This window comes from Panthera leo, chromosome C1 (genome assembly GCF_018350215.1).
Source record: "Panthera leo isolate Ple1 chromosome C1, P.leo_Ple1_pat1.1, whole genome shotgun sequence".
Lineage (NCBI taxonomy): Eukaryota > Metazoa > Chordata > Mammalia > Carnivora > Felidae > Panthera > Panthera leo.
In genome coordinates this window covers 129,101,423-129,245,601 of record NC_056686.1, presented here as the reverse complement: position 1 = coordinate 129,245,601, position 144,179 = coordinate 129,101,423, and the positions used below count along the sequence as shown (strand labels likewise).

Here is a 144,179-nt window from a genome sequence, read left to right as displayed (position 1 = left end):
AGGCCTAGAAGTTAAAAACAACATTTCTCAGGATACTTGGGTTGCTCAATCCATTAAGCATCTGACTCTTGATTTCAGCTCAGGTCATGCTCTGGAGGTTCCTGAGTTCGAACCTCATGCTGTCAGGCTCTGCATGGACAGTGCAGAGCTTACTTGGGATTCTCTCTCTTCCTCCTTTGTGCCCCTTCCCTGCTCTTTCTCTCTCAGAATAAATAAATAAACTTTTACAAAAAGACATTTCTCAGATGACCTTGCATCTGATGATTGTGGGTATGATTTGGACTTTGCTAAACACATACGTTTATGAGAGACTTGAGTATGGAATTGGGTGTAGTTGCGACAGAGGAGGCATAGTTTAGCAGTGGACAGCTGGAGGGGCTGCCTCCATGCAGGAAAGGTAGTTTTGTAATTATGGTGGAAGCAGTGTCTCCTTGTCAGCAGGTTCTCCCTTGTCAGCACTTCTTTCTTGGAAGTTCCACTGGTTAGTTCCCTTAGTCCTTCCAGTGATTCTGCAAACCATTTAATAATCAGCTGTAAATCCTACCTTAAACTCACTGGACTCATAAGATCTTGCTTTGTCTCTTTAAGTCAGGTGCCAAGGACAGTTAGGATCTCAGAGAGGTGGAAACAGGTGTTCAAGGTGATGTTCAGATGTTAAAAAATTCTGTGTGGATTATACAGAGTGTCTCCAGACAGACTGCAGGAGAAGTAGACTGAGGAGCTGATCTTTGGACCAATTTGGTGAAGGTACTTGTATGTCATGCTAAGGACATTATTCTTTTATTCTTTTTTTTTTTTTTTTTTTTTTTTTAAATAAAGGCAGACTGCCACATGCAGCACCTCATTTGGACATGTCTGGAGTCTTGGAAGCTTGACTACCCTACGTTCTTCTACAAATGGACCTTGAGAGCTCGTTTGGAGTTTCTAGCAGGGGAGCGCAGCTACTTGTATACCCTTAACCGAAGAACAGTCCTCCTTTATCGGGGAAGGTCATCCTCTTCGACCGAGCACGCACCTTCAGGAGGGACACACATGGAGTGGTGAGGGAGGAAGGGGAAATCTGCCTATAGCCAGCCAGATCAGCCGAATCAACCCTGGCAATCAAGGGGGTGACAGATGTTGCAGCCAGATCGCCCTCACATCCCATTATGCTTTTATTCTGTAGCTGAGACCCAACATATTTTTGTGCATGTTCTGAATATCAACCTGGATAAAGAAGAGTGACAAACAACCCCAGAATGTTAGGGGCTTAGAACAAGGGAATGCTTATTTCTCGCTTATTCTTCCTTCATGTCTGATACAATTAGACACCAATTCAGTTCCACTTGACTTTACTCTAGGACCTACTAATAGTGCACCTTCTTTCTACCTGGAAGATTGCAGGTCTTTTGGCAAAGGGAGAGAGAAGTTAGAAAACCACATGTGGGGGGCGCCTGGGTGGCTCAGTCGGTTAAGCATCTGCCTTCAGCTCAGGTCATGATCTCACACTCCGTGAGTTCAAGCCCTGCGTCAAGCTCTGTGCTGATAGCTCAGAGCCTGGAGCCTGCTTTGGATTCTGTGTCTCCTTCACTCTCTACCCCTCCCCTGCTCATGCTCTGTCTCTCTCTGTCTCAAAAATAAATAAAAACATTAAAAAAAATTTTTTTAAAGAAAACCACATGTGGTTTGCATCATGGGTAAACCTGAAGGACATGATGCCAAGTGAAATAAGCCAAACAGAGAAAGACAAACACTGTATGCTCTCCCTCAGATGTGGAATCTAAAAAAGTGGAACTTGTAGCAACAGAGAGTAGAACAATGGTTGGCAGGAGCTAGGAGGAGGAGAAAAAGGAGACATGTTGGTTAAAGGGTAGATTTTCAGTTATAAGATGAATAAGTTCTGGGGATCTGACTGTAGTTAACAATACTGTATTATACATTTCAAAGTTGCTAAGAGAGTAAATCTTAAGTGTTCTCACCATACACACATGTGCATGCACGCGCATGTGCACACACACACACACACACACACACACACACACACACAATGGTAACTAAAAAGAAAGAAAGAAAAGTGCATGCAGGCTCTTACAGCCTCTGCCTGGATATGTTACAGGACATTCCCATTCCCATTTGGTTAGCCAAAACAACTCACACAGCCAACCCTGATACCCTCGTTCCTCCTCCCAAACAGAGTGATTAGCAGAAACATTTTTTAACAATAATACAATTTGCCATACTCTAGAAGGCTTGCAGAGAGGAGATTGTACTGAGCACTCATTGGCCAGCATATATTCTGTTGTGGTGGCACCAGAATGGAGTGGGTGACACGACAGGCAAGGTCTTTGGCTTCATGGAGTTTTTAGGCTAATACTTATGATGTGTCATATGTGTTACAAATTTTTCATTATCTCATTTAATCCTTATACTATTATTATCCCTCATTTATAGATTAGTAAACTGAGGCTTCCCGAAGTAAAATAATTTGCCCAAGTCCAGACAGAATGTGGCCGACCAGATCTGAACGCAGGCAGTGTGAGCCCAAACTCCATGTGCTTACCCTCCATGGTATGTCATCACTCAGCTGCAGTAGTCAGAAGGAAGTGTGGTGGAGACCAGGGCGATGGGGAAGAGGTAAGGGCGTTCTGAGCAGATAGCAAGTAGTAGATATGAGTAGTGAGTGAGAGGAGTCTCAGATGAGTGAGGACACTTGGCAGATGAGTGAGTGGTTTAACTCTTCCTAAATGTAAGTAAGTCAGAAGGAGCTGATTTGTGAGAAAAGATGGTAAGCATGGTTTTCAGACCATTAGGTTTTGAGACATCCATGAGGCATCTAAATAAATTTTAGAAAAACTAGTTCGGAATCCAAAAAGGAAGTGAGGAATAGAAACACAGGGACATGGTCGTGTAAGGTTTTCATTGATGTTATGAAAGAGGAGAGATTGTATCCTAGGTGCAGATTAATTTAAATGGTTAAATAGCCAATTTCAAACTGCTACAAATCAGAGTAAGTCAATGGATTTTTTTTTTCTGGAGCATGGGGGAGATTTTTCAGGTGTGGCTCAATTTGGAAGTTACCTTCTTCCAAAAGTCTCTCAGGGTCAGGCGCTAGATCAGACACTGCAGAGTATGTGTTAGAGAAAAATAAACCTCCTTATGTTTCATAGTTACATGGATCTTTGCTGCAACTGAGAGGAATCAAAATGAGGAAGGTATGAAGAGTTCACATATATTCTATACTTCATGTCAGAATTAGAAAATTCTCTACATCTGGAATATCAGAAGTAAATACTTGAGTCCATAAAAGTGTGAAATATGGACCAGAGTGGATGCCAAAAATAATCACCAAATATTGAGTGAGACTTAGGGTCTGACAGGAAGGAAAGGGAGCAATTCCTCTGAACCACCCCAATGAAGCCTTTCCCCAATGCCCTGTTTGGATAAATGTGAGTTATTTCAGAAGGAACTGAGGGCACAGTGTTTTAAAGTTGGAAACGTGTCATAATGCAGTTCTTTGCAGTTTCTGTGTTCTGCTCCATAAACCATAATTTATCTTTGTGGCCTACTTTTTTGTTTTGGAAAGAACCCTTTTCAGTCCTGCAAATGTAAGGTAAGTACCCAAATACTGCCCTCAGGGAAACCTTGCATGTAGCAAATAAATATGTAAATATTTAAAACTGAAATACTAAGTAAACTGCATAGCAATGTAAACTGGAAGTTTTAGCAAAGTGTATCCCTGAGTTGTCAAATTCTTCACACTAAAATGATAGATTGTCCTGTGCTTGAATATGTGGCTTTCTCAAATGTGCAAATTCTCAACTAAACAATTATTTATGGGGTGCCTGGGTGGCTCGGTTGGTTAAGCATCAGGCTCTTGATTTTGGCTCAGGTCATGATGTCACGGTTTGTGCCCTGAGTAGGGCTCTGCGCGGAAAGTGAGGAGCCTGCTCGGATTTTCTTCCTCCCTCTCTCTCTGCCCCTACCCCAATTTCACACACATGCGTGCACACACACACACACACACACACACACACACACACATTCTCTCTCTCTTTCTCTCAAAATAAATAAGCTAAAAAAAAAAGAAAGAAAGATAATATAACATCTGATTCAGTGGATCTGGCCTCATGTTTAAAAATAAAAACAAAAGAAGGCACCTGGGTGGCTCAGTTGGTTAAGCGGTTGAGCGACTGATTTTGGTTCAGGTCATGATCTAGCAGTTCATGAGTTTGAGCCCCACGTGGGGTTCTGTGCTGACAGCTCAGAGCTTGGAACATGCTTCAGATTCTGTGTCTCCCTCTCTTTTCCCCTTCTCTGCTTTCTCTTTCTCTCTCTTTCTCTCTCTCTCTCCCTTTCTCTCAAAAATAAATAAACATTAAAAATTAAAAAAAAAAAAAAAAACCACAACTATTTATAAGAAATAAGCACCAAGACCAGGCTGTTTCAAGAGATAACATGGACCTGTTCTCTGTTCTTGGTGCTGGAGAAAACTGGTGCTACTGGCATGGGATTCCTGGTCTCCACAGGTGTGCTACACGGCTCAATGAACCAGACTGGGAAAAGAAGTGTGGGCCAGATCTCATCCTGAGAGGAAGGGAGTGATCTGCCTTCTCTAAGAGGACTAAATCATCTGACTGTCAAGTATCCTTCCAAAAGGCTAGTCTCAGGGCATGAACAAGGGGAGGGAAGTCCTCTCTCTCTCTCTCTCTGTTGGATTACAAGTACTTTGAAATTGGGGAAGAGGATGGTGAGGCCAAAATTCCAGGGAAGTGGGGATTTGGGTACATTCTGGGGAGGGGGCATGTTGAGTGGTCTCTTCCCTAGGGCTGCAGGTCAGGACCTAAGTGATGAGGACCCACTCAAAGGACATTTCAGTTAGACCAAATCTCTGGAAGCTAAGATTAGTTCTTCTGGATGGAGTTGTTAAGTTCCAGTCTGTGTTGTGCTTCTGTTCTTCAGTTTACAGCCAAGTCCCATCATGCTGTGTGTCTCACTCAAGCTGGGAGGGCTGTAAGAGCACTGTGGGTTCTCCTAAGGCCACTGGGGATCTTAAGCAGTGGTCTCCATCAGAGGAGAGCTGTGGCCAGCAGAGTAGCCATCACATGAGGGTAACAGCAACAGAGCCCCCTAGGAAGGATCGTGCTTTTTTCTAATTCATGCAAAGATGCACATTAGTGTGAGCTAGTGGAAACCCTGCCTTCTTTGCTGGGGAGAACCTCTATCCCTCATCTTGCCCAAAGATCCCTCCCGGGACTCTTCTAATTTCCCACCAGGAAAGCAGTCAACAAACCTCTCCTATGTCTCCAACTTGTCCTTTCTATCCAGGGAAGCCAAAAGGACTCTGGGCTTGATACTAAATTCCCCAGGGGGTACCCTCTGGCACAGCCTGCCTATTCTAACCAATGACGCCTAATCACTCTCTTCCCCTTACTGTGAATGCCAACCAAACACCCCATAAGGAATATGTCTGAAAATGCTATCTTTTGAACAACACTTCAAATGGCAAAATAAAATTACAGACCCACAACTCCTGATCTTGAAAGGACTGTAGATGTCTTTTCTAGTTCTTCGTTCTCTTTATGTTCTAAATCAGTGTTTTTCTTTCTGTTGGTTCCTCGATTTTGCCTACAATAACTTGGCACAAAGTACCTGGACTCTTTTGTTACACCCATACATTTCAAGCCAAGCTATTAATGTTGTGTCATAGAACAAAGCATCCTGAACAGAAACAGCTCAAATGGAACACTTAAGTTATCTTCCAGGTAGCAGGATTGTATTTGAAATCTGAGGTTTATTTACGTTAAAATTGCTAAGTGAAAAATTACTTGAATTTTTCTACCCATGTGAACCAATGGGCTTGCTTTTTGCCTCCAGGTTCTTATGTGCATCTCTCTGTGTGCTTAACAGACTTCAGCCCCAAAAAGCAAACAGGAAAGCAAAAGGGGAGAAACCTTGGTTGAAGATGAGAAAACAGCTCATTTGTACCCTATTTGGGTGCCTTCTTATTATTTGTCTTTGAATGTGTCAATTCAGTCTCCTATTGTTCATTTGCCCTTATGTAAAAGTAGTATTAGTAAAAAGGTATAAAAACAGTAATCTGAAAAGTTCTTGAAATTATAAAGAGCTTGCTAATGAAAAATAGTAATTCTTTCTTCGTATGGTCTACTTACTACAGTTCCTGGGAACACTTGCGCTAGCAGGAATCTGGACTTTATTTTAAATGAATTTCCATAGGATCCTAAAAGCACTTGGCCTTTCTTTATGTTACTTGGTATAAATGTGGAAAAAAATATGTGCAGCCAATAAATATTTAAATTTCATGTCATATTTTCCTTTTGATGTTTATGATAATTCCTGGGAGAAAATATTTACACAGTGTTTTAATCCTGCATTCCCAGAAGACAGAGCCTGAGGCAAAACATGTATGCTAATATTTATCAGAGAATATAATCCCCAGGTGGCAGGAATAGGGAGAAGGGAGTGAAGCAGGTAAGTGTCACCAAGCTGACTGCCACATGCTGGATCTCAAAGGACACTTATTTATGAAGACTTGTAAATGACTGAGACTCTGGAAGGCCCACTGTCTCGGGGAGAAAGGGAGAAGAGTGTATCGCTTCTCCACTTGCATTTCTCATTGGCCAAAAGCTTGCCTCCCAGGTTTGCATCAACTCCCCCACACCTGAAGGTTGTGCCTGCCTCAGTAGTCCAAGCATCTCTGACTGCAGTCAGGGCTGAGCACTGTCAGGCTGCACCTGACTGTGAAGTCAGGCTGTGCTGCAGCAGCCCCTGGCCAAGCAAGCATCCAAAGCCCCAGTGGAGGGTCAGGCTGCATGCAAGGGTCTTAAATGGTGCCTAAGTAGTGGCAGCTCAGGACAGACTTAATATTTACTTTAGGGATTATTTTATTCTGCAAAATGTAATTCATTTGTATTTACTTTCTCTTTCACTTTTCATAAGAATATAGTCAACGGTTGCCACCAAAATGGCACACCTATTAATTCTTACATGTCCTAGGGAAAGAATACCCAAAAACCATACAGCTTCTGGAGTATTTATAAATATTGCAAAGCTTCATGGAAATGCTTTTGGGGGAACATATTTGAAAACTGAGTTTTCCCAGGGCTGCTAGGTAGCTCAGTTGGTTGAGCATCCAACTCTTGAATTCGATTCAGATCATGATGTCAGGCTCCATACTGAGCATGGATCTTGCTTGAGACTCTCTCTCTGTCTCTCTCTCTGTCTCTCTCTCTCTCCCCCTCTGCCCCCTCCCCCACTCACATGCTCTCTCCTTCTCTCTCCCTCTTTCTTTCTAAAATAAAAGAGAAAGGAAGAAAGAAAGAAAGAAAGAAAGAAAGAAAGAAAGAAAGAAAGAAAGAAAGAAAAAGAAAGAAAGAAAGAAAGAAAGGAGGGAGGGAGGGTGGGAGGGAGGAAAAAACCTGAGTTTTCCCTGTGTTATGCTCTGCAACCACAAGTCTTACATGCCCTTGGTTAGGAAAGGTGACCTGCTAGAGAGTGCTAACCAGGAGATTCCAGGGATTTCTTAGCCACTTAAGCAGTCTCAGATTTCTAGCACTGGCTCTAAGGCAAACCATGAGGGTAGGCTTTCCTTTTCTACTTTCACATTTTTCTTTGAGAACAATTCTTCCACCTTCCTAGTCAGTCGCAACTCCAGATTCCCCTCACTCTCATGCTGCTCCAGGCAGAACTCAATTCCCACCCAGTCTTGAGTTTCCAGATGCTGCGTCCATGTTCATGGGCAGTGCACTTCTCTCTTATTCATTCATTTAACAAATATACTATCAAGCATCTATTCTGTGCCAGGCATTCTTTTAGGCCCTGGAGACACAGTGATGAACACAGACAACTCCTTAGCTCCTGTGGTATACTACGTTCTAATGGAGGAAGCAGTTAATAAGCAGGTAAACTAATAAAAAAAATGTTTTATTAGTGATAAGTATATAAGAGAAATAAAACAGGGTGATGAAACAGTCTTGTAGGCTCTGAGAATCTAACTCTGGCCTAATTTGTTCATGACTGGCTACTGTTATAACGTGTTACTACAACTATAAGAGAACTGCACTGTGAATGCCTTTAGGCATCATAGGAGTCTCCTATCTTCAGTGTCTCTTGAAGTGCCCATTAGCCACTGAATGCCAGTGAGAGACAAGGTCTTAGTCCAACAAATATGTGTTCTTGAGGAAGAATAGATGACCATTTGAGGTACAAGAAGCCTTCTTCCAACACGCCCTCCCCAGGTAACATGATGCCTGGAGGTTCTGCCCAGGAATGTTCCCTGGGAGGTGTCCTGTAATGAAAGTTCAGTGGCTTTGAAAGAAGAATTTGGCCTGTCCACTTTCACCAGGAGTTGTTTCTTTTATTATTAGACCTAGATTAATATAATTGGAATAAAGTGTCACAACCAAGTTCCAAATTAGCTCAATTTTTAGACAGTGATTTTTTTACCCAATGTACTCCTCACACTCTCAAAGGAAAGAGAAAAGACAGAAGAAAAGGCCAAGCAATATATACAAAGTAGGGTTTTAGTAGGCTTTCTGCTTTTATTATATCCACACATTATTGGTCAGAATAGGCAAGTTCATGTTGCGCTAAGAAATTATCTCAAAATCTCAGTAGTTTACTATAACAGAGGTTTCTTTCTTGCTTACACAAAGCCTACTGTGGCTCCATATAACTCTTTAAAGCAACTTTCCTCCATGTGTGATTCAGTGACCCAAGATGGGCATCTCAACATGAGTGCAAATCAGGCAATGTGGCAGCTTGTCTATGCCTTGGCCTGGAAATGACACACATCATTCCCAGCCACAGCCAATTAGCCAGAACCAATCATGTAACCCTGCCTACCTGTGAGGATGCTGGGAAAAGTGGACAGCAACTGGAATGTTTGCAAAACACTTCTCTCTCTCCCATACCAGTCAGGAAGGGTATCAAGGAAAGAACACAGAATGAAAGGGGCACTCATGGGCCCAGGGAGCCTGGTCTCTGTGGCCTGACACTTCTGCCAGTGCCAACATAGGGAGATTTTGATACAATTTTACACAACAGGTAGAATTAGTTAGAAAGGACTCCTGGAGATGTATTTCATTTTCCTTCAAATTCTGCCACTACCACCTGTTATCTGTGGCTATGGTTAAAACAACCTCTCCTAGAAGTTGTCATTTCCAAGACAGCTTACCCAAAATATCAATGTTACCTCAAAACAGTTTAAAATACTTTCATGACAAGTTCTGGAAATAGGGCCAAAAACACGTTTGCAAATAACCTATTTCAGTCATTTTGTGAGATAATATGAATGTCAGCACTTTGATTTTTATCTTATTTTACATTTTGCTCAAATTCAGAGAGACTGGACATCATTATTTAATATTTTCCTTGGAAAACAGGAGCCTGGCATCTTCCCAGTTTTCACAGATTCTGCTGTGATAGGAATAGGCTCTGCAAATTACAAAAGACCCTCCTCAGGGGCCTATTCCTGTGGCTGAGGGAAGAGAAAGAAACTGTATACATGGGCGTGTGTGTGTGTGTGTGTGTGAATGTGGACAGTTAGCATCAAAGTTTCTTCTCTTTTGTCAATTCTCCCAGCAAATTAGGATGGTAAGACTTAATTGTAAACTTCTGGAAAAGGAAGTAGATTGGAGTAATGGAAGAGATGGAGGAAAGTATGACCATTCTCAAGCTAATGCCTATCAAAGTATGGCAGATCATTTCTTCCCCATTCTTAGGCACTCTTAGATGTCATTCATTCATTCATTCATTCAACAAATATTAAGGACCAGTGTTAATCTTTAATTGAGGAATAAAAAGCACTGAGGAATCAATGGTAAGTAAAATGATCACCTTGCTTGCTCAAGAAGCTCAGTCTAGATAGGAGACAAGTAGTATACAGATAATCTCCTAAAAATATATATACAACTTGCTAGTCATAGGCCTATGTTTGTTTGCTATCAGAACTATTTTTTGCTCTTCCCCTGATCTGCTGCATTTCCTTTGCCTTCTGGTTTCCTGAGAAGTTCAGCCAACAGAAGACACTGTCAAGATTGAAGGGTTATAGAAGGGGGAAAGCCACAGGATATATCTCTTCTCTCACTATGTCTCCCTTGGACAGTCCAGTCTGTGGCTCTAACTTCCATTATGCGGCTTCTCCCCTCAGATTCCAGCACCCATCAGGCATCCCCAACTTCTGGGTTCTGATAATATTCTTTCTCCCCATAATCCCTCCAGCCCCAGGGATGGCAATGGTTTTCACCAACAGTTGCTTCCCACAAGTACAGCATCTTTATAATGAGTTCCTTTAATTAATCTTCCTCTAACATGTGTTTCCTTCCTGGGCAATCACATAATAAAAAAAACTGTGATGAGGGCCGAAAAGACAAATATGTTGTGCCTAGAAAGTATATAATGAGGACCCTGTTGTAATATTAATGATCAGAGGAAGCTTTTCTGAGGAAGTGACATTTGTGCTGAGATATAAAGGCTAAATCAAAGTTAAATAGGCAAATTATGTGGTCAAGAGGGTCCCTAGACAAGGGAACAGTGTGGACAAAGGCTCCAAGTCAGAGGAGCTGAGAGCTGTGAAGAAGTGGAAGTAAGGATGGTGGTACCTAAGTAGGGGGGTGAGGAGGGAAAGGGTCAGAGAACAGGGCAGCAGAGTCAGGAACAGTTGGGATCATGTAGGCTCCATGGGCCATGTTAAGGCCTTCAATAGCTATCATGAAGACAATGGGAAGAAAGTGAAAGGCTTTAAGCAAAAGAATAAGATGATATACATTTTTAAATGCTTACTCTCTCTATAAAGCAAAGCAGTAGTAGAAATAGGTGAGAATGGATATGAAGAGACCAGTTAGGATGTACCGCTATAGCTCAAGCAAAAGATGACAGTAGCTCCAGTAAAGGATAGTATTAGAAACGGAGACAAGTGGATAGACTCAAGAGATATTTAGGAGATAAATCGATAAGATTTGGTGATTGATTTGTTGGGGGGTGGTGATGGAAAGAGGGATGTCAAGGATCACTTCTGCAGTTCAGCTTACACAGGTGGGTGGATGGATAGTGGTGCCACTCGCCAACACAGGAAACATGAGAAGCAATGAGTTGTGTGTGCATGTATGGGGTAAGGAGGAGATAGATCATAGGTTCAATTTTGTTCACATTGAATTTAAAGTGCTTTAGTGGTACCCAAATGCATTTATCTCTGGTAGGCAGCTGGATAGATGGGGACAGAGCTCTGTGGCAGGTTGGATTTTTGTTCCTAATTCTTCACTATCCTGTAATAGAATTTTACACCCACACCCTTTGCCATGTAATTTTACAGTGACTCTCACCAGTGGGAGGAGCATTTTTCCCCATTGATCTTTGCTTAGGCCATGTAACTTTCTTTGATCAGTAGAATAGTAGCAAATGAGATGTAAACAGAGACTTTAAATACGCTTTCACGTTTGGCTTGTCCTTTTGTGCTTTTTTGATCTTCTGTGAGAAGAGTATGTTTTAGGTAGCCATTGGCCCCCAAGCCTAAGTCTCAGAATGAAGACATGTGGAGTCGACCTAAACACAACTTAAAGCCTGGGTCCAGCTTGGCCCAGCTGAGCACTCCCTTGCTAAGTTACTTGAAACTGTTATGCATCAAAAACCAAGGAGTATTTCCAAAGGGAAGTACCAGACAAGAGACTTAAATTCGAGTCATTAACCTGTAAATGATAATTATAATCATGGTATAGATGAGACCTCCCAGGGATCACATCCATTATAAAATATTTGGACACATCCACTTAGATTAAGTAGATGGACAAAGTTTCTCTAACCATCCTTCTTTCTCTGGCTCAAGTAGTCCATCTCATCTTACTATCTTCAGCCCCTCCTTTTATGGCACTCCAATCAGGCCTGATAATCAGGTACTGAGGCTCCAAAGCTGTGGTCCCTGTATTTACATACAAACTCTTCATTCTCTATTCATCTTTTGACTAGTACAGCTATGATGCATTCTGACTTGGCATATCACTGAGTGGCAAGGGCTTATGCCTCTCAAACAATTTGCTTTTCATATAGGACCTTCAATGCTTTGGGCCAGAGTCAATCAGAATACCAGGCTATGTGGAGTTGACTTTTTCTCCAAGGGAAGCCTCCATCTACGTCATCAAGGTGACTGCCTACAACCATTAATGTAGAATACCACTCAACTTTCTCCGAATACCAGTGGGAAGATTGAAGCAGGATCCTTTCTGAACGCTTGGTATAGATTTCTGGACAAGGGGAAGAGAAGACACATATTTGTGTTATGCAAGCCACTGCACTGGTTTGTTCAGATGAGGAGTTTACATGGTTGCTCCAGCTTAGAATAGCTCATACTCTCGTCTCTTTCTTTCTCTCTTTCTCATTTCTTTTCTCTCTCTCTTGTTTCTTTTCTCTCTTTCTCATTTCTTTTTTCTCTCTCTTGTTTCTTTTCTCTCTTTCTCTACCCATGCTCTGTTCATTAATCAAAACTCTCTTTAGATTTGAATAAAGGAAACACAATAAAATTCTTAGATAAGTTTCTTGTCCTGTTCTGTGAAAATCCTCAACTTATTCACTACCATAATGGAAGTTTGTATTCATTTTCTTCCATTCCCCTGTTTCTCTCTGAAGAAATTCTTCATTACATTTGTAATCTATGTCTCTCTATTCAATAATTGATGCCTTTCATCTTTCTGAGGACCGTTACTAATAAAAATTTTCCTCTTATCCATTTTAAATCAACCTGAAATGGTGCTGAAGTTTTTCAATACTTTTGATGCAAAGATCAGGAAAGACCTATGATATTCACAACTTCTTCACTGAGTGTTTAAAGGGCACCAGGCAGGTATTGGAGAGACTGGCTTGCAGCCCCAGCTCTTGAACTAGGAGCTTTGTCACCATAGGTAGTATTGTCCTTATCTTCAAAATGGAGATAATATGTTATTTGCCAGAAGTGACTATTGACTTAATTAAACTAAATAAAAAATTTTAATATGGTAAACATTGGGAGCTGTAGCTGTTATGAGTGTAATTGAGCAAAAGAAAAAACTCAACTCACAGTAACTTTAGGAATTGAGTATATTTTTCTGATAGAACAAGTCTAGGCTTGGTTCAAAGATCAGTAGTCTCTTTCCCCTTTATCTGGAGAGCATAAACTTTCCCAGAATGTACACCTAACAGACTTGCATTTATTTCTCATGGGCTAAAAGTAGGCCATATGGCCTCACCTAGCTCAAGGAAGACTAAAAAATAGAGTGTTTGGAGGTCAGCAAGTGGAAAGAAAAAAGTTGGAAATATTGGGGGGGGGGGGCAGTCATTTACAATCACCCACCACAGAAAGCTTTGAGTTAAGGTCACATTAACCAATACACCTACAATCTGGTACCAATTCCAAAGCATAGATTTCTTCCCCCACATCAAGTAATTCTCTGACACCAGCTGGGTTCCTATAACTCAATTCTGACACCATCTACCTGGAGATAGCATAAGATCCCACAGGTTAAGGGATTAGTCCTACAAGGCTTTTCCCTACCCCCCACCCCCACACTTCAGATGCTAATCATGAATCCAAACCTGGGTTGTCCATGTACTTCTGACTGACTGACTACAGACTGGACCCCTTCTTTGGGTTTGATTAATTTTCTAGAGTGGCTCACAGAACTCAGAAACATTCTATTTACTAGATTCCTGACTTATTACAAAAGGATATAATTCAGGTACATCCAGATGGAAGCCATAGATGTATAGGGTAAGGTATGTGAGGGGCCATGCTCTCTGCAAGTGTGCCACTCTCCCTAAACCTCCACATGTTCACCAACCTGGGACCTCTCCAAACCCCATCCTTTTGGATTTGTATGAGGCTTCATTATGTAGACACAATTGATTAAATCATTAGCCAGTAGCAGATGATTCAGTCTCATGCCTCTCTCTTCTCCCCAGAGGTCAGCCGGCTGGAATTGAAAGTTCTAACCCTCCAGTCACATGGTTGGCTCCTCCACAGCCAGCTTCCATTCTTATGTGCTTTGCAAAAGTCACCTGATTCACATAAACTCAGGTGTTGTTGAAAGGAGTTTGTGATGAATATTAAGACACCTTTATCGTTCTTATTATTTAGAAACTTCCAAGGGTTTTAGGAACTCTGTGCCAGGAATGGGGACAAAGACCAAATATATATTTCTTATTATAAATCACAATACCACACTCCTAAAATCTCCCATTTGAGAAGCTGAAGTGCTTCCACAGGTACAAAAAGTCTGTTTGCTCAGAGAGAGGAAAAACTAGAAAGAGGAAGTTATATCTGTCCTAAGAACCAAATGCACACAGTGCCTCTCCCTCGGGCTGTGCTTCCCCTAGATCTAGGTTATAGGCCCAAAGCAATCAGATGACTCAGTTGGCTTCATAAATAGAATATCTCAACAATAGAATGTTCTTCTCTGGCTAAGAGATGCTTAACCCAGTGACTAAAAAGTGTAGGCTCTAGAGACAGATGGGCATAGATTGAATTCTGACCTTGCCCTTATCTAGCTATTGATCTTGGGTAAGTTAATGCTTAAAACCTTCATGTTACTCATTAGAAAATGAAAATAACAGTTCTGCTTAATTCCTTTTATCACTATGAAGATTAAATGGAAAGCACTAAATACAATAGCTTCTGTATTCTAGCCCCTCAGTAAAGAGTAACTCTTATCAGTAGTAACACTTTTCAAATTTACAGATTTCTCAACTTTATTTTAAAGAACCAAGTTAACTATAAAAGTTATGCCAAATAATGATCTCTTTTTCCTTTCCTCTACATCTAAAATTGAACTACAGATTCTCTTGCTGGAATCCACCCTAGATTTTTAGTAACCGTTAGTGTTTAAATAACAAACTCTTCCGTGCATTTACCAAGGCCTGTGAAGAAAACTATGCCGTTCCTGATCAGTTTGGTGATCAGTTCAGATAATATATCTAGTAAGCTTATTAGTTGCCTGCAGTAGTATCTTGCCAAATTCAATTTGCAAAGACAACAGCTTTATAGCCATTTCTTTTAATCTTGTTTGTAATATTGCCCATTAGATAGAAGACGTACCATGCCAGATCTTGTTTATTTCAAAGCAAATTATAGGAGGTGACTATTGTGCACTAAGAGAAAAGAGTCCAATATTTCACCAGCAGGGCCACAAAATCACACATCTGCTTTTTGACAAGCTGACAGATCTCAAGAATTGAAACTTGATGAATCTTAATGCTGTCTGTCACATACTACAATGTTCTTCAATTATTTCTTTGTGAAAGAATGACTAATGATAATTCCTACTAGAGGATCATTTGCATATTCAAGCTCCATGTTTTGCAGAGAAAAGAATGCTGATTTGTTAAGAGGGCAAACTCCTTCCCTCCAGATTGAAATACTTCTTTTCTAATACAGCTACATTAAGCTTGCTGTTAAAACCCAGGGAGAGATAAAATTCAGGAGCTGAGTCCAATCTATTTTATTTCTAAGAAAAAAAACAGTATCTTTTTTTCATATTTTGGACTAGATTTCTTGAAAATGTGCTCTGCAGCTGCCATTGTTCATAGGGAAAAAATTATCTGGATACAATTGGCCTAATCAACTCTTAATCTGAGAGCATAAGTGGATGATTAAACCTAGTGTTACCCACACAAGCAGCTGCTGACACCAGGGTCCTTTGGAAAATGCTGCTCCTGACTTAAATGCCAGGTAGGTGGCACTGAAGACTTCAGACACTGGGGCTCAGAGACAAGCTGAGCCATTGCATCTGGTGGAATCAGCTGCAGAGCAAAAGACTGTTCTCTTGCCCAGATGAGTGAGTGCTAAGGTAGCTGTCCTTCCAACAGCATGAGCAGCTGCTGGCCAAGGTTGCCTCTTTCCAAAAGGTGGAGTTGGAAAGAATCAACCAAGGCCGTGCCAGTTTGATTTGTCAGACAGTTTGATACCGAGAACATATCAGGAGGACTGGCTGCTACCATGAGATTGTACATGGTTCTTCCCAATTGCAGAGGAAACAGTAATATGACACAAGGTTAGAGGAAGCAGCAGCATCCTCTTGTTGGCCACATTCTACTTTGGCATAAAGCCAAACCTGCCTTGGGTTGTCAATAAAGTCCAACAAAGTTGGAAGTAGTGAGTGGTACATGAAGGATGATAGGCAGTGTCCAAATGAACTAAGAGGACAGGGTATTTCTGGTAGGAAGAATCTCCTGAGTCCAGCCTACAGGCTAGAAAACACCATGACACTTGTATCAGTTTTATAGGTCAGCTGTAGCAAAACAACAGCAAACGCAGTGACTTAAAACAACAGGAATTTGAAATCAATTTGAAGTCTGAAATCAAGGTGTCATCAGAGCCATGCTTACCTCTGAAGCCTGTTGGGAAGAATCCTTTCTTGCCTTTTCCAGCTTCTGGTGGTTGCTGGTATTCCTTGGCTTCTCTCTGCCTCTGTCATTGCATGGCCTTCCTCACCGAGTCTCTTGCAATCTTCTTACAAGGACACCTGTCATTGGATTTAGGATGTACCCTAATTCAGTATGACCTCCTCGTCTTACATGGATAACATCTACAAAGATCTTATTGCCAAATAAAGACACACTAGTATGTACCAGGTATTGGGACCTCAACATATCTTTTTTGGAGGGACAATTCAACCCACAACATTGACACATGAAGAACGATTAGGAAGCATCTAAGGGAATGTAAAGGAGAGGGTATTTCTGGTGGAAAGAATATCATGAGTCAGACTTGAAACACCATGATGATCCTGCAGGAAAACAAGTAAGGCAGTAGTCAGAGCTACCTTCCCTCACTCTTAACTCCCAGCAGATATGATCTCCCATGCTGAGACCTCTGGCACTTAGAGCTACTCGTTTCTTGCATATGTAGAGAGGTCACTAATAGAATTCCAATGCACCAGCTCGCCCTTGACATCTGTAGGGCTCAGGATAAGAATATAAACAGAGACCCACATCACATATGTCTAATTATTTCAGTTATATTTCATGCAACAAATTATTAAATAAAATGTGTTCTTCTCCTATTTTGAAAAATATACCATCATACTACAAAATTTTAAAAGAAATTGAGAAGCTATAGCTTTGATTTAACAGAAAGTTGGCAAAATGTCAAAGATGATCCACCTGGGTGTTCTGTTGAAGGACTGGTGATGTTAGGATGAGTAATAAAATAAAGACATACATAATCCATAAATTATCATATATTTATCCCATAAAATTTATTTTTCTTGCCTTAATTTCAGAAAATGTACTAATTATGTTGTTGTTATCAAGGTTTTCACATAATTTGTGTTTTATTGACAGGATTGCCCAATTAGACCAAATTCCTTGAGTGATTATTGTTCTTAGGTAGCTTCTATGAATTTTAATTTTGAGAAACTGCTCTGCTGAGGCAAGAGCAACTGATATTTTCAACAAATTGCTTAAAACAATGCCTAGACTTGGACATAAACTATGAATTTTAAAGATCATGTTGAAACATAATTCATCTACATATAAAAATTTATCATTAACATTAAAAATGCTATATTTTTAATTTCATTAATAAAATTTTTGTCACTTATATGTCACAGAGTTAGCCATTATTTAAAGCAATATCTAGAGCCATTTCACATTTCTTTAGTTATTTCAAATATTTCAATTTTGGGATGTTTACAAAGAAAACTAAAAATAGTATGTTGTAAGATTAAGTCGGATATCTATTTAAGCAAGACCCTGTCTTAATCTGTAATAGCCAGAGAACAATTCTCTCTCTCTCTCTTTTTTTTAAGATTTTATTTTTAAGTAATCTCTACACCCAACATGGAGCTTGAACTCAGAACCCCAAGATCAAGAGTCACATGCTCTATCAACTGAACCAGCCAGGAGCCCCCAGAGAACATTCCTCTTAAACATTAGTTTCAGGATTATTTATTTGCATATATTATTTGTTTCTCCTTAAAGACATTTTTGTTTCTAACTTCTAATTCATTTTTTTTGTATTTTATTGACATGTAACTTTTGCTGTGTAACTCACATGTGGTTTCTTTTCTTTTAATTATAAAAATATATTCTGGGTATTTTAGGCCAAGATGGTGGAACAACATGGAAGCCTTTTTTGTGTCTCGCATCCATGAAATACAGCCAGACCAACATAAACCATCCTGCACACCTAGAAAACTGATCTGAGGATTAACACAACAGTCTACACAACTGAACCATAGAACTCAGCAGGTACGTGGCATGGAGGGGTGAACTGGGAGAGAGAGAAGCTGTGGAGGGCAGGGAGCTGTTTCTGCTTGTGGAGAGAGGACAGGGAGCAGGGGAGAATATGGGAAAAGCGCCCCCCCCCCACCAAAAGCAGGTAGAGAGAAAGTGGAAAAGTGGAAACAGCTGCAGGGACTGAACTAAAAAGGGAGAAAGGAGAAAGGAGAGGGTTTTAATTCCATTAAGACTCTATAAACAGGGGGTGCAGAGTCTGAAACTCCACAACTCGATACCTGGTGGTGCTCTGGTGAGAAGGGAGAATCCTCAGGAGCAGAGTGGAGTCCGGGGTTCTTCAAGCCACCCGGAGAGAGGCTGTTGCCCTGCTAGGAGGACACCTGGTAGAGGCGATGTGACTCCCCCCACAGGCAAAGGCACCAGTGGACCTGGAGAACAGCCACATTCGCTGGTGCTGGAACAAGGTTGCTGGGGGTGAAGGCTGGTGCCAGATGTGTGTTGTGATTTGCCCTAATCCCTGAAACGCTGGTGCTACACAATCGTGTTAACTTTTTATGGGGTGGGCTGGCCACCGGCCGCAGTCTCTGGGCGTCGGCAGCAACACAGTCCAGAGAACGTTACTGGGTATGGCCAGCATCCAGCCATTGCCCTGTGAAACCCTCCCCCAGAGGGGCAGAATGGGTCAAAACCATAGTCCCTTAGAAATAAAGGGTCGGGAAACACAGCCGCATCTGAGATAAAATTCAGGAGGGAGGTTCTGCCTGGGGCTTGGTCACAGAAAGTGTAAAAGCAGGGAGTTGATGGAAGCTGAACACAAAGGACAGGTGTGCAATTGCTGATCGGGGAGAACAGAGTTCCCACACTAGAGACTGGGTATCTGGATGATGCCATTTTCACCGCTTCCACGCATGCATGTGTGTGTGTGTGTGTGTGTGTGTGTGTGTGTGTGTGTGTGTGTATGTGCGCGCGCACATGCGCACATGCACGCGCACGCACACACACACCTACAAGCGCCACAATAATCCACCCTGGTAAACTAAGCAGTGCCATCTAGTGGAGAACAGAGCCATTACACTAAGCCCCGCCCAACTGGGCCAATCTCACTCCTCAGGAACACAAGTCTCTCAGCCTGCTTAGTTTATGGACTATAAAGCGTTTCATAGTTAGACTTCTAGGGGAAAACGAAGTAATTTCAATCGTATTTCAGTCTGTTTGCTGGTCCATCTATTCAATTTTCTTTCTTTTTTTCTGTTGTCTTTTTTCTTTTTTCTCTTTTTCCTTTCTTTCCTTTTTCTTAAATACAGAGAGAGAAAAAATCATTTTTATTTTCAATTTTTATTAAAAATATTTTTCTTTAATTTTTTTCTACTATATTTTTTACTTTTGGGTAAATTTTTTCAAATTCTATCTTGCTTCCATCATTTCATTTTATTCCACCTCAGTGTATTCATTTTTTCAAATTCTCAAACGATTTCCTTTTTTTTCTTCTTTCTTTCCCCTTTTTTCTCTAACCTATCAAGACCCTTTCAACACCCAGACCAAAACACACCTAGGATCTAGCATCATTTATTTGATTTTTTTGGGTGTGTGTTTGTTTTTAATTTTTTGATTTTAATATTTATTAGTTTTAATATTTTAAATTTTTTTTTACCTCATTAATTCCTTTTCTCCCTTCAAAATGACAAAACGAAGGAATTCAACCCAAAAGAAAGAGCAGAAAGAAATGACAGCCAGGGACTTAACCAACACAGATACAAGCAAGATGTCTGAACCATAATTTAGAGTTGTGAGAATAAGAAAACTAGCTGGAGTTGAAAATAGATTAGAATCCCTTTCTGCAGAGATAAAAGAAGTAAAAGGTAATCCGGATGAAATAAAAAATGCTATAACTGAGCTGCAATGTTGAGTGGATGCCATGGCAGCAAGGATGGATGAGGCAGAACAGAGAATCAGTAATATAGAGGACAACATTATGGAGAATAATGAAGCAGAAAAAAAGGGAGATTAAGGCCAAAGAGCATGATTTAAGAATTAGATAAATCAGTGACTCATTAAAAAGGAACAACATCAGAATCATAAGTGTCCCAGAAAAGGAAGAGAAATAGGGGTAGAAGGGTTATGTGAGCAAATCATAGCAGAAAACTTTCCTAACCTGGGGAAAGACACAGATATCAAAATCCAGGAAGCACAGAGGATCCCCATTAGATTCAACAAAAACTGACCATCAACAAGGCATCATAGTCAAATTCACAAATTACTCAGACAAGGAAAGAATCATGAAAGCAGCAAGGGAAAAAAAGTCTTTAACCTACAAGGGAAGACAGATCAGGTTTGCAGCAGACCTATCCACAGAAACTTGGCAGGCCAGAAAGGAGTGGCAGGATATATTCAATGTACTTAATCAAAAAAATATGCAGCCAAGAATTCTTTATCCAGCAAGGCAGTCATTCAAAATAGAAGGAGAGATAACAAGTTTCCCAGACAAACAAAAATTAAAGGAGTTTGTGACCACTAAACCAGCCCTGCAAGACATTTTAACGGGGACACTCTGAGGGGAGAAAAAATGTAAAACAAAAACAAACAAATAAAGACTAAAAGCAACAAAGACTAGAAAGGACCAGAGAACATCACCAGAAACTCCAACTCTACAAGAAACATAATGGCAATAGATTCATATCTTTCAGTACTCACTCCAAGCGTCAATGGACTCAATGCTTCAATCAAAAGATATAGGGTAGCAGAATGGATAAGAAAATAAGATCCAACTATATCCTGTTTACAAGAGATCCACGTTAGACCTAAAGACACCTTCAGATTGAAAGTAAGGGGATGGAGAACCATCTATCATGCTAATGGTCAACAAAAGAAAGCCAGAGTAGCCATATTTATATCAGACAATCTAGACTTCAAAATAAAGACTGTATCAAGAAATGAAGAAGGGCATTATATCATAATCAAGGGGTCTATCCACCAAGAAGATGTAACAATTGTAAACATTTATGTGCCAAATGTGAGAGCACCCAAATATATACATCAATTAATCACAAACATAAAGAAACTCATTGATAATAATACCATAATAGTAGGGGACTTCAACACCCAACTTACAGCAATGGACAGATCATCTAATCAAAAAATCAACAAGGAAACAATGGCTTTGAATGACACACTGGACCAGATGGACTTAACAGATATATTCAGAACATTTCATCCTAAAGCAGCAGAATATACATTCTTCTTGAGTGCACATGGAACGTTCTCCAGAATAGACCACATACTGGGACACAAATCAGCCCTCAACAAGTACAAAAAGACTGAAATCATATCATGCATATTTTCAGACCACAACGCTATGAAACTCAAAATCAACCACACGAAAAAATTTGGAAAGGTAACAAATACTTGGAGACTAAAGAACATCCTGCTAAAGAATGAATGGGCTAACCAAGCAGTTAAAGAGGAAATTAAAAAGTATATGGAAATCAGTGAAAATGATAATACCACAACCCAAAACCTCTGGGACGCAGTAAAGGCAGTCATAAGAGGAAAGTACATAGCAATCCAGGCCTTCCTAAAGAAGGAAGAAAGATCTCAGGTACACAACCTAACCTTACACCTTAAGGAGCTGGAAAAAGAAGAGCAAATAAAACCCAAAACCAGCAGAAGACAGGAAATAATAAAGATTAGAGCAGAAATTAATGCTATTGAAACCAAAAAAAAAAAAAAAAAAAAAAAAAACAAAAAACAAAAAACAAAAAATACCAGTAGAACAGATCAATGAAAACAGAAGCTGGTTCTTTGAAAGAATTAATGCAATTGATAAACCACTAGCCAGTTTGATCAAAGAGAAAAAGGAAAGGACCCAAATAAATAAAATCAAGAATGAAAGAGGAAAGATCACAATGAACACAGCAGAAATAAAAACAAAAAAATCCAGTGAAGAAATGGGCAAAAGACATGAATAGACGCTTCTCCAAAGAAGACATCCAGATGGCCAACTGACATGAAAAAATGCTCATCACTCATCATCAGGGAAATACAAATCAAAACCACAATGAGATACCACCTCACACCTGTGAGAAGGCTAACATTAACAACTCAGGCAACAACAGATATTGGTGAGGATGTGGAGAAAGAGGATCTCTTTTGCATTGCTGGTGGGAATGCAAAACTGGTGTAGCCACTCTGGAAAACAGTATTGAGGTTCCTCAAAAAATTAAAAATAGAACTACCCTATGACCCAGGAATTGCACTACTAGGCATTTATCCAAGGGATATATGTATGCTGTTTCAAAGGGACACATGTACCCCCATGTTGATAGCAGCACTATCAACAATAGCCAAAGTATGGAAAGAGCCCAAATGCCCATCGATGGATGAATGGATAAAGAAGATGTGGTATATATATATACAATGGAGTATTACTCGGCAATCAAAAAGAATGAAATCTTGCCATTTGCAACTACATGGATGGAACTGGAGGGTATTATGCTAAGCGAAATTAGTCAGAGAAAGACAAATATCATATGACTTCATTCATATGAGGACTTTAAGACACTTAGCAGATGAACATAAGAGAAGGGAAGCAAGAATAATATAAAAACAGGGAGGGGGGACAAAACATAAGAGACTCTTAAATAGGGAGAACAAACAGAGGGTTACTGGAGGGGTTGTGGGAGGTGGGGTGGGCTAAATGGGTAAAGGGAATTAAGGAATATACTCCTGAAATCATTGTTGCACTATATGCTAACTAATTTGGAGGTAAATAAAAAAAAGAAAATTAAAAAAAAGAAAAAAATATATATATATATTCTGTAGTTTAAATACATATGTATATGCATGTGCCTGTGTATAAAATATATGGATTATTTTATATAACAAAACGTTTATCTGTCACTATGTGAAACCTGAGGTGGATTCAGTGTTAATTCATGGATCCCTTCTGAACCACAAATTGGAACACAAAGAGATACAAGAAAATGAGCATTGGGCACTACTAGGAAAAGACACTTTGGTAGGCAAAATCTAGGGAATTTATGCTACCATAGAGAGAAGATTGGATAAATTAATTTATTCACCTTTTCTTTTATCTGCAAGTCTTCCTCAAACTCCAAATTGGTGTCTGTCTTCAAAACTGGCAATGACTCAACCCCCAAATTTTCACAATCAACTATTCTTTCAAAGATATGGTATTAGAAATTTAGTGTCTGAAGAACTTGCTATGTAAACCCTAAAACATATAAGGCTCAGAGCCAGACGCTCCTCCTGCAGGTGTAAGGACAATATTATAATCATCAATGCCCTGGGACTCTGCTCAGCTTAGAATTCTGGTTCACTGGTTCAGTAACATAGGAACCTGACAGACAAAAGTGGCCATTATAATCACATTTATAAAGCAGGACATGTAAACAGCATATGTACACATACACACACTGTAAAGTGACTTTAAATACTCCATTAATGTACATCAATTGAAATCATCAAAAATTGAGTATCTCAATTTTAATGATAATAAGAATACTAATAGTAATAAAAAGGAAGAGAATGGGAAAAAAGGCAGCTAGTATTGATTAAATAATTACTATGAACCAAACACTGTAGTCTATGTTGTATACATATTATCTTATTTAGATATTGCTATTCTCATTTTACAGATAAAAAAGCAAAGATCCAGAGAAGTTACAACTTCCACGAAGTCAGAGCTGGTAAGTATTAGAATCAGATTCAGATCATTAGATTAGTTTGACTATAAAGCTCATGTCCTTATCCACTATAGTGCATGGCCTTTAATTTAACAGGGCAAGACAATACCAATCATTACTCTATTTTTTCTCTATGTTTGGATTCTTAAAATGAAAATAATTACACAAAAGACAACATTTCATGTTAAAAGATTCAAGAAACACAAAACTGTATATAGCAAAAAGCTAAGGTCATTTTTTACCTTCCACTAGGATCTTTTTCTCCTTCCCAGGTAGCCACAGGCTATAGCTTAGCATACATAGACACATATATATGGTTTCCTTTCACATCATTTAAGTCAAGAATTATGTATTGCTTGTGACTGGCCTTTTTAAACACAGCAATATGTCCTGAAATATTTTTACATCTGTATCACTAGAGCTACAATATTATTTTCAATGACTAGCATTTTAACTGTCCCTCTATCAACTGGAATCTACACCATTTATATTTTTTTTGCTATTACAAAAAAAAGCTTCATTGAATAACCTTACACATACAAACTGGCACGTATGTTGATTTTGAAGAGCCGATTAATAGGATTTGAATTGCTAGTTTGCAAGGTATACTTATTTTTAACATTTTGATAAAAATTGTCAAGTGCCTTCCAACATTACTAATTCATATTCACACCAACATCATACATGATTTTTTCTGCAATGAGAGATGATTTTATTTAAGGGAGTATATTTGGAACTCTGTAGTTAAACCATTTCTATCTATATTCAAATGATGCCCAGAGTTTATATAAATTTGTTTAAGGCATCCAGCTATCAGTGGTTAAATAAATAAAAAATAATTTTTCCATAAATACTGCTCTTTGCACAAATCTTTACTATGACATACTGCCTATAACATTGTCTTCCACAAAAACAAAACCCTCAATTAATTGCAAACTAAATTTGAATTTTGGTTCTTTCAGGCTTAGGGATGGTAATGATAAAATCTGCATTACTATTGTGGCTTTTAAATTTTTTTTCTTTCAGATTTATTGAGGTATGATTGACAAATAAAAATTGTATGTATTTAGGCTGTATAATGTGACTTTTTTCAGGTGTACATGATAATTTTAATATACATATACATTGTGAAATGATTACCACAATCAACTTAATACATTCATCATTTCACATAGTTCCTATTTGTGTGTGAGTGTGTGAGAAAGCGTGTTGAGAACACTTAAGATCTCTTCTCTTAACAAATTGCAAGTATTTATTTAATACAGGATTATTAACTATAACCACCGTTTTTACATTAGAACCTCAGAACTTATCTTTTAACTGAAAATTTGTACCCTTTGACCAACATATCCTTATTAGTATGCTCCTCCCTCCCCCAATTGAGTCACCATTCTATTCTCTGGTCCTACAAGTTCAATGTTTTTAGGCTCTGAAGGTGTGGAGAAAAGAGCCCCCTTGTATACTTTTTGTGGGAATATAAATTGTTACAGCCATTATGGAAAATAGTATGGAGGTTCCTCAAAAAATTAAAAATATAACTACCATATTATCCAGTAATCCCACATCTGGGTACATATCCAAAGGAAATAAAATCAGTATCTCAAAGAGATATTTGTATTCCCATGTACGTTACAGCATTATTCACAATACCTAAGATATGGAAAGAACCCAAGTGTCTGTCAACAGATGAATGGATAAAGAACTCCATTGTGTATGCGTGTGAGTATATTCAGGAGTAACATTTTCAGAGACCAAGTAGGTCATGTCTCTGAATAACAGTGCAAATCAGTATGTGCTCAACATCCTAAGAGAGAAGCTCTAAGCATTCTAAGAGGGAAAAATTAATTGTAGCCAAGGTGGTGCAGGAAAAGTAAAAAGAAGAAGAAGCAGAAGCAGCAGCAGCAGCCAGAGTAAACACTTGTCAACCACTATCATATGCCTCACAACCTTCCCTGACCAACTAACACCATGACTCATAACATTTCTTTCATGAGACAAAGTTTTCCAAGAGAACATGTCACAACTTAACAGTTAAATTACAGGAAGATGCTAGCACCCCCAAATAGTATTATTTTCAGGAGTTAAGAAAAAATATCAGTAAGTCAAGACAATTCAATTTATTTGATATACACTGAGTATTTATTTAGTACAAGTCATGATTTTTCCAAAAGTACACAGTCCTTGACAGCTATTTCTTAGTGATTTATTGCATAGTCAGGTTGCTGTGGAAGGATTTTAAACATCACCCTAAACATACGCAGTCCTTTTATATTTAGAATATATATAAAGTAGGGGCACGTGGGTAGCTAAGTTGATTAAGTGTCTGACTCTGGGCTTCAGCTCTGGTCATAATCTCATGGTTTTGTGAGTTCAAACCCCGCGTCAGGCTCTGTGGTGGCAGCACGGAGACTGCTTGGGATTGATTCTCTCTCTCTCACTCTCTCCCTGCCACCCTCCCACCCCTGGCACTTTCTCTCTTTCAAACTAAATAAATAAACTTAAAAAGAAAGAATATATATATAAAGTATAATATAAATAATATATATATAAATATAAATATTATATACAGGCTATATATATAAATAAATATTCTCATATTAGGTAATTGTGGACCTCATCTCAAAAAATAATATAGTAGTCAAGAATAGTTACTGACAGGTACAAGGTGGCATTCCAAATCAACTATGATGGGCACTGAAACAATTGGTTATGCATTTGAAAAAAAAACTAGGTCTCTGCCTCTTCACACACACACAAGTAAAATTTATGTGAATTATGTATCTAAGGAACAGACTGTGAAGGTATCTAAAGTAGGCCCAAGATTGAGTTGCTCATGCTAAGCTCCATGTCAGCAAACCAAATAAGTTACTCAGCTCACCCAGAACTGGGAGGCTCTAGTTGACCAATCATGGCTTGTCTGCTTAGCACAAGTTACCTGGCCTGCTCTTAGACTACCGTTTGCTCCATATGAGGAAAGTAATTTTAGCCAATCAGGAGATGCCCAATGTAACTTCATTTTTCCTCTTCACTTTGGTCTATAAAAAGCTGTCTCCTGTGCAGCTCTTCAGAGCTCCTTTCTATTTGCTAAGATAAGATGCCGTCTGATTCACAAATAGCTGAATAAAAGTCTACTATTAAATTGTCTGTGGGAAATTTTCCTTTCACAAGAACAGCTTCACATTTGTTTTATTCAATGCTACACCGAGTGTAGAACACTGCATTCAACAACTGCAAAGTACGTATAGGCTATTCACCAACATAGAATATGTACATACCATAAAACAAATCTGGATAAATTTCAAATGAAATTACACAGAGCATGTTTATCAGTGACAATGGAATTAAGTTGGAAATCAATAACAATAAGATGTCTAGAAAATTCCTAAGTACTTAATAATTAAACAGCCAATTTCTAAATAATCCATGATTCAAACAATAAAGGAAATTAGAAAATATTTCAAGTTAAATGATAAGAACATAATCAAATCTTATGGAGCAACTAAAATAGTGCTTGGAGATAAATTTATAGTGCAAAATGGTTATATCTGAAAATGAGATAAACATAAAATAAATGATGTAAGCTTCCACCTTAAGAAGTTATTAAAAGTAGAGAAAATCAAAACTAAAATAAGTAGAGGAAAGAAAATAATATGGATAAGTCAAAATTAATGAAATAGAAAATAAACAAAAAAATCAATAAAACCAGAAGCTCATTCTTAGAAAAGATTAATAAAATTGATAAACACTGTGCAAAACTGGATTGAGATGAAATGAGATAAAATACAAATAACCAATTCTAAAGAGGAGGTGTTAGTAAGAGCTTACAAACACTAAAGAGATTTTATTATTTATTTATTTATTTATTTATTTATTTATTTATTTACATCCAAGTTAGTAAGCATATAGTGCAACAATGATTTCAGGAGTAGATTCCTTAATGCCCCTTACCCATTTAGCCCATACCCCCTCCCACAACCCCTCCAGTAACCCTCTGTTTGTTCTCCATATTTAAGATTCTCTTATGTTTTGTCCCTTCCCTGTTTTTATAGTATTTTTGCTTCCCTTCCCTTATGTTCACCTGTTGTGTGTCTAAAAGTCCTCATATGAGTGAAATCATATGATATTTGTCTTTCTCTGACTAATTTCGCTTAGCATAATACCCTCCAGTTCCATCCACATAGTTGCAAATGGCAAGATTTCATTCTTTTTGATTGCTGAGTAATACTCCATTGTATATATATATATATATATATATACCACATCTTCTTTATCCATTCATCAGTCAATAGACTTTTGGGCTCTTTCTATATTTTGGCTATTGTTGATAGTGCTGCTCTAAACATTGGGGTGCATGTGCCCTTTCGAAACAGCATATCTGCATCCCTTGGATAGATAACTTGTAGTGCAACTGCTGGGTTGTAAGGTAGTTCTCTTTTTAACTTTTTGAGGACCCTCCATACTGTTTTCCAGAGTGGCTGCACCAGTTTACATTCCCACCAACAATGCAAAAGAGATCCTCTTTCTCCGCTTCCTCGCCAATATCTGTTGTTGCCTGAGTTGTTAATGTTAGCCATTATGACGGGTGTGAGGTAGTATCTCATTGTGGTTTTGATTTGTATTTCCCTGTTGATGAGTGATGTTGAGCATTTTTTCATGTGTCTGTTAGCTATCTGGATGTCTTCTTCGGAGAAGTGTCTATTCATGTCTTTTGCTCGTTTCTTCACTGGATTATTTTTCTTTGGGTGTTGAGTTTGATAAGTTCTTTATAGATTTTGAATACTAACCTTTCATCTGATATGTTGTTTGCAAATATCTTCTCCCATTCCGTCTGTTGCCTTTTTTAGTTTTGCTGATTGTTTCCTTCACTGTGCAGAAGATTTTTATTTTGATGAGGTCCCAGTAGTTCATTTTTGCTTTTGTTTCCCTTGCCTCCAGAGACGTGTTGAGTAAGAAGTTGCTGTGGCCAAGGTCAAAGAGATTTTTGCCTGCTTCCTCCTCAAGGGTGGCCTCCTGTCTTACATTTAGGTCTTTCATCCATGTTGAGTTTATTTTTTTGTATGGTGTAAGAAAGTGGTCCAGGTTCATTTTTCTGCATGTCGCTGTCAAGTTTTCCCAGCCCCATTTGCTGGAGACTGCCTTCATTCCAGTGGATATTCTTTCCTGCTTTGTCAGAGATTAGTTGGCCATGCATTTGTGGATCCATTTCTGGGTTATTTATTCTGTTCCATTGATCTGAGTGTCTGTCTTTCTGCCATAAAGAGAATTTTAGAAGGATATTATAGGGGTGTCTGGGTGGCTCAGTCGGTTAAGCGACCAACTCAGTTTCCACACAAGTCATGATCTTACGGCTTTGTGAGTTGGAGCCCCATGTCAGGCTGTGCTCTGGCAGTGCAGAGCCTACTTGGGATTCTCTTTCCCTATCTCTCTGCCCCTTCCCCACTTGCGCTGTCTCTGTCTCTCTCAAATAAATAAATAAAGACTTAAAAAAAATTCATGTAATTCACTATGTGAAAAGAATAAAAAGAAAATTTGAACTATTACCTAAAAAGCTATGCCAAAAATGTATTTAGCAAAGTAAATCACTGATAAATAATAATAATAATAATAATAATAATAAACAACCCTGAAAACCAGAAAGAGACATGAGCTTCCTCAATCTGATAAATAGTATTTATGAGAAGTCTATTAATATCAAACTTAATGATGAATATTGAATGCTATCCCTCTCAGATCAGGACTAAGGCAAGGATGCAACTCCCACCATTGCCATTTTACATTGTATTGAAGGTCTCTGCCAGAGCATTAGAGCAAGAGAAGTGTAATAATTGTATTAAGATGGAAAAGGAAGAAGAAAAATTGTAATTTGCAGATGATATGATTATACAGATAGAAAACCCTAAGGGAGTTACAGAAACTTATTTGAATTTGTAAGTATATTTTGCAAGGTCACAGGATTTAAGGTGAAATTACAAAAATCATTTGCATTTCTAAATACAACCAACAAAAAATTCTAAATTAAGTATCATTTTTCTTAGCATCAAAAAAAAATCAACTAGGAATAAATATGAGAAAATAGAAAACACTGCTGAGAAAAAATTTAAAAGCCTTAAAAAGTGAATAAATATACCATATTCATGGAATTTGAAGGCTCAGTATTGTTACGATGTCAGTGCTCCTCAAATTTATTTATAGATTCAATGAAATTTGACCCAAAATATTACCAGGCTTTATTTCAATGGAAAATGACAACTAATTCTAAAATTCATAGTAAAATAAAGGACTTAGAATAGTCAAGACAATCTCAGAATAAAGCTGGAAAATTTTCACAACGTGATTGCAAGTCTTTCTATAAAGCTAACAATAATAATATAAAAAAATGGGGGTATTGGCATACAGATAAGTACATACTTCAACAGAACAGAATCAAGTCCTGGACATATTGGTCAATTTGTTGATGATTGATTTAAAAAAAAAAGTATTTAGGGAATGGGGGGGCAACTGCTACATGGGTACAGGTCTCCTTTGGGGAGTGATTAAAAGGTTTTGGGATGAGATGGAAGTGATGGTTCACAACATTGTGAATGTACTAAATGCAACTGAATTATACACTTTAAAATGGTTAATTTTATGTTATGAGAATTTCACTTTAACAACAAAAAAGTACCAAGTGAATTCAGTGGGGTAATGGAAAGTCTTTTCAACACAATAACACTTGAACAACAACAGGATATTCCATTGAAATTAAAAAAAAAAAAAAAGATCCTTGACATTTACCTCATGCCATTCACAAAAATCAATTCAAAATGAATCATAAAACTGTACAAGCCAAATTCCAAATGTTTTAGAGGAAAACAGAAAAAAAATGTTTCAGCAAACTTGAGACAGGCAAATTTTGGGGGGGGGTGGTGGTGGGAGGAGACAGGACACAAAAGCACTAACAATTTTAAAAAATACAAAATGGTATTTCATCTACATGTATAATTTCTTGTGCATCAAGAGTCCCCATTAAGAAAATGAAGAAAGAGGGGCTCCTGGATGGCTCAGTCTATTAAGTGTCCTACTTTGGCTCAGGTCACGATCGCACAGCTCTTGGGTTTGATCTCTGCATTGGGCTCTCTGTTGACACCTCAGAGCCTGGAGCCTGCTTTGGATTCATTGTCTCCCTCACTCTTTGCCCCTCCCCTGCTTGCTCTCTGTCTCTCTCTGTCTCTCAAAAATAAATAAACGTTAAAAAATATTTAAAATAAGATGTCATGGGGAGCCTGGGTGGCTCAGTCAGTTACGTGTCTGACTTCAGCTCAGGCCATGATCTTACGGTTCCTGAGTTCGAGCCCTGTGTCAGGGTCTGTGCTGACAGCTGAGAGCCTGGACCCTGCTACAGATTCTGTGTGTCCTTCTCTCTCTGCCCCTCCCCCGTTCATTCTCTGTCTCTCAAAAATAAACATTGAAAAAATATTAAAAAAAAAAGAAAATGAAGAAAGACACCATAAACTAGGATGAAAAAATATATATATTTGGAAAAGGATTTGTATCTAGAATACACAAAAAACTAAAAATCAATAACAATTAATATTTTATTAAAAATAAAATAAAAAATAAATTAAAAAATCTTAAAGTGAGCAAAACTCTTGAATACTTCACAAAAGAAGATATATGACCAACAACATTTAGTGTTCAATGTCATCCATTTAACAATTAAATCACCAAAGATACTATTTCACACACAATGGAATGGTAATAATTAGAAATGTGGGCAAGAATGTGGAGAAACTGTAACTCTCATACTTGCCTGTGGGAACATAAAAAAGAACAATCACTTTGGAAAACTGTTAGTGTCTTGTAAAGTTAAACATACACATATCCTATATTCTAGTAATTCCACTCATAGGAATTGGTCCAAGAGAAATGAAAATATTCCAAACTTACGAAGCAAAAACTTGTACAGCAATGTTCATAGCAGTGCCATTCATAATAGTTCTCAGATGGAAACAATTCAAATGTGCATCAACAGGAGAATTAATAAACAAATTGTTATATAAACATATAATAGACTACACTTAGAAATTAAAAAAAAAACTACTGATACATACAAATTAATAAATCTGCAAAGCATTATGTTGAGTGAAGGAGCAGACATAAAACAGTACATACTGTATGAGTTCATTAATATGAAGTCCAAGAACAGACAAAACTAGTGTATGGCGATAGAAATCAGACAGTGGTGTTGTCTCTGGAGCAAGAGGATGAGCTGAAAGGGGCAAGAGGATGGGCTGAAACACTCTGGGGTAATGGAAATGTTAAAAATTATTGCAGTAGGTTGAAAATAAGAAAAGCTCATTAAACTGTATACTTAAGATCCATGCATTTTTTAATGTAAGTTGTACACCAGTTAAAAATATTGGAGGAAAAGAAAATTCATCTGAAAAAACACTAGAAGAAATTTCTAAAGAAAATTAAAAAAATCAATGAAAGCTATAGAAAAATATGGATAGATTAATTCTCTTTAATATATATATTATACTGTATAATGTATATATATATCCTCTTTAATATATATATTTTTCTTTTGAACTGCATATGGCTTAAAGACACCATAAAAGAATGAAAAAACAGATGGCACACCAAAAAATAGAAAGAGCTGCAACATATAAAACAGTCTTAATATTCTTAATACACAGAATTTCTTTCAAATCAGTAAGAAAATAAAAGTAGTTCAAAAGAAAATTTATCCAAAACACTTACTCAAATAAAGTACCAATAATATTTTCAGTCCAGAAGTTCCACTTTGCATTTTCTACATGGAAATATACACAAAGAGGCAATATGTACAAGATATCCATTGTTCATAAATTGAAAAATTCAAGAAATCAAAGGTAGATCTTATTATCATCCTTCTATTGACAAGCCAAAGTATAACCATAATATAGGATTGCTCAAGGCAATTTGAAAAGAATGCAGTGGATGTATGTATATTCACACTGAAAGATTTTTAATACATGCATTAAGTAAAACATAAAACCAACTAAAGACTGGTTTTGATTTCAAAATTGATGTTTGGGTTATTTTACAATTAAAAAAAATTTAAAAATCTATCTATACTTCTTATTCCCTACTCCTTCCTGAACAATTTAATTTCTAAAGTCAGTACATTACATGGGTACAACAAAATAGGTGACCCCCAGAAAAAGAAGCTTCAGTGCCCTACAGTGCGATATCACCCTACAGGGTGAAAATGATGCCCATGTGAACTTGGGGGGTGGGGTGGTGGTGGAGATAGGAGATTGAGTGCACTCAGGAAACATGATGAAATAACTAAACCTATTAAGGGTAATGTGAGATAATTTTATCACTAGCAAAAAGGGGTCTCTTCACGAAAATTTTGAATTATCAATATGAAACTGTGGTTTTCAATATACAGATGGAAATAGAGTAAGTGCAGAAAAAAGATGCAAATATATAAATGCATATATATATGTACACACACACACACACACACATATACATAAACATATATTCTCTAGCTTTGTCCATGAAAAAGATCTGGGAACAGAGATGCTCTAGCAGCAGTAAGCATACCAAGTGCCTAGATCCTGGCTTCTGAATACCATTCTCTACTGAAAAGAACTGGGATTGCTTGAAGAAATGGCTGATTCTAGGGCTGAGGCAGAAATATAAGTCTGAAACATCTTACTGTATCAGGAAGCAAGGGAGTGCTTAAAGACTATCAGGAGACATGACAAAAAACACAAAAGTCACCCTGATGAAGCCCTCACTGGCCAGATCAGGGACAAATAGACCATCAAAAGAAATGATGATAGTAATGGGTTATAACCCATTGAAAAAAATAGGAAATCATGCATGTTCATATGGATATAAATAAATACATAAACAAATTAGTAAAAATTTTGATGAAGAGTGGGATACTTACTTGGTTTCAAAATAACTCCTCACAAAATGCTAATTACAAAAGTATACCAGTAACATCACCATGGCAAAATCTTGCAGACAGAACCTTAATTAAATGATCAAAGTGAATATAATCAGTAATGGGACAAATGAGAGTCATGTACCACCAGATAAGACACAATGAGAAGAACACAGATTTACTTCTGTGATATTCCTGCTACTGTGTTCCTGGGTGTAACCTGAATTTAATTAGGAGGAAAAAAATCAAACCAACCCAAATTGAAGGATATTGTACAAAATATTGGCCAGTAATCTTCATAGGAGTCAAGATCATGAAAGTCAAGGAAAAACTGAAGGAAACTAAAGACATTTCAACTAACTGTAACAAGTGAGGCTGAGCTGGATTCTTTTGCTATAAATAACATTACTGAGACAATTGGTGAAATGCAAATGGAGTCTCAGGTTAGATGATTTTAATGTATTGATGTTGATTACCTGATTTTGATGATTCTCTTGGATAACATCCTTGTATGTAGGAAATTTACACTACTTCCTCTAAAATGATTCAGGAAAGCAAGTCTTTGTTCTGTACCTGCAAACTTCCACATCTGTGATTGTTTGAAAGAATTATTCTTAAAGACTATGATGTAAAATGATAGTATATAAAGTACATTCTAAATATGAATATAGAAAAACAAAACTGCATAATTTCACATATGTACCTATGGAAATATGCAGAAAAAACTTCAGATGAACAGTGGGTTACATTTGAGGAAAATGGTTGGTTGGGGAAGTTAAAAAGGATTCTTGTTTGTGATTCACAATATTTCTGCATTGCTTGATTTTTTTATTCAATGACTAATATATTCATATATTGCTTGTATAAAATGGGAAGGACATAAGACTGTCACTATTTGCAAATGATATGATAATATACTTGGGAAATAAAATTAACTTGAAAATTACTAGAAGGAACAAGAGAATTCAATAAGGTAGTAGAGTAGAAAATTAGTATTCACAAATCAATAGATTTCATACATAACAGAAACAAGTTACAAAATGTAATAGGAGGGAAAAAATACTGTTTCTAATTGCAACAAAGAAAAGGTATAGTTTCTAGGGGATAAAAGATGTTGGTTCTCCCTAAATTAACTTAAAAATGTACTGCAATCTCAAAAGTATCAACAGGACACTTTTAAAAACTGGAAAATTTATTCTAAAACATATGGGAAAATAAAAAAGAAAAAATAACATGGAAAATTTTGAAAAAGAGGAGCATTGAAAAGGGACTAAAACTATTAGATGCTAAACAGATAATAAATTTTATATAATGAAACCAGTGTGATATAGGTGCAAGAATAGACAATGGAACAAAATAAACATGGAACTATCTATCCGAAGATAGACCTATATAAAGGTGCATCTGAAATGACAGGGGGCAAGATGGACTTTTCAATAAACGATGTTGGAAGAGCTAGATAGGCATCTAAAAAATAATGTTGGTTCAAATCTTACATTTTATAATATGATAAATTCCGTAAGAATCAAATAATTTTTTAAAAAAACATAAAAGTATTAGAAGAAAACTTGAAATCCTTTACAAACCTGGAGCCCTTCTATGATTTAAAATCTAGAAGCTATTAAAGAAAAGATAAATAAATGGATACACTCACTTCTATAAAAATAAAAACTTCTATTCAGTTAAAAAAACTAAACTATAGGCAAAGTCAAACTATAAGTGACTACCTGGGAAAAATAGTTAAGGTTTGAAGAACTTCTAGAAAATGATAAGTATAAGAACCATAACTTAACAGTAAGAGGAGAAAAGAGATGAGTAGCTTCCTTCTGAGCAGAGGGGGGAGAGTTCCTTAAATGAAAAATACACTAAGCTTTATTCATAGTAATAGAAATACTATTTAAAACCATACAAAAATACTATTTTACTTCTGTCATATAGCAGAAATTCTAACCATTTAATGACATATTATGCTGACAAAACTTCAAGGATATGGCTTTTTTATTCATTGCATGGCAATGGTAAATATCCAAAGTGCAAATATGTTTACCATTGGACCCAGCAACCCCATTTCTGAGAATGTATCTTAGTCCTACATCTGCACACATAGGATTGTAATGTCACTGCTATTTACTACTACATTGTTTATAATAGCAGATGATTTACCTGACGATGTCAATAGTCATCTTAAAAATACCACCAACCAGAAAATCCATCAGTTGGGGCTGATAAAAGAAATCAGATTCTTACAATGGAATATTTATATACTGTACTTGTTTTTTAAAAAAGGAGAGGTGCGGAGGACAAGATGCTACTGATACATAAATTGTGGTGTTAAGTTTCTTTTTAAAAAGCAAAGCATATAACAGTGAGTATGGTCTACATTTTTTTTTATTAAAAAAAAGGAAAAATAAAAAGTATGTATTTTTTGGCTTATACTGAAGTAAAGATATTCTGAATGAAGACACAATTACCATTAAAAGGAGCAATGGGTTTGGATGGAGATAAAGATGGGAACAATTTTTCCCTATATTACTAAACTTAACAAACTAATGAGATATGATTTTATGCCATATGAAATTGGCCATATTTAACTATTTTGACCTACAAAAATGGAGAATTCTAATAGCTACTATTACTATGCCATTTTACAGATATTGCATATAACTGAGAGTCTTGAAGAACATGGGAGATGCTGATATTATTGGAATGTTGTAATCTGATCAATTACATTAGAAGTTGACATTTAAAAGACATCATTTGAGGAACTGGTACATTTCCTTTTATGGGATAATGTTAATTCATCAGATTTCTCTTTTTGCCTTGGCTAACTAGTGTCTCAAAAATATATTGACATTTAGTGATTGTCATGTTTTCTCTTGCTCTTTCTTCTTAATTTTTGTGCATGCTTTAAAATATTTTTGACTATAGTATTACATTTATAAAAGATGTAGTACAAAAACAATTGTAGTTTAAACAGCTAGTGATCTTCATTATCTAGAGGAAATAGAAGATGTAAATAGTAGTGATATATGCCCAAATAAATTAAGCCTTGGGTTTCGATGGTCACATATGAGGTACTGATGAAGGTCAGTGAGTATACTGTAATCAGAGTTAAGATATCCACAAAATTGGGGCACTTGGGTGGCTCGGTTAAGCGTTTGACACTTGCTTTTGGCTCAGGTCATGATCTCACAGTTTGTGAGTTTGAGCTCCCTATTGGGCTCTGTGCTGACAGCCCAGAGCCTGCTTGGGATTCTCTCTCTCTCTGTCTCTCTCTCTGTCTCTTCTCTGCTCATGCACGTGGTTTCTCTGTCTCTCTCTCTCTCTAGATAAATAAACTTTTAAAAAAATTTAAAAAAGGTATACACAAAATTTTTGTTGCCACTTGGATCTCTAGAGATGTTTCACTTGCGGTTGGAATAATGACAGAAAGATGTAAGAGATAAATTATTAAGGAGAACACTGTGGACTAAGTGAGAAATGTGGATTAAATATAAATAAAAAATGGAGGTTGGACCTTGAGTTCAGGTGGCTGGTGAGACATCTATTCTAATCCAAAGTTTTTTAAGTTTTTTATACCAAGTAAATATTTTCTCAAAATATCTTACAGAGGATTGGAGTGGTGGCTCTCCCAGAAGCAGAGAGATAAAACTTAATTTCACAACTCTAAGAAACATTTCTCTAAGTTCACAATCATTTACTTCTACTGGTGGCTCACGAAGTGTCTGTTCCTTATGTGATGTTCTGATTTCACCAATGGTTGCAATCCAGGCTGAGATCCAAATGGTTTCTAGGCAGAAACTGTTCTCTTGAGTGACGCCATCAGTAGTCATCTTGTCAAGGTGCACCGAGTCCCCTTCAGCTCCCATAGAGAGTATGAGAACCAGCAAGTAACTTCTTGCTCTCCCCAGTCTTCCCTGAATGATAATGAAATCAAGGGAAGGGACCAGGGAGAGGAAGAAAGAATAGAGAAATGGAGGGAAAAGGAGTAGGAGAGTATCAGCAAAAACTCTGTGTCTGAAGACTCTAAGTAGAAGGTCACTTAATAACTGAGACAACTTTGGAAAGAGGTTCTCAGCATCTTTTTCACAAAACAAACTCAAAATCCTAAGAGATATAAACATTGACCAAGAAAACAGGAAGTTGCTAAACTTAAATGTAGATGAGATACAGAGATTTCATTCCACTAGGAGGTACAAAAGGAATAAATATAGCATTATGTAAAGCCCCTTCTATAAATATGAAAATAAAGAAATGTTTTGGAGGAGAAGGGGAGGAATGAAACACTGCCTGATTGGAAACTGCAAACAAGCAGATGTCTGATCCAGGCAGAAGGAAGATAGACCATGTGAGGATCATTTAATTTACAGATTAGCAAAATGCAGCAGCTTCATGTCTGCTCTGCTGTCTTTTCATTCCCATGGCTTCTAGCTCAGGAAGTTGGTTCAACATGCTTGTTTTGAGAATTGAGAAACCAGGGCATAGATCTTCTTATTAAAAAGACTGACGATTTCATCCTCGATAAAGATGAAAGTCAAATTTAATATCCACAATCTTAATATTTCATTTATAATCACTGTAACAAAGAGCACCTGGTTTTATCTCAGAAACAATTCAAGCCCAATTTGTAAGACATAAAGAGGTTTCCTAGGGTTTATCCTTCATTTAAAAAAAAAAAAAAAAAAGGAAAGAAATTAAGATAAACTCTTTACTTAGAGCAATAACAGAAAGAACATCATAAACTTTTCTTTTGGTATCTCTAGATCCTGTGTCCTGGCTGCCCCATTTTGCTGGGAGGAAACAAGGCTTGAGAGGTCTCATGCTAATTTGAAAGAGAAAGTCATTAAGTGCAAGGATGCCCCAAGGCTTTAGCCAGCATCTGCTCTAGGATGCGGCTGATCCATTTCGGAGAATTAAGAGACCGTAGCTAGGTACTAAAAGAAAAGAAGTCAATTTCTGAAAGTAGCCCCATCTGTGGTATGATTCATTCCAGTTTAGTGATTAACTGGAAGCTCTCAGCAGCGTTAGGAGTGAACTAATGTCCCTTTCTAAAAAAACTATTCTATCCTGCATTATCTCACTGTCCAGGCAGGGTCAACTTTTATAAGGTTTGAGGTTCATACAATTTGGTTGGGGGGTTAAGAGAAAAAAAGAATAAATTATTACTACAATTTTTTTTTTTTAGAAACGCCCATATTTATTTTGAGTGAGAAAAGAAATTACAATAAATTAAAAACTTTTCAAAGCTGATATAAACATCACAAAATCAATATAAGCACAATATTTTTACTAATTGCCTGACATACACTATACTTCTTTTTCTTTACAGTTTGCATAACCTTTGCATACTTCTTCATATTGACAATTTTGTAATATAGTCTTTCTAATGAGGTAACAGAAACATAATTCAGCCTGAAACATGGGCTGATGAAATTTGTTACAGTACTGATACTTTTTAAAAAAATGTCAGCTTCACAACTTCATTGGTAATGAGATGCGGTATATTGGGATGCATAAAATGTGACTTCACACCCAGTTGTACCGCATCTTCAATACTACCACAGGTTTTGTGCCTTACATACAGACATTCTGATAAATTTCACACAATTCCATCAAGAAAAAAATGATCATGCACTGATAATTATATATGGTGCATTATTGAGTATATTCTTAACACAACTTTTTTTGAGGTATTAATGAGAACTAAATTCGCCTCTTGAAAATGGACATATCTGAAGGCTAGACTTTTGCACAAGCCATTTGGCTCCATACTTTTTAAACATTGTTTCTCCTCCATTACACATTACTTCAATGCCAGGTGCAGTAGGACATGTTTATACCATGAGACAACACATGGCCTTGTGCCTTTTTTTTTTTTTTTTTTTTTTTTTTACAGGTTTTTAGGGATATTGCATAGTGGGCAGTAGGATTATTCCTGGAAACCATTCCTAACAGAACAGCTAACAATAACTTAACTGAACATGAGCATTTGTGACCCACAAATACTCATCCCACAAAATAAGCTAAATGTATTCCCAACTCATCTTTCCTTGGTAGGAGCCTCAAAATGCCTGTGGCCATCCATCCCCATTTCCACCCCCCTCCCCTGGCCAATATGATGGGAAGAGTGACAGAGAAAGCTGAAGTGAAAGGCAACTGTCTTAACCAATTGCAGTCCAATCTTTTGCAGATTTTATGAAAACACATGAATATGCAATCACATTACCAGAATTTCTCCCAGAGCCCTGGAAGGAGCTCACTTGTGCAAGTGAGGGAACTTTGAAGCTGAAGCCTTTATTAGTTCATAATGAACCCGCATTTACACACTGGTCATGTGAGCACAGTTTGGAAATATTGGGTCTGCCCCTACATCTATGCTCATGACCATAAACCCAAGTTAAGACTTCAGCATCTTTGTTCTATAATTGCTCTCCTACTCTTCTGTCTCTTACTCTATCTCCTCTCTCCCTTTCCCTAACCTTCCACATTAGCCTCATCTTTCTCCATTTTGTTTTCATGCTTCCTACATCAGAATCTTAAAACTGATCGCTAATTTCCTCATTGAAAGGATGAAAACTTGATTCTCTAAAGAGCAAGTTTCCTTAAATTTAGATGAGCTGGTGTTTGGTTTAACTGCTGATTGATTAATTGATGGTGACAGTGAGCGATAATAGCTACTTCCTCCTGTAGCCAAGTATATGCTTGTATGTATGTCAGGTGTGATAGGTGCATTCACATCCACTGTGTCATTCAATCCTCACAACATTCCTGTAAGGTAATAAAGTTATCAACATTTTAAGGAATGAGGCAATAAACTCAGAGTTTACGTAATTTGCCCAACACACAGCTGGTAAGCAATGGGGCATTCAACTGCAGTGACACCAGCTCCCAGTTGGTCAATAAAATCTACGAGGTCTGAGAACAGGAAACACTGGTGGTTAGTGGACCCAAGTTCTAATCATCAGGCTTAGTATCCTTCAATGTCTATGCATCTTTCTCCAGTCACTATCAGGCATACCAAATCCTTCCTCTAGGCTCAAAGCACATCTACCAGCTCTTTGATACAGAAAGTTATGCACAGGAGACTTTGTTTTGCATCCCCATTTGATTTCAAGCTCTTTAACATTTTGACAATATATTATCCAAAGCACAGAAGGAATTCAGAAATTATGGGGATAACATAGACATTTATAATTTTTCTTCAGATTTAACACTTATAATTTTCCTCAGATATTCATAAACAAAGCTTATTTTGGTTATTCAGAGAATAGAGAAAGAACACATCTTCACAAGACTACAGAAGTCTTATGAGGGGAGTAAACCTGAGACTAAGTGGAAGAAAAAGAGAAATTATGAAAAGAAACACATACAGAATAAACTAAATAGTAAAGTATCAGGATATAAGGATGAACACAACAACAAATATAACCCGAAGGAAACTAATGGAAATTTTTTAAATGATGAAAAAAAAAGTCCTCTCATTGTCATCACTGCTGGGCCTCAGTAAAAAGCAGTGACACTTTGCTTCCATTTTATTCTCATGCTGACTTCTTTATAGAGAAGATAGAACCAGGATGTCCCTCAGTTTCCTATCACCAAACACAGAAACCTACCATCATCTACTCTGATCCTATCATCCTTTCCTCTTGTTCAATTGAGCAGAACAACTATCTACCTTTTCTTCTATTTAGGCCACTTACTTTGTTGATTATCATCCCAATGTGTGTAGTTGAAAATCTTACCTTGTCCATTAGCCTGTTTCTTCTATACTCATGTTTTTCCTCTCCACCGGGATATTCCTACTAGATTTACAATTGTTTTAGTTATCAGATTAGTACATGTACATAATATAAAAAGGCAAATAGTAAAATTAAGTCTGTTAGGAGAAAGAGCAGTCCCCTACTTTACTGCCACTCCAACTTCCCAGAGTCAAACTCTGACAACTGTAAAATCTTCCATTTGGAACTATCTTCCCCTTTCCAAACTCCAAACTTGCTATTATGGCTATTTATTATTTTTTTACTTCATTTTTAACTTTTTAGTTTCAGACATTTTTAATTTCCCACTAAGAAATATTAAGAGCATAAAATCATAATTCATGGTTATGGCAATGTTCACTGTTTACATCATCGTGTTGGTATAAAAATATCATTCTCAGGTGAGCCACACAGTATGCTCAGGTTCATTCCCTATATAGAACTGTTTTGGTTCTCAGGCGTTAACAAATATTTTTTTTTTTTTGGTACATTTGCTTACTTTTCAGATAATCAATCATTAACTTATCCAAAACTCTGGGAAAGAGAAATCTATGGGTTATTCCACAGAATAGTAAAGAGCATTGAAGTAGAAAAATTTTTGTTTCATTTTTCTTTTCTTAATTTCTTTAAAAGCACTACTGACTTTTAGAATAACTGTAACATGATATTGTAGGGTTTATAGTATATAGAGAAGTAAAGCATATGACAAAAGTGGTGCAAAGGAGAAGGTGGTGATAAATGAGACAGTAGTATGTGTTTTATAGTTTACATGAAGTGATAAAATATTAATTGGAAGTAGACTGTAATAAGGACACATATTGTAATTAATGTCTGAGCAACTAACAAAAATGCAAAAAAAGGATAGATTAAAAAGTAAACAGAAGAAATAAAATAGAATATTAAAAACATTTTTAAAAACACAAAAAGAGCAGGAAAGAAGCAACAGAGGAACAGAAAACAAGGCAAAGTTCAAACATATCAGAAATTAGATAATTCATGTAACATATTTATAAAAGGCAGAACTTATTGGACTAGATAAAAAAGTAAGACACAACTATATGTTGTCTACAAGAGACTCACTTTAGATATAAAAACACAATAGGTTGAAATTGAAAGAGTGGCAATATATGTACCATGCTAATGTAAGCTTTAAAAAGCTGATGTAGCTATATTACTATGACTAAAGTAGACTTCAAGACAGCATTCTGAGAGATAAAGAGGACTATTTTATTATGATTAAAAGATCAAGTCATTAGAAAAACATAAACATCCTAAGTATGTGTGGGTCTAATAAAAAGAGCTTCAAATACAAGAAGTAAACGTTGACAGGACTCAAAGGAGAAATGAAGAAATCCACAATTACAGTTGGTGAGAACATTTACTAGGCTACTGCTACCTCTAGGATGCTGCATTAATCTTACACATATGATTTCATTTACTTTTTGCAATTTCCTAAGGTTATCTGGTTTATAGTAGCTTAAAAGAAAATAGTTTTCAGTAGTTACTTTAATTCACGTATCATGGGAATGATCAGTTCCTAGGAAGTTTGAAATCATTTCCATATAAAGTCAACCTAATTCCAAACCTTTTGTGGAGGTAATATTTCCATTTTTAACTTGATCTAGTCAATTTGAGTTAGTCTTATTAGAATTCTCTCACTTGGATTTCTATCACCAAGAAAAGACACACAAACAGAGACACTACACAAAAACAAGAAGCACTACCCTTCAGCTCTACTGAATTTCAGTAAAATCATCATCCCCTCTTACCCCTGAGCCTTCACACTTGTTCCTTTATAAAAATGCTCTTCCTCCTCTATGCTGGGCTAACAATTGTGGACTGTGAGATGTGCTACACAACACCCTTTATTTCCCATCGCACAAGGCTTATTTTTTATTTTAAACTACTTAAAAAAATTTTTTTTATTTACTTTGAGAGACAGAGTGAGTGGGGGAGGAGCAGAGAGAGAGGGAGAGAGAATCCCAAGCACAGAGCCTGATGCGGGGTTCAATCCCAAGAACCATGAGATCATGCCTGAGCCGAGATCAAGAGTTGGACGCTTAACAGACTGAGCCACCCAGATGCCCGAAGGTTTATATTTTATGATTGATTTCATCAAACTCAATCAGAAAAGAGAATTTCTCTATCATTACATTCCCAGCTAGCACAATCTGATGAATGAGATCATTGCTGAATAAGTTTTTCTTACAGTAGGTGTGTTTAACCTATTCCATTTGTCATACTAGTTCTACTACATCTTTGTAATGTTATCTTTGCCTTCTACTTTGTTTGGTGTCCTAATTGACTTTGCCACACACACAACGTTTTGTTTGTGCTTTGGAGGATGGATATATATACATACATATATATACATATATATATATGTATATATATATATATATAGAGAGAGAGAGAGAGAGAGGGTCTATTTTATTTATTTATTTTTTCCCCTACTCATTTATTTATTTATTTATTTATTTTATTTTTTAATATATGAAATTTACTGTCAAATTGGTTTCCATACAACACCCAGTGCTCATCCCAAAAGGTGCCCTCCTCAATACCCATCACCCACGAGAGGGTCTATTTTAAATTCTACCAGTGGATATAAAGCTTCTTTATTAAAAAAAAATCCTTGAATGTTTAGAACTCAAAATTTAAAAATCAGTAAGAAGACATTTTTACTTCCCATTTATGCAAGAGGAAGAATTTTAGACTTTTATTTTCCAATCCCAGTTCTCCATTTTCTTCCTGTCTGGTTTCCTTTTTATTTATAATAGATGACCACTTTTACATATGTATTTATAACATTTATATTTTTACACTTTATATAGTTTATACTTCTAAACCAGCCAGGGTTCATCAGCAAAGCAAGATGATCCCTCTGCAGGGAGGCTAAGAGCTATCACCCTGAAGGACAGGAAGGGTGGGGGGGCAGGCGGGATTGGGAGTGCAGCAGGTTGGGGTGAGGGGGTTGTGGTCAACTTTTAGATGTGCAAATGTTACAATAAGTTAGACTTCCTTATAATAGTTTAATACTCACTGCCAGTCCTTTTAAGCCTCAACTTCCTAAGCTTGAATTAATTTTTATCAATATTCAGTATTGCCTATGCTTTGGGTACTATGTTAATATACTACTTCTATATAATTTAAATGTTAACTTCAGAAATGAATCACTACAAAGCTAAGAGTTACTGAGTAAAAAATTTTTTCATGTAAACTATTGTCAGAGAAATAGGACTTTAAAATATTTACTTCTTGGAGGCTCATACTACCCATCTTTCCAATTTACAAGTCACCCAGTGTGCCTAGGTTTGGATAATTGTTCATGAATTCTGCCTGGAACTTATATATTTTCTCATTTCCAAAATGTTTTTTTTTTTTTTAAGATTTTATTTTTAAGTAATCTCTACACTCAGTGTAGGGCTTGAATTTAAAACCCAGAAGTCGACCTAAGGGGGATCCTGTGAGACAAAGTACCAGAGACATCACTACAAGCATAAAACATACAGACATCACAATGACTCTAAACCCATATCTTTCTATAATAACACTGAATGTAAATGGATTAAATGCACCAACTAAAAGACATAGGGTATCAGAATGGATAAAAAAACAAGACCCATCTATTTGCTGTCTACAAGAGACTCATTTTAGATCTGAGGACACCTTTAGATTGAGAGTGAGGGGATGGAGAACTATTTATCATGCTCCTGGAAGCCAAAAGAAAGCTGGAGTAGCCATACTTATATCAGACAAACTAGACTTTAAATTAAAGGCTGTAACAAGAGATGAAGAAGGGCATTATATAATAATCACAGGGTCTATCCACCAGGAAGAGCTAACTATTATAAATGTCTATGCGCCAAATACCCGAGCCCCCAGATATATAAAACAATTACTCATAAACATAAGCAACCTTATTGATAAGAATGTGGTCATTGCAGGGGACTTTAACACCCCACTTACAGAAATGGATAGATCATCTAGACACACAGTCAATAAAGAAACAAGGGCCCTGAATGATACATTGGATCAGATGGACTTGACAGATCTATTTAGAACTCTGCATCCCAAAGCAACAGAATATACTTTCTTCTCGAGTGCACATGGAACATTCTCCAAGATAGATCATATACTGGGTCACAAAACAGCCCTTCATAAGTTTACAAGAATTGAAATTATACCATGCATACTTTCAGACCACAAGGCTATGAAGCTTGAAATCAAGGAAAAAGTCTGGAAAACCTCCAAAAGCATGGAGGTTAAAGAACACTCTACTAACGAATGAGTGGGTCAACCAGGCAATTAGAGAAGAAATTAAAACATATATGGAAACAAACGAAAATGAAAATACAACAATCCAAACGCTCTGGGATGCAGCGAAGGCAGTCCTGAGAGGAAAATACATTGCAATCCAGGCCTATCTCAAGAAACAAGAAAAATCCCAAATACAAAATCTAACAGCACACCTAAAGGAAATAGAAGCAGAACAGCAAAGGCAGCCTAAACCCAGCAGAAGAAGAGAAATCATAAAGATCAGAGCAGAAATAAACAATGTAGAATCTAAAAAAACTGTAGAGCAGATCAACGAAACCAAGAGTTGGTTTTTTGAAAAAATAAACAAAATTGACAAACCTCTAGCCAGGCTTCTCAAAAAGAAAAGGGAGATGACCCAAATAGATAAAATCATGAATGAAAATGGAATGATTACAACCAATCCCTCAGAGATACAAACAATTATCAGGGAATACTATGAAAAATTATATGCCAGCAAATTGGACAACCTGGAAGAAATGGACAAATTTCTAAACACCCACACTCTTCCAAAACTCAATCAGGAGGAAATAGAAAGCTTGAACAGACCCATAACCAGCGAAGAAATTGAATCGGTTATCAAAAATCTCCCAACAAATAAGAGTCCAGGACCAGATGGCTTCCCAGGGGAGTTCTACCAGACATTTAAAGCAGAGATAATACCTATCCTTCTCAAGCTATTCCAAGAAATAGAAAGGGAAGGAAAACTTCCAGACTCATTCTATGAAGCCAGTATTACTTCGATTCCTAAACCAGACAGAGACCCAGTAAAAAAAGAGAACTACAGGCCAATATCCCTGATGAATATGGATGCAAAAATTCTTAATAAGATACTAGCAAATCGAATTCAACAGTATATAAAAAGAATTATTCACCATGATCAAGTGGGATTCATTCCTGGGATGCAGGGCTGGTTCAACATTCGCAAATCGATCAACGTGATACATCACATTAACAAAAAAAAAGAGAAGAACCATATGATCCTGTCAATCGATGCAGAAAAGGCCTTTGACAAAATCCAGCACCCTTTCTTAATAAAAACCCTTGAGAAAGTCGGGATAGAAGGAACATACTTAAAGATCATAAAGGCCATTTATGAAAAGCCCACAGCTAACATCATCCTCAACGGGGAAAAACTGAGAGCTTTTTCCCTGAGATCAGGAACACGACAGGGATGCCCACTGTCACCGCTGCTGTTTAATATAGTGCTGGAAGTTCTAGCATCAGCAATCAGACAACAAAAGGAAATCAAAGGCATCAAAATTGGCAAAGATGAAGTCAAGCTTTCGCTTTTTGCAGATGACATGATATTATACATGGAAAATCCGATAGACTCCACCAAAAGTCTGCTAGAACTGATACATGAATTCAGCAAAGTTGCAGGATACAAAATCAATGTGCAGAAATCAGTTGCATTCTTATACACTAACAATGAAGCAACAGAAAGACAAATGAAGAAACTGATCCCATTCACAATTGCACCAAGAAGCATAAAATACCTAGGAATAAATCTAACCAAAGATGTAAAAGATCTGTATGCTGAAAACTATAGAAAGCTTATGCAGGTAATTGAAGAAGATATAAAGAAATGGAAAGACATTCCCTGCTCATGGATTGGAAGAATAAATATTGTCAAAATGTCAATACTACCCAAAGCTATCTACACATTCAATGCAATCCCAATCAAAATTGCACCAGCATTCTTCTCGAAACTAGAACAAGCAATCCTAAAATTCATATGGAACCACAAAAGGCCCCGAATAGCCAAAGTAATTTTGAAGAAGAAGACCAAAGCAGGAGGCATCACAATCCCAGACTTTAGCCTCTACTACAAAGCTGTCATCATCAACACAGCATGGTATTGGCACAAAAACAGACACATAGACCAATGGAATAGAATAGAAACCCCAGAACTAGACCCACAAACGTATGGCCAACTCATCTTTGACAAAGCAGGAAAGAACATCCAATGGAAAAAAGACAGTCTCTTTAACAAATGGTGCTGGGAGAACTGGACAGCAACATGCAGAAGGTTGAAACTAGACCACTTTCTCACACCATTCACGAAAATAAACTCAAAATGGATAAAGGACCTGAATGTGAGACAGGAAACCATCAAAACCTTAGAGGAGAAAGCAGGAAAAGACCTCTCTGACCTCAGCTGTAGCAATCTCTTACTTGGCACATCCCCAAAGGCAAGGGAATTAAAAGCAAAAGTGAATTACTGGGACCTTATGAAGATAAAAAGCTTCTGCACAGCAAAGGAAACAACCAACAAAACTAAAAGGCAACCAACGGAATGGGAAAAGATATTTGCAAATGACACATCGGACAAAGGGCTAGTATCCAAAATCTATAAAGAGCTCATCAAACTCCACACCCGAAAAACAAATAACCCAGTGAAGAAATGGGCAGAAAACATGAATAGACACTTCTCTAAAGAAGACATCCGGATGGCCAACAGGCACATGAAAAGATGTTCAACGTCGCTCCTTATCAGGGAAATACAAATCAAAACCACACTCAGATACCACCTCACGCCAGTCAGAGTGGCCAAAATGAAGAAATCAGGAGACTATAGATGCTGGAGAGGATGTGGAGAAACAGGAACCCTCTTGCACTGTTGGTGGGAATGCAAATTGGTGCAGCCGCTCTGGAAAGCAGTGTGGAGGTTCCTCAGAAAATTAAAAATAGACCTACCCTATGACCCAGCAATAGCACTGCTAGGAATTTATCCAAGGGATACAGGAGTACTGATGCATAGGGGCACCTGTACCCCAATGTTTATAGCGGCACTCTCAACAATAGCCAAATTATGGAAAGAGCCTAAATGTCCATCAACTGATGAATGGATAAAGAAATTGTGGTTTATATACACAATGGAATACTACGTGGCAATGAGAAAAAATGAAATATGGCCTTTTGTAGCAACATGGATGGAACTGGAGAGTGTGATGCTAAGTGAAATAAGCCATACAGAGAAAGACAGATACCATATGGTTTCACTCTTATGTGGATCCTGAGAAACATAACAGAAACCCATGGGGGAGGGGAAGGAAAAAAAAAAAAAAAAAAAAAGAGGTTAGAGTGGGAGAGAGCCAAAGCATTAGAGACTGTTAAAAACTGAGAACAAACTGAGGTTGATGGGGGGTGGGAGGGAGGGCAGGGTGGGTGATGGGTATTGAGGAGGGCACCTTTTGGGATGAGCACTGGGTGTTGTATGGAAACCAATTTGACAGTAAATTTCATATATTAAAAAATAAAAAAAAAAAAAGAATGCAAAAAAAAAAAAAATAAAAAAAATAAAACCCAGAAGTCGAGTTGCATGCTCTACTCGCTAAGCCAGCCAGGAACTCCAAAATTCATCTTTTTTAAAGAAAAAGGATTAATATCTTTAGTCACTGTTTGTCTTCCAATTATTTCTTTGGTAATATCAATTGTGCAGCAAATATTTGTTCTCCTCATCCTCTGTAAAGTCATGGTCTCCAATCGCAATTGGGCCATCCATATTTTTTAACCTTATCAGTTATTCCAAAACTCCTCTGGTCTCCTCAAACCTTTGAATTCAGCAAACTATAGCACAGAAGTCAAATCCAGCTCACTGCCTACTTTTGTAAATAGTTCTAATGGAACACAACCACATTCATTTGTTTACATATTGTCTAAAGCAAGGGCTTTCACACTATGGCATAGCTGAATAGGTAAATTATTTATTACCCAAGTCCTTTAAAAAGGAAGTTTGCTGACCCCTGCTCTAAACCTATCACCTACCCCTTTTACTGTGAATTCCTGACTTCACAATGAATAAAATACATAAAATAAGTATATCAACTTTCAGATCAAACCAAAGTCTAAATCTGACTCTGTATCCATACATGTGTCCCTTGCACATGTTAGGGGCAATCTTCCTGTCAGGCATCTGATTTCCATTTCTCTTCTCTTCTGATTAGAACCTCAGTAATCCCATCTGTTTTCTACTTTCTAACTCCTTATCATCATTGTAATATACTGATACTTCTTTTACCATAAAAGAGAACAAAATAAGAAACTGATTCTAAACTCCATCCCATAACGTCCCATGTTCTATACTTGGAACATCCATTTTCTCACTCCAATCCTACTTCTTTCCCCATTTCTGACTCTGGTCATGTCCGCTTTCAAATACATATGGAATTCATATTTTAGCTTCCTATTTGCTTAGCATGATGCTGTCTTGAAACATTCTTTTTTCCAACTTCTGGGATGGACCACTCTTTGTTTATCTCTGTGACTATTCATCCTCTTTTGTAAGCTGCTCTTTCTCTATCCTTGTTTCTGCCCTGTGCTGTCTTCTCATTACTAGCCTGCACGTACCTATTGTCTTCTGTATTGAGGATTCCTGACTTTATAACCCAGATCACTCTCCCGTTTAAGATTCACATACCCAACCAGAATGTCCCATAGGAACCTTAGGCTCAACAGGCTCCAAACTGAAATAATTGGTTTTTCTCTCAAAGCTTCTGCTACTCTTGTGATTACTAGGAGTCACCTGTCTCTTCCTTTTACCATACGCAATTTATTTCCAACCCCTTGCAGTATTTCATCATAAATCTCTCCCTTTTGCTCCATCTCCGCACTCCTAGCCTAGCACAGAGCACTAGCATTCCTGACCTCTTCAGGGTCTCCTTACCTTCTCCTTTAGCCACATGCAATTCATCTGAAGATTGATGGTGTTGATCGTGACATAACCTCACTTAAAACCCCTCAACACTCAGGAATCTACTCCTGAGATCATTGTTGCACTATATGCTAACTAATTTGGATGTAAATTTTAAAAAATAAAAAAATCATTAACTTCACCTTCTGGTTTACTCTTCTTTTCCCTTCACTTACACATTAGCACACAGCCATGTTCATCTTCATTCCCATACACGTTCTATATGAACCTTGGTCAACCTCTGGGACTTCACACAAGTCCCAGTTGGAGGACACTCCCACGAAGCTGCCTAACCTCCACTCAATTTCAATTTAGACATCACTTCCTCAGAGGCTTTCTGGGATCTCCATCCCCGCCTCATATTAGGTGCCCCTCTTGTACTCCTATCACAATTCACATACTGTGTTATATAATTATGCTTTCCTCAAGAATATAGACTTAGGAGGATATGGACCATTTATACTTTGTTTGCGTTATCAAATTCAGTACAGTGCTTGGCACTCCATTTGTTGTTGATAGAATTCTTGTCTTTGTGATCTGGGAGCATTTAGGAGCCTTGTCTTCTACTTATTCAAATTTCTGCTTACATTTCTGGTATTTATCAAGTTTAATGCATCTAATTTTACTAATTTTTTTCAACTGCACGTCATTTTCATTTTTCCTCATTTCTGCCCTTTCCATTTTCGTAAACTGCATTATCTTTTTAGCTAAAATTAAGTATACGTCTAATAACCTATGACAATAAATCTATTTTAGAGCCAAGTAAATATCACAATTGCCAGGTCACTATTTTTCTGGGGTGGGGGGTGGGGGGTGTGCTGTATTGTTATTCCTAAATAAGGAAACAATCCTACAACTGTTTGGCTATACCTGAGTCCTTTAAAAAAAATTAAGGATGGAAGGCAAGAGAAGAAGAGATGAAAAGGAACCATTCTTATCAGGAAGGACAAACTTTTTTGCCAATATTAACTGCAGATGCATACAAACCTCTCTGGTACCCCAACAAGTAGCAACAACATATGAAAGATTTTTGCCAATGTGTCTCCTATTTAAAAATAGTGATCTAGGTGGGGAGGAACCAAGATGGCAGAACAGCATGGAAGATTTTTGTGTCTCGCATCCATGAAATACAGCCAGACCAACACTAAATCATCCTACACACCTAGAAAACTGATTGGAGGATTAACACAACACTCTGCACATCGTGAACCACAGAATTCAGCAGGTACGCGGTGCGGAGAGCTGAACTTGGGGAGCAAGAAACCGCAGAAGGTAGGGAACCGCTTTTGTGGGCGGAGAGAGGACGGAGACTGGGGAGAGGGGGAGAATACGGGAAAAGCACCCCTCCCCAAAAGCAGCTGGAGAGAAAGTGGAAAACTGTAAACAGCCACAGGGGCTAAACTAAAAAAGGAGAAAGGAGAAAGGAGAGGGTTTAAATTCCAGTAAGACTGGAACGCAAAGGCTGCAACTCCGCAGCTCCATACCTGGTGGTGCTCTGGTGGGAAGGGCGAATCCCCAGGAACAGAGTGGGGGCCGGGAGGTTCTCAGGCCACACGGGGAAAAGCGGCTCCACTGCTGGAAGGACATTTGGTAGAGACTGTTGAAGCCATCTGGTCCCAGCAGACCCTGGAAAGCGGCCATATATGCTGGTGCTGGGGGAAGGTCATCAAGGGTGAAGCCTGGTGCCAGATGTGTGTTGTGATTTTCCATAATCCCTGCAATGCTGCTGCTACACTGTCTCGCGAACTTTATCTGGGGCAGGCTGGCACCTGCCCGCAGTCTTGGGGAACTGGCAACAGCAGGGTCCAGCAAGCATTCCTGGATGCAGCTGACATTTGGCCATTGCTCATTCGGCCATTGCTTGGTGAGACCCTTCTGCAGAGGGGCAGAATAAGTCAAAGCCGCAGTCCTTCGGAAGTAAGGGGCCAGGGAAAACAGCCGCATGAGACAAAACTTGAGAGACAGGTACTGCCTGGGGCCTGGTCACGGAGAGTGAAAAAGTGGGGAGTGGACGAGAGCTGAAGACAGAGGACAGGTGCGCGACTGCTGATCCGGAACAGACTGAGTAGCTGGGTGGAGTCATTTCACCGCTCCCGCGCATGCGCATACGCACCTAACGAGCACAGCAACAATCCACCCGAGTAGGCTAGCAGCGCCATCTACTGGACAGCGGAGCTGTTACACTGAGCCCGCCCAACTGGGCCAACTTCACTTTTTAAGAACACAAGTCTCACCTCCTGCTTAGTTTATGGACAATAAAGCACTACATAGACTTACTTCTAGGGGAAAACGAAGCAATTTTAGTCCTACTTCAATCTGTTAGCAGATTCATCTATTCAATTTTCTTTCTTTTTTTTTTTCTTTTACACTTTTTATTGAATACAGAAAGAAAAAATTCATTTTTATTTTCAATTTTTATTAAAAATATTTTTAATTTTTATTACTCTATTTTTTACTTGTGTAAATTTTTTCAAATTCTATTTTACTTCCATCATTTTATTTTAGTCTACTTCAATGTGTTGTTCACTTTTTCAAATTTTCAATTTCCTTTTTTTCGTTTTCGTTTTTCTTTTTCTTGAATGCAGAAAGAGAAAAAACTTCATTTTTAGTTTCAATTCCTATTTCAAGTATTTTCATTTAATTTTTTTACTATATTTTTTGCTTTTATGTAAATTCTTTCAAATTCTATTTTACTTCCATCATTTTATTTTAGGCTACTACAGTGTATTCACTTTTTCAAATTTTCAAATGATTTTTTTTAAATCTTTTTTCCTTTTTGTTTTTCTTTTTTCCTAAATACAGAAAAAGAAAAATTCACTTTTTTTATTCAAATATTTTTCTTTAATTTTTTTCTACTAAATTCTTTACTTTTGTGTATATTTTTTCAAATTCTATTTTACCCACATAACCTCATTTCAGTCTACTTCAGTGTATTCATTTTTTCAAATTCTCAAACAATTTCTTTTTTTTTTATCCCCCCCATTTTTTTCTCTAATCTGTCAAACCACTTTCAATACCCAGACCAAAACACACCTAGGATCTAGCATCACCTATTCGACCTTTGTGTGTGGGTGTGTTTTTAATTTTTAATTTTAATATTTTTTAATTTTAGTTTTTTTAATTTCAATTTTTCTACCTCATTAATTCCTTTTCTCCCTTCAAAATGACAAAATGAAGGAATTCACCCCAAAAGAAAGAGCACGAAGAAACGACAGCCAGGGATTTAACCAACACAGATACAAGCAAGATGTCTGAACAAGAATTTAGAATCACGATAATAAGAATACTAGCTAGAGTCGAAAACAGATTAGGATCCCTTTCTGCAGAGATAAAAGAAGTAAAAGCTAGTCACGATGAAGTAAAAAATGCTGTAACTGAGCTGCAATCTCTAACGGATGCCACAGCTGCAAGAATGGCTGAGGCAGAACAGAGAATTAGTGATATAGAGGACAAATGTATAGAGAATAATGAAGCAGAAAAAAAGAGGGAGATTAAGGCAAAAGAGCACGATTTAAGAATTAGAGAAATCAGTGACTCATTATAAAGGAACAACATCAGAATCATAGGGGTCCCAGAAGAGGAAGAGAGAAAAATAGGGGTAGAAGGGCTTTGCGAACAAATCATAGCAGAAAACCTTCCTAACCTGGGGACAGACACAGACATCAAAATCCAGGAAGCACAGAGGACCCCATTAGATTCAACAAAAACCGACCATCAACAAGGCATATCATAGTTAAATTCACAAATTACTCAGCCAAGGAAAGAATCATGAAAGCAGCAAGGGAGAAAAAGTCCCTAACCAACAGGGGAAGACAGATCAGGCGGATCAGACAGATCAGACAGATCAGCAGACCTATCCACAGAAACTTGGCAGGCAAGAAAGGAGTGGCAGGATATATTCGTGTGCTGAATCAGAAAAATATGCAGCCAAGAATTCTTTATCCAGCAAGGCTGTCATTCAAAATAGGAGAGACAGGGGCACCTGGGTGGCTCAGTCAGTTAAACGTCTGACTTCAGCTCAGGTCATGATCTCACACTCTGTGCGTTCGAGCCCCGTGTCAGGCTCTGTGCTGACAGCTCAGAGCCTGGAGCCTGCTTCAGATTCTGTGTCTCCCCGTCTCTCTGCCCCTCCCCTGCTCATGCTGTCTCAAAAATAAAAAAATAATAATAAAATAAAAAAAACAAAACATTATGAAGGAGAGATAAAGTTTCCCAGACAAACAAAAATTAAGGAGTTTGTGACCACTAAACCAGCCCTGCAAGACATTTTAAGGGGGACACTTTGAGGGGAGAAAAGATGAAAACAAATATATATAAATAAATAAATACCGAAAGCAACAAAGGTTAGAAAAGACCAGAGAACACCACCAGAAACTCCAACTCTACAAGCATCATAATGGCAATAAATTAATATCTTTCAGTACTCACTCTAAGCATCAATGGACTCAATGCTCCAATCAAGACATAGGGTAACAGAATGGATAAGAAAACAAGATCCATCTATAATGCTGTTTACAAGAGACCCACTTTAGACCTAAAGACACCTTCAGATTGAAAGTAAGGGGATGGAGAACCATCTATCATGCTAATGGTCAACAAAAGAAAGCCAGAGTAGCCATATTTATATCAGACAATCTAGACTTTAAAATACTGTATCAAGAAATGAAGAAGGGCATTATATCATAATCAAGGGGTCTATCCACCACGAAGACCTAACAATTGTAAACATTTATGCGCCAAATGTGAGAGCACCCACATATATACATCAATTAATCACAAACATAAAAAAAACTCATGATAGTAATACCATAATAGTAGGAGACTTCAACATCCTACTCACAGCAATGGATAGATCATCTAATCAAAAAATCAACAAGATAACAATGGCTTTGGATGACACACTGGACCAGATGGACTTAATAGATATATTCAGAACATTTCATACTAAAGCAGCAGAATATACAATCTTCTCCAGTGCACATGGAACGTTCTCCAGAATAGACCATATACTGGGCCACAAATCAGCCCTCAGCAAGTACAAAAAGATCAAGATCATACCATGCATATTTTCAGACCACAACGCTAGGAGTCGAAATCAACCACAAGAAAAAATTTGGAAAGGTAACAAATACTTGGGAGACTGAAGAACATCCTACTAAAGAATGAATGGGCTAACCAAGCAGTTAAAGAGGAAATTAAAAAGTTCATGGAAGCCAATGAAAATGATAACACCACAACCCAAAACCTCTGGGACACAGCAAAGGCAATCATAAGAGGAAAGTATATAGCAAGCCAGGCCTTCCTAAAGAAGGAAGGAAGATTTCAGATATACAACCTAACCTTACACCTTAAAGAGCTGGAAAAAGAAGAGCAAATAAAACCCAAAACCAGCAGAAGACAGGAAATAATAAAGATTAGAGCAGAAATTAATGCTATCAAAACCAAAAAAAACCCCAGTAGAACAGATCAATGAAACCAGAAGCTGGTTCTTTGAAAGAATTAACAAAATTGATAAACCACTAGCCAGTTTGATCAAAAAGGAAAAGGAAAGGACCCAAATAAAATCAAGAATGAACCAGGAGAGATCACAACCAACACAGCAGACATAAAAATAATAAGAGAATATCATGAGCAATTATATGCCAATAAAATGGGTAATCTGGAAGAAATGGACAAATTCCTAGAAACATATACTACCAAAACTAAAACAGGAAGAAATAGAAAATTTGAACAGACCCATAACCAGTAAGGAAATCGAATTAGCAATCAAAAATCTCCCCAACAAGAGTCCAGGGCCAGATGGCTTTCCAGGGGAATTTTACCAAACCTTGTTAACAAGGAAGAGTTAACACCTATTGTTCCAAAAAATAGAAATGGAAGAAAAACTTCCAAACTCTTCCTATGAAGCCAGTATTACCTTCATTCCAAAACCAGACAGAGACCACACTAAAAAGTAGAACTACAGACCAATTTCCCTGATGAACATGGATGCAAAAATCCTCAACAAGATATTAGCCAACCGGATCCAACAATACATTAAAAAAATTATTCACCACGACCAAGTGGGATTTATACCTGGGATGCAGGACTGGTTCAATATCTGCAAAACAATTAACGTGATTCATCACATCAATAAAAGAACAAGAACCATATGATCCTCTCAATAGATGCAGAGAAAGCACTTGACAAAACATAGCAACCTTTCTTGAAAACCCTCAAGAAAGTAGGGAGAGAAGGAGCATACCTCGAGATCATGAAAGTCATATATGAACAGCCCAACGCTAATATCATCCTCAATGGGGAAAAACTGAGAGCTTTCCCCCTAAGGTCAGGAACAAGACAGGGATATCCACTCTCACCACTGTTTTTCAACATAGTATTGGAAGTCTTAGCCTCTGCAATCAGACAACACAAAGAAATAAAAGGCATCCAAACTGGCCAGGAGGAGGTGAAACTTTCACTCTTAGCAGATGACATGAAACTCTATATGGAAAACCCAAAAGATTCCACCAAAAAACTGCTAGAACTGATCCATGAATTCAGCAAAGGTGCAGGATATAAAATCAATACACAGAAATCGGTTGCATTCCTATACACCAACAATGAAGCGACAGAAAGAGAAATCAAGGAATTGATCCCATTTACAGTTGTACCAAAACCCATAAAATACCTAGGAATAAATCTAACCAAAGAGGTGAAAAATCTATACACTGAAAATTATAGAAAGCTTATGAAAGAAACTGAAGAAGACACAAAAAAGTGGGAAAAGATTCCATGCTCCTGGATAGGAAGAACAAATATTGTTAAAATGTCAATACTACCCAAAGCAATCCACATATTCAATGCAATCCCTATCAAAGTAACACCAGCATTCTTCACAGAACTAGAACAAATAATCCTAAAATTTATATGGAACCAGAAAAGACCTTGAATAGCCAAAGTGATCTTGAAAAAGAAAACCAAAGCAGGAGGCATCACAATCCCAGACTTCAAGCTATACTACAAAGCTGTAATCATCAAGACAGTATGGTACTGGCATAAGAACAGTGACTCAGATCAATGGAACAGAATAGAGAACCCAGAAATGAACCCACAAACATGTGGCCAACTAATCTTTGATAAGTGGTGCTGGGAAAACTGGACAACAACATGCAGAATGAACCTGGACCACTTTCTGACACCATACACAAAAATAAACTTAACATGGATGAAAGACCTAAATGTAAGACAGGAAGCCATCAAAATCCTTGAGACGAAAGCAGGCAAAAACCTCTTTGATCTTGGCTGCAGCAACTTCTTATTCAACACGTCTCCGGAGGCAAGGGAAACAAAAGCAATAATGAACTACTGGGACCTCATCAAAATAAAAAGCTTCTGCACAGTGACGGAAACAATCAGCAAAACTAAAAGGCAACCAATGGGATGGGAGAAGATATTTGCAACTGACATATCAGATAAAGGGTTAGTATCCAAAATCTATAAAGAACTTATCAAACTGAACACCAAAAAACAAATAATCCAGTGAAGAAATGGGCAAAAGACATGAATAGACACTTCTCCAAAGAAGACATCCAGATGGCCAACTGACACATGAAAAAATGCTCAACATCACTCATCACCCAGGAAATACATATCAAAACCACAGTGAGGTACCACCTCACACCTGTCAGAATGGCTAACCTTAACAATTTAGGCAACAACAGATGTTGGCGAGGATGCAGAGAAAGAGGATCTCTTTTGCATCATAGATGGCAATGCAAGCTGGTGTAGCCACTCTGTGAAACAGTATGGAGGTTCCTCAAAAAATTAAAAATAGAACTACCCTACGACCCAGCAATTTCACTACTAGGCATTTATCCATGGGATACAGGTGTGTTGTTTCGAAAGGACACATGCACCCCCATGTTGAGAGCAGCACTATCAACAATAGCCCAAGTATGGAAAGAGCCCAAGTGTCCATGTCCATCGATGGATGAATGGATAAAGAAGATGTGACACACACACACACACACACACACACACACACACACACACACACACACACACATATATATATATATATATACACACACACACACACACACACACACAATGGAGTATTACTCAGCAATCAAAAAAAAAATGAAATCTTGCCATTTGCAACTACATGGATGGAATTGGAGGGTATTATGCTAAGTGAAATTAGAGAAAGACAAAAATCATATGACTTCACTCACATGAAGACTTTTAAGAGACAAAACAGATGAACATAAGGGAAGGGAAACAAAGATAATATAAAAACAGGGAGGGGGACAAAACAGAAGAGACTCATAAATATGGAGAACTGAGGGTTGCTCGAGGGGTGTGGGAAGGGGGATGGGCTAAATGGGTAAGGGGCACTAAGGAATCTACTCCTGAAATTGTTGCACTATATGCTAATTTGGATGTAAATTTTAAGAAATAAAAAATAAAATTAAAAAAAAGTAGTGATCGAAAACCAATGCCATTCTTGGCATTCTCTTGGAAAGAAATGATTCTTGAGTGGTAGAACTGAGGAATACTATATCCCAATGTTCTAAAAAAATCTGTTTTTTCAGGGTGCTGGCTACTGCAAAGTAGAAGGGGAATGGTTATACACAATCCACTTAAAGTTTAGAATATGACCACCATTTGTCCTATTTTACTTTAATTGCATAGATAATATTCTTAAGTGTTTCAATCCTTCCTTTTTTCTTCTAAGGAAAATTCAGTGTGTGTGTACTTGAGTATGTATGTGTATGAGAGATTTTTCACTGTGCATTCGTACTGTCACTTTGGCCATAATTTTTAAGCACTAATTGTGTTACTAAGTTAGGCCAGGAATGCATTGCTCCAATTCTGGTCTTTTTGATGGAAGCAAATAATTAAGTTGTCAGTTAAAAGTAAGAAGGGATAGAAGGACCAGGGAAAGGGGATCTTTACTTACTACATTAAAGTTATAGGACATAAAGTCTTTCAATATTGATGGCAATATGTACGTCAAAGCATATATAGGTATAGTATCTCACAGTTAAGGAATAAGTCTTTAGTAGGTTCCAAAAAATACTAGCTTTCCTATGGAGGAAAGACAATTAGTATGCATAATTTAAAGTTACCATATCAAACACATGGCCCTGTTGCAAAGCATCATAGCAATCTGAAAAAGAAAAGTTCATATATTGAAATAAACACAAAATAAACCAATTAATTCTGAATAAGTAGTAACAACTTTATTTTAACTCAACGTGCTGAAATGCAAAAAATATTTTCAGCAACAAGATACAAAAAGTATGTATCTTATCATTAACATCAGCTGATTAAAAATGAGGCTGAAAAGTTCAATATAAGTCTTTACACATTTGAATCTTGAAAATCAATTTCCCCCAGAATTAATTTTTAAATAATTTTAGCATAATTTTATTTTCAAAAATGGGACTCACTTAAGTTATATCTTCATTCTAAAAAACTGGATGTGAAATTAGCTGGGTTACAGTATACAACAATAAACTCTAACAGAAAAATATTTAAATATAAGAATTCCTTTTCAAACATAAAGTCCACATACTGCAAACAGAAGACACGGTGTGGTGATTTCATTCCTAGTGAAGAGGAAGTCTTGCATACGTTAGGCACTCAATATTTGTTCACCTGGACCTAAAATTGACATCATTCCATGAACACTTAAATAAAGTAGAGCTCATAATCTGTATAAAAGAGGTTTGCACAATACTCTTCTATATGCTGAAAGTGCTGTCTTTATAATCTGAAGACACCCACCCACCCACATTATTTTGCAAGAATACACTGAATTTTATCCATCAAAGAGCATGAAGGTCCAAGTCAGAATAATTCACCTTTTCATATATTACATGGTTATGAGGAAAGCTTTGTTGAGGTGGATTTTAACAAAACAACTTACTGAAGTCTCTAGTGTTCTAATTTAGTAACATTGGGTAGCATATATGACCCATATTTTAATAAAAATTTTACTTGGGTTTTAAATTTATGCACAAAATTTAAATGGATAAATAAATTAGTATAACATTTTTGGCAATTTAAATTCTAACTTAGGTCTAGTTTAAAAATAAGCTAATAATGCTCATGGTTACTTTTTAAGAGTTCTTTGCGAATATTTTAAAACTGAACTTTAAAACTGATGTCCTAAAAAGGCACTGTTTTCATATTTCATCATGCAGTAAAGGTCACATTTTTGAAAATTATAATTTCTTGTCCATCAACTGTCCCCCCAAATAAAGCACATTTAATGAAATATTTCAACTAACCTGAATTTTCAACATTTAACTGAGTCCTATTTTCAGAAATTCACTCTTCTGAACATACCACACACAAGTCTAAGTAAATACAAGTACGTGTACACACACACACACAAACACACGCACACACACGCCCAAATGACATAATACATGCATGGTTCTCCAATTACTATTTCAAGACAATGACACATGAGTATTCAAGGAGGTAACAATGGCAAGCCATAACATTATGGCACCTTCATATTTGTGCTCTAAATACCAATATACGTTAAAATTTAAAAACAAAAAAGGCACAAATATAGTGTTTCTGTATCTCAAGCTGAAGAACAGTTTGCTAATGGTTACTGTGATAACATATAACATTTAAAACCAGTCACTTCTTTTTTAAGGAAAAGTTCTGTTTAGGTGACAAAAGGAAAACAAGAGCAGGCTGATAAAAGGCAAAGCTGCTCAGGACAGTCTGTGCCTACTGAACACAGTAGTGTGTAGTTTCAAAACGAGAAAATAAAAAGGCTATTAGAGCACTTTTGTCAGAATACATTAAGTTTTTTTTTTCATTGCCTCAAGAACCCACAATACCAAAAAAAACCCAACAAAAAACAAAAACCAGAAACAAAAAACCAAAAAAACAAAAAACCCCAACCCATAATAAATAAAAAAATAAATCAACTATGATACGATTCTGTTAGTATAATGGTAGGCATTATATTATCTGAAACGTGGACATTTCTAGAGACATGGATATTCTCACAGCACAGTGTTTGACGTTTTTGGTACAAAATGTACTACCAAACTACAAACAAAAAACGAAAAAAACCCTTTATAATAAAACCCTTAGGATTTGCAATAAACACTAAATTAAGTAGGTAAAAGCAAGCCGAAATGTTCATTATATGGGTGTTATTACTGAAGTCACTATGGTTAGAAACGTAGATGCAAGCAGTGAATTAATTCACAATGTGCCTACGTGCATTTGATATAAATGGATACACCAATATATATATATTTTTTGACACATGACAACAAAATTCTATAGCCTGAGGAATTTTGTTTTGTTGTAAGACCCTGGCAAAATATTAAAAATCTTAACGTGTATATGTATGTGCGTACGTACTTTTTAAATTGTACACTGTAAATTTAATGGACTCAATTTGGTTAAGGAAGTGAGTTTCTGTTTCCTATAGTATTCTTACATAGGATGAAGTTCAATCACATGTAAGAATCCTTCTATCTCAAGGGATTCTTCCAATTTCAAATTTAACAAGATTCCAATTAAACTACATAGAAAGAAATGAAGATATCTGAAAATATGACCTTTTCAAACTAGTTTGCTGTGGTTAACAAATGCTTATCTGATAGTGATTGTTCAATGTAAATATGAATCACTCTTGATATACTCTGACTGCTTCAGTGAATATGTAACAAAGAGATAACAAAAATAAAATCTATTTTAAAACCTCAGGCTCCTTTTTTTTCCTTTTGTTCTAAATTCAAAAACTAAATAAACAAATTATACAAATTTTAATCTGGAGAATAAAGTATGTATGTGAATATATAGGTATATGCATTTTTTTCCAGTGACACACTTTTCCCCTTGTGGTCAAGTATAAATCTTGCCTAAGAAGCATATTGTCACTATTCCATGAAATCAGATGCAGTGACTTGCCACTGCTCCTACTTCTCCGGGACAATGCACCAGGACAGACCTTCACTGTGAACAGAGCTATCAAACACTGAACATGTGTATGTGTTTAAAGCTAAATTCATTTATAATAAAGAACTGGCCCATGAAAAGCAGTTTATAAATAGTTTATCCTGTTCACATTATGCAGAATTTCAGTATCATCCACAATGTTAGTACAGTAACTGAAACAGAAAGGAGAAAGCTAGGGGGGAAAAGGTTCAGAGTGTGGCCTAACATATTTCTAAGGGTTCTCTCCTTTAGTCTGCAAATATCAATTCACTATTTTTAGGAGAGTAGAGTGTCCAGAATTTTATTGTTCAATTGCCTTCTCCAAAGTGGGATAAGACAGAGTAAATTCAATAATAAATATCTGAAATTCAAACCAATTTAACTATAATCAAGAATACCTTTCTTATCTATTATCACAAACATCCCAGTTGCCTCCCTCAGTCTTAAAAAATTCTTGCAAAAGTTAAGACACAATTAATTATACCTTATTAATACCCTCAAAAACAAACAAAAAATATATGTACCATTTAGCATACAAAAGTTACACATGAAAAGTGCATATATATCTTTCTTAATTGGCCCACTCATTAAATTTACATTTGGTCATCCTTACTTTCAACATGGACAGAATTCTTCATATAAATGTAGGTCACTACAAATTAAAAAAAAATTAATTCAGCACAAAACATGCTTTCTTTTTATTGAAATCTTAACCTCAATCAGTTCTCAGTCATTGTAAACTTGAACAAACCCACAAAGAAACACAAGCAAAGGTTTGTTATGCTTCTCTTAGTCGGCTGGACAGTCAACACACAGAAAAACATCCAAATTTTACTAAAAATTTGGGCCAACTCATTGCATATTTGCCCCCTGAAATGAAAAATAAATTAGAATTGAAGCAGTGTATTGCCGTAACTTACTTTGAAGGTAAGCAGGTTCTCCTATATGTATAGGACTTAGACTGGAGACATTACCAGTAATCTCCAATACGAGTGCTTTTAAGAAGAACCTAGTTTTAAACTTTGAGATAGCATAGGACAAACCCTATAAAATTCATTTTGCTTTTCTCAAACTAATGGAAGATCCTTTTGAAACTTAATATCTTCAGTTATCAATATTACTGCATTATGGAGCTAGTGCAATCCTGCATAGCCTTAGTCAAAATGACAAGGCACAATAAAAAAATTAAAGTATTATATGAACAAGAGAAGTCATTGAAGATAATTTAAGGCCTTGAAGTGAATTAGAGTATAATCAGTCTAATTTAAAGCTGAAGAATAAACCATAAATTATCCACCTGAAATGCAAGCAATATGCTTTTTCAGCTTCTGTTCGTGGACAAGACAACAGAAACAACTCTTGCTTATGGTTTGTTATTAGAATCCTTCTGGACCTGGAGGAGTAAAAGTCAATTCCATTTTTCTACAGTTCATGGAAAATTTCAGGACTGTTTTAGCCGTTTGCGTGGAATGCCAAACTGTGGACATTGTGCAGATGCTAGTGCTCGGAAGGCTTCTGCTACTAAATGAGGGTGAGACTGAATCATGGACTTCCACCCTGATGTTTCCATTATGTCTGCTGCTTGGCTGAAAAATAAAATTAAGTGATGTTTATTAAAGAGTACTTTTCAAAATGCATTGTTGCATTGTTAGTTTTAGAAAAAATCACACATTTCAAAATGTTTCAAACACTTTTGCCTCTCTGTATCGTCAAGCCATGTGAATTCATCAAAATACCATCTTTATGTTACTGGTATTTTCTGTTGCAATTGAAACTTAAATTCTTCTGGAAGTTCTATACTCTGGAAGTATGTGACACTTTTCTCCATAGTCCCAACTCCCATTGTTACCATTTCTGTACCAGCTTTTTAAGAGCTCTTTTCCCTGGCTGTTACACATAGGTTTTCTCTAGAGTTCCAACTTTTGCCCTCACTCTTCTCTCTTAACTTCATCATTCATCCTATTGTATCCACTCTTTACAATTTTAAGTATCATACTCAATGATGGTAAACTACTGATTTGCAAATCTAGCCCTCCCCACAAGGTACAGTCCCAACCCCTTGTTCTCTTTATTTGGACAGCCTCAAGCCCTAAAAATTCAGGATAGCCAGGAAAGAACTCAACACGTCTCTATCCAAGCTGCAAATTCTTCTTCCCTCATTTCTAATCAGTTAATGCTTCCACCATCACCCAGCGGTAACATCAAAAACCTGGGAGTCATCTTAGGCTCCATCCTTTCCAATCAATCATCAAAGCCCTATTTTAATTTCCAAAGATATTTTGAATTCCCAGTCAAGGTTCACATCATCTCACATTTGGATTATCACAACAGTCTCCTAAGTTGTCTTCTAGTTTCCTATCTTGCTCCTCTCAAACTGGCTTCCGTGAACTGCCTTAGTAACACAAATATGACTATGTTACACCTTATTGTTCCCTAATGCCTGTATCCAAGTTCTTTAGAAAAAGAAACAATTTTTCCTACTTCCTCTCTCTACCTTTGTATCTCTCCTTACATGCTCAGGTAACTGCTCATTGTATACTGAATGTACAACATGGTCTACTGAGCATGCAGAGTAAATACCTAATCTAGTTATCCTGGTCTCTTTTCTCCCTTATATCCATCCACCATCCAAATAATATCCAAATATTATAGACTGTCCTTTCAAAATGTTTTATCCTTTCATTTCTCTCTAGCCCCAACTGTCACCAATCAACTCTAATTTCAACTCTCATCTCTTGCCTGCACTACTCCAGCAACTTTCCAATGTGTCTCCTATATTTAACCTTGCTCAACTGTCACCACAACCACCACCTCAAGCTCCCCACAATATATTCTCTACCTTGTATGCAGAGAGATTGCTAAAAATGAAACTCTGATCATGCCCTATACTAGGTTAAAACCTTTTATTGGATACCCATTTCTCTTTGAATGTCTAAAAGTCCCAATGTTATTTACATGGCCTTCTAGGATCTGACCTTTGTCTGCTTTCTCCAGCTTCTTCTCATAACCTCTCTCTGACTCTATATTGTTCTTTCTTTATCACCAAAACTTTGCAAACCTGATTCCCTTTTTTTGGGATAAACTTTCATGCTTCTTCCCTCTTCTTTACCATGGTAACTCCTACTAATACTCCAGGTGTTTATTTACACAGTAATTCCTCAAAAAGGCTTTCTTTCACTCCTATTTTAGGTAAGGTTCTTTTGCTGTATGCTTGGGATATACATTATCTATTGTTACGCTTTATTTCAATTACTTGTTTAATTCCTATTTGTTTCTTGCTAAACTAAACACTCCATAAAGGTAGGGGAAACATTTGTCATGTTCATCACTATATTTTTTTGTACTAAGCACACTGCCTGAGGTATTTACTTGATAATAAATATAAACATATGTCAAATGAATGGATCACCTACTGCTTCATGCTTCTATACTTTGGATCAAGTGATCCCTTCTGTTTATAATGCTTGTTATTTCCTTCTTAGTTTCACTAACTCCTATTTGTGTTTAAAGACTCAGATGTCATCTGCAGGAAGCCATTCCTAAACCATCCAGCCTTTGTCAAGTGCCCTGCACATGTCTTCCTTTATCATGTTACTTACCACATTATGAAATAATATATACATGTATTTCTTTCATTAGACAAATTTCTCAAGAAAAGGATTTTTCCCTATTTTTATATGCAGCACCCTAGCACAGTACTTGAGACACAGATGCTAGGTAAATGTTTGTGAACTAAACAGTAGCTGAATAAAACAACTTTTTAAAAATTTGCCTGACATCATATTACCTGTATGTAATTATGTTTATCATTTTAACTGTTTGGAGTCACATAAATACCTCTTAATATACCTGGCATTTTCATTTATTTAATTCAAAAAGATCTATTGAAAGTCTGTACATACAACAGCTACTCCAGGGGATATAAAATAAGCTAGTATTTTTTGACACTGAAAAAGCTATACAATGTAAAATATTTTCTTAACAAAACAAAACTAGAGCTTGAATGTGGCTAAGGGATAAAAAAATTATCATTGAATGCTAATATATTTTAAATTTAAATAGACTTTTCTGTGATCATATACCATGACAATAACGTATCATCAGATACTAACCAATATACCACCAATGACTTAAACGTAGTTACTAATTTTTACTTTGTGAAAACAGAAATCACAAACTGATAGGAATTCAGAGTTAACAACATAATACAGTTTAAAAGAATGGGAAGTAATCAGGTCAACATTCATTTTATTGTCTCTAACACTGTCTTTTTTCACTTAAATCTACTTTTGATAAAGTATAGAATTTAAGGGTTTATTGGTAAAAACTAATCAAAAGCAGATGAAAATTCCTCAAACTATCAACTCTTCACCTTTTCTGATTTTGAAAAATTACAAAAAGTAGAAAATCACTCTAAAAATAGAAGAAAACAAAAAAGGAAATAATAAGTTCTAATAGTTCATATTCAGAAGGTTGTCTTAGAAAAATGTAACAACTACCACACAGTTTCAACAGGGAAAGGAAAGAACAAACTGCTACCAGTAGGGAATATGAAGCAGCTAGCCTAAAATACTATATGATGCAAGGTACTTGGCTAACCTAAGAAGCAGTGGGTGAGCAGTCAAATATAAAGACTGTCTAGGCAAATGGGGTACATTCCTCATAGGAAAAAATAAGTATTTCCCAACATCTTTAGAAATGTTTTCTGAAGGGACAGGGAAAAAATCTAGTAGCCACTGAAATACATGGGCTCAGCTATGTACTGTGAGCATATGTGCTTAAAAAATTAAACTGTCTATCCCAGTTCACATTAGAAGCTGATCTACAAGGGAGCATAGCCTCAAGAATCCACCAAATCATATTATTATGTTTTAAAATAACTGGCAGTTTGCTTCATACAACTAATATCTGGATTCATACTTATTGTAGATGAGCAAAAGGCTATGCAAACACTTAATTTCATGTATGCAGATCAACTTTAAGTCAGAAACTGATGTCATCTTACTTGCTGTTCCAGTTTTTCCCATCTTTACACCCAAGTTGTCGAAGTACACTGCACCTGCATTAAAGATTTAAACACACTTAAAAAAAAGTCCAGTGAAAAAATGTTGAAGGTGTCATGCCCACTGAAATACAGGCATAGCTTACCTATTAATAAAGTCTATGGCTTGTGCTTTCAACTGTTCTGCACTGTGCAAATCTGCAAGGACAAGGGTATCAGCAACATTTTCTACCGAGAGGTTACTACACAAAGCTTCTTCACACATGACCTTCAGCCGTTCCAGTGCATACTATCCAAAAGGAAAACACAGCAATTAAACATTTACTCAAACTACCAAGTTTTAAATACTTGGTATTTATAACTTAGAAAATAAATTTAAAGCACATTATACTTTGAGGGTAAAAAAAAGTCCTGAAGTTATTTTAACCTAATATTAAGAAGATACAAATCAATGAATTCAAGAGAAAGACCAATTTTCTTTAGGAAATTTCAATTTGTGCAAAATATGTACTGTCAATTTTAAAAACAGAGTTTTATTCTTTAAAAACAAAACAAAACAAAAAAACCAAAAAAACAAAAACCCTTCTTGCTCAAACTCTTAATGAGTGAATTTCTCTTCTCTATTTTAAACACCAGCCAGTGTACCAGCCAGTACACTTTCTGTTGCCACTGCTCAATCTTGAAGAATGAATTATAAAAGGCCAACAAATCATTTTGATAACCACTTCTTTAGTTATTATGACTTTAGCAGCTTTACTGAAAATTTACAATTGATATACAATAAACTGCAAATAAAGTTTATACAGTCATATGACCATCATTAAATCATGACACTGAACATAATCATCATCCCCAAAAGTTTCCTCCTACCCCTTTATAATCCTTCCTTTTCACCCACCTCAGGCCACACCTCTGATATGCTTTCTACTGTTGTAGTTTAAATTTTCTGGTATCTTCTATAAATGGAATCATATAATTTGTGACTGGCTTCTCAGCATAATTATTTCGAGATTCATACATGTCACTACCATTTTATCAGCAGTTCAATGCTTTTTATTGCTGAATAATATTCCATTGTGTACAGACATACCACAATTTGTTTCTGCAATCCTCTTTTGATAAACAATTGGTGTTTCTAGTTTTTAGCTATTACAAATAAAGCGACTATAAACATTCATATAAGTTACTGTATGGGAATATGCTTTCTTTTCTCTTAGATAAAGTAGACTCACTGAATCAGAAGGCAAGTGTAAAACATTTTTTCTTTTTTAATATTTGAGGGGGAAGGGAAGGACAGAGGATCAGAAGCAGGCTCTGAGCTGACAGCAGATAGTCTGATGAGGGGCTTGAACTCATGAACCATGAGATCATGACCTGAGCCGAAGTCGGATGCTTAACTGACTGAGTTACCCAGGAGCCCCAAGTGTAAAACTTTTTAAGAAGCTGCCAATCTTCCAAAATGGTTGTTACCATTTTATATTTCCATCAGCAGTGTATGAGAGTCCTTATTCTTCCACATCCTTGACTATACTTAGTATGGTCTTTGTAATTTTATCTATTACATTTGTAGAAGTATCTCATGGTTTTAATTTACATTCCCCTAGTAACTAATGGTGATGAGCATCTTTTGATGTCGTTAACTGACATTAGTTCAGTAAGTGTTTGTTCAAATATTTTCTCTATTTTTAGAAATAACATTGTTTTCTTATAGTTGAGTTTTGAGAGTTCTTTATATAGTTTATATACAAAAGTCTGTTAGCAGATATATTCTGAATATAAGGTGCTCATCAGATATATGCTTTGTAAAGAATTTTCTCCTAGTTTCCGGCTAGTCTTTTTTATTCTGTGTTTTCTGAGGAAGTTTTAGAATTTTATTTAAGTCTAATTTGTCTATTTTTCTTTTATGTATTGTTTTTTGGTTTTATAGCTAAGAATTCTTTGCCTAACACAAGATTACAAAGACTTTCTCCTATGTTTTCTCTTAGAAGTTTTAGATTTTAGGTTTAAAATAAATTTTGCGTGACTTTTTGTACTTGGCGTGAAGTTCACATAAAAAGTTCATTTTTTTCAGGAATATAGGTATCCAACTGTTCCAGCACCACTTGCTGAAAAGACTATCCCTTCTTCACTGAATCGTCTTTGCACTTTCATCAAAAATTAGATATCCAGGGGCGCCTGGGTGGCTCAGTCGGTTGGGCGTCCGACTTCGGCTCAGGTCACGATCTCGTGGTCCATGAGTTCGAGCCCTGCGTCGGGCTCTGGGCTGATGGCTCAGAGCCTGGAGCCTGCTTCCGATTCTGTGTCTCCCTCTCTCTCTGCCCCTCCCCCATTCATGCTCTCTCTCGGTCTCAAAAAATAAATAAAACGTTAAAAAAAAAAAATTAGATATCCAGATATGTGAGAGCCTATTTCTATACTCTCCATTCTTTTCAAATGAGTTGTCTATCTTGTCACCAATACAACATGGTCTTAAATTCTGAAACTTTATAATAAGTCTTGTCATCACGCAGTGTTGTTAGTCCTCTATTTTGACCTTCTTTTCTCAAAGTTATCAGATTTCTCTAGGTCCTCCCACTTGCACATAAATTTAAAATTCATTTGTCAAAAAACCCCACACAAAAAAAGTTTTTTTGACATGTTGGTTCTACTAATGAATTTTAAGAACTGAAATTTTAACAATATTGAGAGTTCTAATCCATGAACAAAATTTCCCTTTCCATTTATTTAAGTAGTACCTGAATTTCACTTATCAATATATTGTAATTATTGGTATAGTCTTGAAGATCTTCTCAGATTTATGCCTATATGTTTAATATTTTTGATACTACTACAAATGTCATTTTTTTAATTTAAATTTTTATTAAGACAGTTATAGATTCATGTGCAGTTGTAAGAAATAATAGATTCCAGAGCTGCCTGGGTGGCTCAGCTGGGTTAAGCATCTAACTCTTGATTTCAGCTCAGGTCATGATCTCACAGTTCATGATCAAGCCCCAATTGGGCTCTGCGCTAACACATGGAACCTGCTTAGGATTTTCTCTCTCCTTCTCCCCCACTCACACTCTCTCTAAATAAATAAATATTAAAAAAAGAAAGAGAGAAATAATAGATTCCAGCTCAAGAAGAAAGTGGCAGAGTAAGTAGACCCTAGGCTCCTCTTCTCCCATGAACACAACTAGATAACTACCAAATCATCCAAAATACGCCAGACATAAACCAGAAGATGGACAAAACTAACAACTAAAGGGAGAGAAGAGGCGATGATGAAGAAGGTAGGAAGTGTGGAGACGTGGTTTAGGGGAGAAATGTATCATGGGTGCTGTGGAGGGGAGGAGCCATGGTCATGGAGAAGGGCCAGAGAGAAAGGAGCATACAGGGGGATACAAAGGAGAATGTTTCCCCAAAAATATTGGTTTGCAAAATGAGAGAAGCTGAATTTCATGAGTTCTTGCAACCCGTGGAGATTAAAGCCTAGAGATTTAAAGGTCAGTAAGTGGGCCTGCTCTGCTCCTGGAAGGAAAGCAGACAAACAAGCCAGGAACAGACAGAATGAAACAGCAATCTGAAGAAAATCTGGGACAAACAGGGGGAGATTATTTGCTCCTCTAGGAGGACATTCTTGAGAGGCAGCATTCATGGAGACACTTCTCCCAGAACAAAGGAGCTGGCCAGCACCAGTTACTTCCCAACCCCTCAGCATAAACACAGAGCCACATGCAGGAAACAGCACAGGATGGCACTGGCTGCTGAACTTGCTTACACCAAGCCCCACTCCCCTGTGTTCAGGCAGAAATGCCCTTCTCCGTCAAGCTTCCCTCAGTCCCAGCACAGAGAGACCTGAACAACGCCCTGCCCATACTATATCTAACCATGAGTTCTGCAGGGCCTCAGTTCTGGATAAAGTTGTATCAGGTCTCATTTCACAAGCAGATCAGAGAACATCTAGGTAAAACTTTCCACAATGAGGCCAGGTACCAAACAATGCCTACAGCAGGCAAGGAGAGCATCTGGAGACAATCAGCCTGAAGGATAGAGCAAACAAAACACAATAGGAGAGCTCACACAGCACATATCTGAAGAACTCTCTGAAGCATCAGGCCCTGGGAACATGACTTAGGCCATTACTTTCAGAAACAGGAGACATAAATGGCCTTTCTAACACACAGAAGCAGGCAGACATAGACAAAATGAGAAGACAAGGAAGTTATTCAAGAACAAGATGAAGTCACAGCCAGGGGTCTAAGTGAAACAGATATAAGTAACATGCCTGATGGAGAATTAAAGTAATGAACATAAGATACCCACTGGGCTTGAGAAAAGAATGGAAAAAGTTAGTGAGACTCTTACCACAGAGATAAAAGAGTTAAAAAAGAATCAATCAGAGATGAAGAATACAATAAATGAGATTAGAAACAGGCTTGATACAATGAACAGCAAACTGGAAGAAGCAGAGAAATGAATTAGTGACCTAGAAGACAAAATAGAAAATAATGAAAACTGAACAAAAGAAAAAGAATTATGCAACCTGAGAATCGAGTTAGAGAACTCAGTGACTCCATGAAATGTAATATTTGTATCATAGGAATCCTAGAAGTTGACAGAGTAAAAGGTGTCAGAAAATTTGAGGAAGTAACAGCCGAAAACTTCCCTAATCTGGGGGAAGGAAAGAGACATACAGATCTAGAAGGCAGAGAGCTCCCATCAAAATCAGCAAAAGCAGGCCCACACCAAGACACACTTTAATTAAGTTGCACAGTATAGTGATAAAGAAAAAATCTTAGAAACAGCAAGACAGAAGACATCTTTACTTACAAGGTAAGACCCATAATGGTAGTTAGAGATTTCTCAGCAGAAACGTGGCAGGCCAGAAGACAGTGGCACGACATATTCAAAGTGCTGAGTGGGAAAAATCTGCACCCAAGAATACTCCATCCAGCAGGATACAATTCAGAATAGAAGGAAAGAGAAAGAGTTTCACGGACAAGCAAAAACTAAAGGAGTTTGTGACTACTAAACCAGTTTTTGCAAGAAATATTAAAGGATATACTTTGAGTGCAAAGGAGAGGCCAAAAGTGACAAAGACAAGAAAGGATCATAGAAAATCTCCAGAAACAATAGCAAAACAAGTAATAATATGGCTGTAAATATATATCCATCAGTAATTACTCTGAATGTAAATGGACTAAAAGCTCCAATCAAAAGACATAGGAGGTCAGAATAGATAAAAAATAAGACCTATCTATATGCTGCCTACAACAGACTCATTTTAGAACTAAAGACATCTGCAGATTGAAAGTGAGGGGATGGTGGGGGACTTGAATGGCTCAATCAGCTAAGCATCCGACTCTTGATTTCAGATCAGGTCATGATCTCCTGGTCATGGGATTGAGCCTCACGTCAGGTTCCATACAGAGCATGCAGCCTGCTTGGGATTCTCTCTCTCCCTCTCTCTGCTCTTCCCTCTCTCTCTCTCTCTCAAAAATAAATAAACTTAAAAAAAAAAAGTAAGTGAGGGTATGGAAAACATTACCATGCAAACAGATGTCAAAAAAAAGCTGGAGTAGCAATACTTATATCGGACAAACTACACTTTAAAACAAAGACTGTAACAAGAGACAAAGAAGGGTATTATATCATAATAAAGGGGACAATCCAACAAGAAGATATAACAATTGTAAATATTTATGCACCAAACATGAAAGAACCCAAATACATAAATGTCAATAGCAAACATACAAGAACTAATTGATAAGAATACAATAATAGTAGGGAACTTTAATACCCCACACACCAATGGACAGATCATCTAAACAGAAAATCAACAAGGAGACAATGGCTTTGAATGACACACTGGACCTGATGGACTTAACAAATATATTCAGAACATTCCATCCCAAAACAGCAGAATACACATTCTTTTCAAATGCACTTGGGAAATTCTCCAGAATAGATTACAGATTAGGCCACAAATTAGGTCTTAATAAATACAAAAAGACTGGAATCATACCATCCATCTTTTCTGATCACAATGGTATGAAACTAGAAGTGAACCACAAGAAAAAATTTGGAAAGACCACAAATAACATGGAGGTTAAACATGCTACTAAACAATGAATGAGTCAAACAGGAAATCAAAGAAGAACTACAAAAAGTTCATGGAAACAAATGAAAATGAAAACACCAGGGTCTAAAACATTTGGGATGCAGAAAAAGTGGTCCTAAGAGGGACATATATAGCAATACAGGCTTACCTTAACAGGCAAGCAAAATCTGAAATATACAACCTAACATTACACCTAAAGGAGTCATTAACAGAACAACAAATGAAGCCTAAATCCAGCAGAAGGAGGGAAATAATAAAGATTACAGCAGAAATAAATAATACAGAAACTAAAACAAAACAAAACAAACAAAAAATAATATAACAGGTCAATGAAACCAGGAGCTGGTTCTTTGGAAACATTAACAGAATCTATAAACCTCTAGCCAGACTTACCAAGAAGAAAAGAGAAAGGACTTCAAAATAAAATCATAAATGAGAGAAGAGAAATAATAACACCGCAGAAACACAAGTATAAAAGAATATTATCAAAAACCATATGTCAACAAATTGGACAACCTGGAAGAAATGGATAAATTCCTAGAAACACATAAACTGCCAAAGCTGAAACAGGAAGAAACAGAAAACCTGAACAGACTGATTACCAGCAAAGAAATTAAATCAGTAATCAAAAAACTCCCAATAAACAGAAGTCCAGGACCAGATGGCTTCACATATGAATTTTACCAATCATTTAAAGAAGAGTTAGTGCCTATTCTTCTCAAACTATTCCAAAAAATAGAAAAGGGAAACTTCCAAATTCATTCTGATGAATGAATTACCCTGATATCAAAACCAGATAAATACTTCATTAAAAAATAGAACTGAAGGCCAATATGCCCGATGAACATGGATGCAAAAAATCTCAATAAAATACTAACAAACAGAATCCAACAATACATTAAAAAAATCATTTACCACAATAAAGTAAGATTTATTCCTGGGTTTCAAGAGTGGTTCAATATTCACAAATCAATCAAGGTGATACACCACATTATTAAAAGAAAGGATAAGAACCATACAATCATTTCAATAGATACAGAAAAAGCATTTGACAAAGTACAACACCCACTGATGATAAAAACCCTCAACAAGGTAGGTTTAGAGGGAACATACCTGAACATAATAAAGGCCATATATGAAAACCCACAGCTAGAATCATCCTCAATGTGGAAAAACTGAGAGCCTTTCCCTTAAGGTCAGGAACAAGACAAGGATGTCCACTCTCACCGCTTTTATTCAACATAGTACTGCAAATTCTGGCCACAGCAATCAGACAACAAAAAGAAACAAAAGGCATCCAAATCAGCAAGGAAAAAGTAAAACTTTCACTATATGCAGATGACATGATACTCTATATAGAAATCTGAAGGCTCCACAAAGAAACCACTAGAACTGATACATGAATTCAGTAAAGTTGCAGGATATAAAATCAGTGTACAGCCATGTGTTGCATTTCTATACACCAATAATGAAGCAGCAGAAAAAGAAATCAAGGAATCAATGCCACTTACAACTCTACCAAAAATGAAAAGATACTCAGGAATAAACCTAAACAGAAGTGAAAGTACTCTGCAAACCATAAAACACTGATGACACAAAGAAATGAGAAGACATTCCATGCTCATGGATTGGAAGAATAAATATTGCTAAAATGTCAATACTACTCAAAGCAATCTACACATTTAATGCAATCCCTATCAAAACACCAACAGTACTTTTCCCAGCAATAGAAGAATCCTAAAATTTATATGGAACCACAAGAGACCACAAATAGCCAAAGCCACCTTGAAATAGAAAAGCAAAACTAGGGGCACCTGAGTAGCTCAGTTGGTTAAGTGTCCGACTCTTCATTTTAACTCAGGTTATGTTCTCACAGTCATGGGACTGAACCCCACATCAGGCTCTGTGCAGAGCATGAAGCCTGCTTGGGATTCATTCTCTCTCTCTTTCTCACTCTCTCCCCACCTCCTGCATATCGCCTGCTTACACGCTCACATGCTCATTCTCTCTTTACAAAACAAAGAAAGAAAAAGCTGGACATATCCCAATTCCAGATTTCAAATTATATACCAAGCTATAATAATCAAAACAGTATGGTAGTGGCATAAAAAGAGACACAGATTAATGGAACAGAGTAGAAAACCCAGAAATGAGCACAAAATTATATGGTCAATTAATCTTCAACACAGCAGTAAAGAATAATATCCAATGGAAAAAAGATAGTCTCTTCAACAAATGATGCTGAGCAACTGTACAGCAACATGCAAAAGAATGAAACTGGACCACTTTCTTACCCCATGCACAAAAATAAATTCAAAATGGATTAAAGACCTAAATGTGAGACCTGAAACAATAAAAATCCTAGAGGAGAACACAGGGAGTAACCTCTTTGACACTGGCTGCAGCAACTTCTTTCTTGCATGGGCTAGGGAAACAAAAGCAAAGATAAACTTTTGGGACTTCATCAGAACAAAAAGCTTCTGAACAACAAATGAAACAATCAACAAAACTAAAGGCAACCCATGGAATGGGAGAAGATATCTGCAAATGATATATCCAGTAAGGGGTTAATATTTCAAATATATAAAGAACCTACAAAATACCCCCCCCCAAAAATAATCCAATTAAAACATGGGCATAAGACATGAGTAGACATTTTTCCAAAGACATCAGATGGCCAACAGACACATGAAAAGATGTTCAACATCACTCATCACCAGGGAAATACAAATCAAAACTACAATGAGATATCACCTCACAGCTGTCAGAATGGCTTAAAATCAAAAACATAGGAAACAATAGGTGTTGGTGAGGATGTTCAGGAAGGAGAACCTCTTGCACTGTTGGTGGGAATGCAAACTGGTGCAGCCATTCTGGAAAACAGTATGAAGGTTCTTGAAAAAATTAAAAATAGAACTATCCTATGATTCAGCAATTGCCCTACTAGATATTTACCCAAAGAATACTAAAACACTAATTCAAAGGGAAATATGCACCCCCATGTTTATAGCAACATTATCTACAATAGCCAAATTATGAAAACAGCCCAAGTGTCCATCAACTGATAAATGGATAAAGAAGTTGTGGTATAGATATACAATGGAATATTACTGGGCTATTAAAAGGAATGAAATCTTGCCATTTGCAACAACATGGATGACACTAGAGAGTATTATACTAACAGAAATAAATCAGTCACAGGAAGACAAATACCATATGATTTCAGACAAATACTATATGATTTCATTCATATGTGGAATTTAAGAAACAAATGAGTATGGGGGGGGGGGGGGAAGTGAGAGAGAGGTAAACCAAGAACACAGGGTCTAAACTACAGAGAACAAATTGATGGTTACTAGAAGAGAAGTGGGTGGGGAAATGGTTTAAACAGGTGATGGGGATTAAGGAGTGCACTTGTGATGAACACTTGTGTGTGGAATGGTTGAATCACTATATTGTACACCTGAAACCAGTATTAATTACACTGTATGTTAACTGGAATTTAAACAACTTGGGAGTGGGGGAAAGAGAAAGAATAGATTCCATATACTCTTGGCTTGGTAATGGTTCCAATGGTAATATTTTGCAAAACAAGTACACTATCGTACTCTCTTCCCTACCCTCTATGTGGTATATGTGTATGTGTACATAAAGACATGTACATATGTGCATAGGCATACTCATAAACTTATTTATATGGACAGAAGCATAAACATCAAAACGTTCAAGAAAACCTCCCAATGTGCTTTCAGGATTGAAAACTACTGGCTTTGAGATTTTCTGGTATTTTTGCATTGCTTCCGAAACTTTAAGAAATAACCATTACAAAAGAATATTATAAAATTAGCATTATTTTTTCTCTTTCTATGCTATCATGTTAAAAAATATATATCTCTGAATACAGGCAATTAAGTTAGGAAAAAATCCAATACTTTTTTCCTTTTTTATTTCATTATTTTATTTTATTCATATATTCTAACTGGCTCAAGATATTTATATGCCTTGTTGATTAAAAAAAATCTCATTTCCATATCATCTCATTGCATGCTATTTCATAATACACTCAAGAGCCACCTACAAACAGTATAAATTAATTCCTCAGCATTTCAAGTTACTTAGGATTTTCATTTGATGATAACTTTCTAGATACATCAAGCTTGAGTACAGTTTTCAGCGCTTTAGACCTACTTACTTTGTCTGCAGCTGCCAACAAGTTGTCAGCCATTTTATCAAGGTTTGGTGCTTTCCCTGTGTAAATGAATCTCATCATTTCTTTAAAAACCTCAGGGTCTACATCATTTATTTCCACTCGATTCTGATATTGAAAACAACACAAAAGTTATACTCAAACAACACACACACACAAATGAACCTAAGAGAAACTTTGATAATAATTTAACTAAATTTGCACTCAAATACTCTTTTTTAAAATGGAGGTCAGTAAATCTTCAGTAACCTAAGCAGGCAAAGTGAAGCAAGCAGGTTAATAGGAGAAGTATACCAAGTCTAGCACTACCATGTGGGTATATAAAACCTCAATATCTCAATTAGAAAGGGTAAAACAACAAACCAACAAAAAGAAAACCAAATTAAGGTCTTTAGGCCAAACAAAATACGTATGTTCAATTTCTAACCTGTATCTTAGAAGAAGATACCTATTAACTTTTTCTTTGTTGAATTCTGAGGTCGTAGTACAATGCCTAAGACTCTGTAACCAGTGGGTTTCAGCAAAAGTAGGGTCAGGTATTTGAGATACTTCCAGAGCCCATTACCTCAGAACTCTCCCTTTGGCAAAAATGGCATGTCTTACTATCTATACACTGGCATTACCTCTTTGCTTGAAACATACTCCAGTCCAAAGAGTAGTAATTCCTTTTTTATTCCTACATCTTTGTATTTGGTTTCTCTCATGGGATCAATGAAGCTAAATATCTAACACTAAGCAATACCAAATTTTTCTGACCCTTTGCTGACAATAACATTTGAAATTATTCACGTCTCCTTATGTGAAAGTGGTCAGAAGGCTAATCATAGTACCTGGTTGACCAACAATCAAAGGAAAGAAAGCAGCTATGTATTTCAGCCTTTAGTTCTACAGAGAGAATGAAGTTGAGCCACATAAATAAACTTTGGAGTGGTCCCGTTAGAGCATGAAGGCTCACATGTAATGCAACCAGCAAAGAATCAATCTCTGATCTTTAATCTGACTACATTTCAAGATGACAGGTGACAGAGAAACATTTGGGAAAACCAAAGAGGTAACATACTGATTAAATATATAATAACACTACTGTGATTTGTCTTTTTTTTAAAAATCTTTCTTATTTTAGTGGCATTATTTTTGTTCTAGAAAAAAAAAATTCCAAAATCAATGTATAATTTAGAAAAGAGGAATAAACACCTTAAGTAGAGAGCTCTCAAATAGCTATGGACCAGAACCACCCTTTTGGATAAAAACTACTCATTTATTTTGCCACTAGATGGACATCAAAATAGTTATTATTTGGAATATTCACCCACATTAGGCTATATCTATTGTTCTACTACAGAACATACTTTTTCCCTTTCTACTTCTATTTCTGAAATTTTAGTGTAACAATAAGACCATGCACAATTACTTTCAAAATATACATTCCACTATTCTACATTTGTACAAATTAAATATTAGCCTTTAAATGATGTTTACCTTTTTGCTTTCTTCCATTTCATGTTCAAACATTGCATTAAAAACTGGGGATCGAGCTGTAACAACATTAAGCATCATTATTTAATGTACAGATTTATGGAAGAAATGTACAATATTACCCAAAAGTTGAAAGTACCTGCAAGTACAGATTTATGAGCCTTAAATTCTTGTCCTCTCACAAAAAAACTGCAATCTGTAAATCTTGTGTTTTCCCAGAGATTACCTAAATCTTCTGCTAGTCGACATTCAGGCACCTTCAAAGTATTTGTATTAGTATGTCCTGATATATTTACTGAATCTTGGACCACACTCACCTAATAAAAAATGGACAGCAAGAAAAACACTTTTATAAATTAGTATCAGTAATTAGTAAGTCTGTACTTAAATTTCTTATCATTAGAATTATTGGGATAATTCAAAATACTGATTAAAAACACTACTTCTTGGGAATTAAATTTAAGGATATAATTTAAAGAACATAGAAAAAAATAGAAACAAATTTGATCATTTTCAAGTAACATTTTATGTAAATAAATGGCTTACTGATTGGTTAGAATGCTTGGTTATTAAAGTAATTAAAAAAACTCCTCAGCAAAATAAAAGTCATAAAATGATATCAAATTGAAACAAGCAGGAGACATTTTTGTGAGGTGAAGCAAGAAATTTCTTTAATTTTTATTTTCTCACTTACACCACAGACCTATCAACATTTAAAGTCTATTACATATGTAATAAACATGGCATCACACTCACAAGGACTTTTTATAGTACTAAAAAAGGTTATAAAACTATAGTCTATGATATTCAATTTGGGAAGTATTTTAAGTATAGTTCCTACATGTTTCAACCCCAGTAAAATTGGTTTAAATATTTAGTAATATTAATTTAAATTGTAAAGTACAAGAATTCCCACAAAAGCAATCGCACTTATTAAAATTCATGTAAATCTTTTATAATAATCAACAGTACAAATACAATTTAGTTCTATTTGCAGACCTTTTATTTATCTATGAAATAATAAAATTAGTATGATGAAACACTGGTTTTATAAAGATTTCAATATAACATAGATTAAATTTTCTCTCATTAGAGAAGACTATACACTGAATAAAATCCTAAAACACTACTGGTGAAGTCTTGTGCATCACTTTTAAGAAAACATATGGTACTGGGAGCCTGGCTGGCTCAGTCAGAGGAGCACATGACTCTTGATCTCAGGGTTGTGAGTTCGAGCCCCATGTTGGGTGTTGAGATTACTTAAATAAATAAAACTTTAAAAAAGTATGCTACTAATATTAGAAATTTAATGTTACATTTAATAAACAAGAAAATACTACTCCACTAGTAATGCAAATATTTCAGAGTAAATGAACCATTACTGTTATATGTTAGTTATCTACTGTTTTAAGGTTCTAAGTTTTGTTGTCATTTGTTATGCAGCAAACTATATTAATTGAAAAACATTTCATAAGGCTTTTATTAAATAATGATAGGCATAAATAAGGACACATACCAATAAAGTAAACTACATAGAAAATGTAAATTGGAAATGGATAAACTAGACCAAACTACTAACATGCTAATAACACAGCATTAATAGTCCAATAAACTATTTAGAGAATATTAAATCTCAGAAGTACTCCTTCACCCTGATGTATCAAATGGGAATGAATGGATACTTCTAAAGAAAAACTTTATTTTTCTGAGGATATTTTTATTAACCACTTTGTTTTTTTCCAACTGGCATTATTAACCATTTGGAATCATACATATAGAAATCATCTAATCCAATCAACTTATTTTATAAAAAGATTTCAAAGGGAGATCAAAGAAGGTAACTAATGCGTCAATCACACTTCATTCAATACCAAAGGAAGGCTAGACATGTAATTATCAGATTCCTTTTTTTTTTTTTTTTTAAATTCTTGGCACTACACAAATATTTCTTTGGATACATTTTAAAATCAGTAGTACTACTTTGATGCAGTTATGGCTCAAAAAGGATCTATTACAACAATCTTGTGAGATGATTTTCTAAATATAGGAACCAAGATATTGTGTAAACAAATAAATCCAGTAATAAAGTTTCTCTATTCTATTAAGTTTTTAATTATTGAAACTGTTTCTAAAATGACTACACATAAGAAAAAAAGCTTCACTAATCCTTACCTGATTGCTCTTTTACACCATCCACTATAACTTAATGATACTTTAAAAATGTTGGTGTTGATATTGAAGGTTTAGTTAGAGATCAGTTTTTTATCACATAGACAGTATTTCTTTGTTCCTATCAAGCACTACTCTTAAAAATTTGTAAGACAGAAGGAAGTGGATCAGTTCAATTATGTGCATAAAATATGCAGTGGATTTATAAAAATGTTACAACATATTTAATTTAGGAAAGGATTTCTTAAATTCTATTTATTGCCTATTATCCTAACTCAAAATAATATATTTAATGTAAAAATCTTACAAAAATAAAGTGACAGAAGAAATAAAATGATCAATAATTACAGCCATTTAAAAAAAAAATAAAAAAAAAATAATAAAAAAAAAATAATAATTACAGCCATTTTTATCAGGCATAGACACTGATGTTTTATTTTTATTTTGCATATGTAATCATAATTCAGAAGTTATATTATTGACATACACATCTACATAGCATTATTATGCGTACCACAAATGTAAATTAAGAATTAACATTTCATACTGTAAGGGGTATTCAAGGGACTATTTATACGGCAAATTTAATGACCTAATTAAAAACTGATACAGAACAAATTTTAATGATTATTTTCTTGATGCCTATAATTAAGAAATTGGTAAAATTTTAGCTTTTTTTCTAGCACATATTCAAAAACAGGTAATGAACATTCTTACTGTATGGAACCTAGAGTAAAAAATTCAGAAAAAAGTCTGAGATTCTTTCCTACAGTTAAGTGCTGTTCTTTCAAAATAAAAATGCGAAGGTATAATACTCAAAATTGACAAATACTGCAAAGGAAACACTCATTTGAAAGCTCTTTTTAAAATCTGGTTTCAGCTAAACTGTGAGAATATAATTCAGACTAAAGATTAACATGTGCAAACTCTAATCAAACATGACTGCCCTGAAAATCTGGGTCTCCGATAGTGTGGAATAGAGGTGACTATTATTTCTAGTTTGAAAAAATCTCAATTCTCCAAACTAGTTTTAAAACTAGGAATTTACAATAGTTCACAGTGTATAAATTTTGCCACTCTAATCAACTATCTAACCATTCTTCACACTGGCTCCACAGTGAGAAACTTTTCAATAGTCCAATTTCACATCATCTACTAAAATAGTGGGTCTTAGACTTTTTGACTGTCATAGATAGGCATCCTTTTTAAAAATCTGGGTGACAGAAATAGGGTTGTCAACTTTTCATTTTGCCATAAAAGAGCTTTTTTAAAGAATGAAACCTAATTTCCATCCATTATCACAAGTATTTTAAAAAAAAATGATGTCTTGGCAACAAAAAAACAGGATGAGAAAAAAGGTGTGTCCTTCTAAATGAATTAACTTTATGAAAAACTCAATTTATACACACATTCTAACTGTACATGTATAATTTTCTGCAATCAAGAGATGGTATGGGTCTATATGAGATTATTTAAAATCTGTTGGACTTAAAAAAAATGAACTAATCTAAAGTTTTCTATTTCTCATACTTATTCCTCAATTCCTGTCTTCTCCATCACTTTGGGAGGGTATGGGCAGAGCTGTTTACACTACTAGAAATATCTACTCTGGCTACTTGATTCACAATATGGAACTTGCAAGATGAGGTTATTTCTTGCAGAAAAAGGGTAGCACCAAACTGCCTTACCTGTCTACAGCACCACTTGCAGGGGAGGGGGAGGAGGCAGTTCTTTAGGTAGGGCAGTGCAATGCTTCCTCCTCTTCTGCAAGCAGTGCTGGAGGTGCTGTAGAAGGAAGGGCATCAATGAGAGGTATGGAAGAAACGGTGGAGCACATGAGGAATGTTCGTGCCAAGTACTTTTTGCCCACCGATGCTAAATACAGTGCCCAGGGTATAAGTCTCCACATCAGTAAAAAAATATCTATTACAGTCTCCAAAACTGAATACGATCAATGCCAACTTAAAATGTAAGGCATGGAAGGTTATGTTTTTTGAAGTTACTAGCATGTGGATAAAAAATATACTTCAAAAGTTATGTATTGAAAAAAGAGCTTAATTTCAGCCTTCATTCTGAATTTCTTGGTTGACTAGGTTCCAATATAATATACTTAAGAAAATATCTATAAACATAATTTCAATTCTAAAAAAAAGGAATATTTTCTTAAATTTTTGAAATTGGATTGCATAGCTTTTTTTAAGTTCCTTTAAATTAAAAGATTGTACAATTTAAAAAATTAACATGTTGGAATTTAAGAGAACTCCTAAAATTCTGAAGAGTCTATATTAAGTATGCTAAAATTTTTAAATAATATAATCTGTATTTAAGATACTACTCTGAATATATGTCTATTGGCAACAAATGCTTTAGTATTTGTTTTTCAAATTATTTAATGATAAATTCTGCTGAAGACACTTGTGGTATGTGTTTTACCAACCAAATAATTATATTCATAACAAATTTATCCTACAGTTCGTTTAACTTGTCTAAGTGAAAATAAGATGCACTATATTTGCGTTATGTAGTCTCTAGAGCCACATTTCAATTATTTTTCTGACACAGCATAATAACATAAAATTAGTTTATAATGCTGCCATGAAATTTTATACATTTTCTACAAAGAAATTAAAGCTAACTTAATAACAGTTAAGTAACTTATCATGCTTCTAATACATTCATTGATCTAAAATAACTTATTAACATATATCTAACATTGAGTTTACTTGATCATAACCTTTCAATTAAGTTTTCCTATGAAAATTATCAACTACCTTAAACATTTTGATAAACTATGTTACTGATGTATATTCTCTATAAACTGTATTGGTAGATAATATAATCCTTGAAGTCACTCCAAAGAATAATCTCAACAATTTGTACAGACAAGAGCAAATTCCAGCCTCAAATTAAAACAAATCATTACTGTAAATTATTGGCAGGGCTATGTTCATAACTGTTAAAATATGACACTTTATGAAAATAAATAAATCTCACAAGTTTGTCAACAGACATGGGTATATCTTAAAAATTTGGGATGTTATTACTTATAATGCCAATATCTATTTAATTAAATGAACCCAACTGTATAAATATCAAGCTTCTCAATCTTTTCAGGCACTTTCATTATGTATGGATGTACATATTTCAGTCTGTATTCAAACTGATAAGCTACTAATCATGTTTAATATGGTCAACCTGAATATGACAAAAAATAGTGATTACCTATTTCAGAATGAAGAAGATACTTAGAAATTTTCATATAAAGATATACACATCCATAGTCTTTCTAGAAGGAAGAAGTACTTAGTATGTGGTAGTATAACTACCATATATAATTTATAGCTGTAGACATGACAGATTCTTTTCAGAATGGGCTACTTACTATATTGAAGACAATCTAGTCTTACTGGTAAAACATCTACAAATGAAACCTTATCAATTATACTGATTACTGAATTTTAAAAGTATTCGCAATAAAAAAAAAAGTATGCCAATATTGTTCTAGCTTATATTTTTGCTTTATCATTAAATATAACTTTGGAGTTCCTTGAAATAAAAAACGTACCCACCTCACAAAATAATGTAAGCTTGTCATCTGGTAAAAGACCATTAGCTTCATCAAGCAAAAAATCCCTTCGAATGAATTTTTTAAAACCCCAGTCTTTCCCTTGTACAAATCGATATGCTCTTTGGCTTTCTGGTGGAAAACAGAACAGAAGTTTAAACAAAAGAATCATCTAAGAATGTTAATGACAACACAGTTAAATGAATGTACAAAAATAAAACTTGGCCAATACATTCATTATAAAAATTATAGATATGTGTGTTCATAAAATGTCACAAGATTTACATCAGGTAGGACCAGATTGGTTCACAGCACTACTCAGATTTTGGCCATTATCAGTGAGCTCACTTTCAGATTTCTCGATCTCTAAAGCAGAAGAAAAGCCAGATCACATCTCTTGGAGAAGGAAGAGATCTCTCTAACAATGCAGGCTCTTTAATGATGAAAAAGGATCAAAATACACTGGCATAGTCATACTCCTCCTCCTCAGAACCTGATAAGAAAACATAGCTCTCATTTCTTGTTTCTCCCTTTAAAAATGGATGCTCTAAATCACAACGGCATCCTTTAACTTTCCTGGCGCATCTATCCCACCAGGGAAATCCATTAACTGGTAAAAAGAAGCTAAATAAAGTCTCTTATCACCCTAGATCTTTGGACATAATCTCTTCATCCCTAAAAACAACTTTCATAAAAGTCTAAAAGATGGTTTTAGTATAATCTGTAAATGCCTTAATAATGTCAGAGGTAAATGTTTCAAATGTCTAACATACTGGAGAACTGTATATTAAAAAATAAACAAGATCCTCTACAGAAAGTATTCACAATTTGTTATACAAAGAATTAACTGGAGGTGAAAAACCAAAAACAAATTTAATTGAAAGACTCCATGTTACGGGCTGAATGTTTGTTTGTATCTCCTCAAAATTCTTACATTGAAATCCTATCCCCCAATGTGATGGTATTAAGAGGTCAGTGAGGGGCGCCTGGGTGGCTCAGTTTGTTGAGCATTCAACTTCAGCTCAGGTCATGATCTCACCGTCTGTGAGTTGGAGCCCCACATCAGGCTCTGTGTTGACAGCTCAGAGCCTGGAGCCTGCTTCAGATTCTGTGTCTCCCTCTCTCGCTACCCCTCCCCTGCTCACGCTCTCTCTCTCTTCCTCAAAAATAAACATTTAAAACAATTAAAAAAAAAAAGAGACTGGAATTAGAGGAGTTCATAAAGGTGGAGCCCTTATGAATGTGATTAGTGCTTTATAAAAGACACTCCACAAAGCTCCCTAGCTCAATCCGCCATGTGAAGATGCAGCGAGAGAAATCAGTAGTCTACAATCCAGAAGAGGGCCTTCACCAGAACCTGGCCATGCTGGTACTTTGATCTTGTACACTCAGCCTTCATAAGCCAGCCAATCTACAGCACTTTGTTACAGCAACCTAAACTAAGACACTCCACTACTGTAAATGTCAGACACCATGAAAATATATGTGAAACTATGTTATTAATTCAGCAAAAGATAATTTTTAAAAGTGTATTTTAAAAGTTTTTTTTTTTTTGTAATGACATTACTTGATTCTGTGATTCACTTCTAGAAATCACTTAAAATTTAATGTGGCAGTTCATGATATATTTTCTTACTATGCACATTGCATATTTCCTACAATGCTCTTCTTTATGAAGCTCCAGACCACATGGTTTCAGTTGGCTATATATATATGTGAAGCTTGAGATGAATTAAATAGATCTGGAGACTAAGAAAAACTGATTTCTTTTCGGTCAGTGTTTAGTCCACCGCTTAAAAAAATTCTAGTGACAAAATATCAGAACATTCAATCTCCTTTCACACTGTTCCTCAGATTTTATTATCTGGTAAAAACAGCAAGGGAGAAATATTTCCTGAGCACCGATTATATTTGCCAGAAATTGAACCAGGCACCTTGCCCTAAAAGCAACAATTTTTCTAAGTGACAAGTAAATATCATTTTAGGACAAGAAAAAGTAAAATTTTAATATTATTTTTAACAAATTGTACATGTCTTATGAAGTCTAAGATTTAGTAAAACAACCATAACTACACTGAAATTTAAAATTAAATGGCCACATTACATGTTTTAGGTTAAGCAGATTTCAGTGGGGAAAAATATCCTTTCCAGGGAAAAGTATGTAAGTTAACATGTAGTTACTCAGAGACTTCTTTATCCCAAATCACTTACCCATTGCTTTTGTTTCTTCCCTTTTAGCGTTTAGAAGGGAAAATTTGAATTTTGCTCGAACTTCACTTTTTGGGCAGCTGACTAAAAGCAAATATAAGGACAAGTAGTCTTTACTTTCATCATCTAATCCCTTTGGGTTTACCCTCAGGCACCTAAAACAAAACAACAGGCTCATATGGAGGAATATAAAACGCAAAACTCAAAAGAGAGAGGCAATACTGAAATTCGTTGTCAGATAATATCACAACAACACTCCCATCAATATCCCCAGTTCTTTATAATTCTCTATACTTTTAGGAACTTACAAATCTAGTATAAAATTAGACTAATGTCCATGAAGAAACAATAACAGAGGCGCCTGGGTGGACCAGTCGGTTAAGCATCTGACTTCAGCTCAGGTCATGATCTCACAGTTCGTGGGTTTGAGATGCACGTTGGGCTCTGTGCTGACAGCTCAGAGCCTGGAGCCTGCTTCTGATTCTGTGTCTCCCTGTCTCTCTCTGCTCCTCCCCTGCTTACACTCTGTCTCTTTCTCTCTCAAAAACAAACATTAAAAAAACAAACAAACAAAAAAAAACAGTAACAACCAAACTATAAAGTAGATTAAAATAATATCAAAACAAAATTCAAAGCAAAAATCTTACCATTTCATTTTGTCACTGGGGCTAGATGAGAATGTTGAACTTTTTAACACTTCACCCATCTCCTCTCGACAAAAGCTGAAGTTATTAATGGTCCACATGTAGGAAAATTTTACTACTTTAACCTAAGAGATTCAGAAAACTACTTTTACAATGATGACTTATATGCTTTTAGCTTATCACATGTTAAACATCCCATGACTCACTTTTCTTAATACTTGGAATAACTATGACAAAGTGCTTTACAATATTCTCAAAATGCTATAACATTTTTAAGTGACATAACATAAAGTAAGGCATTTTTAACAGCATGTACCTGTGTATAACACCAGCTTTCTGCTATAGGACCAGTAGACATATCTCCAGGGAGAGGTGGGGTAGGTTCCCGGGACATTGCCACTTTATTGCAGTCTTCCAAGATTTATGCAATATCCCACACAGATGAATACTTTACTACAAAGAAAAGAAGTTTCACTGCTGATGAAAAAGTTTGGATCAAGATAGTACTTCAACAATCATAAAACAATTACTTTCTCAAATTTGATTATGAGGGAACATGCAAGGATTTCATTATTTCAATAATTAAAAAAAAATCATAACCCTTTGGGACATATAACACTTAAAATCTAAACAAACAGAATGCTTATAGATAAGACATTATTTTATAAAGGTATATTTATCAAAATACCACAAATCAATAAATAACCTACATATACACATAAAATCACAAAATAACATGTAAGCTTACCGGCAACAATTACAATTTAGCCTTGAACGAGGCAGGGGTTAGACCTCCAAGCAGTCTAAAATCCACCTATATGACTCCCCAAAACTTAACTACTCATGGCCTAATGTTTACCAGAACACTTACCAATAACATGTTGATTAACACATATTTTGTATATGTGTTTTATACTGTATTCTTCTAATAAATTAAGCCAGAGAAAATGTTATTAAGAAAATCATAAGAGAAAATACATTTACTGTACTATATTTATCAAAGAAGAATCTGCAAGTAAGTGGACAGTTTAAACCCACGTTTTTCAAGGGTCAACTTTAATATCTGATTCACCTTTCTTCATCTTTTCATTGATATATTCACAAAAATCTAAAGGGTTGCAAAGTTAGAACAGTCCTGAAAACTACAAATATTAGTCACTCATCTGTCAAAGTTTTGGCCAACTAAAACAAAGAGTGAGAACTCAGAGGCAATGCTGTATTAAGAAGAATTACACAGATTTCCACAGAAGTCCACCTATATCTCAGACTAACAGGTGTCTCTGTTAATATTTTGTTCCTATCAGAGTGCCCCCTACTACATAATATGTACCTTATCATAAAATTTCTTCCTCGTTAGCTGTTCTCATACTACATTCACTTGGGCATATAATTAATTCAGCATAACTTGGCCAGGACATTTGTAACTGGAGAGTGATACTTTGCAACTTGGAAGGTCTATAAAAGAAAGAGGAGAAACCCAAGAGCTACATAGGTAGTATAGTTTGCAGGGGTGTGGGTGAGGATGTTTGAAGCTTACATTCAAACATAGGAACACCATCCAGAATTCAAAAGGAAATATTTGTTTTGTGTCTACAACCAATGTAACAATAGTACAAAACAAGAAAACAAAGACTGAAGAAAACTATGGGAAAGATGCACAGAAACAAAAAGACCTACAAAAGGTATGAAAAAATGTAGATGTACAAATGAAGAAGTATGTTATAAATTTGCACCAGAAATAAACAATGAAAATACAAAACTACCACTGAGATATACTGCTGTGAAATTCAAAGTGAGAAAAAAATGTTATAAGTATACATGTGTTCCTTTAAAGGAACAAAAATCAAGATGGCCCTATTTTTCTCCACATTGTTAAATGTCTGAAAGTAACAGGAAAATTACTAAAGAGTTCTAAGTGAAAAAGAGCTGTAGCACAAGGACTCTACATTCTATCATGTTTTTATTCACGTTTAGAGCAGCAAAAATTCATTTCCAGATGTGTGAAATATGTAAACCACCTCCATAGCTATTTGGTGAAGGAATGAATTCACTCAAGTTATTTTTCTGCCAAAGACAGATGAATTAAAAGTAAAAAAAGAAAAAAAACCTCCACTATGATGCTAAGTTCTGATTTTTAAACCTCTGAACATGTACAACAAATCTATAATGTTTTAAAACTGTAGAGACATGCAAAAAAAGCTTTTAGAACACTGTAACAAAATAAGTGAATAAAATATTAAGTAAAATTATGAAATAATTGGAAATCTATATATGAAAGGGTGACATTCATCTGACCCTCAGATTAAGAAACAGCTGATTCAAATGAAAAGTCAGGTTTGTGGGGGGAAAAAAACTACCAACTTAAATGACTCAAAGTTTAGTTTAAAAGGAAGAAAACCTGACAGATAAATTGTAATTCATTCATCCACTGGTAACTACTATTTATAATATGCTCTTCAAGCATAGGAAACATGTTGGGGCAAAAACATAAACTAGTAAATAAATAAGACAATAAATTATAGTAAATGAAACTAAAAGGAAACAAAGAAACAGGAAAAGTAATTGTTATGCAACAGCTGAAAATTCTTCAATTAGGTACTGAGAAAATCAGTTAAGTCGGCTCTGAAGGGTAGATATTTGAGTTGAGAACTAAAAGATAAAAAACAGCTGAGACACATCAAGGAAAGGTGTCTATCAGAGAGTAGAAAGAACAGCCAACGCCAAGGCCCTAGTTCAGGAAAGAATTTGATCAAATTTCAGGAAAAGGAAGGAGTCCAATGTGGTTGATGTCACTGATGGATTTTTCAGCATAATTTAGACAGTAAGATCAGAATTAGAGTGAAAATACTTCAAATGGAACAGTTTTAAAATTAATTCTTTATGATTAGACTGTTTATGTAATTTCTCTTTAAAAATTTTTTTTGAATGTTTATTTTTGTGAGAGAGACACACCATGAGTGGGGGAGGGGGAGGCAGAGGAGGTGGGGGAGAGAAGGGGGGAGGGAGAGAGAGAGGGAGGGAGGGAGGGAGGGAGTCTGAAGCAGGCTTCAGGTTCTGAACTGTCAGCACAGAGCCGGACTCAGAACTTGAACTCAAGTACAGTGAGATCATGCCCCCTGAGCCGAAGTAGGCATGACCTGAGCCGAAGTCATATGCTTAACCGACTGAGCCACCCAGGCACCCCTGTAATTTCCTTTTTAAATTATGGCATGTATACTAACACACTCACCCAAATGTATTTATATTTATGTAAGTTCCTCACATACAAGAAGTTCTTATCATGTGATGTACCTGCAGGACAGCACAATGGGAGAATCAGCAAGGTAGGCAGGCAAGAAAGTGAGAATAATAACACTAGGAATACTCTACCAGGAGTATTTAAAAGTTATTAGTATTAAAGGAGAGGTGTGAAAACCAAGTGGATGTTCCTTAACTAAACAAGCAAAAATAGAATAGAGATGAATGATGGCAGAAGAATGCCTCAAAGAAAAGGGAATATATAATTTAAGAGCATTGCCCATTGTCACTTCAACAAGAATTACTCATTTCTGATAAAAATCAGATACTCCCCTTAGGTACCTCCAAGTTGTTACCTTCAATTGCTTTTACAAACCACAAATGGTTATTTTTATTTGAAAACAGAACAGCAAACAGGCAATCATAACAAGATCACTAACAGAACACTATCATTTTAAAGATATTAGTTCTCCTTACATACTTAAGAGCATTTATTAAGGTATAATTTACATATCACAAAATTCACCCATTACAGATGAATGATTTTTAGTGAATTTATACAGCTGTGCACTCATCAATATAAAACAGTTTTAGAATTCACCCATCATCCCAAGAGATCCTTCCTACCCCCAAATTTAGGCAATCTGTTTTCTACAGTTAGACTTTACCTAGATACCTAAATACAATTGTACAATATGTAGTTCTAGTTGACTTCTGCTTTTTTTCCCTGAATATGTTACAGTTTCCTGCTTCCTGTCTCATAATTTTTGGCTGAAAGCTGGACATTTTGATTAATACACTGTAGCAACTCTGGATTCTGAATTGAGTTACTGTGGGTTGTTGTTGTTGTTGTTTTTAGTAACTTGCCTGGACTCAACTGCAGTGTCTGTTGCCACCATACCGTCTGGATGCTGATGTCCCTGCTTGGCTTTTTCTTCTTCTTCTCTTTGCCTGGTTAAGCAAACCTCGCAGATTGCCCCCTTCCTTCACACTGAGTTTGCTAGTTTTCACTGACAAAACCACAGGTTCCCTGCTCCCTGCCCAAAATCAAATCACCTGATCTGGCAGCCAAGCTGCTGTTTTCCTGGCAGGCCCCAGACTGATAAAACTATCACTTTTGCCTACTGGTCTAGGAGTGGAAATAGAACAGAAAGTGGAGCTGGATGTTTCTCTTAAACAAATTCATAGTTAGTAAATGTACTAAAAATGTACTGAAAAAATTATCAGACTTACCTATTAGAAATATGGGAAAGGGCCCTGTCCTAGTTAATAGCTTTTGCCAGTTGGTTCTGAAGCGAGCTGATAAACCTTTATGAACAATTTCAAAAACATAAACCAAGAAAAGTATTTGCATTCCAGGATAGCACATGAGGGGTTAATTTCCCTATGACATAAGAAATTCCTGAAAATTAGAAAAAGTCAAGAATACTAATAATTCACAGAAAAAGAACTTTACTCATGACTGAATACAAATTAAAAGAAAATTAAGAAGTCATTTTGTAACCTATCAGACTGGCAAAAACAATCCAAAAAATTGTGACAATATAAGGACAGGCACTCTCATACGTTTCTAGTGGGAATATAAATTATAAAGTTGTTTTAATAATCTCCCTTCTCATTTTTTTATGGTGAAATTCCTGGAAAAGAAGAGAAGGAAATAATGCTAATAAGCCACTAATTCTGTAAGTTTGAAAATACCTATAGCATTACTTGATGACCAAGAAAACAATTTATACCATTTCTGGTGGCTAAGAAAAAATTTAACCTCATTTGTAATCAATAAAATACAAAAAGAACACATATAATTTTTTACTTATAGTATGGTCAAAGATTATTTAAATCATTAATCTCTACCACCAGCAAAACTGCAGAGATGCAGACATTACTGATAAGCCTGTTTGTGAAACAATTTTACCATTAATATCAAAAGAAATTCTTTATCAGATTCAGCCTAGAAATTTTATCACAATATTACAACTGTGGAGAAAGAGAATTAAGTATTAACACAGTATGTTTCTATGATCTACATGGAGAAGTATGAAACTATTAAGAGTATTAAATTTTCTTAATGACAGGGAAAGTATTCAAGATCTGTAGGATGTGTATGTACACAAAATTTTTAATAATACATTTAATAATATATAATTTTATATACCTATGAAAATATGCCTAAAAGGATCTCACTTTTATAAATATAAGTAGCATATAGAGTTAATACACATGCACGAAGAAAAACAGATTGGCACATAGATGCACTTAATTGTACCTTATCAGTGTAATGTCAACACTGATAAGGTGTACACCTAAATATTAATAGAGTCCATGTCTGGGTGGTGAGATTTTTATATTAAAAAAATTTAAGTCATATTTTTAAAAATAGAAAATACAATTGTTTGCATACCATACAAACCCACAGAAAACATGTGTGTGAGTATATGTATCACTTTCCAAGTAGTAGAGATTGAGAAATGTTCCAAGAAGATGGTAGGTCAAAGAAAATTTTAATGTAACCTTTAATGTTTAAATTTTCATAAGAAGACCAACTAATTTAATATTAATAAAATACATAAATAGGGGTGCCTGGGTGGCTCGGTCGGTTGAGCATTCAACTTTGGCTCAGGTCATGATCTCAACGGCTCATGAGTTCATCATGCCTGGCGTCTGGCTCTGTGCTGACAGCTCAGAGCCTGGAGCCTGCTTCAGAATCTGTGTCTCCCTCTCTCTCTGCCTCTCCTCTGCATGCATTTGGTCTTTCTCTCAAAAATAAAAAAACAAAAAAAAAATTTTTTTTAAAAAGCAACATAAATACATTTAAAAAACCAGAAGAGTAAAAGAAAGTTCTTTAATGCCTCTTCAAGAGTTATTACTCTCTTCGAGCCAAAGCATAAGAGACTGTTAAAAACTGAGAACAAACTGAGGGTTGATGGGGGGTGGGAGGGAGGGTAGAGTGGGTGATGGGTATTGAGGAGGGCACCTTTTGGGATGAGCACTGGGTGTTGTATGGAAACCAATTTGACAGTAAATTTCATATATTAAAAAAAAAAAAAGAGTTATTACTCTCTTCAAGTGTACTCACAGCATAATTCATATATAAACGCCAACTAGAGGTACCTGGGTGGCTCAGTTGGTTAAGCGACCAACTCTCTGATTTCAGCTCAGGTCATGATCTTGCAGTTAGTGAGACTGAGCTCTGTGACAGGCTCTGTGCTGACAGCATGAAGCCTGCTTGGGATTCTGTCTCTCCCTTACTGTCTCTGCCCCTCCCCCACTCACGCACACATATGTACTCTCTCTCAAAATAAACATTTAAAGAAAGCCAACTAAATAAAAGGCTACAAAGATTTTTGCTTTTTTTTCCCAACTACTCCTATAAATGATGCAGTCATGGAATGGGGGTATGAGAATGCTGGTGAGCAGGCTGTATTTGTGAGTCCTTACAAGACATCATGTACCTTGCGAAAATGACCAGATAGGTTAGAAAGATTACTTTAAAGATTGTAGATAATCAGAAAATGGTTGAAACCTGGAGCCAGTCTATACTCTTTCTATGGAATCGGCTACCCCTTCTGAGTTTAGAGAGCTGAAACAGCTCATACCTATTTGGTCCAGCTCTCATTTTATAGCTGAGGAGCAAGGCAAGAAAAATGGACTAGAGAAATAAACTAAGTTTATACTGTTAGATGAATAGTAGAAGATAGAAAAAGATCTCCCAATATCCATTTCAGTGCTCTTTCCAGTATTCTATTTTTAGTTCTCAAACAAACAAACAAACAAAAAACCAAAAAAAAAAAAACAAAAAAAAAAACCCCACAGTAGACTATCAACTACATCCGGGACATTCAGGACACCCTAATCTTGTTATTGCAGAAATGCTTACAGGAAGAGAGAGCAAAACTAAAATAAGTACTGAAGAATAGTCCAAGATAATCAACACACATTAGTAAATACATAAAAGTTTCTTCCACATTACATACATGCTTTTCAAAATTTTTAGTGTAAAACTTATAGCATAAGTTTTACTTATTAAAGGAAATTAAGTACAGGAGTTAAGATGGCAGAGCAGCAAGAGAACCCTATGCTTGCTTTGTCTCCTGAACACAGCTAGATAAGTATCAAGTCATTCTGAACACTCAGAAAATTGATCTAAGTGCTAAGAGGAAAAAAAAACTGCACAACTAGAGGGAGAAAAGAAGCCAAATTGTGGAAGGTAGCGGGGGAGGAGACATGATTTTTGGGGGTGGGAAAGAATTACAAGTGCTGCGAGGAAAGTGAGCCCTGATCAGGAAGAAAGGAGAGAAAAAGAGAGAGAGAGCAGGGAGCAGGGCACTGTACAAGAAAAACTTCCCCAAAACCACGGACAGGGAAAACAAGAGGAGCTAATTATCACAATACAAGCAGTGGAGCTTAAAGTCTGAAGTTTTAGAAGTTATGCCATCAGTGGGTAGAGTGTGGTGTTTGTAGAGGTGCTCCTGTGGAGGAGGGCAGAGGCCCAGGAGCAGATAGCATGGTCTGAGAATTCCCTGGGTCATACTAGGTGAGACAGTTCCCTTTCTTGGAGTGCGTTTAGGAGAGGTGGCACTGCCTCTCCAGGGACAAAAGCCAGCAGGCACCATTGAGCTACCCCATTCATTAGCTAGGTACAGAGGCACCTGCTGATCGCAGCTAACCTGGACACTGGCTTTTTGCTGAGCTTTTACTGTAAGCTCCAAGCCCCTGCACGTTCATGTGACTGCCCTTCTGGGACAACCCTTCTGGGACAACCCAGCACCAGCCACAGTATGGCAACATCCTCCCCTAGATGATCAACACCCGTCTGTAAGGTTTGGAGTTTTGAAACCCAGCCAACGTCCCTGGGATAAAACACAGGAGGACTGCACTGCAGGTACGCAGAGGGCTCAGACACAGTGTGAAGAGAGGGATCTGAGGGATGCCTAGGACAAGCAAGGAAAGGAGAGATTGTTTGTTCTTCTCTGAGGGCTTCCTGAACAGTGGCAGGCATGAAATCCCCTCTTCTGGGGATGAGAGATCTGGCTAACACCATTTTTATCCCCTGCCATCAGCAGGGATGGACTTCAGTGAGCAGCACAGTGCCACAGCGGATGTTTTGGTGTCATACACCAAGCCCCGCCCCACTGCGCTCTGCAGGTGTTTCTGAACTAGGGCAAGTGTACCTGAGGGTCAGAGCAGCAACAGGCCCCTCCCCACAGAAGACCAGCACAAACCTCCAATGGACCAAGTCTAGTGACCATACTGTGCTGCAAAGCTTCAGCTCTAGGGGAAATAGGATCTAGCCTATTTTAACAAGCAGACCATAACACACCAAGTTAAAACTCACCAAATACTAGACAAGGTCCAAATACTTCCCACTGCAGGCAAGGAGAAACTCTGTAGAAGACTGACCTGAGGGAAAGAGCAGCCAAAACACAGCAGCAGAGTATACACAGCATATACCAGAAACACTTCCTAAAGTGCCAGGCCCTGAACAGCATATGACTTAATATAGCCATTACTCTCAGAAGCAGGAAACATAACAGCCTTTTCTAACACACAGAAGACAGAGGCCTAGGATGAATGCCAAGACAGAGGAACTCATCCCAAAAGAAAGAAAAACAGATCGTGGCCAGAAATCTAATCAAAACAGATATAAGTAATATGCCTGAACCAGAATATAAAACAATTGTTAAGGATACTAGCTGGGCTTGAGAAAAGCATAGAAAACACCATGGAGCCACTTACCACAGAGATAAAAGACCTAAAAACTAGTCAGACTGAAATAAAAACATTCTCTGAGATGTAAAACTGACTGGATGTAATGACCACAAAGATGGAGGAAGCAGCAGAACGAATAAGTGATACAGAAGATAAAATTATGGAAAATAATGAAGCTGGAAAGAAGAGGGAAAGAAAAATAATGGATCACAAATATAGACTTAGGGAACTCAGCGACTCCATAAAGTGTACTAACATTCAAATCATAGGAGTCCCAGGAGAATAGAGAGAAAAAGGGGCAGGCAGAAGGCTTATTTGAGCTACTTAGAGCTGAAAACTTCCCTTAATCTGGGGAAGGAAAGAGACACCAAATCCAAGAGGCACTGAGAATTCCCATTAAAAGCAACAAAAGCAAACCAAAACCAAGACATATGGTAGTAAAATCTGCAGGATACAGAGATAAGGAAATAATCCTGAAAGCAGCAAGGGAAAAGAAATCCCCATCTACAAGGGAAGACAAATAAGGTTAGCAGCAGATCTCTCCACAGAAACATAGCAGGGCCAGAAGGGAGTGGCATAATATATTCAACGTGCTGAATGGGAAACATATACAGCTAAGAATACTTTTTCAGCAAGTAGGAGAGATAAAGAGTTTCCCCAAAAAACAAAAACTAAAGGAGCTCATAACTACTAAATTAGCCTTGCAAGAAATATTAAAGGGGATTTTTTTTCCAGGAGGGAGGGGGGAAGCAAAAAAAGATAGCAAGGAACAGAGAAAATCTCCAGAACCACTGATTTTACAGGTAATACAATGGCACTAAATTCAATGGAACTAAATTCACTAAATATCAATGGACTAAATGCTCCAATCAAAAGACAAAGGGTATCAAAATGGCTAAAAAAACGAACCCATCTATATGGCACCTATAAGAGCATTTTAAACCTAAAGACACCTGCAGGTTGGAAGAGACAGGATGGAGAAACATCTATCATGCAAATGGATGTCAAAAGAAAGCCAGAGTAGCCATACTTCTTTCAAACTAGATTTTAAACCAAAGAATGTAACAAGAGAAGAAGGGTACTATATCAAAATAAACATGTCTATCCAACAAAGAAGATCTAGCAATTGTAAATATTTACACCCCAACTTGGAAGTATTTAAATATATAAATCAGTTAATAACAAACATAAAAAAGCTTATTGATAATAATAATAGTAGGAGTCTCTAACACCCCACTTACAACAATAGATCATCTAAGCAAAAAATCAACAGGTAAACAATGGCTTGACAGACATTGGACCAAATGGACTTAACAGACATATTCAGAACTGTCATCCTAAAGGAGAATACACATTCTTTCCAAGTATACACATGGAACATTCTCCAGAACTGATCACAGACTGGATCAGAAATCAGTACAAAAAGATTGAAATCATACCACACATATTTTCAGATCAAAACACTATGAAACTTGAAGTCAACCACAAGAAAAAATTTGGAAAGACCACCAATACATGGAGATTAAACAACACCCTACTAAAGAATGAATGTATTAATCAGGAAGTTAAAGAAGAAATAAAGAAATACATGGAAGCAAATGAAAATAAAAACGTGACAGTCCAAAACCTTTGGGATGTGACCAAAGTGGTCAAAAAAAGGAAGCACATAGCAATATAGGCCTACCTCAAGAAGCAAGAAAGTCTCAAATATACAACCTAACCTTATACCTAAAGCAGGTAGAAAAGGAACATCAAATAAAGCCTAAAGCCAGCAGAAGAAGGGATATAATAACGATGAGAGCAGAAATAAATGATATAGAAACAACAACAAAAAAGACCAGTAAAACAGATCAACAAAACTAAGAGCTGGTGGTTCTTTGAAAGAACAAAATTGATAAACCCCGAGCCAGACCTATCAAAAAGAAAAGAGAAAGGACCCTAATAAATATGGAAAAAATAAACAAAAATGAAAGTGGAGAGATCACAACCAACACACAGAAACACAATTATAAAAGAATATTACGAAAAATTGGATGCCAACAAACTGCAATTTGGAAGAAATGACCAAATTCCTAGAAACTCACAAACTACCCAAACTGAAACAGAAAGAAATAGAAAATCTGAACAGATAAATAAACAGCATAGAAAACAAAAAAACCATCACAACAAACAAAACGCCAGGGCCAGATGTCTTCCCAGGGGAATTCTACCAGACATTTAAAGAAGAATTAATACCTATCCTTCTCAAACTGTTCCAAAAAATAAAAATGGAAGGAAAACTTCCAAACTCATTCTATGTGGTCAGCATTACCTTGAACCAAAGAACTGCTAGAACAAAGTAGGATATAAAATCAACGTACAGAAAACCATTGCATTTCTATAAATCAATAATGAAGCAGCAGAAAGAGAAATCAAGGAACTGATCCCTTTTACAGTTGTACGAAAAACCATAAGGTATGTAGGAATAAACCTAACCAAAGAGGTGAAAGATCCGTACTCTGAAAACTACAAAACATTTATGAAAGAAACTGAAGATGACACAAAGAATGGAAAAACATTCCATGCTCATGGATTGGAAGAACAAGTATTGCTAATGTCTATACTCCCAAGCAATCTACACATTTAATGCACTCTTTATCAAAATATCAACAGCATTTTTTGCACAGCTAGAACAATCATAAAGTTTGTATGGAACCACAAAAGACCCCAAATAGCCAAAGCAATCTTGAAATGGAAAAGCAATGCTGGAGGCATCACCATTTGGGACTTTAAGCTCTATTACAAAGCTGTAGTCATCAAGACAATATGGTACTGAATACAAAATTATTCATTTCGTGTTCATAAAAAGTAAGGAAGTACTGATATATACTACAACATGGATGAACCACAAATACGATGCTAAGTGCAAAAAGCCAGACACAAAAGGCCACACACACTGTATGATTCCATTTATGTAAAATATCCAAAATAGGCAAATATATACAGACAGAAAGCAGAGTAGTGGTTGCCAGGGCTGGAGGGAGGGGGTACTGGGGAGTTCAGTACTCAGTGGGTATTACTTTCCTTCTGAAGTAATAAAAGTTCTGGAACCAGTCAGTGGTGATAGTTGCAAACCATCACGAATGTACTAAACACCAATGAACTATATACTTCAAAACTTAAAACACTGAGTTTTATATTATCTGAATTTTACCTCATTAAAAAAAAATATGCAACACATGTCCATATCCACATATACATACTTCTTTTTGATTAAAAAGTAAATAATTATAAAATTTCTTCTATAACTGCTGAGTCTAAACTAGCCATTATTAGATAATAAAATACTAAACAGATTGTTTTTAATGATTCTTAAAAGAAAAAGGTTTTTATTTTTTTAAGAATTGTCTTCAATTAGGCAGTATTCCTAGTGTGTTAGCTATCAAGTTTCCACCAATGAAATAAATAAATTAAACAGCAAAGTAGAGTTGTTCTTTTTTAAAAAAATCACTGAAGAATATTATCAAAATTCTATTCAGTTATAAAATGTGACTACCATGTTAATGAGATGCCACTTTGTGATATTAATCATCTAGCATTTTAATTAATTCTTCAACAAAATGTAAATCATTCAACTGTCAAATACTACCTATCTATGCTAAAAGTTATCTGAGCTGCTTCATGAAGTTATAACTGAAAATACTGTCTGAAATGGCCGAAGCTATTTTATTATTTTTTAAAAATTTTTTAGACGGGCAAGGAGCAGAGAGAGAGGAAGAGAATCTTAAGCAGGCCCCACGCTCAGCTCAATCTCAGGGTCCTGAGACCATGACCTGAGCCCAAATCAAGAGCTGGATGCCTAAACTGACTGAGCCACCCAGGTGCCCCCAAAGCAATTTTATATATATGATGATTATGATTCCAAAATGAAAGGAGATGAGCTAATATATAACAATATACCGTGTTCAACAATTTAGCTAAAACTATCAGGAAGAATAATTACAGTAATAAATATTCATAAAAATGATAAACTAACAATACATGTTTCATAAATTTCTTAAATCTCTTTGAATTAAGCATATGATGACTTCATGGGAATGAAATAAGCATTTATTATACGCTTAGATATATCATGCACTCTAATGGGCTTTGAACTACAAAGATAAATAACACATAGTTTCTACTCTGGAGAAGATAGTAATATAGTAGGAGAAAGATACATGCTAGCCTACTTCCAATATGGTAATATGACAGAGTAACGTATAAAGTAATAATGAAGCAGGGCAGGAAGAATATCCAGAAGATAGACCCTGAGCTCGATTCCAAAGGAAGTGAATAAATAATAGGAAGACTATATAAACTACAGTACAGATCTTATAGCAAGCATTCTACACTGAGACCAGTGTAAATCAGTGTTTTGTCATGTATTCTTACATGACTTTACAGACATTGGTCCTTTCTCTATTAAAGGATTATAGTACCTCATTTCCCTATGGTTTGTAAGAATAAAATAAAGTGTGTGTGGGGGTGGAGGGATGGGGGTGTAGGCTTACACTTAGTACAAACTGAATACCAGAATAGACATATAGTAATGAAAATTTCACAAGTGACATCTGAGAGTAAGTGGGGGTAAGGGCAGTGGTGGTAAAGGAAGTAATAACCAAGACAAATAATTAACATATATAAAAGGTACTTAAAGACTATCACAGGTCTTCTGCTTCTGAGGATAATGGAATACCTGGCAAGTAACGTAAGTTCTGCTGTTAAATAGAAAACTTGAAATAAAAATAAAATATCTATTTAAAGACATCTAGAACTGCTCAAGCAATCAGGACAGGGGATCCCAAGATTCCAGAGAAGAGGGAATAATCTAAAGGCAAACTAACAGATCCTAGCTACATTTTTTTTTTTTTTTTCCTGAGAGTACTTGCTCAATCTAGCCACAATGCACAGTGAGAATCCAGGCTTTGCCCAGGGCAGGGGCTGCTGCCAAGGGAAGGAAGTATCTGCAAAGATTCTGTTCTCCTTGTGGGCAGGAGATAAAAATAGGATACTGGAGGGGCTAAGACCCTGATGAAGAGTGACCTTTAAAATTTCTGCCAAATGGTGACCTTGCATGGAGCGGGAAGCCAAGAAAAAAGCTTCCAAAAAGCACGGCAAAGTTTTCAGTTATTTTATACGGCTGAAGAGATAAGGATTAGAGTTCAGGATCAGCCAGAGAAAGGGACCTGAGTAAGAACATTAAATTCTCATTTGGAAGGCCTGGAAAGCTAGGCTGAAAGATGGGAGAAAGTAGATGAAAATAACAGCTTTATCTCAATTCCCTAAGAAACAGTCAAGCGGAAATTCTAGGACTGGAAAACAACTTAATATGTTAGTGTAACAGCAGACAAAACAGCAAAAGATAGGACTAGAAAACTTTTAAAAGAGCAATAAAAGGTACTTGCACTGAAGCACAAGAAAAAAATTTATGGAAAATACAAAAAGTACCTAGGACAAATGTGAGACACAGTGAAAGTCTAACATATATTTGAGTGAATCTACAACATTTGAAAAGATAACTGAAAAATTTTCAAAACTGGTCAGCAAAACAGTAATTATAATGTCTTTTAGGAATTAAATATATGTACAATTAAAATATATGACAACAATAATGTAAAAGACATGAGGATAAATGGAATAAAAAGTGTTCTAAGGCTCTAGAATTCTTGGGGAAATGGTAAGCATAAGTACTGGTATTAGTTGTAGTAAGTCAACGGGTAATCATTAGGGTAACCACTAAAAGAAAAGCAAGTCAGCTCAACTAAACATATGGTAAACAACAAAAAGTGGGAAAAATACAGAAAAGAAATAGTAAGATGGTAGATAATGATATAAATAATTACGTTTATATGTAAATAGGTTACCTATGCCAATTATCAGACTGGATTAAATAAATACTCAAAGACTTAACTAAGTGCAATGCCACATCTTAGAATGGTAAAAAGAAAGTGGTAGGAATACTGGTACAAATATGATTCAAGTCTTCAGTTAGTTAAGAGTATATTATACCAATATTAATTTCTTATTTTTTAATAACATTGCTATTTTATTCAATATAATAACAGAGCATTTACATTTAATTGCTGTTTAATATGGGGCTTAATATGGTGTTAACATTATGGGAAGCTGTGTGAAGAAAGAAAAAGATGTCATTATTTGCTTTTTGCAGAGACATAAACACAAGGGTACTGAAAGGTTTAAACTGAAAGAATGGGAAAATGTATACCTTATAAATCCTATCCAAAACAAAGCAGGTACAACTATACTGGGATCAGACAAAATAGACTTTAAAGCAAGAAGCATTAGGAGAGATAAAAAGGAAAGTAATAAAAAGACAAAAAAAGGTCAATCACAGAAACATAATGCTAAGTGTGTCTGTATATAATAGGATTGCTTCCAAAAATCATAGATGTTAATTCTCTCAACAAGTGAAAGAACGACCTTAGCGACATATTTACATACATGTACAAAAAAAGAACATGGCACCCAACAGCAAAAGAATGAAAATTCTTCTCAACTGCAGAGAAAACATTCACCAACCTTAACCACGTTATTATTGCAGGATAAAGAAAGCCTCTCAAACAAATTTCAGGCTGCTGAAATCATTCATAGTATGAATCTTAATCATAGTAAAATTAAATTAATATCAATTGGGAGAAGATAACTAGAAAATACCTAAGTCTCTAGAAAGAAAGTAAATAGCTTTCCAAATCTATTCGTGAAAACAAATCATAATGGGAATTAGAAAATATTTTGAACTTAATATTAAAGATAAGAAATTTCCATACTTGTAATTTGTAGCTAACATGGATGCTTAGGAAATTTATAGCCTTTCATGAATATACCGAAAAGGAAAGCTGAAAATCAGTGGCTTAAGTTTCCATCTTATAGAAGCTAGAAAAAAAGTCAAACCCAAAGAAAGCAGAAAAAATAATAAGGTATGAGCAGAAACCAATGACTGGGGGACACACACACACACACACACACACACGAAAATACAAAGCCAAAAGCTGGCTCTTGAAAAAATAGTAAAATTAATGGCTTTAGTCAAACTAATCAGGGTAAAGAGAGAGGACACAAATTTATAACACCAAGATGATGCCCTAAATGATGAGGCTATCATGAAAATGTTACAACAATTTAATTTTTTAGGGTTTTAATTAATTTATTTTGAAAGACTGGGGAGGAGCAGAGAGAGGTAGAGAAAAAAAATCCCAAACTGACAGCACAGAGCATGATGTGGGACTCAAACTCACAAACTGGGAAATCATGACCTGAGCTGAAATCAAGAATCAGATGCACCCCAATGTTACAGCAATTTAATTGATAATTCAAATGAAATAAGACAATTACTTGAAAAACATAACTTACAAAACTGACACACAATATGAGAGAGAAAATCATAAATAGTCCTATCTTGATTAAAATTAAATTCATTATTAAAAACACTATCACAAGGAAAACTTACACAGATGGCTTCACTGCATAAGCTCTACCACAGAATAGGAGACAAAAACAAACTTCACAGTTTGTTTGATGAAACCAGTGTTAACTTTTATAGCAAAACCTGTCAAGCACATTAAAAGAAAGGAAGATAAAGAAAATCTCTCAGGAACACAGATGTAAGAATCCTAAGCAAACAAGCAATAAATCAAACCTAGCACTGCATAAAAAGTATACTATTTCATGACCAATGGAGTTTTATTTGAGTAATACAAAGGAGATTAACATTAGAATCTATTAATGTAATCACCCTGTAACAAAGAGGAAAAACAAATCACCTTGATAAATGCAGAAAATTTGTTTGATAAAATTCAATACCCATTCAGGACAAAAACTCTTTACACTAGGAATAAAAAACTTTCTTAATTTTACAAGTGCCTTAAAATGCACACCTACATGCCTACAGCAAGAGTTCCCACTGAGATGATATAAGGGACCACTTTCAGTGCTTTCATTCAACACTGTACTAGAAGCTCTAGCCAGTACCTTCAGGCAAGAAAAAGAAAAGAAAATGATCATCATTCAATGATAACATGATTGTGTACAAAGTAATGGAATTAACAAGCAATTTGCCCAAGTTGTTGCACACAAGGTCAACATATAAAAATCTATATTATTTCTATATGTTAGCAACAATCAGAAAATAAAATGTTAAAAGATGACATTTATAGTATAATTAAAAAATCCACTTCTCCTAGAAATAAACCTAATTAAAGATGCTCACAATCCCTACAGTGAAAGTACAAAATGGTATGAAAGGGTAAAGATAAGCTAAATTAATGGAGGAATAAGCTTAGGTTCATGAAATGGAAAATTCAATCTTGTGAAGAATTCTCCCCAGATTGACAAATAAAATCAAAATACTAATAGTGCTCTTTGTGGAAACTGGCAGGTGAATTCTAAAAATTTATATGGAAATGAAAAAGAGTCAAGAACACCCAAAACAATTTTGAAAGAACAACCAAGCTGAATGACTCTAAGTAGATCAAATATAGAACACCAAGACCTAACTATAAAACCTAAGTATAAAATATCAAGACTTAGATCTTGGCTGCAGCAACTTCTTACTCAACATGTCTCTGGAGGCAAAGGAAACAAAAGCAAAAATGAACTATTGGGAGCTCAACAAAATAAAAAGCTTCTGCACAGCGAAGGAAACCATCAGCAAAACTAAAAGGCAACCAATGGAATAGGAGAAGAGATTTGCAAACGACATATCAGATAAAGGGTTAGTATCCAAAACCTATAAAGAACTTATCAAACTCAACACCCCAAAAAACAAATAATCCAGTGAAGAAATGGGCAAAGACATGAATAGACACTTCTCCAAAGAAAACATCCAGATGGACAACTGACATATGAAGAAATGCTCAACATCACTCATCATCAGGGAAATACAAATCAAAACCACAATGAGATACCACCTTACATATGTCAGAATGGCTAACATTAACAATTCTGGCAACAACAGATGTTGGCGAGGATGCGGAGAAACAGAATCTCTTTTGCATTGCTGGTGGGAATGCAAAACTGGTGCAGCCAATCTGGAAAACAGTATTGAGGTTCCTCAAAAAATTAAAAATAGAACTACTCTATGACCCAGCAATTGCACTACTAGGTATTTATCCAAGGGATACAGGTATGCTGTTTCGAAGGGACACATGCGTCCCAATGTTTAGAACAGCACTATCAACAATAGCCAAAGTATGGAAAGAGCCCAAGTGCCCATCAATGGATGAATGGAAAAAGAAGATGTGGTATATATATACAATGGAGTATTACCCGGCAATCAAAAAGAATGAAATCTTGCCATTTGCAACTATGTGGATGGAACTAGAGGGTATAATGCTAAGCGAAATTAGTCAGAGAAAGACAAATATCTTATGACTTCACTCATATGAGGACTTTTAACACACTCAACAGATGAACATAAGGGAAGGGAAGCAAAAATAATATAAAAACAGGGAGGGGGACAAAACATAAGAGACTCTTAAATATGGAGAACAAACAGACGGTTACTGGAGGGGTTGTGGGAGGGGGGATGGGTTAAATGGGTAAAGGGCATTAAGGAATCTACTCCTGAAATCATTGTTGCACTATATGGTAATTAATTTGGATGTAAATTTAAAAAAAAATAAAATAAAAAAAAAGGCACAATGATATCCAAATTTTAGGAATCACAGTCCAGTATCAGTAAAACAACATTTGGGTTCTGGCCACTAATGTATGTGTAATTATTTAATAAGTGTATATATGAATCATTTTAAAGATATAAGGCATGTATTACAAGCCATAACACAAAAAAGAGAACATAAAATATTTTCAGTAAAATGATATGGATAACAAAAAAAAATATATCAAGACTTAAAATATAGCCACTGAAATTAAGACAAAGAGCAATACTTGGGCAAAAACAGAGAAACTTACCAATGGAAGAAAATAAAGAGTCCAGAAACTAACGCACCTGCATTTAGCTAGTTCATTTATGACAAAGGTAATAATGAACTTCAATAAAGAAAGGTCTTTTAATAAATGGTGCTGTGTCAAATGGATAGTTATACAGAAAAGTAAAATCCTGACTCCTACATCATATACAATGACCAATTCCACATATACTTCAGATATAAATATGAAAGTAAAACAATAAAGCTTTTGAGGGGAAAAATTAAGTCTAATACAGGACTTATATCCAGAATCATAGGGAATTCCTATGAATCAGAAAAAAAATGCAGGCAAATGAACAGAAAGATTGGTCAAATACTTAAATACAGCACAACAAGTAAAGCAGGGGAGGGAAGAGAATATTCAGAAGGTCAATAAACATGAAAAGGTGGTCAACTTCATTAGTTATCAAATACATTAAAACAACAATGTAATACTGCTATTCAAGCAACAGAATGGCTAAAATTTTAAAAGACAATACAATAAATGTTGGTAGATAAGGAGAACTGAGTTTTAAAAATTACACTGACAGTGAAAGTATAAATTAGCATAACCAGTTTGGAAAAATGTTTACAGTATTAAAGCTAAACAAATGAATAGTTTATAACCCATCAATTCCACTCCTGTGTATATATTCTAATGTTCATCAAAAGACTGTACAAGAATGTTCACAGGTGGACTCTAGATATAAATACAAAAATAAAGCAATAAAGCTCTTGTGACAGACAAAAACTTTTTAAAAGACCCAAATGTCCGTCAACAATAGAATGGATAAAATGTGGTACGTTCACATAGTGCAAATCTATACAGCAATGAGACTGCAGCATGGATGAATCTCACAGACATAATGTTAAGACAAAAAAAAGCCAGAAATGCTGTATGATTTCATTCAGACCAAGTTTTAAAGCAGGGAAAACTAACTAAGATAGAAGAAGTTGGAATAGCAAAACTGTAAGTAGCAAGATTTTGAGAAATTATGAATGCTATCAAGGTTTGTAGTTTTGAAAACAGACTTAATTCAATGATCAAGGGGGTTTATGTCAGTGACAGAATAAGAAGTTGGGTTTAAAAAAAAATTTTTTTTAAGTTTTATTTATTTTGAGAGACAGAGTGCAGAGGAGGGGCAGAGAGAGGGGGAGAGAGAGAATTCCAGGCAGGCTTGCGCTGTGAGCACAGAGCCCGATGCGGGGCTCGAACTCACAAACCATGAGATCATGACCTGAGCCAAAACCAAGAGTCGGACACTTAACTGACTGAGCCACCCAGGTGCCCCACAAGTTGGATTCTTAAACAATTTAAGAGTTTGAGCTACAGGAAGGGGGGGGGGGGGGAGTGGGCAGAGGTAGAATTACAAACATATTCAAAAAGGCCAAAAAAATACACATCATGTTTATTATAGTTTTACAGATGTGGGCACAGAGAAAAATGAGACAATCAGATGAGTGTTATTTATTGGCTTCCCATGAGCACAATAATGCAGAGCTCTACTATTCCAGTAAGTATTTCCTAAGAAGGAACAAGACTCTCTAGAAGCCAAACCCCTGCAAGTATGCTTCATATGGATACTAGAATACCACTAACAAACTTCACCAAAAGTTTTCAATTAACAAAGGGATTTTTCTCTGCAAACAAATCTTCAGTATTACAAAGAGAATCATGTAAAAATGTTTTCTAATAATCCACTTCATTGTCAACATTTTGGAAACTTACCTGTTCTATAAGGAAAGTGCTATCTAAAATGTGTAACTTTTAGGGTACCTGGGTGGCTCAGTCAGTTAATTGTCTGACTCTAGATTTTGGCTCGGGTCACAGTATCACGGTTAGTGAGTTCGAGCCCTGCATTGGGCTCTGCACAGACAGCGTGGATGAAGCCTGCTTGGGATTCTCTTTCTCCCTCTCTCTGCCCCTCCCCCACTTGCATACTCTCTCTTTCTCTCTCAAAACAAACAAAAAAATAAAATAAAAAAATAAAATGTATAACTTTTTCCTAATAGAAGCAATTTAATAGTGGCAAGAACACATATTTTGTAAAGACTTTCCACATGTCAAACTATTTATCTAATTTGACCCCCAAAATAACTCAATAAGGCAGTAACTGCCTCTGCCAATGTTACAGATGAGTAAACTAGGGTGCAAAAAGTCTATGAAACCTGCCCAAGATTTTAATGCTAAAATATGGCAATACCAGCTTTGATGTGAGCCTAAGCTTATACTAAATTCCTAAAGATATCCTTTCTTGTGTGTTAGTAACAGAAGGAAAAACAAACAAACAAAAAGACTGGTTTAAAAAACCTAGAACAAAAGGGATATTCCCTCTTCGAAACTCATGTGAAAGATATGCAGCCTTCTATCAATTTTCTAATTTCTAAATACTTGGATCATATATTGCACCCATATATTGCACCTAGATCATATATATCCACCCAAGATGAAACTTTGAAAACAGAATATGGTTCTAGGCAGAGAAGTGAGCACATTTATGTCTCTTTTATTTTCTAATTTATCAATGAGACAAGTTCTTACAAAAGCATAAAGCCTCAACAGGGCTCGAAAATAAGGGTGGTATCAGTAGATCAGACATTTTGAGAAATTCAAAGCACACGAATGGGAATAAATTAGCAAAAAAAATAAATTAGGTGGGAAGAGATTAGTGGAGAAATTAAGGGAGAAAATCACAGTCCCAGACACTAGAGGTATTCACAGTTCTTTGAAAGGGGCCCGAAGAAGAACTGACCTTTCATCAAATACAAAGGGCAGGAAAAGGCCAAGGGGCAATCATAAGGTTAATTATTTTAAAAACAGTATTTGGGCTAGCTGAGACAGCTGGGACCCTCCCCTTTCCCAAGGCTGGCAACTGTGGCTTTTACCATCATGCCAAAGTCGAAGAATTGCTCTCTAAAGGAAGTTGGCCACCTGTCTGGGTACATTCTTTATAAGAGTATCAAGTGCTTAAGAAACAAATTGGACACAAACTGGACTAACTCTGAATATCCTAAGAGACATTAGGAATGGGACAGGAAGAAGAGATGATACCTAACAGAAATTAAATACTCGACCACACAAAATAAAGCCCTCCTTACTTTGATGTGGGGGGCGGGGGGTCCCCAACCTACCCATACAACCTACAGATAAGTAGGTAATGTTGAAACGCTTTGCCCACTTACACCGAATGCATCCACAGCCTTTCCATTCAGGGAAGAAGCCTGGTGGGAAAAAGACCTATGCAACTTCAGGGAAAACCATGCCAGCCAGACACACTAGTAACTTAGTTCTTACTAGTTAAGAACTAGTAACTTAGTTCTTCATCCCAAAATATTAATGGAAACCAACAGACATTTGGGGAAAGATCCAAAACTGAAAAACAAAGCAAAATAACTCTGGTAGAAATGGGAGAATACAGGGAGCAGCATGGTCACTCAAAAAAAATTTCTCCTAGGGGCACCTGGGTGGTTCAGTCGGTTAAGCGTCTAACTTTGGCTCAAGTAGTGATCTCGCAGCTCACGAGTTCGAGCCCCATGTCAGGCTCTATGCTGACAGCTTGGGGCCTGGAGTCTGCTTTGGATTCTGTGTTTCCCTCTCTCGCTGCCCCTCCCCCACTCATCCTGTCTCTTAAAAATAAATCTACATTACAAAAAAAAATTATCCTAGAGTATACTTGAGTAAAACAACAATAAGCTGCTTTGAAAAACTGCCTAGAAAAGAATTCTTCTAAATTCAGTTGGTGGAATGAGAACAACAAGGTCATAAGTGATGCATAAGTCGAAGGATAAAGACTACTTTTGAGGAGACAAAAAAACACAAAGAATATAGGAAATAAGAGAAACTAGAGACCTGGAGATGAGGTTGAAGAGATCCAATATTCATCTCACAGGTGCTCCTGGAGGAGATATAAACAGGAAAAATAGGGACATATAAAGGGGAGTAGGAAAAAGAGAAGACGATTACCATGATCCGAAGGAAGACACAAGTTCATCTTACCAAGTACCAAGAATGTTTCATGAAACACTGTCTATACCTAGACACATCCTGGTAACACTGTTCAGAGTTTCACCATGTTATCTACAAAGCAACAAGTCACATTGAAATCTGGTTGCCATTAAGACATAGAATAAATGTTTTTAAGATTTATAAGGAAAAAAAATTTAACTTAGAATTCCATACTCAAATTTATTCAAGAATGTGAACCAAATAAAAGATATTTTCAGACAGCAAATATTTGAAAAGTTTGCCAGTCTTTATTGAGAATTACTCAATAAGACATTCTGAACCCAATGAAATCTAAACTTTTTTGTATGAAATTTAATCAGATAAAAATTAACAAATAATTTACAATATATTCTGACACCCCCTAAAATTACTTTGTGCATCCCCTTTAATGTGTATGGATGTCTCATTCTGAAGACCACAGCTCTAAACCAAATGAAAAAGAAATCCAAGGAGAAAAAAAACATGGAACTGAAAAAACAATAAAACCAAACAGGTCTCAGAGGAAGAGAAGTAAACTGAAGAAAACTAAAAGAGAATCTACTAAAAAATGACATTTGGAAATTTTTCAATTGGTAAAGTTTTAATGTACATAGAATTATATTTCATTCTCTGTGAGACCACTCTACTTTGTTTTACAGTAGCATATAATCACATTATAAATATTTCAATGTTTAAAGTTTTTAGAATTGATGTGTAAATAAAACAAAAAAGAATTTATAGGTACAAAACATAAATACTTTGATGATATAAAATTAACAATGAATAATTAGGAGATGGACGGAGTGAGGAGAGGAACAGGACTATTATTCACGGAGGTAATACTGTCCCGAACTAATAAAAAATAACATTATTAATAAAACCACTAACAGAAATAAAAGGAGGCACCATTTACAGCGAAAAGTGGAACTGGGGGTGGGAAGGTGACTTCTTATCGTTTTCACTCTCATGGAACATGAATCTCAACACAATTATGACTAAAAAAAGTATCGTATTAGAAGTATTTTAACAGTATATGACATAGTATGCCCATTTAAAAAACTGAAATTGATTACTCATTGTCATAGTCAGCTCACATTAGATACTTCTAACCACCTCTATCACCCCCTTCATTTACTGCATTTTATTACTTAATCTATGACACCTGTGAAGGTTTTTGTGTTTTTGTCTATTTCTGTACTGTAAAACCTCAGTGTGTGTTTAAAAGAGGGAGGGGACTAATTATATGGTCTGAGGGAATGAATAGAATAGCTAATTCAGACCTATACATGAAAATAGAAGTCATCTTGTAGTTCTGATCACCTGAAAATCTGAAGTTCACTAAAATGTGCATACCACGAGACAAAGTCTCTTCTTCCAATCAGAAATTGCTTTGACTCTCAGTAGAACAATCTGACTCAGTGACGGTGTATCTGGACACAGGTGCTACTGAGAAGAATCTTAGGGGGCAAGAACAAGGGATGATAAAAAAATACAGCAACAGCAATATTTAAAAATTTGTTTCTTTATTTTTTTGAGAGACAGAGGGAGAGAGAGGGAGAGAGAAATCCCAAGCTGGCTCCATGCTGTCAGCACACAGCCCAATGTGGGGCTCAACCTCACTAACTGTGAGATCATGACCTGAGCTGAAACCAAGAGTCAGATGCCCAACCGACTGAGCCACCCAGGTGCCCCAACACCAATATTTTAAACCCTCAAGGGAAAAACTGGCTAGGGATAGGAAGATCACTCCTTCTTCCTGGCTACGAGGGGAAAACCAAAAGAGCTGGAGGGAGTAGGAGAACATGGGCACCCAGGAGCCATGGCTGCTGCTGCTACTGCTGAAATTATACAGGGCCTTAGTTCTAAAAAAGAAAAACAAATGCATGGAGGTTGAGCCAATACCTTTGTTTACCTTTTAGTCTACTTAACTGGACTCTTAATTCTTTCCTACTTTGACTACTGAGAGGCCTAAGTAAAATAACTGTTTTATAGTTTGAACTTTCTGTACCAAATAAAGGATGCCCTTCCTTCAAAGCTTGACAAGTTTGAAGTTTTTATAAGTCAAAAGCAGGAGAATATTGGTAATTTTATATGGTCCAATTTAATAGTCCTAGTCTCTGAGTGATTACAAATGGCAGACTTACAGGTTATATTTCTCTAAAGCAGTGATTCTCAAATATAAGTGTGTATTACAATCACATGGAAGTGTTAGCCAGAAAGCTAGGCCTCAACCCTAGAATTAATGATTTGGTGGGTCTGATTTGGGCCCTAGAATGTACATTTCTTTCTTTTTTTTTTTAATTTTTTAATGTTTATTTATTTTTGAGAGAGAGAGAGTGAGAGAGAGGGAGGAAGGGAGGGAGAGAGCAAGCACACACAAGCAGGGGAGGGGCAGAGAGAGAGGGAAACAGAGAATCTAAAGCAGGCTCCAGGCTCTGAGCTGTCAGCACAGAGCCAGATGTGGGGCTCAAACCCAAAACCGCGAGATCACGACCTGATCCTAGAATATGCCAAACCTGAAGCCGCGAGATCACGACCTGATCCTAGAATGTGCATTTCTAACAAAGATCTTAGGAGGTGCTGGTGCTGCTGATCTAGGGATCTCACCTTGAGAACCACTGTTCTAGTCTGAGGGTTACCAGAAAGCTATTAATACGACGAATACAAAAACCCCATCCTCACTGCCCTAGCTATCCATGTGGCCTCTAACTCTGATTGAATCTTCCATTTTACCATGGTATTATCCTGAGGGATTGAGCTAGCTTTCAATTTCTTTGTTCCACAGTCTTATTCCAGTGTTATGGAATCTATTTTGAAATTCACAACATCCTCTAACACAAAAAGTAAGCAGGTAATTTTAATGGCACACACACATGAAAACTTTATAAGGATGGGCAAAAGACTTAGAGACACTTAATACCAACTCTTTTTCTATTTGATAATTCATAAAGGCCATTAACACACAGAGGTGAAGGCTTCTGCACAGAGATTTAAAGCCTCTGCTTACTGTTGCCTTGTCATTCAATAACAAAAGTTCTCCCTTAAACAAAAAACCAAGAACAAACTAAAAGGCAACCCTGTGTACACACATTGTAGCTCCACAAAAATCACTGCATTTCTGTTACTTTATCGTATTTTCAAAGAAAGGACTAAAAGTAAAAAGTCATTTAACAATATTTCTAGATACAGACATAATATGTCATCTTCCTTAACAATGGTAAAAATGGAAGGAAAAAAAAGGCTCTGGGGCCCATGTGTTGAGAGATGTGGATTTTATTCCTAGCCATTTCAAAACGGTTTCAGGCCCAAGCCATTTTGCACATCACTGAACTTTAGCTATACAAAGAGTTTGAGGCAAGAATCATTAAGTCCCATCTAGTTGTACAAGTTAATGTTTAGTAAGACATATACTCTGTAGACTAAGACTTACTTGATATCACCACATAATTTCCTCACAATGAACTTCTTTAAAAAAAAAATCTACTATAAATCATAGAGCACCTGATTGCTTTTCCTATAGCATAACATATTAAGAACACGCTGGATCTTTGGAAGCCACCTTTGAAAATCATCATTCACAGGGCACCTGGGTGGCTCCGTTGGTTAAGTGTCCAACTTCAGCTCAGGTCATGATCTCACGGTTTGTGGGTTTGAGTCCCGCATCAGGCTCTCTGCTGTTTAGAACAGAGCCTGCCTTGGATCCTGTGTCCCCTCCCCTACTCAGGCTAGCGTTCTCTCTCTCTCTCTCTCTCTCAAAAATAAATAAACATTAAAAAATTTTTTAAATGGTTAATTCCTGGGTTTTGGCACCAAAAAAAAAATTTTTTTTCTTTAAAAATCATCATTTGCAAACAACTAAAATTATACGTCCCGCTAGTTCAATTATTTTCTTATTACTTACATAAAAAATTATATACAGGGCATAAGAAAAACATAAGCCTATCTGCAAATAAATATTTCACTTTTTAGAAGGAGGTTATTTCCAGAAATCTTGTAAAGACAGTACTGGGGTTTTTAAAAGTCAGGTTTAGTTATCATAACAGTTTTTAACCACGGTTAATAAACCTCATAAGGTAATCATTTTAAATTGTAGTAATATATAAACCGTAGTGAACTTTTTAAAAAGGGGTGAGACTAGCAGTCAGGAGACTATTCAATACAGCCAAACTGCAAAACATCTCATTTTTTTTTTTTTTTAAATCATTCATTTGTTGTTTATTCACTCTCTTATTCACTGACCCACTGGGGAACCTACACTTAGGCCCTGTGGAAACAAAGAAGGATTACAGACAGCCCAGCCTCATAATTTGAACTAGACCTCATAAGTCCCCCAGGAAAAATCTTCTATAACTTCAAATGTGCTTAAGAGAACAATGAAAAAAAACAAAAACCTGACCACGTCTTTTTTGGTACAAATTTCAAAAAGTTGAAACTAAATGTTGTTACCCAAATGTGTGTATGTGTATTTTTAAGCAACACAAGCATGATTCAGAAAACAAGATAATGCTTTAATACCAAAGCATTACCTTTGAATTCACTATAGTCTCTAAAGCAAGTTTACTTAGGCATTAGCCTATTAAGTTTTGAAAATTTCAGCAGTGTCTTAAAGCTCCTAACAAAACAATTAATCGGAAATTACCTATGCATAATTGTGTAAAACGTGTGTCAAACAGCATGGAAATATATACATGCTACAAACTTTTGAAGCAATTAAAAAATTTCAAAGTTAATTTAATTCAAACTCTAATTTATAAATTACAGTACTATCCCACACTTATTTTACCCAACTCAGAATAGTAATGATCTCAATTAACAAATGATAATTTAATCTTATCTCTTCTTTAAGTACCAATATTTTTTTAAATTTATTTTATTATTTTGAGACAGATAGAGAGCATGCAAGCACAGGAGGGGCAGAGAGAGAATACCAAGTAGGTTCCACACTGTCAGCACAAAGTCTAACACGGGGCTCGAACTCACAAAACTGAGATTATGACCTGAGTGGAAATCAAGAGTCAGACCCTTAACCGACTAAGCTACCCAGGCATCCCAAAGCACCAACACTTTTTTTCGTCTGTCCATCTTAATTGCCACCTCTTCTGCAAAACTTTTACTAATCAATCTATAACCCCACACCATTTTTCTCAGTATAATGAATTACTACTCTCTAGCTACTCAAGTACTTTTATAACCAATGCCTCTTGCACAAAATAAAATTTATTGTAGTTATTAGTACAATAATCCCTAAGGTTTAACTTCACACTTTAGAACTTTACTCTTACACATATTATCTCATTTGATCCTCTAAACAACCCTGTGAAGTAGTTACTTCTATTTTACAGACAAGGAAACTAAAACATGGAAGTAATGTGATCTAAGGTCATACGGTTAAGAAACAACAACAAATTATAGCCAGTTAGTCACAAATTGAATATGAGTTTTAATTGACAATACTACAATTTTTCTAACTGATCAAATATGTTAAACTCCTTGAGATTACTATATTTTCACATTTATGTAACCAATGGCCTCATAAAGAAGACAGCAGATAGTAAGCAAAGATACACTGACTGGATTTGAAGTTAACTACTGGAAAAGTATTATATATTTCCTAGCAGTGTATAGCTTAATGCCTCCTAAAAACAAAGTACCAAATATAACTTAGTATTACAAAATAATCCAGGGAATACAACCAGTGTTAAGAATTTGGTTTCTGATATTAGACTCAGGTTCAAATCCTGAAGCTGTGTGAGTTCTCCGGGCCTCAGTTTTCTTGTTTGTAAGATGATGATGATGATGATAATAACAATAATAATAATAATAATAATAATAATAATAATAATAGTAAATATCTATTTACTCAACAAATGGGATAATATCTCAACAAATGGGATAATATATGATAACCACCTCAAATAACTGGTGTATTTTTTTTTTTTAATTTTCTGAAATGTTTATTTTTGAGAGAGAGAGATGGAGTATGATGAGGGGAGGGACAGACAGAGAGGGAGACACAGAATCTGAAGCAGGCTCCAGTATCTGAGCTGTCAGCACAGAGCCCGATGTGCTGGAACCCACAGGCAGCAAGATCATGACCTGAGTTGAAGTCGGATGCTTAACTGACTGAGCCACCCAGGCGCCCCAAATAACTGGTATATTGAGTGGGAATGTATAGGAAGCACCTAGCATTGTGTCTGGTACACAGAAATCACTCAATAAATTAGCTTAATGTGTATGAATATCAATATGAAACTCAAAGACAGAACTAGTTTATAAAACATGAACTATTCAGAAGAGCAGAGTGAAATTTCCTTAAATATGTATTTCAGGTTTTATTTTTGCTTTTGCAACCTTTATCACTTGGCTCTCCAACAAGTATTACATCAGCTATTAACACTGTTGCTCTCAAATTGCTTATTACTCTAACAGCTTCCATCTCCCTTTTAATGCAAGAAATGTGGAGGTATAGTTGGAAAAAGACAGACTGATGTCCAAATGTCTCTTAGGAATTATGTAACATTTAAGGGAACTTTCTGGAGGAATGAAAATGATCAGTATCTTGATGGGGCTGTTGTTATATAGGTGAATACATCTGTCAAAACTCATTGAAATATAACTCAAAGACCTACGTAAAAAAAAAATACGAATTAAAAAACAAACAAACTAGGACTTATAACCCTTGAATAAGTTACTTTCATTTTCTGGCCCTTAGCTTTCTCATCTTCAGAAAGGGAATAATTTCTTTACTCAGAAAGATTTTAGTGACTATGAAAGGAGATAAGGGCTATAAAGTACTTACAGTAGTTTCTGCACAGTAGTTGCCTATTCTGGATCTACTAAAATTAACCCTAGACCAGACATTTTTCAAATTTATCTAAGTCTTAAAACGTTTATCCAAAATAAAAGCTATAATATCTCCTCTTCCCTTTTCCTACTTTCACCCCAACCTCATTTGATTGAAGTTTTTACCCCCCATTGGGTTTTGTTTTCATTTTTTGCAAAATCATAATGGAATCTTTTGCTTTCATATTTTTCCTCCTGCTCATTTAGAGAGGATCAAAAATGTTTACCTTAAATAACTGAAGACTTCTTTACCCAACTTGCCCAAAGTTAATCAATCTGCTACAATTCCTTCCTCCAAGAGATTAATGCTCCAATGCCAGGAAATGACACAGTAACCCATTGCTAGAGATTAGAATTGCAATAATTGCTTAAAGATCTGAAAGATACACATCAATTGTGCAATGTCCTATCAACCTCTAAAAGAACAGTCCCCCAAATATATTAACTACCCTTAATAACCCATTAAGAAACTACCATCCACTGATTTATGTAAAGTTATATAATTCATTTCCCATATTACCACTTCAAATACAAACATGTCTAATTAAAATGGGGTAATTAACTCCATTCTTTGAAAATATGATTGTGTTAAAGTAACTGTTCCTTTTTACTAGTTTTCAAATCATTTCTTTAAAGTGTCTAAGCAACACTGTTTGTTCTAGGATTCCAGGGCACTGGAACAATTTCACACTCGCCTAGCATTTACTGAACAAACATTTATGAAGTATGTAAACAGGTCGGGCGCTGGAGCAACAAACATAAGGTCAGAGAGGAAAATACTTAACTAAAGCACATAAAATAGAACTGCTAAAATAAGGTCCTTTCTTACACCTGCGAAGAATCTAGAAAAAGGGAGTTGAGAGTAAAGTTCTTCTGATTTCATGCTGTTGCTTCCAGACCACTTTTATAACCTTTTGCCAAAACTGCAGGACAACTGCATGAGTCCAATGCTACATTCTCTTAGTCTCTTCTCCCTTCTATCATCTTCTTGCACCTCTTGCAGTTAGGTTCCTTTATGGAAGACTTCAACACTTGTCTCCATGTCTCCTCTGCAGTTCCTGCCATCACCTTAGATAGCTGCACTCCTCTGGACTTCCAATCTACCAGCAGCAGAGTTCCTTAGGATCTTAGCCACTTGAAATTTTAGCAATCTTTTTCAAAGATTCTGACTTGGAACTTACCTAAAATATAAAATAGCTTGAGCAACTATGAAAATAAACTTCAGGATATCATTTTTATAACAGAACTAATTCCCATCTGTCACCAATTTAATCCCCCAATACTTCTTATTAACAACACTTCATTGAGACCTTCCCATTCTTAAGACATTTTGACTTCACTTCCTTATCAAACTCAAACCCTCAATGCCCCCACTTCAAACACTCTCCAGCAAACATGCTTAACATTTCACTCCTTTGTTCTTTTACTACAACAATTCTGTAAACCCTCCACTCCATGTCAATCTAACTACCCACTGTTCCTTTATTTGGGTTTCTGAGCAATGGTGTAAAAAAATCTTTATAGGCAAAAGAGTAGTTTCTTAACTGGATGCTTTCATTAAATACATATTTCTATTTTTAACTCTCTGTTGTCAAAAGGGTTTGTTGTGAAAGAAGTCTTACTAATTAATGATATAATTAAATTAAATTAAATTAAGCTGAATTAGAAATTCAGCTCCTCAAGTTGTACTAGACTCATTTTAAGTGCTAAATAGACAAAAGTGGCTAGTGGCTATCACAATGGAAAGTGGAGATTATGGAACATTGCCACCATTGCACAAAGCTTTATTAAACATTGCTGCTCTACACATTCCATGGCAAGACTACTCAGCCACTATTCCAGCTCATATAACCTATAATTTCCCACTATATATTGCATTCCTTTTGACTTTACTCTTGCAAGCTATAGCACCAACCATGGAACAGGCTGGTACCTAAAGTGGTCAATAAGGGCAGTGGCATCATAACTATCTCTTACCATCACCTAAGACCAAATGGAGTTTGTTGCCCCCCGTTATTTGTGTCCCAGCCCACTTAAAAAAAATTTTTTTATTGTGTTTATTTTGAGAGAGAGAGAGAGAGAGAGAGAGACAGAAACCGAGTGTGAGCAGGAGAGGGGCAGGAAGAGAGGGAGACACAGAATCTGAAGCAGACTTCAGACTCTGAGCTGTCCGCACAGAGCCCAACATGAGGCATGAACCCACAAGCCATGAGATCATGACCTGAGCCAAAGTCAGACACTCAAACGACTGAGACACCCAGGCGCCCCATGTTCCAGCCCACTTCTAATCGTGGAAATCCCCATCCTGATACTGTCATTAAAGGAAGGTGTTAGTTACACTTTATCTGAGAAGGGTTAGAAAAAAAGAGGCATACTCATTAAACTCCTTTCATATTTTGTTACCTGTTAAAGGCAGACTCATTATTGCACATGTATCTCACATATTACTAGACTAGAGCATGGCAGCAGCTGGAGTAAAATTTCCATAAAATAAGAGAAAATACACTTTTGGAACCTTTTAGTTATTAAAATCTAGGTGAAAAATTGGCAAAATAGCATTCCTTAGGATAAAGGGTAACAGGAATCTTTATGTCTACATCATTACACCCTGCATGCCCATCACCATTAAAATGACTTCATTTTCCTTAAAGAAAAATATTCTTGGGGCACCTGGGTGGCTCAGTCAGTTAAGCGTCTAACTTTGGCTCAGGTTATGATCTCATAGTTTGTGAGTCTGAGCCCCGCATGGGGCTCTGCACTGACAGTGCAGGGCCTGCTTGGGATTCTCACCCACACACCCCCCCCCACCCCCCCACCCCCCGCTGTCTCTGCCCCTCCCCCACTAGTTCTTTCTCTCTCAAAACAAATTGTCAAAATAAATAAAATTTAAAAAAAATTTAAATAAAAACATTTTTGTGGGGCCTGGGTGGCTCAGTTGGTTAAGCAACTGACTTTGGCTCAGGTCATGATCTCAAGGTTCATAGGTTTGTGTCCTGAGTAAGCTCTGCAGCTAGGAGGCTGGAGCCTGCTTTGGATTGTGTCTCCCTCTCACTCTCTGTCCCTCCCCTGCTCAAGCTCAGTCTCTCTGTCTCAAAAATAAACAAACATTAAAAATTTAAAGAAAAACATTTTTTTGAAGAAAAACATTTCACAAAGCTGTTTAGTTTACAAGAAAAAAAAAAGAAATAAAAAGAAGTCAAAAAGAAAAGAGAAAGAAATACAGCAAAATGATCTATGAAGAACAACGTGTTAGGAAATCCTGGGTTTTAAGCCAGTCTTTTCTGAAATGATGTAGCACATGGTTGAACTGGACTTAATAAAAGGAAATTATTGCCATCCACTTACCAGCCCTACCTCTCTCACAAGGAAATGCTTTGCAAAATAAACTAAATCACTCTTGTACCTCATGGGAACACTCTAAGGACATGAATGCCATCTCAGCTCTTCTGATGAGCTAATAATTCCAAGGTTCTTATGACTAGCAATAATCAGTAACTACTTAAGAACATGTAGAGCACAAGTATTTACCAAATGGCTGCTCTACCCAGGAACAGTATTTTGCAGCAGTAACAAATGAAGTCAGATATAAAATATAAGCTATAGGAGTACCTGGCTGGCTTAATCAGTTCAGCCTGAGACTTGATCTCAGGGTCATGAATTCAAGCCCCACATTGGGTATGGAGCCTACTTAATTTAAAAAAAAAAAAAAAAAAAAAAAAAAAAAAAAAAAATATATATATATATATATATATATACATATATATATATATATATATATATATGCTATAAAAAGGCATATAAAAAAAGGCACATGAAAATGTTAAAAAGGGAAAAGTACCTTATCGGAAGTTACTTGAGTCTATGTGTGTCTTAATAGAAGAAATCAACAACAACTAATTAAGAACAAAAGGTGCAGGAATGGCACTTCCCTACATATAATTCTAAAATGATCTATACTCAGTGAGGAATAACCACAATCGTAATACTGAAAATGATACACAAGAGGAAATAGTTTTTGAATCCTTGGTTTTCACTATTTTATTCAATAATGAAAAATATATTAGTAACACTGCCTTCTCTTGACACAAGAAAAAATTCCATACATAATAAGAAATTAAATATAAAACAGCATACAGCATGCTGTGGGCATATGGTTAAAATTTTCTCAATTTTCAAGATCTGAAAGCTGAGTAAGCTCTGCTGTGTAGACAATGTTTCCCTTATTTAAGGGGTAGCAAAACCTCACACACACACACAAATGAACTTACACAACCTACAATCTGGGTAGACAGTCAAGTAAGAGCAAGAGCATTCCAGCATTATGTAATGAGAGCTTTGAGCCAATGTTGCAGACTCATTCAATAAACTAGCCTACAAAACTTTTCACCAGCTTGCAAAATCTTAAAACCATTCCCATGTTTAGCAATAGTTAGGGAGAAATGCGCCATCTGTCAGAAAGTCAGTGAACTATATAGTGAAGCTATCATTTTCATGACAGACTCATTTTCCTTAAATTATACTTAAATTTGTTTTATATTCAGCATCTTATCAACTGACAAGGCAGCCAGAATCATCTGATGGGTTTTGTAAAAATAAACATGTCTCTATTCCACTTTTCCTGGGTGTGCATGTGGGAGGGGTATGTGGGTACGAGTGGAGAAAGGAATCATGCTTATTTTGAAAAACTAGCTTATCCACAATGCAATACCACTTTACAACCACCAGAATGGCTAAATAAATGAAACAATATCAAGCAAATGTTACAGAGTATGTGGGACAAATGGAACTCTCATTCACTACTGATGAGAATATAAATTGACACAACCACTTTGGAAAACACTGGATAATACATACTAAACCTGAACACAAGCACACACCACGATGTAAACAGTTTCACTACAAGGAACATAACCCACAGAAATACATATGCAGCAGCAAAAGACACACAAGAATATTTTATAGGAGCACTATTCACTGTAGCTCAAAACTGGAAACAACCTATACGTTCACTAACAGTAGAACGGATAACTTATGGTGTATACAGTCATACAATGGGACAGAATACTACAGAACAATGAGAATGAGTAAGCTATGCTATGCACTACATGAATGAATCATAGAGAAAGAAATATTCTGGATAAGAAGCAAGGCATAAAGATGTACATGCTGTATGATGCTGTATGCATGTCTTCAAATGCATATTAAACTTCAGTAAAAATTTACCTAAAATTAAAAAAACAACAACGAATATTTAATAAATAAATAAGCAGCTTGACGCCTGGATGTCTGCAATAAAATCCTGTACTCAGGGCCATGTTACCTCCAGTCTAAAACTGGGACAGAACACTTTTTAAAATCTTCCCTCTTGCTCACTTAAAAACATTTTTATATTAAAACAAAGAATGCTGTATTAAGGTAACAGAATGCAAGAGTCAAATCCTTTTTAGAAGAAAACACTAAAAGTTGGACAAAATGTTAACACCAAAGCTCTCCCCCACTCCACCATTACCTGGACCACTCAGATCTTCACCTCCCTTCCATCAGCCAAGAGTTCACTCTTCTGCCAAACATTTAGAAGAAACATTTGAAAAGTAATGACCTACCCTAGCAGGGTAGTCATGAGGATTAAAATAAAGCGTGCATATACAGTTTGCAGCACAGTGCCTAAACACTCAATGGCTAGACAGTTTTAATAAATTCGAAGTAATGAAGCTTACAGGTCAAGAGCTATTTCCAATGCATCACTGTAAACACAGAACCTGACACTCAACAGTTGGTCAATAACTCTTTGTGGAATAAATGAATGATGTGCGCTCAAAACAAAAAATAAAAACAAAGCAAAAGTGAGAATGAGAAAAATCAAGAAGTTCAAAGGAAGGTCTTAACCTATTTTTTGAAATATTTATTTTTGAAAGAGAGAGAGAGAGAGAGAGAGACAGAGAGAAAACGAGCAGGAGTGGGGCAGAGAGGGAGACAGGCTCTGTACTGAAGTGAGCTCTGTGCTGACAGCAGAGAACCTGATGCAAGGCTCAAACTCATGAACCATGAGATCATGAACTGAGCCAAAGTCAAATGTTTAACCAGCTGAGCCACCCATGGGTCCCTTAACTTACTTTTATTATTAAAGTATACGATAAGATTTTATATCTCAATGAACCAACAAATCATCAACATATGAAACCATCAAAGTAAACAAAAACTACCTCGGTATTATTTTTACTCCATATACTTCACAATGCAGAAATAGGATATTTTAACTAAAATTAAAACATGGTTCTTTAGTTTGAAACCCTTTAAAAATATTTCTGAATGAATTCCTTATGAGGTTGACAGGAATCATAAGTATATCACAGGTTATTTTCAAGACATCCATCATAGCATGTCAGTATTCTGAGTAACTATGTCACAACACAGTTGAAAGGAGATTTCAGCTGAAACTCTATACACTATTATTTTTATGAAAATAGAAATGTAATTTAGATATCAAAGTTGTCAAGACTGCTACCTTACGTTAGTTTTAAAAGACAAATCAACAATACTTTATCTTCATTGTGTGCCCAAAATACCAAAGACCATTTGATAAGGCCCCTTTTTCCTATCTTTTAAGCAAATCATCTACTTATCCTACATCAAAAATAGCAATATTGTTCCTAATTAACCAACATTTACACATGTAATTATGTAAAAAGCACTATTCTAAACGTAAATGTAACTCATTTACTACTTACTTACAACTCTTTCAAATGATAAGTACTGTTTCATTTCCATTTTATAGACAGGAACATTGAGGCAGAGATGGTAAGTAACTACTTAAATTCACAAAGTTGTTAAATAGCAGTCTGGATTCATGCTCTTAACCACTGTGCTATGCTGCTTAGAGAGCTCTGAAGTAAAGCAGAATTTTAGAATTCTAGAGTGTAGCAGAATTTTAGAATTCAGAAAGCTTTGAGGTAAAGCAGGATAAATTTTCATCTCATTTTGGGAGGTTAGTGTTTTGAGGATCTTGGGTGCTAATCATAAAATGAGGCAGTATTAATGCCACATTTCATTAAATCTAAGATGCCCATTTTTTCCCCCCGTATTTCAACATTTCTAAAGTTGATGGCATTTTACAATTATAATTGATAGTGTTCTCTCTCTCTCTGGGGTACAAAATAATATTGCATCTGGTAATTGATGGTAAGTACAATTCAAAGCCTTATAGTATTACCCGTACCTAATGGCATAAAATACCTAATGTACTTGACATAATGTCTGATAAAAGTTCGGTAAAAAAGGGAAGTTCTGGGGGTGCCTGGGTGGCTCAGCTGGTTAAGAGTCTGACTTTGGCTCAATCATGATCTCACCATCCATGAGTGCGAGCCCTGCTGTCAGGGTCTGTGCTGACAGCTCACAGCCTGGAGCCTGCTTTGGATTCTGTGTCTCCCTCTCTCTCTCTCTGCCCCTCCCCTGCTGGTTCTTTCTCTCTCTTTCTCTCTCTCTCTCTCAAAAATAAACATTAAAAAAAAAAGTTTTAAAAAGGGCAGTTCTGAGGAACCTGAGTGGCTCAGTTGGTTAAGCATCCAACTCTTGGTTTAGGCTAAGGTCATAATTTCACAGTTCATGAGTTGGAACCCACATCGGGCTCTGTGCTGACAGTGCAGAGCCTGCTTGGGATTCTCTCTCCCTATCTCTCTGCCCCTCTCCCGCTCTCTCTCTAATTAAATAAATAAAAGTTAAAAAAAGGGGGGGGGGCAGTTCTTCCCTGTAAACCAAAATGATCTATGAAAAAATTCCATGTAAAAATACCTTTACACCATAGTAAGTTGTCACTTTCTCATATCCGTGTTCAAATAAACTTGGTTATACTTTGCTAGGAAAAAATACTGGCTTCATTAGACAATTTGATGATGAAACTTTTGATAAGGGACTTGCAATAGGGAAGAGCAGACAAAAAATAATGGTGAAAATAAAGACACCTGAGAAAATAAAAATCATCAAGAATAAAGCATAAACCAAGATATTCCCAAACCCATTTGATTCAAGCCAGTTCTCAAATGCCATTGATAAAATGCTCACACAAAAAAAAAAAAAAAATTTTTTTTTCAAGTTTTAAATAATACATTTTGAATGCAATGAGAAATGACCAATCCAGTTAATGTATGCCCACACTCCACTTGAGATCTAACAAAACTGGGAATACTAAACTTGAAGCTCAACTGCCATTTTAGTTAAAAAAGGTTTAAACTGATCCTAATTGGGGGCGCCTGGGTGGCTCAGTCGGTTAAGCGTCCGACTTCAGCTCACGTCATGATCTCACAGTTCGTGGGTTCGAGCCCCGCGTCAGGCTCTGTGGTGACAGCTCAGAGCCTAGACCCTGCTTTGGATTCTGTGTCTCCCTCTCTCTCTGTCCCTCCCCTGCTCATGCTCTGTCTCTCTCTATCTCAAAAATAAATGAAACATTAAAAAAAAATTAAAAAAAAAAATAAACTGATCCTAATTGCTACCAAAATTTTAATTAAATTAAAATAAATTAACTTATTTGGAAGCTTCCTGTGTTGATACGTGCCTTCACAATTTCAGAATGAATTTATATTCAATAATGGTTTTGTGGATTTGTTTTTGTTTTTTACTTACATGATAAAAACTATTTACCTTTCAGGGGAATTTCCCACTAAAACACCAAAAATTATAACCAAATTACAAGTGAAAAAAGTGCCTTGAGTCAATTGCACTCTTTACCTTGAAAACAAAAAAAAAAAAAAAAAAGGAAAAGAAAAAAAAAAAAAAAAAATCACTTAATTCCCTTGGGAGGGGGAGTGAGAGAAGCACAAACGCATCTACACAATAGAAAACTGTTAAATTTGCTTCAAAAAATATACCCAGAGAAGAAACAATGATTCCTTCTTTGCTAACAAATCTCGAGTATTTTAAAAGCATCATACTACTTTTCAGTCATACTACAACCTTTGAGATCTTACATTACTTAATAGGAGAGTAAACATCTCTTTTTAAATCGTCATTCCTAATTATTTTTATTCCTGTATCAAACAAAGAATGAAAACAAATATGACAACCTCAAAGGAAGATTTTCTAAGCATATTCATATCGTACAGATAAATTACCCCCATTATACGTTAGTTCTAGGTATATAAACAACCTACCCCAACTATGGTCTAAGGTAATGCAATTTTATATTTGTAGACAATTTTTTTTAATCTGCTATCTTTTACCTATGTAAAGTTTTGTTTCACATACAGTAGTTACAGAAAATAATTCAGAACATAATACTAATAATTATTCTGTCCTCCTTTAGAACATGTAGGCAAGTCTGAAGAAAGCAAGAGACAGGAGCTCTATACATGTACATAAATAAAAGCCTTGAAAAAGTACACCTGTAAGAACCATCGTAATATATAAAAAATATACAGTTGTTTTACAAGAATTCAGTAAGATTTAAAGAACTAAAAACCAGGGAGAAGGCAAGAGCAAAAGATACTAAAGCCAGTAAGAACAACAAAAACAAACTTAAAGAGTTACAATTTTCTTTAAAAATTTTTTTTTTAAAGTTACAATTTTCTTAATACAAAATTTAAGCAACACTGCTCAGCAGATTAGAATAGCAACATTTTGGGTTGGCTCAGGTGGTTAAGAGTCTGCTGATTTCAGCTCAGGTCATGATCTCAGCTCATGAGTTCAAGCCCCATATCGGGCTCATTGCTGATAGCGTGGAACCTGCTTGGGGACTCTCTCTCTCTGACCCTTCCTCGTTCAAGCTGTCTCTCTCAAAATAAATAAATAAACTTAAAAAAAAAAAAAAGGCAACATTTCTACAATAACTCACTGAATTCAGAAGAAAGTTTCGATAAAGCCCATTCCCCTCTTATTTTAAAGCAGGTGAATTCTAGGGGTGCCTGTCAGGTTTGGTTGATTAAGCAACCGACTCCTGATTTTGGCTCAGGTCATGATCTCACGGTTCCTGAGTTTGAGTCCCGAGTTGGACTCTGCATTGACAGCACAGAACCTGCTTTGGGTTCTTTCTCTTCCTCCTCTCTGCCCCCTCACCCTGCTCATGCACTCTCTCTCTCCCTCTCTCCCGATAAATAAATAAACATAAGCAGATGAACTCTAGAATATTTATTGTGTTTTTAAAATCCATTTAACATCATTTTCCCTTTTAATACACTATTTTCTAAGAGACTGATCTTGTCAATTAGGTTTGGCCTATTGCAGTATTTTTCAGAAAGTGATCCCTGCAATTAAACTGTGTCCTCCTCTGGCGCAAGAGGGTAAATCCAGAGACATTTAGACAACTACCTAAAATAGTACTTATGGCCTCAGGGTACTGTTTCTGAGTCCAAAAGCACCATCATTGACCATATACCTGAGGTTTGGTAGCAAACTCTTAGCAATTCTTACCAAGGCCTTCATTTTCAATTCTCTACATTTGAGAAAAAGTTATACATATAAAATTTCTCCTGTAAAAAAAAAATCACTAAAGCATAACAGATATTTAAGTTACGCTATCAATCACTTAATGATTCTATAACATATAAAATATAAAGCTAACCAGTAAAAATAAAACATCACCTTGGACAATAAATACTACAACAAAGAATCTTTAATTTTTGAAGATAATCAGCAGATATCCCCATGTTTGGTGCCTATATGGGTGGTAATAATATTAATCAAAATGGCAAACAGAAAGAGGTATACAAGTTCAAGAAAAGAACTTCTGAATGGCACAGTCAAGCTCTCTAACCTATGATGCACATGCTAGAGCCACAATTCCTTGACTTTGCATGCTTCCAAAATACCTATCATTTCTTTGAACCCCTCACCACTGCATTGCCCTCTCCACCTCTACTTGTCTTTCAGAAACACTCTGCTCAAGTGTCATTCTCCTAAGAAAGCCTTCTCTGATGCTACTTCTCTGTGCTTCCAAGGTAACCTGAATAAGCTGCAACGACAGCACTGATCACACTATAACAATATTTAACTGTCCATTTCCCCTAGTTTCTGAAGTGTAATTGCATTTCTAAAAGTTTAGTATTCAATGCCTAATAGTACTTAAAAAGCATATTCTGTTGGAATATGCTCTGAATAAATGAGCTGTAGAAAGAATGTGAGATACTTATAGAACATCTAGATGGTGATAAATGGAAACATGGGTCTGAAGTGAGGAAGAAAGATGGCTCATGCTATAAATATAATTTTATCCTAAATTTAGGACTGTTGCTTTGGTAGATTAAAACAAATTCATCACCAACTAGTTTATGGATGGACAACTACTGAGAAATATAAAATTTTCTTCATGTTGTTCAATCAAAAGTGTACTTTTTAGTTACCAACTTAATTGATTTCTCAGCTTGATTCAATAAGGTTGACATAGTTGATTACCCACTCCTTTCTTTCTCAAAGAGTCTCCTGCCTTGGGGTAAAATTTTTTCCCAACTCTGGTTACATCTTCTCAGTCTCCTTTGTTCCATTATTTTCTCCCTGATGTTTCATGTTGAAGATTCATAGGGGACTACTATATTCCTTTATTACCTCTCTCCCTAGGGAATCTCATCCCCCACTGCCCACACTAAGATATTAATTGTAAGCCATGTATTAACAATTCCCAACTGAACTATCATCAATACTCTCTCTGCTTCCCAGAAACAAATAAACAAGAAACTGCTCATCTCCCCAGTATTCCCTATGTGAGGCACAAGAACCACCAACCCTGGAAATCTGCCTTCTCCTCCCTCCAGATCCCTTAGTCTAATTCACCACCAAATCCTATCAATTTTACTTCCCCCGCAATCCAGCTACTTTCTGTCACTGCCATCCTGGCAAAGGTGTGGTTTATAGACCAACACTGGTCCATGAACCATTGTTACTGGTCTGAGACAAGATAAAGACAGAAACTGAGAAAAGTATTTAGAAATATTTATACCAATTTGACACTGCCACAACATTCATTTCTGTGTCATTCATATTCTGTGTCACTAAAGTACCAGTACAGATTAGAAACCAAATCAATCCAAAACAGGTTGTTCTCCACAGATGAGTTTGAGAAGCACTGGCCTAACTGGTCTCCCTGCATTTATGCTTGCCCTTCTCCAATCTGTCCTCCACAGAGCCGCCAAGTGATATTTTATAGTAATAACGTAAGTAACTTATTCAGCCTTTTAACATTACCAAGTGGCTTCCCACTGCACTTGGGATTTAAGTACAAAATGCTTAGCAATGATTAACCATTGTGGTATGTTTTATATCACCCAGCTTCACATACTAACGTCCGTCCAACCCCTACAGGACTTTTCAGTTCTGAAAAGCTGAAATTGCCAACATTACTTGGGTAACTCCAGTTACTCCTTCAGGTTTAGCCTAATAGTCATTTCTTCAGAGAAGCATTCCCTGATACATTAGTGGGTTTTCATTGCTTACAATAACTTTCTTGTGTGGCAGTTATCATAATTGTGATCATTATTTTTGTAATTATCTGTTTAGTTTCTTTATGCCAATAGCTTTTGCTTCCATGAATACAGGTAGACTCCTTCGATTACCTCACCAGAGCCTAGCATGGTGCCTGGCACAGATCAGTTGTTCAATAACCTTTTCGCAAGTGAATAAAATGCAAGTATCTTCAATATCTGATCATACACAAGACTTGGGATAAGTCTGTGTACCATGCGCTTTACGAAAGTTACAACTCCTTTACTTCCCTAAACAACCTAAAAAGACAGGAAAACCTCACTGTCAAAACCCAGAAAGGTAAAGAACTTTGTGTAAAGTAACCAACAAGGAACTGGAAGATCTGAGAGACAACAAAAGGTAATAGACCACAACAATACCGTCTGGCTTCATTGCTCAGAAAGCTGTATGATTTTGTGGAAGTTAAATAATTTCTCACTTTCTCAGGTTCCTTATTTGTGAAGTGGAGATATAATAAAGCCTTCTTCAAGGGATTGTTAGGAGGTTTAAACAAGACATTAAGTTATTCAAAACAGTGCCTGGCACAGGGTTTTATAAGTGTGATTATCATTATCTGTAATATTACCAGTGCTCTCTTATAAAATAATTTTATCTGTTTACTGGCTTATTGTCTGTAAGTGCCATTCTAAAATAAATTACAAAAAAGCAGAGTTCATATTATTATTTGCTGACAGAGCTCTTCTCAGCCAGGGTTCTCTAAGAATTAAGCCCTACAGAAACTGAGTTACGTGATTATTTCCTCAGTTCTCGCTCTCAAGGTAGACAGCTAGTACCATCTCAGGTACACAGGAGAGGAGTCAATTCATTACATACCTTGGATGCCTTAGGGCATTAGGGCTTGATATTCGTTGGAACTCTTGGCTCAGAAGGGCTGCTCTTATGTATCCTCAATGCCTGGCATGAAGTAAGTGCTTATTAAATATTTTTAGAATGAATGAATATATACAAAACCAAAGGAAGAGTGCTTAGCACAGAGTAGATGCTGAGTGTCAATTTTATTCCACACCTTCAAAATTCCTATAAACTTCCAAAGTCTTTCTGTAGGAGTCTTGAACCAGGGCTTGTATTATTCAAAGTCAAAATGGGCTTGTATTATTCAAAGTCAAAAATGCAGAATGTAGACAGGAGGAAAGCCAAGAGACAGAGAAACCAGTGTTGACAAAAACGATGTGGAAGATAGGTAGACTCTGGATATGTGGGGAAAAGAGTAGAGCCTATTGTAGGCCAGAGAACAGCATAAGCAAAGGCGCTGTCACTCAAAAGTTTGGAGTACATTTCATTGGTGACACAAAAAATAATTTTAAGCTATATGTGGGCAAACATCTTTATTTTGATAGTTGCATATATCACTATTTATAACAATACTAAACAGTACCTATTTGGATTTTAACTGTGTTGTTACAAAAAAAAGTATCAAGAAAATAATAATGCCCAGGAAGTAAGCAGATATGACAAAAATTGTCAGCGTTTTAAAGAGTGAGTAAAATCTGGGGAACATCAAGGCATGGTCATGTTAACAAACGTAACATCTTAAGAGAGAAAAGCCACTAGTCTTTTGAATGAAGCCAACCTCATGAATAGCAATTCAATATAAAGGACAGATGGGTGTGAACAGTTTTCAGTATTTAATTTGTAGCATACTAAAATTCTTATCAGTAAAATCCTCATTTTCCACTATGATAAACCTGCTATGTATTTCAATTTCATTTATTCTCAAAACAAAGATACCTGAAGCTGGGACTGACCTGCTTGTAGCCTGGTAACTTACCTGAAAATAGGGAGCTAAAACTGCACTTTTCACACCAAAAGGAATTAATTTATACAGTAAAAGAATATGAATCATATCTACATCAAAAAAGGTGTTAGATAAAAAAGAGCAAAAAGCAGCTTTGTATTCCCACCTTCCTTCCCCCAAATTAACCTACCATTAGCCAAACCAAATTAAGCTAAGAGATGGTAAAGAATATTTACCGTGCCAGGTACTGTTGTATTTTACCTGCATTAAGTTATGCAATTATCACTACCATCTTATCAAGTATATCACTATCCCCATTTTATAGTTATAAGAATACTGAGGCATAAAGAGATTAAGTAACTTGCCCAAGGCCAGAGCTGGTAAATGGCAAGGCTGGGGTTTAGATCCTGGCAGTTTGGCTACATCTGAGCTTTGAACCATTAGGCACCATTTCTCTCAAGAATAAACAGGATGATAATTTGAAATATTCCACGTTTCCCATTATGGCAGCGGAGATGTAATCTTCCAAAGTATAAACCTTTTATTACTTAAATTTTCTAAGAAACAGTGGATTCTGAAGTTGCAAGGAAAAATCGGGAAGACAAGTACTATAAAGGATATCTAGGCCCAGGATTATTCAAATATAGACAAAAAATCAAAACCCTAAAAAGTATGGCTGAATGACACAATTCACAGAGAAAGAAGCCAAAAGTTAGGCCAAGCAAAAGGTGAATCTTATGTGTACTGAATCTACTGCCCTGAAGGAGAAAACTCGATCATTCCCTTCCCTTTATTCAGCACACATAGACTCAAGAGGAAGAAGAGTTAACAGAAAGGATAGCACAAGGGAATAAAAGGGGAAAGTGAAGACTTGGACCCTGAATCACAGAGTTAGTTTAATGTAACCTGGTGAACCTGAAAAAGAATCTGTGACACGGCAATGTGTGCTTGGAGGGAGAGGTAGGTTGCATGAACACCGCAGTAAACACTGAATGGTCTGGCTGGAGAGCGGAGAATTTACCCTAAAATGGGCTTAATGGGAATAACTTCACACATACATATGTTTCGGATGAGAGGTGTGGGTGAGGACGCTGGGGGGTGGGGGTGGGGTTGGGGCTTCCCTCTCTGGGCTGTACTCCCGGTGGGGAAAATAAAAGGGCGGGAGTGGAGGTATACAGGTATAGAGGAGGCCGACTGGAGAAGGAAAGGGGCGAGGCTTGTGGAGGAAAGTCTAGGGGATCCTGGTAGGCGGAGGCTGGGAAATCGATGGGGGGGCGGGGGATCGCCAGGGGAAGCAGAGACTAGCGAGGGGGAGGACTGGCCCGGAGGGCGGAGGGTGGGGCTGGGGCGGAAGGCAGCCCTGAGAAAGGGAAGGCACGCCGCCGGAGCAGGGGTCCCGGGCCAAAAGGGATGGGGGCGCAGTGAGTGATAAGAAAGCCGCCTCGCTCCAGCGCAGGCGAGTGGGAGGGGTGAGGGGTTGGAGGAGCAGGCGACCGAGGTGCGGCGGGGACCTCGGAGGGGGAGGGGCACCTACCCTGACGTGCGGGGCGGCGGCGGGCAGTCCCGGCAGCGGCTCCTCTCCCGCTGAGGCGGCGGCTGCGGCGGCGGCGGCAGCGAAGGTGATGGCGGCGAGTCCCTGTGGCGGCCGCCTCCACCGAGCCGCATCCCTCCTCCCCGGCCCGCCCTGCTTCCCTATCTCCCGCTCCTAAACTTCTTCCCCGGGATAAACAAACCCGCCGCCAGGGGCGGCCGCCTCCGCTGCTCCCGCCCCCGCGCAGCCCCCCCCTTCCCGGCCCCGGGCCCGTCCGGGCTCCGGCTTCCGAGTTGCGACTCCAGCCCCAGCCCCAGCCTGCGAGGGCGCGTGCGCGCGGCGGCGGCGTGGGCTCGCAAGGCTCTTCCTCCCTCCCTCCCGCGCCGGGCACTTCCGGGCCGGCCCGGATCCGTCGCCGGGTTTTGGAAGCCACCGCCGCTCCCTGCGCCAGGCGCTGGGCTCTCAGCAGGGCGCGTCCACCGGCAGCTGTGGAGAGGATGAGTTACCTCGCCTGGCGGGGATCTCCCACGACCCAGCCTTAAACTTTCCTTACCTAAAAAGCCCACTGATAACGCCTTTTAAATCGAGAGACGTAGGGTGCGAAAGGAGGCCAACTGTTTCTCCGTACGATTTCCTTGAGGTTGTAGCAGACTAGAAAGCCAATATGCAACTTTTACTGAACCCTTGTTGCGAGCCCGTAACTATGTGAAGGGCTAGAACAAAAACAGCAGTGTACGTCTCCAGCTAGAAATACAGACAACTCCGGGTAGGCAAATGAAGTGCCACAGTGGAACGGTTTTCGGTTAGAGAAGATGAGCCTCAAAAGGAAGTCTCAGGCCTAGGAAGGGAGGGGGTCCGCCGAGAGGCAGCCGAGGTTGCTTGCAAAGCACTGAACAGGTGGCATCCCATGACTGACGTGGGTAAATTATGCTGTATCTAAGCAAATGTCTGAAGAGATGAGGAGACTGCCTTATGGAGTTTAAAGAAAGGTGAAAACAGAACGTCATTCAGCATTCGTGAGAGAAAACTTGTAGCTGCCAAGAATATTCTCCTTTAAAGAGGTTTGAGGGACCAAAACAGACACGAATAACATTGAAGGACCCCCGCCCCCATTCCTTTCACTTTAACAGCGCATCAGTGAACTGTTTACCTCCTTTCCCCCAAAAAAAGAGAGGTGGAAGAAAAACATTATCTTGAGCACTGTAATCAAAGACCTGTACGATCTTTTTAAATCCTCTCAACTTCATTGCAGTTCCAAGGTGGAGATTATTCCCACCTTACAGATAAAGCAACTGAGGATCAGAAGTAATAAGTAACTCATTCAAGGGTGAGTGGAGTTTGAATACTGGGAAAGCAGATTTCCCTCGCTTCAAATTAATACTACTTTAACTACCTTATTCAACGTATTTAACACCCAAAACGTGTGGGATACAACCAGCATCAAAGATTTTCAGAAAAAAAGGTAAGATCAGCATAACCATAAAATTCAAAATTGACTTAGCCAAAAGTTAAAAAGCAGAAGTGGAAATGACCGTTATTATGCTAGGGACTGGCGGGGAGAGGAAATATTAGTGAAAAAGTTCACATCCAAACATAAAGAAAAAAGTTAAAACTAGTTGCTGTACTCTTGTAGGTCTCTGTTAACTTTATGATATGTGACAGTGAAAATTATGTTAATTTTTGCCCAGGCCTTATAGCTCTTTCAACCCCTTAAGATTCTGTCACACCCTTTCTTCCACTGATCACTCCTTGTTAGGCACTAATGCATGTAATATACTCAATCAAATTATAGTAAATCCTTGAGGTAGATTTTCAGTTGGGAATTAAGAAACGAGTGGGTACTTGGCTTACCCTTGACACTTGACTGGGTTCTAGTTAGGGGTGATTTTACTATAAGGATGTCAAATAGCTCCTCACAGTATTCTCATAGAGTCCTTTCCCTAGGCTTGATCTCTGTGTAGTGTTATGACATACCATTCTTTTTCTTGGTGACTTCAGCCTCTGATAAAGAATGAATATGGCTTAGGGGTGCCTGGGTGGCTTGGTCGGTTAAGCGTCCGACTTCGGCTCAGGTCATGATCTCACGGTCCGTGAGTTCGAGCCCCGCGTCGGGCTCTGTGCTGACAGCTCAGAGCCTGGAGCCTGTTTCAGATTCTGTGTCTCCCTCTCTCTCTGCCCCTCCCCTGTTCATGCTCTGTCTCTCTCTGTCTCAAAAATAAATAAATGTTAAAAAAAATTAAAAAAAAAAGAATAAATATGGCTTGTAACTAATGCTAATAATAAAACTGTGATGGTTTGGCAAAGTAAAAGATGGCTCTACGGTCAATAAGCTTGGATTAAAGCTTGTGCTATAGTACCAATTCCCTAAAGAACTACCTTTCTTGATTTGATTTCGAAGTTATTGGATACCTATTGAAAAACTACACTATTATAGGCTATAGTTTATTGCCGCCATAAGTGGTTTTTATACAGGTAAGTAACAGCTTTATCACTAGTATAGAGCATTGTATGCTTCCACCGGTCATTTATCAGGTTTGCATTGCTTGAGGCATTAACCATTAGGGTCATCCAATTCCTTAGACAACAGGAAACTTTTGGTACTCATTTTTCTGTTCATTGTCAGTTTTCTATAGAAAACCATCCAGGTGCCTCAGTGGACAACTTAGAAGTTCTACTTATTGTAATTAATAGGTTGGCAGTTAGTAAAGATCAGGAGAATCATTTTCTGAGCTTCATGAGCACAGATCAGAACTAGCCTGTGGATCTTCTTGACCCAACTCTATGGGGCTCATCTGAAGAGCCAACCAAGCATCCCACTTTGATAGTTTAGTGCCTGCAGCATTTTATTCCTCTTTTGTAAATTCAGAGATGCTCCCATTTCATGACTGGGTAACCATACTGACCACTGCCTTCCATACTACCACCTGTTTTGTACTATCATTTTCCAATTCTAGCTGTTAAAAACTAAAGCATGCAGTGGCAAACAGTTTGCAAATTCATTACTATATTGGGTTTAGAGTCCAGACAGTAGTAACATGCTTTTTAGCAAACACAATATAATTCATGAATCCTAAGTGAGGTACTCTCTGTGCTTCCCTGGACATTTTGCTATTACCCTCCCCCTTCCTAAAGTGGTCCACCAAACTTCTCTCCTAGTGAGCTGGCTTCCCCATATTTTTCTAACTATTATCCCCTCCTATCTTGAATTCTCTTCAAGGGAACGAAACTCATGCCTTACTTTCATAAACTAACACTTGTGATCAAACATTTAACATAACATGTAGCTTTTGGAATTTATTTTGAAAGAAAAGAACTTGGTTGTTCATTATTTATTACTGTTATAAACTTTAGCTTCTTTATTTGAAAGAAAACACTAAAGCTCTTGTTTAATAACTTGGGAGTTATTTTACATGTAATTTCATTTTCTCTCACCATGTCTCCATTTCTTTCTGGTTTTTTACCTTGCTTGTGAATTCCTAGTTTTGTAGTACTTTTGCATTATATGATACTCATCTATTAAAGATCTGAAAACTTGGGGTACCTTAGTGGCTCAGTTGGTTAAGCGTCCGACTTCAGCTCAGATCATGATCTCACAGCTCACGAGGTCCAGCCTAGCGTCGGGCTCTGTGCTGACAGCTCAGAGCTGGAGCCTGCTTTAGTTTCTGTGTCTCCCTCTCTCTCTCCCTCTCTCTCTCTCTCTCTGCCCCTCCCCATGCTCGCTCTCTCCCTCTCTCTCTCTCAAAAATAAGTAAACATTAGAAAAAATTTTTTTGAGGATCCAAAAACTTTAGAGTTCTAAATTAATACTTAAAACCCTTGTGTACTGATGCCTATAGCAAGAAAAGATCAGTAAGTTTGATATACTTATTATTGAAAAATCATTCCCAGAAAACTGAGATAGGACCCACCCAGAATTATGAGAACAGGATCATTTTTGTTTAAGTCCTTCCTTGGCACCTTTATTTTCATGTCCCCAGCCACATTATGTCAAATATTTTAGGATACTCTCTTGTTTCAAATTAAATATGCATTCATGTATTTAATGCTTTGGTCCTTTGGCTAATCTATGAGGTCTCCTATAAGAGATGATTTTTGCTGATTTTCTTCTATCACCATTTGAAGAATAAGGGTTGAGTTGCAGTTCACTGGTTGGCATTGTTACATTTTATAGCCACTCAATTAAATATTAATTTTAATCAGTTTTGAAACATTCTGAGGCTCTTAAAACATTAGTTATCCCTAGATTCTGGATCACTAATACCCAATGAATGAGAAAGAGCAATACTGTACCTCTACCTAGGCAATAAATGGTCTTGGAAAAACCTTGGTTATCCTATCTACAAATTCTCTATTTACAACTATTAATAAGGAGAAAAACAACAAAAATGATCTCTGTGACAGGATTATCCAAAGCTTCTATAGCATCCCTCCAGGCATTCCCTGAGAACTTGCTCTCTTCAAGGTTACTTACAGCTGCTGGAAATCATTTACTGTGCCAGGATCCAGGCGGCTGCTGCTGCCATGATCTAGTAGTCCCTAGTGACCTCTGTCTTCTTCAGCTTGGCTAGCTAAGCTCTTTCTCCTCTGCTGGTGTCCTGGCCCTGCCCCTGCTCTGCTCTCAGGTAACTTGAGAAGTTGTGGTTGATTCTGGACCTTGGAAATAGTCCCAAGGGAAGCCTAGAGCTCTCCACTGTGCTCTCCAGCTAGAGGTCACCAGCCTCTGCAGCAGCCTCAAATGGCTCTAGAAGTACAGCTACTCAGTCTCCTCCTCTTTTATCTCTGCTCAGTCATCACAATGTCTCCAGGTCAGGGTCTTTGGTCCCCTCCCAGAGAGACACACCCTTCTGCCTATCAGGGCAATTTATGGCTGGGGGAGTTTACTTAAACATCTGCCCCTGCAAAGCCCATTGGATGGTTCCCTGTCTAGCTTTGTCCTTGAAAATTGGGATCACTTCAGTTTACTCCCCTCTGACCGTGACTTAAACAACAGCTCCATGGCCATTTTCTCTGGACACATTAAAGGGCCCTGCCTCCAGAATAATCTCCAATGACCTCCTGTTTCACTCAAAGCCACCACTCCTCTTAAGGGGCCCTGCTCCCAGACCCCTGATCTAGTAGTCCCAGAGGTCCCATTGCATGAGCTCCAGCAATGTTCCTAGGATTGCCCAGTAGCCAATCACGCTAGGTGAACCTGGGAGCCTTGGAACCTCTGTGCACCCAGTGTTCCTTGACTCACTGATTTTCACTGCTTCGCTGCTTTAGAAGGACTGAGTTCTCGGCTCAGTCCTCTCTTCCCTTCTGCCACCTACCCCCTTTAGAAACTAAGACCTGCTGTCTAGCTGTTACCAATTCTGCATTCATACCCCTCCAGAACATCAAGTGGCCACCTACCTCCAGATGGTTCTTTCTGCTAGTCAGAGCCCTCTGCTGCCAGCCTGCCTGCCAGTTTGGAAACCCTGGTTTGGCCATTTCCAAAATTAGAAACGAGACTGTGCCATCTTCAGGGACACTGCTGCACCTCCCAGCACCCGGTCAAACCCAACCTCCGCATCTGGCTCAGACACCCTTCCCCAAGCTTCCCTCTTCTCCCCACCCCCACATTTTTGGGCTTCGTGATTTGGGTTTCTGCCTTCCTCTCCTTGCCTGCCCATCCTTACTGAATTTCTAACACATTCTTGACCTTCCCTGCCTGAACTATGCCAGGCTAAAGATGGACCAACTCAAGGGCTACATAATCCCTGGAAATTCTTTTAGAGGCCTTATCCCACATCCTGTCAAACACGAAAATATAACCATACCCCACATGAAAAATACAATGTCTGGTTATGCAAAATGAAAGAGATTCATATAATTTTCCTCTTGAAATATTTATTAATGTCATTTAGCATTTTTCTGCATATTTTAGAGCCAAGACATTTTCTTTTCCTGCACTTAATCTTATAAAACCTGGAAAAGCTTACAGGCTCTGGGGGCTGTGCCTTTATTTAGTGAGAACCCGAACCTTAAAAGGATTTAAAAAATGGCTCTGGAAGGGAAGGACATAAGCACTTCCACACTTGATTCAGGTTCAAGCCCTCCCCTCTACTTCCTGTCATCACTTAAATCTTTTTCTTTTCCAGTTTTTAATAGCTGGGCTTCTCTGTTTGATCCCCTGTCTCAGTCATTCACGTTTTATTCACTCTGTTCACACAGACACTCCTTTTATTACAAATGCCAGCTGGCCTGCTGGGATTTCACAGCATCACAAGACCCTGGATTTGCTTTCACAGTGCTCCTTCTACCACTGTGGGCCCACCATTACTATCTTAAAGCCCCCAGGCCCCAGGAGACCACAGCTTTGGATTAGGCATTTGTTTGCTTGACCCTGTAGCTATGATGATGTTGCACATCGGACTCTCGTAAGTCTGCAGCTGCATCCAGCTCTCTGGTGGCTCCTCCATTCAAAGTGACAGGTCCAGTACTGCATTTTAGATGCTATAGTCTTACCCTGTGTGCTGGGACTGACCAGTGAGGCCCACTTGTATCTGAGGCAGGATAGCTACCAGAAATCATACTTTACATTTTTATATTTAAGTGCCTTGTTCACATTTATCTACTTTAGGTATCTCCTTCCCTGGAGGCCTTTTATGCCTCAGTTACAAACAGCATTACTGCTATACTTTTCTGGAGGTTTTTGTGATCACCCACTATTGCAGATGGAGAGTATATATAAGAAACCAAATGTCCCCAGTAATTATCCTAGATTATGTCTCTTCTAAATATTAAGCATTACTGAACTGAAATAGCCACTAGAAGTTTGGCTTTTACTTTCTATGATACCTTGTTTTTTGGTAGTGATTCTACAATTTCAGTATACTTCCTAAAATCAAATTATGCATATTCAGTGCACATAGTGAACCAGTTAAGGAGAGTCTACAACAATACATTCTTGCCTCTTTAGTCTACTTCCTCAGTTTTGTTTTTTCCCAGAAAGAAAATTAGGCTGGCCTTTTAAAAATTGTGTTCTGCTGTAGTCTACGAATTTGAGAGGAAAAGGTGACAAATGTTTTCATTTTCATGTTGTCAAGAGCTCAGCAAGAAATTGCTTCTACTTTGAATGTAGAGCCTACTGTGTGCAAAAGAGATGTGACAAAATCCAAGTGTTCTTTCTGAACACCTATTAGAGCTGGGTTGTTTGTTTCTTTTTTGTTTGTTTGTTTCTATTTTTTATTTCTCTCAGTTGTAATTACTTAGGTCTAGATATTTACGCAAAATGTTTTTGTGCTTCATCTGTCAAATTCCTTTTCTGAGTTTGATTTTTAGTGTACTTATTTGTTTGGTCCAGGGTAAATCTAAGATGTTTTTCTTACCTTGAAGGAAAAGGTGATTTAGTACTGGAATGTTTACTTGATGTCTTGGTCTAATTTGTGGTATCCTCGCATTGGCAAAATGCCCACAGGCCAATGTGATGGTTCTGAGCTTGTTTCCTTCAGATCCTTCCCTTGCTTTTCTCTGCTCCAAATCTTAGCCAGTTCCAGGTTGTTTCCCAAGCCCCTGTGTCAGCTGACTACCTGCTGGGTTAAGCCAGGAACCTACTATCAGGAACCTCGAGGGTGGGAGGAAGGGAGAAACCAGTGTATTTCTCCCCTTGTCTTTCTGCCATAGGCATTGTTCCCTGCAACAACTAAGTATCCTCCCACGTCCCATCTCCTGCTGGATAAGTCTACCATGGAATTAGCCCTGGGCCCTGGCAATACCTTTTCCTCTCTCTTGTCTGTTTAAAAGTGCTATGGCTTCCTTTGGTTGCTAATCCCTGGATTCTCAGTTTTTCCATCACCTATACAATAAGATTCCTTGTATCAGATTCTCTGTTTGAAGTAATGAATGTGGTTTCTTTTTTTCTGGTTGGACTCAGCACATTTATCCATTTTATGTTTTCATAAGAATCTTTTCCTGTTTGCTGGACAAAGAATGATTTTCACAGAGAAGTAATAGTCATTTTAAACTTATGGATCTGTCTGTACTTATCCACATGTCTTGAGTAATGTCTTTGTTCTTTCTCCTTATCTCCCATACTTGCTTCCCACTTCCCATAATACCCAACCTATTCCCTTTTCTCTGCCACTTTCCATCCTTAGAGCATATGACATCTATCTTCTGGAGTCATATCACCATGGATGCACAATGATTTGGTTTTTTAATGTTTAAATTCCTTTTTATATAATGTTCTTAACAAGAATGCCACAGCTGTAGGATACCAAAAAAGGGCACTGGATTTTTCATCCAGAATCTGAATCCGCGTGACCTTGCTCGAATTCCTAAGCCTCTTGTACAATAGGGCCCTTGGTCGTAAAACAGGAAAAATATAACTTCATCAGATCTAAGAGCAAATGAGATTAAAACATATGAAAGGATTTTGTAAAGGATAAAATGCTAAGCAACTGCAAGAGGTTATTTAAAAACAGTAAATAAGACTAGTTATTTTTTCTTAAAACAAATGTAATTTTAAAAGTCAGCAGCAAAGGTATTTCCCAATTGGAATTTATATAGAGTTTAGCGGCCTCACATCTAACACATCACTTCTTAATCTTAGTTTTGTTGACATTTGAGACTAGATAATTCTTTATTCTAGGGGGCCATTCTATACAAGGTAAACTGTTTAGTGGAATCCTTCCGTCTATCTTCTAGATGCCAGTTAGCACCCTTGCCTTCAGTTTTGACAGCCAGAACATTTGTAAACATTGCCAAGTGTCCCCTAGGAGACAAGGTTGAACAAAAGCACTCCAAATTGAGAACCACTGATGTAACCAAACCTACTTGGAAAAATGTCACCTTGTTTTAAATTTAAGTTGTTAAAAAAATTAATAAAGGAGTTTGGCTTTCTAGAGAAGATTATGGGGAAGGACTTTTTAAAAATGTAGCCATGAGGGGCACCTGGGTGGCTGAATCTGTTAAGCGTCCAACTCCAGCTCAGGTCATTATCTCGGGGTTCACAAGTTCAAGTCCGACATCAGGCTCTGTGTTGACAGCTCAGAGCCTGGAGCCTGTTTCAGATTCTGTGTCTCCCTCTCTCTCTTCTCCTTCCCTGCTCACATTCTGTCTCTCTCTCTCTCTCTTAAAAATAAATAAAACATTAAAGAAAAAATTTTAAAATGTAGCCACAAAGGATAATCTGTCTTAAGAGATCAATAAACCTTGCAGTGAAAGTCAGTTATTGTCACAGCAGTGATGTGTCTCACTAAGTATTTATGTTGGAGAGATTAATCTTCCTGCTTAGTATTGAGGTTGGGCTACCTAACCAAGATGGGCTTTCTTCATACAATTAATTCCTTTTGTTATTTATATTAGGTATTAAAAAACACACTAATACTTTATATCTGACTATTGTATGTTGGTATCTTTTGATATCCTTTCAGGCATCATTGAATACTAGTAGGAACATATATTTCAGTCATAATATGACTCAGATTTCTGGGTCTGTACTTGTGTAGACTACTTTTAGTAGCAGCAAGAGTTAGAATTTTATGAGCATCATGACAAGGCCATAATCAGTAGAATCCTTCATATTATTATAATTCATAATATGATACTCTTAGCTGCCATTGACTTACCATTGGAGACAAAACCATAGCTATTTAAAATCTAGAAATTATTATTTTAAAAATATTGATTCCAGTTTTCCAAACATGTCTTTTTTAGCTTATATTGTCAGCAGGTTTCTTTTTTTTTTTTTTTAATATATGAGATTTATTGTCAAATTGGTTTCCATATAACACGCAGTGCTCATCTCAAAAGATGTCCTCTTCAACACCCATCACCCACCCTCCCCGCCCTCCCACCCCCCCATCAACCCTCAGTTTGTTCTCAGTTTTTAAGAGTCTCTGTCAGCAGGTTTCTAAGACCAGTTTCTCATTTCCAACTGTGTCAGTTAGCTTTCTTCCTAGCTTAAGAAAATATTGACCAAAGCAGATTGCAGAACAGGAGCAGCAGGTTGTAGTAATAGGGCTACTTTTGCTGAGAAGACAGAAGAGATGTGCTGTCCTTGACATGAGTATATTGTGGACACTCAGCTTTGTGGACACATAGCGTCTCCAAGACTGGTAAAAAGGATACTTACTGCTTCAAGACAGTTAGATTCATTTTCTCATCTATGATTTACATTCTCCTGGTTAATCTTTCTTTGGGGAACTATGGACTCTTTGAAGGATTTGTCAGCACGAATAATACTACTATAATTATTAATATTATATATTCTTTTAAGGGTTTTTTTTTCATATAGTATTTCAATAAAAATAGACTTAACGATTGAGGTAAATAGTAGGGGTTTAGGATGAAGACACTGCAATTAAGTTGGGCCTGAAAGTTAGGGTCCTCTTGTTTGTTGTCATACTACTGAATTTAAATGACTAGTTCAGGCCTACCTCCACATTCACTGCCATTTCCCCAGCTAATAATGTATTCTATTGGGTCTTTAAACTTCCCATCTATCAGACCCCTGTGGAGAAATTGGATGTGTAAAGTATCAGGATAAAGCTTGGGCTAGGATACCATGCCATAAATGAGCATTTCCCAGTGGAATTCTCTTGTTTCTGGAGAAGGAATGTGTTTGTGGTACCAGTGTTTGCTTCATCTGTGTTATGTTTTGTTTTGTTTTTTATGATCTTAGAAACAAAAAACTATGTAAACACACACACACATATATATATAATCTGAGCCAAATTTCCCACCCATTCTCATTATATATAAAGAAATAAAGACATTGATGATAGGCTATTTCAGAGTCCTTCCTGCTACTACCTTTGCTTCTTAAGAAAAGCT

At 36.7% G+C, this 144,179-nt stretch overlaps 1 protein-coding gene across 6 annotated transcripts; it reads right to left on the bottom strand.

Moving 5' to 3' along the window:
• Positions 1-62,659: 62,659 nt before the first annotated feature.
• SPOPL (speckle type BTB/POZ protein like) lies at positions 62,660-138,133 on the bottom strand. Of its 6 annotated transcripts, none has more exons than XM_042948635.1 (11): positions 137,854-138,133; positions 88,250-88,386; positions 87,937-88,058; positions 87,293-87,444; positions 85,086-85,213; positions 79,487-79,664; positions 79,351-79,406; positions 77,857-77,979; positions 67,708-67,850; positions 67,565-67,618; positions 62,660-64,145 (listed from the first exon to the last, which is right to left on the bottom strand). In XM_042948635.1, exons 2-11 carry the CDS (start codon positions 88,325-88,327, stop codon positions 64,001-64,003), a joined length of 1,179 nt encoding a protein of 392 aa, XP_042804569.1. In that variant the 5' UTR covers positions 88,328-88,386; positions 137,854-138,133; the 3' UTR covers positions 62,660-64,000. The 6 variants fall into 6 exon arrangements, with proteins under 6 accessions (XP_042804569.1, XP_042804566.1, XP_042804567.1 ...); XM_042948632.1 differs by lacking the exon at positions 137,854-138,133 and adding an exon at positions 133,386-133,628; XM_042948633.1 differs by lacking the exon at positions 137,854-138,133 and adding an exon at positions 130,930-131,159.
• Positions 138,134-144,179: the final 6,046 nt, after the last annotated feature.

Excerpts from the sequence above, each read along its gene's own strand:
- SPOPL (XM_042948635.1), bottom strand. The coding sequence starts at position 88,327 with ATGTCCCGGGAACCTACCCCACCTCTCCCTGGAGATATGTCTACTGGT. Across the intron at positions 77,980-79,350 it reads AAATGGAAGAAAGCAAAAAG|AATCGAGTGGAAATAAATGA; the intron begins GTAAACATCATT and ends TTTCAATATCAG. Across the intron at positions 67,851-77,856 it reads TGTTGGCAGCTGCAGACAAA|TATGCACTGGAACGGCTGAA; the intron begins GTAAGTAGGTCT and ends CCTTTTGGATAG.